Below are 144,179 nucleotides of genomic sequence, written 5' to 3' on the forward strand. Positions count from 1 at the left end.
GACTGTCTAAATGTACTTTATTGAAACTTGAGGCCTGCATTAAAAAACAAGGCTGGAAGTTAATTTATGACTTGTTAGATAGTAAGAATTCCAGAGATTTTTTTTTACCTCTGCAGAGGTAGGAGTTACATAGTTACATTTCAAAGGATATGACCCCAGGATCAGGGAGAAATCCATAGATTGCAAAGCTGAATGCTCTGGTCTTACTTTCTGCAAGGAGAGATTTATTTACCTTCCAAAGGGTTAGAGTAAGAACATCTAAGAGATGTTCTGAATGCGGAGAAAGACAGACTAACCTGGGCTCCAGTTTTGGGGCCAGGGTCTAGATTGTGTGTCCAGAAGGTGGTGAATTAGATCACATAACTGAGCTCAGTCTGTGTACACTGGAAGGACATGAAAGGACTAGACTAGTCACCTGATGGAGAAAAACTGTGTACTGTGCAATGTCATCCAATCTTTCTGTTGTCACCAAGTCTTGAGCAAAGTTCCTACAGTCATGAATATGATTAGTTCTTGTGGCAAATGTCCATAAAACAGAGGTCAGCGTACTAATTAGCATAAACCCTAGACAGAGACCTCACGCAGAGGTTAACCATAAATTGACGCAACATTGTGAAAAAAGAACAGAAATTGACTGAAAAAGTGAGGACAGTATTGGACTCACATGGGCTGTCAAATGAGACATTTGACTCAAATCTGATTTAATCTGGGAGGCTCTAGTTGCATGAGTTATGGTGCTAACTTCAACGATGTTGTAGTTGAGTATTGAGACAGCAAGCGATTCACAGCACAGTGTAAGTGCTTGGAAAGTAGAAAGGAAGACGTGGGGGAACCAGGGAAGATCTCTCTAAGGTGATGACACTTGAGTTGGTTCTGAAAGGTTTGGGGAGATAGAGAAAGGAGTCAGTTGACTATTGCCAGAGAAATTGAATCACGTGCTTCCACATGGGAGAATTTAATTGTCCCTTGTATTTTAGGCAGTGAATGATCAAAAAGTACTTAATGAGTCTTTACAAACAGTCAAATTATTTTGAGCATGTGAGAAGCTGTCGTTTTCTTATGGAATTAATAATCTAAGAGAAAATGAGGAATGACAAAATGTATATAACTACGTACAAATAGAGAAATTTAAAGTACATAGGAAGGGAAAAAGGGATCAGAAATAGAATTACTATTTTTATATTATCCAGAGTACAACTTCTAATTTCTGGGCTTCTCTTCCAGTATCTTTTGAGTACCTGGCTTTGTCTGACTTTTTGACTTCTCCTCTGGGGATAGAACATTTACCTTCTGTCTTTCTTATCTGCGAGCAGATCTGAAGCTAGAGGACCTGGAAGGGAATGATTAATGCTTTTGTTGTTCTTTCTGCTTAGACCAGTTTGAATTTGCTTTTTGGAGCTGCAGGATGTAGTCACTGACCTTTTCTAAATTTTAGTATCTTCCTATGAAAAGAAATTCTTTCATCTATGTGTGTCTCAAGAATCATCTTTTCCACCATCAATTTTAAATTTTAGCTTTAAAAATATTCTAAAGTACAGTTCAACATACAAACCCCAGGCCTTCATCATACACCATAGGTTCCAGGTCAGTACTTTTTAAACTTTAATGGACACATGAATTGCCTGGTAAAACACAGATTCAATTTCAGTAGATCTGGAGTGAGGCTTCAGATTCTTTATTTCTTAAGTGCCCTGGTGATGTGGATGCTGCTGGTCTGTGAACCACATCTACTGCAAGGCAGTAGGTGACTATATAGATGAAATAGGCCAGACCTAGATACTGGAAGATGCCTTGAGACTTTAGGGAAGAATTCTTGTTCCCCTAGTTTTCCTCTACTCAGCTTGGTAAACTCTGAAATCAAACATTTTTTAAAAAATTTGTTTAAAGGCAGAGAAGAAGTTTTTCATTTCAGGACCTTTGTCTACACTCCCATTTTCAGTTGCCCTGATGTTAGGGATTGGGGTGGGGGGGGGGGGTGGCAGGTTGTTAAAAGAAAGTTCAACCATTTTCAGAGATTTTTTTTTTTTTTTGGAGTCCTTTAACTGATACACATTACTGCATCATCAAGGGAACTGCTATATGTATGTCTTGCACATCTCAAACAGTCACTCCAAATAAGACCTACAGAAGAAAGAAAACTATCCCTTTCTCACTGCACAAATTCCAAACTCAGCTCATTTTAAGAAAAGGTGGTATGTTGATGAAGGTTGTGGGAAGATATTTTTATGAGATAGAAGGCTTGTCCCTATGACTGCCATTAAGTGGAAATTTTTTTGTGGAGTATCTTCTATATACTTGCTAATACTCACCACATTTTTTTGTGCTCATTTGGACTGAATGTCTAGCATAATTTGGGAAAATACCCATGATTATATATATTCTCTGTGCCGTTCATTCAGTCAGCCGTTTAAGTATTTATTGGGTCCCAATTATGTCCCAGGCAACACAATAAGTAGTTGATACAATGATGATCAAAACAGACTCTACACATTGGGTACTTACAGTCTAGTTGGTGAGACAGAGCTTAAAAAAAAAAAAAAAAAACTCAGCTTTAACATTTAATCACAATGGTGATCAGTGCTTTATTTACTCTCCTCTTGTACAGTGTTTATCATGACAACTCCTTTCAGTGTGTTCCTTGTTGATAGTAAGAGGAAGTGAAGTCTCTTAAGCTAACAAAATGCTAGCAGCCCAAGCTGCTTGGCTAAATCTTTTTGAAAATTATCTCTACAATCCCTGAGCCTTAGGTTTTCCTTCCAGGAAACAATCCCTCAGGCAGAACAGGTGGGGCATTGTGGATAGTAATCCTGACCGTGACAACGTCAGAAGCCCTCAGGCTCATTCAGTCTCTAATTTACAGCCTGAGTCCATTCTTTTGTCAACTCTGCTTTGTGCACTTGATAAATCCTTCCCAAATGCCCCTTCTGAGCTTCCTCCAAAGTAGAGGTGGCTAGTCCACCTGTTATTCTGCTCTTAGTTCCTGTTGACTTTATTTGTATGTTGCATTTTCATTATTAATACTGCAGGGGGCGCCCTGGACAGGGATGGTGCTCTCAGACATAGTTCAGTCCTGTCTGGACTCTGTGCTCCCCTGGCTGTTTGTCCTTGACCAAACTCTCTCTTAAGGTTTCAAAAATGTTAACATCTTCTCTTTAGCTTGCCTGTTTTTCTCAGTCTTCCTTAAATTCACTGTTTAACACTCATTCTTTTTTGTATTAACTAAACCTAATACATTTTCATTTCCCAAACCAGAATTTCCTTAACATCTTGTTAATCCTGTTCCTCTACTTACAATAAGTTCTATGTGCTGTGAGAATGATATTTAAAAGGAGACTTGACAGATAGCATAAGCTGGCCAAGGCAGTGGTAGGACGGGGAAGGGCTCTGCATGTTTTCCCTGGGATGAGAGGGAAACCTTCCATTGAAGAACTTAGGAAAGGTTAGTGGCACTAGAGCACAGATAACAGGGACATTTGGGCTGAGATGAGCTGGTAAGATAAGTGAGATCATGAAGTCTCATGAAGGAGTTTACATTTTGTACCGTAAGCAAGGGGAAGACATTAAAGGGCTTTAAGCAAGGATTTAAGGGGAATTCTGTGGGATATTTCTGTGTATGCATTCATGGGACATGTGGTGACAGATTGGATTTGCATTTCAAAATAGGAAAAAGCTGATGTTTCCCTAGACGAAGTACGGGTTATGACCTGGTGGCTTGTTCTATCACCAGGTGTGATGGTTTTCACATCATTGAATCAGAATTTTACATAGTTTGATCTTAGACCCGAGAATACTCACTTGATGCTTATCGAAGCCATTCTGAGGAGAAATTGCACAGACTCAAGTCCCCTCTATTACATATTCTTTTCTAAGAGAGTTTTGATGGGAGAAGATGAGAAGTCACTTGAAGTGACAGTGGGAACCAAGGCAGAGAGGAAGTCTCCACCCACTTCACAAATATTGATGACAGTGGCTCTATGTACCCCCCTTATCTGAAAATTTACATGAAAGGAATATCATAATTGCTCAGAAGCACTCTTTAAGCACCCACCAAATGCAAAGAACACACAGTAAATGGCTTGGCTTCAAGAAGCATTTAATGTGTTGTTATTTGCTCGATGAGACGCATAAAAAGAAGCCTGCTACCTACTGAGCATTTGCTATTAGGTGATGGTAGAGGGAGTATCCATTTTGTTCTTCCATTTCAGGATTCATGGCTCAGGTCTTGGCTACGTCCCACAGACTGAGACTAAATGATTTGCCCTTGATGATCTTTCCTTTCTTATCCAAATCCCCTTGTGTATGGAATTGCAAACAATAAATCTATCCCCCAAATATAGGGATCTCTCCCTCTCTTTCTCTCTCATATATCTATGTATATCTTTCATATATATGTGAAATATTTATAGATTTGTTGGATTTGTTTCCTTTCTGAAACCAACCTTGTGCCTTTTGTATTTTCTAAGGCAACAAAAAGGAGATTTGCTTTAGCCTGGCATGCTTTATTTGCTTGTATCCTGAGGAATTAATTACTTAGTTACTAATACTCATCTATTAGATAAACTGGTAATGGGTCATAAGGTCCTCAGAAGAGCTCTCCCTCGTTACCAGTGCTCCAATTGGGTCAGCAAGAGAGCCCTACAGTTGTGGCTTATGCCCTTTAGATGCCCGAGGGATACACGGTTAGGAAAAAGGTTCTAAATATCAAGGATAATCTTGAATGGTTTTTAACTACTTTCAATTACAGAATGCGAAGTAGCCGGTAAAACTGCCACGTTTAAAAAAAGGAAAGAATCGAAGAAAGAAAAGAAATTGTTGTCTTTCTGAGACCTCTATTCAAATCATCTTATGATCTATGATTTCAAGGAAATCAAGGAAGACAGGCCTGATTTATTTCCAAGGGTGAAAACTGTAAACTCTCAGTTAAGGCTGTCGGAGGCAGCTTCAGCCAGACTACAGCTGAGAAATGAAGAGTCTGCCACCATAGTGCTGTTATTCCACAAGTCCACGAGTTCAGCGTGACCGTGATGGTTTGGGAAGTCAAGCAAGTGAAGCCTGGAAACAAACAAATTAACAAGACACACTCATGGGCATGTGGGCACTCACAGCATTTGTCATATCGACTTCTAAGAGCAAGAAGGCTGCGTTTTATCCTAGTACTAATGTGTCTTTGAAACCAAGAAAAATGCTTCCATTCCTAGGCTAAAGAGAAATTGGACAGAGGTTTCAGAGAAAGAATAAGAGTGTATTGTTCCCCTGAAATCTTTCAGTTTTAGTGATACTGTAATCTTTGTCTTAGGACTTGTGTTTTACTACCACTTGTGATAGCTGTCATATAGCAGTGGTTACAGAATATCAGAACTTCCCAGTTTCCTAATAACTGGCTGCACTGCCCGTCTTTGCTTGCCAGCAATTGAATGAACAGTTATATAAGTTGAGCAATGAGTAAGTGTGCATAAATGTTTTGAATGAGCATTTTCCGTTTCTGTAAAGACAAACCACCAAAATCTGGTTAAAATTACTATTGTTAGGACTGGAGATACCTGACCTCTGAATTCTCATTTTTCAGCTGTGCTCTAAGTAGGTAGAGTCTGAATCATTGACAAATGTGCAGCAATGGCAGGAAGGAGAGAGCTCAAGACCATGATAGCCTGCTAGGCCTACACAGACTGAGTCCCTGCTTTGCTAACAAGGATTTTAGTTCTCTTGTAATTAGCAGCTTTTTAGTTCTATATAATAACTCTCTAAGTGACATATTTGGGATGAAGTCTTTTGCTTCTGAAAAATCAATAAAGAAGAAAAGGTAACTGTAGGCTGGAGGATAGGTAATGAAAAAAACAAAAACAAAACTTTGACATCAAGAGAAGCCTGTGTTGCATTTAATATTTATAAAGCAGATTCCATATGGAGACAACCTATTACAACTAACCCACTTTGATTCCTAGAGTTTATAACATCATTTGTTGATGCCGTGATTACCACGTTGGTGTTCTGGTGGATGTTCATTTGAATAGAAGTGAACCTTGACTATTTAAAAAAAAAAAAAAAAAAAACCCTAAGAAATTCATAATGAGATCTGAAAATACTACATGAAAGGAAGATGATTACTATCAATTTCATTAACTTTGTTTTCTCTTTTAAATCTAAAGGTGAAAATAAAAGCAATATGGAAATCATACAACATCTCTCAGGAATACTTTTTGTTCCTCAGAAAATTAATTTGCAACCAATTGAATTAAAATGGAAAGGCCCCAAGCAAATACGCTTTTGTGGCAAAATAAGAGATGAAAAGCTTACAGGGAGAAAATAAACATCTACTAATGCCTTTTTATTCTTGATTTCCAAAGCACACTGAAAATGTCAGTTAATAATAAACCAAAAATTGCTCTTGTATTTTAAAAGAAAATTACTCAGTTCTTCAGTTTATATCTTAGCTGCTGACAAATACCATGTTGGTAGGCAGTATATGTTATCTATCTAGTCAGTGAATGGGGTTTCTGTAAACTTCCTTGAGCATCTCTCTAAGGCTTTTTCTGGGATGCATGCTGTTGTACTATACTGTGGGTGAGGCTATTTTGCATCATAATCTTCATTTCCTTTGGTTTGCCAGATAGAAGGAAAGATAGAAAAATATAGTCTCAAATAAAATAGATGAGTGAATGAAGTGGTCTAGGTAGAAGGGAAGAGTTGATTATATTGAAGTGACCAACTTCAAATCTTACAGCTAGAACAGTTTAATGGGGAACTCTTTTAAATCCTATCTAATGATGGTGATACTAACATACCGGTAGGAAAATGGGCAAAGTGAGTGAACTGGCAGTTTGTAGCAGAAGTTATATTATTGACTGGAGAAATGTAAATTAATGTTAAAATTCACTGATAATCCATAGAAAGTAAACTTTAAAAGAACTAATGTGTTAACCTGTCAGAGTGTCGTTTTCAAATGAAAATATCCAAAGCTAATACGCTTGTAAGGTGGGCAGCTCTTGTACACTGCTTGTACGAGTGCAAATCGGAACAGTTATTTGGAGAGTAGTTTGTTGTATGTTTCAAGAAAGATTCACATTTTAACTCAGGAATTCTGGTTTTGGATATATAGCCCTAAATATATGTTTAAAAATATGTATTGAGTTGTTTTTAATAAAGAAAAATTGGTAAGAATATAAAAATACACAGAAAAAATTAAATGCGATATTGTGTTGGACATGGTGATATGCTTTCCAAATCTCCCTGCAAGGAAGGATGTGTGGCCCAAGCTGTTGGGATTGCTGTCAACAGACATTTACTGGTGGCAATGCCTTGGGCAGGCAGATTTCAGGTGGCTGCAGAAAGCTACCCTTCTCAAGACAACGCATGTATTAGGACTTATAGAACTGGTGGTGTAATGCAACAAATTTTAGGCCCAGAATTCAGTGTGGTGTTGACCAAGCTTGTTGTGGCGCCAGCATTGCAGCCTAACTTTTCTCTCTGCTAAATCCTGCTTTCTCCCCCACCCCCAGGTGTTGACCCTAAAACCCTCCTTCCTAAACATTCTACACCTCAAACTGAGTCCGAGTCAGCTTCTTGGAGAAGCCAACCTGCCACAGATATGTACAACCTATGAAAAATCTATAATTAATGGATTCTAGTGTAGAAATTAAAATTATTTTAAGGAAACGTTTATAGTAAAATAGAAAAGTATCTAGGTCTAGTGAAAAAAACTCTCAGATGCATAATTATCTATCCATCCATGTAAATCCTGCATGTGAACACAAAAGATAATAAACAGTAACATGACTTAAGCCACAGTTTCACCAATGGAGATGTTTTGTGTCTCTCCCTCCTCCCTCTTCCTGCTTTCTCCCTCCTTGCTTCCTTTTTGCCCCCTACTGATTATTGATGAACATGTATTACTTTAGTCATGGTCAAAACAAATGTTTCTTTGAAAAGAATCACATTCAAATTACCAAAAAAAGTGTTTTAAATAGCACTGTGTGTCTGACAGGGCAAAGAGGCTTTGGGTTTCCTATCCTTGATATATTTACTTCGATATATAATAGTCCTAATATCACTTGGCATACTGTCCATGATGTTTTGTGACATCTAATAATTTTACAGCTAACTAGTGAGAGGTATAAAAGGTATTTTAAAAAATGAACTTAGGATGGAAATAAAGCCATGTAGTATAGCATATAGCACAGTTAAGTAATGGCAGTGAAGTGTAAGCTGAGTAAATTGTTCCCACTGGTCCTCAGGATCTTGGGTAGTATTCTTCTCTTTGAAACCTGAGATCTCTGGGAGCAATATTGTCTTCTTTGCCCCAGCTTAACTCCCCATGGAAATATATGCATATTGGCCGCAGTAGACAGCTGTGAACATCTACTATCTAGCAGTGTTCACAGGAATCACTTTACTACTCATCTTCTCATTCTCTATCTGCTCTTTTTTATTTTTTTGTCTGTGCTGTGCAGCTTGTGGGATATTAGTTCCCTGACCAGGGATTGAACCCGCACCCTCAGCAGTGAAAGCTCAGAGTCCTAACCACCGGACTGCCAGGGAATTCCCTCTATCTGCTCTTGATCTTGTCTCTGTAGATACTTTGATTTGTAGCTTACTGCCGCCTCCTGGTCTTTTTATCCATCTTGGTCTGTTTTCCAATTCTGTTCTGTACCAAACCAATCTGGCTCTATTAGCTCTTTGGCTTTGGGCAACAGTCTTGCTAAAGTACTAACTCCACATTGTCTTACTGGCCCCGGTAAGTAAAACCTAACCCTGGCCACATGAGAGACAGTGAGACACATATACACCTCTATATAGTTTTTATTTTTCCCCCAATCTGAGCTGACCAAAGGCCTGTCATTTTACAGTCTTTACCAGGCTGAAGACAAATGGCCAGAAGATACTCTACAAAATTAAAAAGTGAAATGACAATTTGTAAATGCCCCAAGTATTGCAAATGAAATATTTTGGCAAACGTGCCTGACAATATAAAATTAAAATCATTGTTATTGAGATGAAAGAATGCCCAGAATGACATACTTTCCTAAGAAATTCTGAATATGAATGAGGACTCATATTTTTTAAATGCCTGCTTCAAAAAGAATTTTTTAAATAGATAATACATTCACATTTTAAAATTAAAATTCCAGTGTACCCTTCTAGACATTGTCTCTATATATGAGGGTGAGTCAAAAATTATCCACACTCTGGCTGTAGAATTTATTTTAATTGACTTTTAGAAAAGATCATGTTATTAATAGAAAGCAGATTATACAAGGGTGAGTCAAAAATTATCCACACTCTGGCTGTAGAATTTTAACTAACTTTTAGAAAAGACAAATACATCATTTTTTGGCATAATCTCCTTGCTTTTCAATACACTTTGTCCTTCTGTCAACAAGCTTTTGCATTACCACATTAAAAAACGTTTTAGGCTGAGCTGTGAGCCACGAATGTACTGCTGTCTTCATTTCTTCATCAGAAGTGAATCTTCATCATCGTAGGGCTGCTTTCAGGGGACCAAGCAGGTGAAAGTTCAGTGGAGCAAGATCAAGGCCGTAGGAAGGATGCTTTAACACCTCAAAACGAAGTTTTTGCAGAGTGTCGACAGTGTGGGCAGAAGTGTGCGGATGTGCATTGTCATGCAAAATCACAACACCCTTGGATAGGGTCCTCTGCGTTTAATCCAAAAGTTTAGGCTTCAGGTGTTCAACAAGCATCTCATTGTAATGAGCACTGCCGTTGAACCTTTTTCCTGATAATGTTCCAATACTGGCCCTTGACAATCCCAGGTAACTATAAGCATCAATTTTCCAGCTAATGGTTGACTTTTGAACTTTTTTTTTGGTCAGTGATTGAGGATGTTTCCATTCCATATTCTGCTGTTTACTCTCAGGCTCATAGTGATGAATCCATGTCTTGTCACCAGTAATGATTCTGTATAAGAAACTTTCACCTTCCGTGGAGTATCAGTCTAAATTTTGTTTGCAGATATCCAAACGTTTGTGTTTATGCTCTTCCGTGAATTGTTTCGGTACCCATCTCACACAGATTTTTCAAAACCTAAATCTTTCATGGATTACTTTGTTTTGAGGTGTTAAAGCATCCTCCCTATAGTCCTGATCTTGCTCCATCGGACTTTCACCTGTTTGGTCCCCTGAAAGCAGCCCTACGAGGATGAAGATTTGCTTCTGATGAAGAAGTGAAGACAGCAGTGCATTTGTGGCTCACAGCTCAGCCTAAAACATTTTTTAATGCAGTAATATGAAAGCTTGTTGACAGATGGACAGTACACTTTTCAGTACAAATACATCATTATGTCAAAAAATGATGTATTTGTCTTTTCTAAAAGTTAGTTAAAATTCTACAGCCAGAGTGTGGATAACTTTTGACTCACCCATGTATAACCTGCTTTCTGTTAATAACATGATCTTGCTTCAAGAGGGCAGGGCCATGGTCTGTTTTGTTCACAGTTTCTTCCCCAACATCTAGCACAATTCCAGGCACATGGTAGGTTCTCAATAAATATGTGTAGAATAAAACACAGATATTATTCTTGTCTCTGTAATCTCTTTTTCCTGCCTTTAAATCTATCTAGCAAGTTTGGTCGATTCACCTATAGGAATATTTATAAGCTTTATCATTTCTTCAGTTTCTACAATTACAGTCCAACCTTAGGGTCTTATCAGTCTATATTTTAAAGCTTTCTAAAAGTTCTTCTTGCTTTCTTACATATAAATAACCAGCTCTGCAGAGAGGGAGGCAGTGTAGAAGCATGGTTATGAGCATTGGATTGGTCAGTCTGCTCAAGTTTGTGTTCTAGCTCTGCCACTTATAAGCTTTGTGGTGGTCCTAATTTATTTGATTTAGTGGCTATAGGGAGATGGAAAAAATCACATGGACCCAAATGTGAATTGATTTTAAATTTTAAAACTTGATCTTTAAAACTGATGTTATAATCAAACTCTAAATTCCAGCCAAGGATGAGATAAGTAAGATGACATTACTATTGAACAGCTGGTTGATGTTAAATCTTTCAAAGAGCCAATAGAGTGCTGGTTTATTAGAGCTTGGGAAGATGCGTCTTTCTCGCTAAGTGCTAATAACACCTGGTTCCAATTAGAGAGAATGGTAAAAACATTCCTTTTAGTTCCTCCAAGATATAAGAATTCTCATTGGTGTGTGAAGTGATAAAAATATTTTGCTTTTAGTTGGAGTTTGGAGCTTAGCCATGATGTAGGCATGCCTACATTTTCCTACTGGCTTCACTAAATGTGAGAATTTAAATAACACTTAAAGATGTTTGCATGACTTCTGAAATTAAAACTTGGACAACTTTATCAAATTCTGAGCTCTTCTCTATGCGTCCTGGTTATGTGAACCAACATAGAATTTTGATTTGAATTCCACAGTGTAAGTTTCCTATTGGTGTAACCAAGATATTAAATAAGTGATAAACAGGTGTGTTTAGTTTGCAACTCCAACTCAATCTGGAGTTGACCCGATAAATGCGTTTAGGAAGCCATTTCCCAAAAGCTTGGCACAGCTCATAATCAGGATTCGGCTGCTCTTCCACAAACAATAAATGTGAACAAAGACGGAAGCACTGAAGGTTACTTTTAACATAATCAACATTTTTTGCTGGTTGTACTGGGCTCTTCCCTAATTGGACTTCCCATCTCCCAAAGATGCTGTTTCTTGACCAACTCATGCTCAAACAGGAAATGATTTCAAACTTTCCACAGAGTCAAATGTATATTCTGAACTACTTATCCTTTCTCTAAAAAAAATCTCTGCATCAAAATGAATCTCTAGATAAAGTTTGTTAATGAAGTTAAAATTCTAATTTAGGGGTAGGCAAACTATGTCCCACAAGTCAAATCTGGCCTGCTTTACGCAGCCTGTAAACTAAGACTGGATTAACATTTTTCAATGGTTGAAAACAATCAAAAGAAGCATGAATGTTTCATGACATTCATGAAAATAAAAACCATGGATAGATATTTAAAAAACATGGATAGATAAAACTAAGTTATCATTGGCTATGCCTCATGAAGCAATCAATTCACTGATCCTATTATTTCCCCCTCCCCCCCCAAAAAAAGATGAAGGCAGGAGCAAATAGAAATGGTTCAGTGATTATGGTTCAGTAATTAGGAGGAAAAAAGGAACCTTCTTTTTTTCATTGTAAGTGTGAGCTCTGCAAGGACAGGGTCTACTTCTTTCTCCCTGTGACTTCGGTGCTTAGTGTGTATAGCAGGCTGCTAAATTGAATAGTCTGCAGGGGCCATTTTGGCGAATGATATAATTGGTTGGCTGATGAAAGGTAGGCACCTCTGAAGAAAGTTGCAAGAGAAACTGAAAATAAGAGGCATTTTCCTTAGAAAACAGGAGGAGCAGAAAACTTTTTTATCCCCCATTTATTCCCCAGCCTGGCCATTACCTCCATAACGTGTTTTTCATCAGTCTCTTTCTACGGACTCATGGATTTAATTTATTCACTGTGACTCTTCTTTATATCAGACTCATTACCCTTGTTTATAATTTATAGACTTTAATTTTTGCTTTCAGATAAATGATATGGTTTTTCTTGACCTTTGTATGTTACATAAATGCTTTTTGAACATTCAATCACGTTGTCTACAAGGGATAAGGTAACTATACAACAGTGGTAGCAAGGCAGTCTCTGAATGAGAATCCCATCTCTTTGCAGCCGTGTGGTGCTGTGAAAAGAGCTTCATACTCTTATTTATGACAATTGGTTTCTAGCTCTCTTCCCTTGATGTGCTCTGTATCCTGGGGATATTATTTTACTTCTCCAGGTCTAAATTTCTTTGTCTGTAAGATAAGAGATAAGGCTCAGTTGGTATTTTTTAAAGCAACATAACAATTTTTATATAAATTCTTTAATAAGCCCTAAGATAGTAAAAAAAAAAAAAAAGTTATGCTGGAATGGATTTACATTTTAATCCAAATATATAACATTTACTCTCACTATCAAAAACAAAAACACAGAGCAATATATTAGTGGTCTCTGAAGTGCTCAGATATGATTCTAGTTCACAGCTGAGTATTTTCAAGTACAGCTTTAAAAATAGTTAAAATACATTTGACAAATGCTATTGGAATCAAGTCTTTGCAGAAGCCTGAGGGATCTTTGTTGAACTTTTGAAAGGCCTCTGTACTATGTCCTCTAAGCATTCCTTCTGAAGAGCTGCATACTATCAGTTACTTTCACAAGAAGTGATCTCAGAGGACCAGAGTATTATAGTGTGCAGGACTCACTTATAACTTAATTCACTAATACTGTAAAAAAAAAACCTTGAATGTCACTTCATTCACTCTCTTCACTTTTCTAAGAATCTCTCTGTCCATGATACTTCTGCATGCTTAGCACTTTATGCTAGAGGCTGGGGATAAAATGCTGAGTAAGACATAGTCTCTGGTCTCAAGGGCCTAGTGGACTTCCTTTTCTAAAACTGTTGGTCCTCCAGTGTTTGAGATTTCACTTAATTCCACCATCTAGTCATACCAGCTGGAAAACTTGGGATCATTTTACATTCCCCTCTCTCCCTTTACCCCTACACAGATCCAAGTCCTTTTTCTTAAAGGAAAAAATATATTTCTATTTCTATTTCTACTGCTGCGATTCTATTTCAGAGCTTCATCAGCTTTTACCCAAACTATTAAAATAGCTATGATTCATCTTGATTCCTCCTGTTTTGTCCTCATCTTCATTGTTGGCAAAGGGATCAGTGTGAAATCTAAATTTGATCATAAGACTGGCTAAAACCCTTCTAAGGATTCCTAAGGTGCATAAAATACATTCCATACCCTCTACTGTGAATTAACACAGTTTATGAATGTCGCTCGGGTTGCTATAACAAATACCATAGACTGAGTGTCTTAAATAAAAGACATTTATTTTTCACAGGTCTAGAGGCTGGGAAGTCCAAGATTAAGCCACTGGTCCATTTGGTTCTGATGAGGGCCCTCTTTCTGGTTTGTAGATGGACATCTTCTTGCTGTATCCTATGACACAGAGAATTCCCTGTCTCTTCCTTTTTTACAAGGACATTAATCCCATCATGATGGCATTGCCCTAATGATATAATCTAACCCTAATTAACCTCCCAAAGTTCCCACATCCAAATACTATCACATTGAAGATTAGACTTTAAACATACGAATTTTGAGGAGACCAAAACATTCAGTCCATAGCATTCTGCCCCTGGATCCCCCAAATTCATGTCCTTCTCACCTGTGAAATGTATTTAGTACATCTCAACAGCCTCAAAGGTCTTAACTCATCCAGCATCAACTCTAAAGTACAAAGTCTTATCTAAATAGCATCTAAGTCAGACATGGATAAGACCCAAGGTACAGTTCATCCTGAGGCAAAATTTCTCTCCTGTGAACATGAAAGTAGATAAGTTATGTGCTTCTAAAATATAATGGTGAGACAGGCATTCCAAAAGAGAGAAATCAGAAGGTAGAAAGATGTGATAAGTCCCAAGCAAGTCCTAAATCTAGCAAGGCAAACTCCGTTAGACCTTGAGGCTTAAGAATGGTCCTCTTTGGCTTGATGATCTTCCCTCTGGGCCCACTGAGGTCTTGCCTTCAGGACCCACTGGGGTTGGGGTCATATTCCCACAGCTCTACTGGGCAGTAATCCTGTCCTTTGAAACCAAAGTAGAGGCAACCTTGCTCACTGGGCCCGTGCCCTCTGGACCTATGGCCGGAGTGGCAGCCTTGGGGATCTCAGGATTGTCTTTGGGGTCCTTCTTCCCTTGTGTTGAAGAACAGTGCACAGGTGAATAGCAATACGGTCCAGTACTGTAGGATCTAAGAAGTCCTGCAGCCCCCCTTCATTTCATCTTGTTTCTAACCTCCTCTGTTCCACCTGTCGACGTTTCTGCTCGGGTGGCTGATCAGGTCCATGGTTCACACTGATACTCATTTCCTTACCAGTCTGTTTTGGGGCCACACCTTTAGTGTTTTCTGCATTCTGGATAGGCTAACAATTTTCCAGATCTTTAAATTCTGGTTGCTTTTTGCTTAACAGTTCTATCTTCATTTCTCTCTTCTTGCGCTTTACTGTAAGAAGTCAAAAGGAACCAAAGTGCTCCTTCAACACTTTGCTTAGAAATCTCAGCTAAATATCCAATTTCATTAATTGCGCAAGTTGTACCTTCCACGAAACGGTGGAACACAAACACAATTCAGGGATGTTCTTTGTCACTTTATAACAAGTCTTACTTTTTCTCCATTGTCCAATAACATGTTCCTTATTTCCATCTGAGATCTCATCAGAATGGCCTTCTCCTGTCCATATTTCTACCAACATTCTGTTCATGATTATTTATGTATTTTCTAAGAAGATGGAAGCATTCTCTACAATTTTTCTTTTTCTGAGCTCTCAGCAGAATTGCTTTCAGCTGTCCTTTCATAGCAATATCAGCTTTTTCTAGCATATACCTCTAAATTCTTTCATCCTCTCTTTGTTACCCAGTTCCAAAACTAGTACTGTATTTTTTGGGTGTTTGTTACAGCAGCATTCCACTTCTCAGTACTAATTTCTGTACTAGGGTTCTCCCGAGACACAGAACCAATAGGATATATATGTATGAGATTAATTATAAGAAGTTAGCTCACACAATTATGGAGGCTGAGAAGCCTCACAATCTGTGGTCTGAATGCGAAACTAGAGGCCCAGGAAAGGCTGTGGTGTAAATTCCAGTCCGATGCCCAAGGTCTGAGAACTAGGAGCCCCAGTGATGTAAGTCCAAGTCCAAGGGCAGGAGAAGACCTATGTTTCGGCTCCTGCAGTTAGACAGAGAGAGAAAGAATCCAACATTCCTCTACTTTTTTGTTCAGCCCCTCAACAGACTGGATGATACCGACCTACAACAGTAGGAGGACAGTCTGCCTCCTTCAACCCACAAATTTAAATGGTAATCTCTGTCTGAAACACCCTCACAGACCTACTTAGAAATAATGTTTAACCAGCTATCTGGTCATCACATGGTCCAGTCAAGTTGACACATAAAATTAACCGTAACAGAACCTTATTTACTTCTACATTCATTTCTCATCACTCTTCATCTTTCTCTTTATACTCAAGCAATAGTGAACTTTATAGTTATGAAACATGTTGTTTTAATTCATTCAGCAAGCTTTCACCAAATCTGTGTCCTGTGCCAGAAATAATGCAAAAGGCTGGGGAGAAAATGAAGTCACAACTGCTCTCCTCAAGGAACTTACTTCTCGTGGACACGTCCAGATTCTTTCCCACTCCCACATCAGAAGTCTCAGTGACTGACACCTCTTAGATGAGCCCCTTCTGGGAACTGCCCTCAGCTAAAGAGACATAATCCACTCCACTGACTGGCTGATGCTGGGATTTAAAGGCCTCTCGCACGTTCCTCTCGGAGGGCAACTCTAAGCAACCATCCCAGCTGCAGAATCCCTGTGGGATTGGTTGAGGCCTGTGCTCTAACTGCATTGCAGCCAAACTTTTCCCTTTGCTTAATTCTTTCCACACCCCTCATAGAAGTTGTCCTCAAGGAGCACTCTCTCATAAACCTCCTTCTTGCAAATCTCCCTCTCCCAGGGTCTGTCTTCTGAGAAATCTGATACGTGGCCAAAATCTACTGGGAAGGAAAGAGGGATAAGCTGCTATACCATACCATTCCCTCGGAAAATAGGATATGGTTTTAAAATTGATTTCAAATTGCATAAGTACAATATAAATACAGTCTCTTTTTTAGAATAAATATTACACAGAAGGCTAGAGACTGCTTTGGTTTACACCTCTGGCCTCTTTTTTTCAGACTTTTAAAAAAGGGTGCAAAATGGTCCATGTGTGGTTGGTAATGTACAGGGTCAGGCACTAATAGGAATAGGGGCTTAGTGAACGGTGGTGATCAACTTGATTAGCAGTGCCAAGGGAAGAGTTGCGTAATACATCTTCAAGATTGCTCCCAAAGAATTCAAATCCATAGGAGGCCTTGTGCCCAAGCCTGAGTCCTTTCATACAAAATGATTTGTTATGTTTAGAGTCAACTTTATAAAACCATGCCTTTGACAATTTTCAAGAGTATAATCTGTGAATGCACTGTTTGCCTTTGCTCCCTGTCGTGTCAATGTAAATAATTGACTTTGCTGATTAACACTGATGGCAAATTTTTCTTGTAAAGATTTTGTCATATCTTCACTTGTCATCTTTTTAAGACTTTATTTCAAGTGTCCTTGAAAAGAATCTGTTTTAAGCCGTGTCAAACTGTCACTTTAAATATTAATGATTATAATGTTTTGTACTCTGTTATTCTGTAAAGGTTACAACTTTCATAAAAAAAAAAACACACCAAAAGAAATGTGTCCATTAAAACTAACCTTGAAGTCATAAATTCTCCAGTCTTTTTGGAAAGTGAAGTAATCAGATCTTTCTTTAATAAGATCTACTTGAGAAACAATAATGCGTTCTGGAATTGGTTTTGATGTCCTGTTTCCAAGAAGTAGTCTTCCCTGTAAGAGAATGTGAGAGAGGAAGGAGATGAGAGAAGAAAAGGAAAATGGTAAGAACCTTGAGAAATGGGAGAGCATCTTATCCTTGTGTTCCTAGTACTTAATTCATTAGCTGACATATTCAGTGCCCAAATATTTTTTGAATTAATGAATGAAGCTCTGGATCAGACACTTTATTCTGCCTTATTTACTTCTCGTGAAATCTCTTTACTTTGTTTACAGTTTTGGTTTGGATAGAACTTTAATAGCAAATGGTGGATAGTTTGAACATTAAAACATCCTACCTAAGCGAGTTTTTCTCTTCTAAAATGTGTTTGTTTTTCTTAGTGGAGTCATGGACTAGGACTGAGAATATTTTATTTTTCTTTATTACTATTTTTTCTTTTGAAGACATTTTGGTATTTACTTTGGAACTAAAGAATGTGAATGAGCAGAATCATGTAACTTTTTAAAAAAGACTCAAGAAACTAGAATATTAAGGATTATGATTTCTCTGCATTTGTTTGACAGATGAATTGATTGATAATTGTAAAAAGGAAACACTCTCCTTAGATTTATAAGAGGAAAAAAAAGGGAGCTGTATTTTTGGAGTCTCTTGTTCCCCAGAGAATTCCCCCCACCTTAACTCCCATATAATGACATCTTTGAAAACTGGAAGAGGATTAAGGTGTCTTCAGGAAAACTGATCATGCTGAAGGCAAAAATGAATTCCTGTGACTTAAGATTGACTTTAGCCATTGAAAAAGGACAACTAAAATTGATGGAATTTGATTCAAAAGATAGTCACTGTCTCATCAACTTCAGAGATTTGGGAAACCAGGCTCAAGAGTGATACTTTTTTTTTGTTCTGACAGTAAGGTCACAGTAAATGTCCAAAAAACTCCCCCATGGAAATCGCATGGTAATAAAATTGTCTCATTGTCCTTTATCTCTCAATATAAGGAAATTGCAAAAACTTCATGCAAAGGTTATTTCTTGTTTAAAAATAAAAAAATGAAAAGTTGAGGCTTGCAGAGGCTCCTCATCTCCCAGTCAGAGCCATATAAAATTATGTGAATCTCCTTATTACAGTAGAGAACAAATGCTAAGAATTAACTTGCTGATAAGAGTTAAGCGAATTGAAGACATTGCAAGCAGAAGAAAGAACACTAACCAAGGTCCAGTTTTGTAAAACAGTATGGTGCCTGTGGAGAGTAAGTTTTTTTTAATATGATGAGCGTGTAAAGCCAATGATTGAGAGCCAAGAGGAAAAATCAAATGCAACAATGCCAACATGTTGTTTCCTCTTTACAAAGAAAAAGGTTCAGATCCAGATGAAATCATCTACCAAATATGTGCGGGATACCTTACATGAAAGATTTTTTAAAGGGGAAGTAGTATCTCTGTGCTATCTCATCATGCATTACACATCTATCTAGATCTCTAGTAACCTAGTACGACAAGATGTAGTTGAGCAAGATGTCCTTATCAGCTCAAACTTATAATATGAGGGTCCTGACATCAGAATTTTTAACCCAATCCATTTTTAATCAACGTACTTACTATATCATGCTTTCATGCATTTGCTGTTGACCACAATATTATCCAAATTAGACTGACATTACTTTTTTCATGACCACCATAGCAACATAGCATGAGCCACGCTGAGCTATAAGGAAAAGAGGATAATTGAAGCAACTTTAGGAAAAAGCTTGAGTGAAGCAATAGGATGGAGAGCAGGCTACAGAAAATAGTGTCTTTAAAGGGAATGATAACCAAAGAGAGTTGGGGAAAGTGAGCAAGTGAGTGTTTTGAGGGATGATAAGCACAGTACCAGTAGTGGACTATCTTTCAGGATATATGACTAGACAACTTTTCATTCTGAGAAAAGATTGCTGCTATTGGAGGGAAGGGTCAAACCTGGAAGATGTTGATACTTGGGGACAGATTCTTATACTTTGAGCTGTCACTTCTGCTCATTGCATTTTGGAGTTACTCCTTATTCACACCAAGCGACATTCCACCTCCAACCTGGTTTGTCTACTCAAACCAGTGTTTCTTCATAAGCATTCACTCTCTCATTGGGTTATCAATGGACTGAAGCTATCCACTCAACATTCTTCCTCCATACAAGCCTGGCCTTGAGAATTTTCTTTAGGGCTTCCATTCAGTTCCACAAATGCTGATGTGTGCTTCACATATGTCCCAGTCCTGTCAAGGGGCAGACAGATGTGGCAGACACCACTAATTGTTAACCTAATATCGATTCTTCCTTTCTGTCTTCATTAGCTCACATTTTGTTTGGGTCAGCAATGTGTCTGGCCATAAACCTTGCCTTACCAGAGTTTTCTTATAGATGGACCAATTAACACTATTCTGACCTTTGCAAGGTCATAATCTGCTGGAAACTTCTGAGAAAGGTTTTTCTTTCCTGATAAGTGCTATCCTTTTCTTCTCTACATTTCTTCTTGCTGGAAATGGAACAGCCATGGTGACAATGAGATGACAACATGAAAACAGAAGTGCATGATGATGGCAGAGTGGAAAGCAGACAAATGCCTAGAACACATTATATTAAGAAGCCAGAGCCCCAAACCTGGGCTGTCTTACCTGCAGATAATTCTCACTACGTGACCAAAATGTTTTTTGGAAGAAAAATATACAAAATATATTCCTCTTCTTTAGTTAAGAAAAATATATTTAGTTGGGATTTTGTGTCATGTAGTCCCCAAAGAGCTCCAATACATATGATTTGGTTCATATATTTAGGATTTTGAAAGTTTAAAAAAAAAAAAAGTAATGGAGTAAGTGGAGTAGAAAAGGAGAGAAAACAGGGCTACAGGCTATTTGAGGAGTCCTATTGCTGGTTGGACAGAGCTGGCAATCCTTGTTCAGTATTTGACCAAACTGCTGCCTGTTGTTCCTTAGGAAACTTACCATGGGCTGACCAAGACTGTACTTTTAGGAAAAATGGTAGAAAAATGTGTGTTGTTTCTGGATGCTGTTTGTTCTTGACATTCTTAGGAAAGCCCAACAAAAAGGATGAACTTGAACTAGAGCTAGTCACTCTGCCACAGAGATGGAAAGATCATAGCCCTTAGACCGTGGCTTGAAAAGGTCTTTGTGGTTTTCAGTGGTGTCTGACTGTTCAACCTGGGAAGGCAGTCCTCAGATACTCAAACATGCACCCAGAGGAATTACGCAGCTAAACCTCTGGAGCCTCCAGGATTCGGTTCCTTCCTCCAAAATGCTCACATCAGGTGTGTCCATGAAGGGTGATGGTAGGGAGATTCTCCAAGATGGCAGGTCATGAGAGCAAGGGACAAAGAGGACCCACCCAGAGAGAGAACAGGGGCAGAGACAGTGAAGGAGTGGTCCCCACAACCAGGCCAGTGAGACCATGCAGTTGTTGCCCAATTGGTGTGCTTCCCAGTTACATCCCTGTTCTGAATGGGAGGTTTTATTTGTTTGTTTGCTTGCTTGTTTGAAAATGACTCTTCATACTGGGTGTGTTGAGGGCAGATAACATCTTTATATATTCAAAGTTGTCAGACATGCAGACCTGCTACAGTACCAAAAGGACCTGAGATTTGAACTGGGTATATGGCAGCCTATGTAAGACTTTGGGATTATGTCAGTAGGGGAAAAAGGAAATGTATATGTCAATGTTGGGTAGACAAAGGTTTGAAATATGTTGGATAGTATTTGATCAATATACATACTCACTCATTTTTTTTTAAGCTCTTTATTGGAATATAATTGCTTTACACTCTTGCACCAGTTTTTGAGGTACACCAAAGTGAATCAGCTGTATTTATACATAGATCCCCATATCCCCTCCCTCCCATGACTCCGTCCCACCCTCCCTGTCCTGGCCCTCTAAAGCATCACCCATCATCGAGTTGATCTCCCTTTGTTATACAGCAACTTCCCACTAGCTATCTATTTTACATTTGGTAGCGTGTCTATGTCTATGCTACTTTCTCACTTCATCCCAGCTTCCCCTTCACCCCCTACCCGCCACCCCAGCCCCATGTCCTCAAGTCCATTCTCTAATTCTGCATCTCCACTCTTGCCCTGTCACTGGGTTCATCAGTACCATTTCTTCAGATTCCGTTTATATGAGTTAGCATACAGTATTTGTTTTTCTCTTTCTGGCTGACTTCACTCTGTATGACAGACTCTAGGTCTATCCACCTCATTACATATAGTTCCATTTCATTCCTTTTTATGGCTGAGTAATATCCTATTGTATATATGTGCCACATCTTCTTTATCCATTCATCTGTTGTTGGGCATTTAGGTTGCTTCCATGTCCTGGCTATTGTAAACAGTGCTGCAATGAACATTATGGTACATGTTTCTTTTTGGATTACAATTTTCTCTGGGTATATGCCCGCTAGTGGGATTACTGGGTCATATGGTAGTTCCATTTTCAGTTTTTTAAGGAACCTCCAAACTGTTTTCCATAGTGGCTGTACCAATTTACATTCCCACCAACAGTGTAGGAGAGTTCCCTTTTCTCCACACCCTCTCCAACATTTATTGTTTCTAGATTTTTTGATGATGGCCATTCTGACTGGTGTGAGGTGATACCTCATTGTGGCTTTGACTTGCATTTCTCTAATGATTAGTGATGTTGAGCATCTTTTCATGTGTTTGTTAGCCATCTGCATGTCTTCTTCAGAGAAATGTCTGTTTAGGTCTTCTGCCCATTTGTGGATTAGGTTATTTGCTTAATAGCTGCATGAGCTGCTTATATATTTTGGAGATTAATCCTTTGTCCATTGCTTCATTGGCAAATATTTTCTCCCAGTCTGAGGGTTGTCTTCTTGTCTTGTTTATGGTTTCTTTTGCTGTGCAAAAGCTTTTAAGTTTCATGAGGTCCCATTTGTTTATTCTTGATTTTATTTCCCTGATTCTAGGAGGTGGGTCAAAAAGGATCTTGCTTTGATGTATGTCATTTCCCTTTTAAAAGAACATCCATTTTGGAGGGAAGATCAGTAACGTGCACAGCCATACAATTTATCTTCCCAGACTCCCTGGGAGGTGGTGGTACATAGTTCTGACAGAGAGATTTAAGCAAAAATCAGCCAGGTATTTTGCTTCCTTGATGAAGCTATTGCTCCTTTCTCTTCTTTCTTCTTTCTTGTTTTTATGGTGGCAGGTGTGAGGGGAGAAGCCACATGTGAAACACAGAGTGGAATGAGAAAAGGTAGAGAGGCATGGCTGATGTTGTGTGGTTAAGACACCAGCCCTAGACAGTCAAATCCACACTTTTTCTTATGCAAGGGAGAAAAAAAAATCACTAGATTTAGCCACTGGAGTCGGACTTTTGTTACACACAGCAAAACAACACTCCTAACATGTAGAGATAACAGGTTCTCCATACCTTTCAGATCTAATGACCAAGCACAAGGAGCTTTCCTTGGGGCCTTATTCCCATAAAAATCTCCCTTCTCTTCATCATTTCAATATCTATATTTTTAATTTTCTTAATCTTATAATGAGAATGTAGATGTATGTTGGTTATAAAATATTCACATAATACAGAGGAACCACTAACTTTATCTTCTCATTCTTTTCATTGACTATATCTGTAAAGTGAATATCTTCAACTCAAAATTTTCTTCCAATGGTTATCTTAACTCTTTGAAATCTGGTGTCAGCCCTTACTATGCCACTGAAAGAAGCAATTGGCTAGGGACTTGGATAATCCTAGATAATGTTGTTCAGGGATAGTGCAGAGTTGGCCATGAATATGCAGCTTTTTATAGGCCTGCACCAGTGTGCTGTGGGATTTAAAACAGGACGGGAGGTATTCAAAATAGCCCTTAAATAGACACTCATATCCCTTCCCAGAAATCATGGTCAAGTAAGTCGAGTAAGTCACAGACTTCTCTTTCCATATCCACAACTCATTTGCTTTACTAGCAATGCCCTCCTTTAAGAGAATAATTTGCAAAAGTTAATGCTAATATTTCCCAGTTTAAAAAACCCCAAATAAAACATAATATGCAAATACTCATCTTACATAAAAATTGGTGAGTAACTATAAAATACTTCATATAACTGCCAGACTAAGTTAATTTAAAAATCAAAATTGTTGATGAAAATATCTCGTATAGATCCTTTTATTTTCCTTAGACCTCTGGACTTTGGTATTTCGCTAGTGTTAGTAACCTGCTTTTTTCCTAACTCACTGCAAGATGTGTCAGACTAGCTAATGATATGCTTTAGAAATTGCTGAGACCTATTTCAGAACTGTTTTAGGTCTTTTAAGAAAGGACAATAATGAAAAACGATTATATATAGAAACTAAGCAGAATTGGCCATAAAAACTCAGATTTTCATATTGTATACTGGTTTTAGTATTAATTTTTGCACACACCTTCCTTATTGTCTCTCAACTGGTGATCAATAAATGTTGAGAAAACAACAATGTTTGACAGCACAGGTCTTCATTTGTCATATGTTTCTGGGCCAGAATGGATATCAATTTTGATTCACTGCTTTTGGAACAGCTAGAGCAGAATGGATTAGATTAGCAGGCATGAATAAATCTTAATTTTGTTGAGATTTATACCTGTCGCATGATAAACACAGATAAATGCTCCGTTATCCAACCAGTTGCATCGATTTGGATCTTGAAAAAGTTAAATGTTAGTCTAAAATTAAATTTGTGATGACATAGTAAATGTAACTCGATATACTGATGGTATAGGTCACTACATGGCTAGCGGAGACAGCAGGAGAATTCTACTGGCCAATAAATAGTTTGCTCAAGTATATAATCATGCAAAATGTACATGTATTCATGGAGCTGGAAAAACAGGAGCTCTTTTCAGTTTCAAAAATTATAGACTTAAGAATTAGCTAACATCTTCAGTTGATTATGCAACACTGGCCCTTGGAATCAGGAGGATGATTTATCATTCATTATAAAACTGGAACTAAACTTTAAAGCTATGTTTCTAAGAAATTATGCATCTGTGGAAGGGAACCAAGAGAATGGGGGAGAGACTTTTTTTCACAGTATATCTTTTGTACAATTTGAATTTCATATCATGTGCATATAATACCTATTTAAATAATTGAATAATAGAAAGGAGAAAAAAACAAAACCAAGTAAAATAAAAAAAGGTACACCAATGCTTCCTATTTAAAAAGAAACTGAAACAACTTTAACATTTATGAAGAATTTACATGAGGGCACTTCCTGTCCTGTAAAATCACTTCCTGTACTCAGCATATACCCTTTATTCTCTTTGTACATTGTATGATTCCTGGTCCTCTCTGTATTTTAACACTCAAAGTTATTTTGTGTGCAGTGACTTTTGCCTTTTCTAGGATATTTCACAATACTTTGCCTAAAGAAGAAATTCATTAAATGGTTGAAAGATAACTGAGAAACAAAATAAAGTGCTCAATTGCTCATCACCAGCTTCTGAGTATGGAGCCAAAGCTGACAGCAGTATAGTAGGATTGGAAAATGGATGTCTAGCAAAAGGCAGCAGACATTGGATGGACACTGAATATTTAACAGTCAAGAACTCCATATAAGGGACAAGGAAGGCATGGCTTATGTTGTTAAAGAGAAGTTAGGAAATCTGCAAGCCAGAGGTCATCAAGAGGGAAGAAATAAGTGCTCAAAATTTGGACTTGTCGGGAGATTGAGAATGTTGTATGTGAAAGGAACAGCATTACAGAGCAGAGAACATGAATTTGGATCTCAGAGGAGAGGCTGTGCTGACATTTATCATACTTGCGGTGTAAGTATTAAATTTTGTCTAGCTCTGCCTTGGTAGGGGACTGCACTGGGGCTGGTTGAAGAAATGATGGAATGAAAGAGTCATAGAATTATAAAATCACAGACTATCAGGTCTGTAAGAGGACATAAAGATTACCTAAAACTAGTTTTTCTCATTTTATGGATGAGGAAACTGAGTCCAGTGGAGGTTAAATGATTCAGGAATTTAAGGCTTTAGTGAAAACTGGATTTTCAAGTTCCATGCGATTCACGTCTTTCAGTATCCCATCATCACATTCATTTTCTGAGGTTCAAACTCATATTTCCACTTGATCAGGGAGAATTTTTCAACAGAATCATCGAGGGGTACAAATAGCAATATGAGGAGTCTGATAAAAAGAATGTTGGGATACCTCTTCTGGAATCAGTAACTTATCCTGGGATGCTTAAGGGTGTCTCTGGTTTTCACATGGGTGAAAGTGAATCAACATCAAATAAAAACTAGGAAGTTGTAATGCCAAAATGATTGGGGGTAAAAACTTCTGAATAACTGCCTAAGGCTTTTAGGAGTAATCTCTAAAGTAAGAGAGTCTTACAAACTCCTTTGGTATCCATTTAGTAAACTGTGTTGTAGGACATTGGTGCCAGAGATAAAACAGTGAAAGAAATTTCTTCAGAGAATTGGGTGTTAGACATGCATGATTCAGAATAACTGGTTGCAAGGTTAGTTGTTGGTTTTATTTTTTGCTTTTATTCTTACTCATTCAACCAACTGCTTATTTGAAGAGGTGAAAGATTATGCTGCTTATTATTGTTATACTAATTTAATTGTGGCAATAATTTTCCACAGAAGTGTCATACAGGTGGAGTATTTATGAGTACATGACTCCACCATCTTAATCCATTTCTGCGTGAATTTATATTTAACCCCTCAGAGAAATCTTTAATTGCTTAGCAGGAGATGTGACTTGAATTACTATACTCTTGCTAATAGATCGCACTCAGGGAGTCCCACGTGTCCACTCCAACCATAAACCTCACCTCAGTGGATCTCAGCCACACTGATAGCCAAAGGCCAATTTACGTATAGATTAGCTGTCTCCAACTACCTCTACAAAATGACTATCAAGAATGAAGCAAGAGCCAGAGCAGCTAGGCCTTTCTGAAAGGTTGGATAATAAAAGTGAAGCATTGGATATTGTTAAGATGAGTGTGGAGAGTGTGTAAGCAAGAATGATCAAGTACACCTCCTTGCTGCTGTTTCCTCCTCCAATTTCCTGGAGGGAGGTTTGGGCTGAATAGAAACTAAAAATTTTTCAAGAACAGAATATCATCAGTCAGTTGAAGGCTAATATCTGTAGAAGTGGTGATCTTCAACTTTAGGCCATTCATTGTAATACAGGAACCAGATGAAATTATATAAGACAACAGGGCAATCACAGAGCTAAACTCTCAAGATTTTCAGTCTGGGGTTGACATTGTTGAAATATTTGAAAAGGACTGCAAGGAAAAATTAATCTATTTAAAGTTGCGTATGCCTATATTGCTACTACTGTGAGATGTAAGACTCTGACTTGCCTTCTTTCCCAGTTGATTTGCACGCGTCATATTGATGATAAGTTATAATTGCAGAAGGTTATTTCATTGACTTCATTGCAGTGGAACAGCCTAAGGTAGCACCATACACTGGCCTTTCAGCTGAAGATAAATAACTTCTGCATTGAGTATAGGAGAGAGAGTAAACACTTCTATCTCCATTACTTATCAGAGGTTGGGAAGATATGACATTTTAAGAAAATTTCCTGCGTTTAAGTCCCTTTGTCCCTAAAGAAGACTCAAAAAGAATGTTTCAACTTCTTCAGAAGCTGCTTTTATTTGATTTAAGCCTTGTTTCATGAGAGGCAAGTGTTTTCCATCCATATGGTATTATTGGCATCACAGCATTTTCTTTCTCCCACAGCGTTTACCACAGTATCATTCCCAAAGCTTGGCAACTGCTTTGAGTTTAATAAAATAATGGGTATTATTTGGGAGTCTCCACAGCTGAAGAATTATTCTTATGAATCAGACTTCAACCCTCTTCTCTTTACTTGTAGTCATCCTATCAAATATATAGTTTCAATTAATATGCTGGAAGAATGGCATTAGGATGGTGAGGGAGAATTTGTCCAGCAGTAGAGACACTAGCATCCCAGGAAACAGTCATTGTAACTCTAAAATAATGAGAATAAGAATAAGCCTCTGTTGGGAATTCCCTGGCTGTCAAGTGGTTAGGACTCCAAGTTGTCACTGCCAAGGGCCCAGGTTCAATCCCTGGTGGGGGAACTAAGATCCTGCAAGCTGTGTGATGCAGCCCCCCCCAGAAAAAGTCTGTTATGTCCCAACAGCAGGCTGAAGGGTTTAATTATATTAGTTATATTCCATAAGATCACTTTTTGAGGTAGGTTTCTGCAATGTCTTTGTAAATATGCGCAAAACAAGCCTTAGTAGCCCACCTAGTTAGTAACTGAATTGGAACTGAAACTCAAGAATGTCTGACTTCAGTTTGAGGGGAACGAATTGGGAGATTGGGATACCAAATTGTACACTCTAAATATATGCAGTTTATTGTATGTTAACTGTATCTCAATAAAAGTTCTTTAAAAAAAAAGTCTGACTTCAAAGCTCTTCCTATTATGTTACACTGTGCTTCTTATGTCAACATTCAAGTTACAGCATGTTAAGAGTTTAGAACTCTTGTGATGATTTTCATCTATACTCTTCTTTCCGCCTCTCTCTACTCCCACGTGACTTAAATGAAAAAAAAAATCAATTGATATTATGGTTGACAGAATGCAGCAGCTGTTCAGTAGATATTTACTGTTTTTTGTTGCTTTCAATGTCTTATAAAAGACTAAATAAATAAATTTGACCTCAAGCACCAGATCACTAATGATATTAAGTCTGATTAGAATATACAGAGATGTAATTTTAGAGATACTTCTGGGTGGGAACATTAAAAGGTTCTGAATGGGTATCTAAATTTTTCAGTACTATGTTTCATAGCCACAGCTAACTAGCTGTGAAATACTGCCATTTCCACTTAATTTTGTTCACTAGTTAATTCAGTCCTCTACTTTATTTGATCAGATCTGGAGCCAAATCATTTGTATTCATTTTGCATTGTGTTTTTGCAGTGTCTCTTGATCGCTTTCACATGCTAATACCAGCTAATTCAATTGGGATTTATTGAAGCAGCCCTTGAAAATTAACCATCTAATTTCTCATGCATAACATAAAAATAGACCTATTTCTCTTCACTTGTTTCTTTGAAGAATATATATTAACATAAAATAAGAGATTGTCTTTTTGGTGCAAAGCACAGTGCTCATGATATGAGAGGGCAGATCTTGGAGAATAAATTTTGACCTGAGGTGGTGGACCCTCATGGGAGTGCAGACTTTGTTGTCATTTTTTTTTCCCTATGGGAGAAACTCTGGATGAAATAAATGGAGTTTGGTGGCTCTGTTTATTTTCCTCTGTTCAGGAAGGCCAAGAGAGAGAGGATTATTTGATATTTAAGATATTAATATTGTATATGTTACATTGTCATATTGGTAATGATGGTGAGAACAGAAATTATTAATGATTTTATGAAGGTTAAAATATGTAGCTTTTGGCTTGATGGATGAGAAGCTTTGCTGGTTAAAAATCAATCAATCAATCAATTAATGCACTCACTCAATTTCAATCCTTTGGACACCATTTTTCATTTAACTGTATTGGGATGGAGCTGTCCTAAAATGAACTAAGCTATGAGCTCCACCCTTTCCCCATTAATCTGACTGTACTTGGAATTTAGTTCATTGGAAACTTGTTATAGCTCTCTTTTTATGGAGCACAGGCAGTACTTTCCTATTAGAACCAGTCAGTTCTCTTCAATCCCATTTACACAGTCCATTCAGATAGCTTCTAATTAGAGCACAATTGCATGCTTCCTGCATCCAGGAAAAGTCATAGGATCTCCAAAATCCAATTTTAACTCACCAGATATTGAAAAACAACATAGTATAATGGTCAAAAGTGAAGACTTTGAAGCCTAACTCAGTTTGTACTCTGAATTTATCACCTTCTAGCTGTGACTTTGTGTAAATTACCTGATCTATTGGAGGCCTCTATTTTCTTATCTGTAAAATAGGCTAATAATAGCAGTTATTTCATAAATTTGCTCTTTTGATGAATCTGAGAGATGTGAACTGCTTAAAATAGATCTTGGCATATTGTAAATGCTCAATAAATATTAGATGTAGCTATTTATATCATTACTATTTTCATTATTATTAGGAGGCCACATGAAAGCCTCCTTTGTCTGTATTTTAGTTAATTCTTCATTTTCTGTCAGGAATTTCCAATCAGTAAATGAAGACAGAATTTTCTGGTTTTCCTTTTGGAAATTAACTGAAAAGGAAAAAAGAATAAAATCCGGAAGTATACATTCCAGCTTCAATTAAAAAACATCTAAAATTCTAGATCACAAGATAGATGAGTTGTCAAAAGCAAAGAAAATAGACATTGAAGAGAAAATGGAAAAGGGAGTCAGACTTCAGAAAAATCAATTGTATAGTCATCTTCAAGATTAATTACAGTCACACTCTGAAGCACTAAAGCAACACCCCCATTTACAACTCTGGTTTGGTTGTGTGGACTTTAAGTGAACCCAATTTGTGTTCCAATAGCAAAGGCCTAAGAACTGAATGAACATACGCAACGATAAGCTAGCAGGCATTCCATCATTAAATCAGGTACTGGATAAGTGACTGAACTATGAGAAGGCTTGAAGCTATTTTCTCAATTATAAATGGGAAAAGGTAAAAAGGGCTCATATGAACAACCTTGGGTCATAAAAATTCCTGCTATCCTGGAAGATGATTCTGGCTCTTCTACCATGTTCAACTAGAGTAAGTATGTCCAAGAAAAATCCTTTATTTGCTCTAGACTATATTTTTCATCCAAATCTTGAACTTTTCCCAGGGACGAAGTACAGTTTGTTTCCCTCACAATTTTCTAGGTTTTTTTTTTTTCCCCCTATAAAAGATTTCTGTGTTAAAGAACAGAAACAAGTGAGTCTTAGATCTCTGTAGCTAGAAGGAGACTAAAAACAAGGGAACAGTGGGGACTGTAGTGTGGGGAGTGAGGGAGGCACTTTGCTTACTTTTCTGTGGTCCGCAACAGCACCTGAAACTTGCATCTGAGCAGGGAAAGCTTCCAAGCAATGTGGGAATGTGGTCCCACAATTCCAAGTGGGGTGAGACCATTGCAGAGCAGTCTGCCTCTCTGGAGCCTCTCCAAGTCATGGAGGCTATTGCTGCAACTAGCTCTAATTGTAGATGCTGAGTCTTGGCTTGCTCTGTGGATCTGACTTTGCTTAATCTGTGGTCTTTTTTATTCTGGCTTTGTTCTTGTTTTCACTGGATGCTTTCCTCCCTTTCCCCACCCTTTTCTCTTCTTGACTCCTTTACTCTCTTCTACTCTAAACTTATTTTCTAGTCTCAGAGTTCTCAGCCACCAACACAGAGGCTTAACCACTCACTGAAAGAGAGGACCAGGTTTGGTGTTAGGGGTGGAGAGTAGATTTTCTACTCTCCTAGTTTTCTGTTGCTTATCAACCTGTGTGATATCACCCTCTCTTAATCCATCTAAATGCCACTTGTGATAATTTCAAAATAAATCTTTAACATTTAAATCCACCAGTTATGTATGTAAGGCTGATCAAAGGTAAAAGAGTAAAAGGAAGTTTCCCTTTGCTTTGTCACTCACTCTTTACAGACATCTTTTCCTTGTCCCTGTTTGTCACCACCGCTCACTCCCAAGTAGGTATGTTATCTTCTTATGCTAAAATTAAGTAAATAAAACACAAAGAAGGAACATGGCGAATACTTGAGGGAATACATTAGCGTCTCTTTCTGTCTAAGACTGACTTGCTTCAGGTCAATCAACATCTGCTGCTCTAGTCACACTTCTTAAGCCCCTGTTCCTCTCTTATTTTATTTTATTTTATTTTTTAGTTTGGAATCGTGCCTAATTTGAATGGAATGGAATTTCTGACGTAATTGGCTAAATGAAAGGGAAATGAGGGAGTGCATGTGTTTTGCTGAAAGACCTACTTTGAGCTTTAGATTTAGAGGATTCACCAGCAAAATAACCACTCAAGACTTTAATAAGCAAGAAATAAGGAATTTTATTATATTAGTGGTAAGTTATAGTATAAGGACAAGTGTTTTATATATATATATATATAGAGAGAGAGAGAGAGAGAGAGAGAAATAAATGTACATACATCACCAATTTGTGAGAATTAGCAAGATCACCAAATTGGGAAAACAAGCAACATCACCAACCTGGGAGAATTTGCATCACCAAGTTGGGAGAAAAAGCAATGTACATATAGAGAGAGAGATAAAAGCACACACATCACCATTTGGGGAAACACCTATGTCCAGATCCAAGCAATGCTGGAAAGTCCCTGGAACAGCACTCGGGAGTTCTAATTGGGAAGGTCCTGGGCGGAGCGTCCACCCCACAGGTGAGACTTCAGAGTGCTGCTCAAAGGAGTCCTGCTGCTAATGCCAAGCTGCAAGCTGACAGTCATCAGCTTACATGCAAATATGCAGCTCTGGCTATTATCATAAATGCACTGATCTCTAGTCGTAAGTCTCAGAATGTTCCCCAATCCCCGGGAACTGGCCAGATTCCCAAGGCCCAGGAAGCCTCATGACTTACTCCCTTCCTTATCTGTGGGTTTGTAAGACTTGCTAGCACCATTTCTGCCGAACTGCATGTGGTCCATTTCTGCTGAACTGCATGTGGTCTAGCAGTTTGGTCTTTGTTTAATCAAAGGCCTGTTGTTGCCTTTGAACAAGACTATTAACTTCCCCAACAGCATGGCCTGATATCTATCACATCTGTAACACCTCTGCTCTCCACTCTTAGTTCTTGTTCATTGGAAGATACTCCTGGTCTATAAGGCTGTTTTCTGCTTTCCTCTATTTCAGTTTCCAAGTCAAAGCTCTCTGTTTCTGTAACTTTTAGGTGGAAAATTTATTTTTTCTGAGAGTCTGCCTCTTGCAGTTGCTGATAGTACACAAAATTATAAATCACTGAAGTTTTTCTTTTTTTTTTAAATGTATTATTACTATTTTATTTATTTATTTATTTATTGGCTGCACTGGGTCTTTGTTGCTGTGAGTGGGCTTTCTCTAGTTGCAGTGAGCGGGGGCTGCTCTTCATAGTGGTGCATGGGCTCCTCATTGTGATGGCTTCTTTTGTTGCAGACCATGGGCTCTAGGCGCATGGGCTTCAGTAGTTGCGGCACTGGGCTCAATAGTTGTGGTGCATGGGCTTAGTTGCTCCGAGGCATGTGGGCTCTTCCTGCAGCAGGGATTGAACCCGTGTCCCCTGATTGAACCCGCGTTGACAGGTGGATTCTTAACCACTGCGCCACCTAGGAAGTCCCTGAAGTTTTTCTTTAATATGATGATTTACCATCTTATCGACAATGATTGTTCAGATGGCTAGAAACAGATTGATTGATTAGAGATGAATGGTTTTTGATCCCTGTGATCTAAGTCTTAATGAAAGATTCTTGACAAACCAATTGATTTCAATTAATACCAGTCATGGAGGAAGAAACACTGACAAGCGTCTCTTTTTTGACTGAACAGTGTTCACCTATTAAGTACGTGACATTGTGGGCAAGTGGGTGAAAACCTACTACTCTTAACCCTTCTGCCTTCTGTCAAGCCATGTGTTCTCAGATGGCAGTGCTCCCCGAGTCAGCACTGAATAGATGTTTCAGCTAGTTTTTTCCAAACTTAAAATTGATTTCCTTGTTTAATGGTTGTTGTTTTTACTTACTGGAGATCTAAAACTGTCAGTTTGCTCTGGCATAGCAGTTGCTGACTTAGGCAATAGATAGAAATGTAAATTCCTTCCTGTGTTAATGAATTAATTAGTAGAAAAGCTACTTGAAAAGACATATGGAAAAAAAGAAGTACTAAACATTTAAACATTAAAGCAGTATTTTCTGTAACTGAGTTTGAGGAACACCCATGTCAGTAACTGTTCAGTTGAAAAATGATGGCTTCAATGGTCAAATGCTTTAGGGAAACAAAGCTAAACAGATTTCTTTCCTTTAGGGCTTCTCTGAGCTCATAATATGATAATGTGCACTGCAAATTCCCAAGATCCAAGTTATTTTACAGCAGTTCCTCTATGTTTAACTGCAGAACTTCTGTGTTTTAAAGAGCCCCTTCTAACTCATCTGGGAACAAGTGTTCTCATAGGCCTTAAGGAAAATGGGACATTAAGGAAATGGGATATTAAGACCAGTTTTTCCTCTTGAAAAGTATAAATGTCCTTTAACCCGTACAACACCAGGCCTGAGGGCTCTGAAGCATGATGGCAGGGTCATGTTATTGAACCAGATTCATTTGTCCAAAGTGCAGCAAGCCAAAGCTGAGATGTCCAGATTTGCAGCAGAGGGAAGGTTTATTCACAAGGTAGCCAGGCAAGGAGATGGGAGAACAAGTCTCAGATCTGTCTCCCTGAAGGCGAGAAGCTTGGGATATTTATGCGGTAAAGAAGCAGTCTGGCCTGAGGTGTAGGAAAAGGTGATTGGCAGTAAGAAAAAGGTGAGGTAAGAAAAAGCAGGTGCAGCTAAGCTCCATGCTTCTTCATGGGACACATGTTCAGAACAAGGCAGCACCAGCATATTCTGAGGGTGGAATTTTAGTCCCTCTGACTCACTCACACATGCCAGGTTGGAGGGTCAGGGATCCCAACCAGCCTTAACCGGCTTGAACTTGAACTGGACAACAGCTGACTGCAAGTTCCTAAAAAGCAACTGAAGACTCCTATGTCAGACATACTATCTCTAGGGGTGGTGAAGGGGTGTTGTGTCTTATAATTTAGGCTACATGAGGCTTGGAGGATATATAAGTTTTTGTAAAAACAAAGTGAGTTGACCAGTGAAGGTAGGTTACAGTTACTATATATTAAGCAAGTTATAGTTTAACGGTTCTTACCAATAATTGTCCTTGGTTTCAGCCCCACTATCACAAACAACACAAAATGAATGTACTTAAGGACACAGGGGTGCCTCTGTCACTCAGGAATCGTTGATGTGTAACCTTAGACATTTGCTCTCATGTCACAGGAGATGCCCGAAGAAAATGCTTCACATCTCTTGCCTTACATTCACAAGACATAGCACCCCTGTTTTAGAATTTTGTGATGGTTCCTGGGTGCACCTATGCTGAAGTCAGCAGTGGATAATATTTTGGATCATAGAAAGGATTTGAGCAGCACAAATACTAGATAAAAGAAAGTTAATCAACTTGTCAAACTCTCTCTGACAGAAAGACTGTAATATGTTCTTGGAAAAACTAAGTAGTATTCCCATATTGCCAAGTGCCATTATCTGACTATTTTTTTTTTGTCTTTGTGCTCCAAATCAGGTTTCCAACAATTGCTCATGTTGGCTGATGGCAACACTTTGCAGAATTAAGCAATTACATTAGTCTTTTTTTTAAGGACTTTTATTGAGATATAATTGACATACAATAAACTGCATATATTTAAAGTATACAATTTGATGTGTTTTTTCTTATTAGTAATGTATATATGGCAATCCCAATCTCCCAATTCATCCCACCCCACCCCTGCTTTCCCCCCTTAGTGTCCATATGTTTATTGTCTACATATGTGTCTCTCTTTCTGCCTTGCAAACTGATTGATCTGTACCATTTTTCCAGATTCTGCATATAGGCGTTAATATACGATATTTTTCTCTTTCTGTATGACAGTCTCGAGGTCCACCCATGTCTCTACAAATGTCCCAATTTCGTTCCTTTTTATGGCTGAGTAATATTCCATTGTATATATATGTACCACATCTTCTTTATCCATTCACTTGTTGATGGACATTTAGGTTGCTTCCATGAACTGGCTATTGTAAATAGTGCTGCAATGAACATTGGGGTGCATGTGTCTTTTTGAATTATGGTCTTCTCTGGTTATATGCCCAGTAGTGGGATTGCTGGGTCATACAGTGATTCCGTTTTTAGTTTTTTAAGGCACGTTAGTCTTAAATTTGTACGTGGTTAAGTCTAGACAGGAGACTCAGGAGGTGTAGTATTGATTCTTTACGTTAGTAACTAGATGGAATTTCAATGCCAGGTTTGAGGATAGTGTTTTTATAATAATACTTAATATGGTTTAATTAAATTTTCAAAAAATGAAATGCAAAAGGTTTGGCTTTGTTTAATTTTGATTTAAAATTTTAATATGAATTGATTATAATTTGTATTTTGCCTTTTAATATTAATGGATAATTTTGAATCTTTTAGGAAAACATTTTTAGAAATAGAAAAATAGTCTTTTCTATTTTTCTATTTAAATATTTTATAAAAATATTTCCAGATTTTATACACTTTGTACACTTGACATTTTTAAATCCTTTACATCATGTTTGTAAACATAAGCTGTGTGAAAGTTTCAATTATAACAGTATGATTGGTGGTTTTGTTGATACAAAAGAAAAAATAAATTTTATGGAATGAATATAAAATGATATTTTTGGCCCATCAGTAGAACACTCAGACGAGCAATAATAAATTCAGGTATCTTTGTTCTGTCATTTTTCACTCATATAACAAGCAGAGATTTATACATATATGTAAACTTAATTTTATACTTTATATGTATATTAACTTATATAATTTCTATATATTTATATATATATATACATTTTTTAGTTCTGTCATTATGAATGTATATTTGTCCAGGTAGGAGGATAAAAGACATTCTATGTAACAGTGTAAAAGCTTTATTTATTTAAAAATGCAGTCATATGATAGATGAGCTTTCCATTCATTCTTCTGCCCTGGATGGCAAATATCAGTGGTAATCCTGGCTACTGTGACTCCTGGATGTTTGCTGGCATTAGAAGGGAAATCTTGTAATGAAATGGCAGCTTTGTTCACCAAGCAGGAAGCACATCTTCCCACCAAAGTCTCATTCCTTCTGTCCAGCTGTCCCCCTCCATGTACAGCGTGGACAGATAACCACTGGTTCATATAACCAGTGGTATAAAACTTTGTTGATTACACTGAGCTCGTTTCTTAGAGTGATAGGCTCGTGCATTGTTTTTCAGAAATAGTAAGAAAAAAATTGGTAGTTGTCAGTATTTAGCAATCAGCACCTTGGGGCATAAAATAGATGTTCTGGCCAGATCAGAACAGAACAGGCAATATGGACATACAGAAAGAGGATTCAGAAGGGGTTAGAACTTGTCCTTCAGTCTCCTTTGTGATAGAATTGAGTACTTGTGTCTGAATTCAGTGTTGAACATTTATAATTTTCTGAAAGTTAGGTATATCTTATTATATAATGTAGGCTGCTTCCTATCTGATTATTATATCAGATTATTATAGTTAAGCTTCTGGTATCCAAGATGAGGAAAGTAAGAGAAGGAGCCCCCATGATGGAATATTGACTTAGAATGGCTTTGATTTTTACCTTTTTCCAATGTAAACTGTTAAGCTTTGATTCAATCATCTTTTCTCAATCTATGCTGCTTTATGTAAAGGAATTCAGTCTTTTAAAAAAAAATCAGTAAATAATTACAATTTTAGATAAAATTTATCTGTATGATTAGTATCATACTTAGTTTAGTAAAATCAGATTTGATCTCCGACTGAGAAGTGGAAGGTTACGTTATAAATCTGTATCTACCAATACTCCTATCCTTTATGATTTAGGCTGTGTTTAATATTGTTTTATTTACTTATTTCTCTTCCAGTTTTATTGAAATATAATTGACATACAGCACTTTAGAAGTTTAAAGTGTACAGCATAATGATTTAACTTACATACATCCTGAAATGATTACCACAATATGTTTAGAGAATATTCATAATCTCATATAGGTACAAAATAAAAGAAAAAGAAAAAAGCTACTTTCTCTTTGTGATGAAAACTCTTAGGATTTACTCTCTTAACTTGCATATATATCATATTATCAGTGTTAATTACATTAATCATGTTGTACATTACACCCCTAGAACTTATTTATCTTATAACTAGAAGTTTATACCTCTGACCACCTTTGACACCGTACAAGAATCCTGCATAATTATTGACCATATTCCCCCATACTGTACATTTCATGCCCATAACTCATTTATTTTGCAACTGGAATTTGTGCTTTTTTAACTTCACTCACCTATTTCACTCATCTTCCTTGCCCCCTCCCCTCTGGCAATCACCTGCTCGTTCTCTTTGTGTATAAGTCTGTTTCTGTTTTATTTTTGTTCATTTGTCTTGTTTGTTAGATTCCACATATATGTGAAATCATACGATATTTGCCTTTCTCTGTCTGACTTATTTCACTTAGCATAAAGCCCTCTAAGTCTGTTGATGTTGTCACAAATAGCAAGATTTTATTCTTTTTTATGGCTGAGGAATACCCCATTGTGTGTGTGTGTGTGTGTGTGTGTGTATGCTACATCTTCTTTATCCATTCATTTATCAATGGGCACTTAGGTCACTTCTGTATCTTGGCCATTGTGAATAATGTTGCCATCAACATATGGGAGTATATATCTTTTTAAATTAATGTTTTTGTTTTCTTCAGAAAAACACCCCGAAGTGGAACTGCTAGATCATATGGTAGTTTTATTTTTAATTTTTTGAGGAAACACAATACTGCTTAACATAGTATTTACAGTCCTACCAAAAGTTCCCTTTTCTCCACATCCTCACCAATGCTTGTTATTTGTTGTCTTTTTGACAAGTGAGAGGTGGTTTTGATTTGCATTTCCCTGATGGTTAGCAATGTGCATCTTATAATGTGTCTCTTGGTCATCTGTATGTCTTCTTTGGATAAATGTTTATTTGGGTCCTCTGCCCAATTTTTAATCTTTTGATGTTGTATGCGTTCTTTCTATATTTTGGATATTAACTGTATAAGATATATAGTCTGCAAATATCTTCTCCCATTCAGTAGGCAGCCTTTTTGTTTTATTGACAGTTTCTTTTGCTGTCAAAAAGCTTTTTAATTTGATGTAGTCCCAATTGTTTATTTTTGCTTTTGTTACCCTCACCTGAGGAGACATATCCATAAAAATATTTGAGTCTATCCTTTTCTAAATAAAATTTACATGCATAAAATTCACAGATTTTAAAAGATGAGTTTGAATGAATGTATACCCTCACCAAGCTTGTTACCAAGATGTATAAATTTTAGTGCTTAGTCCTCACATTAAGTGTTTGTTGAATGGCTGACTGACTTAGCAGGATGAGGTAGGTTGTCCAAGTTCATACAGCCAAGTATAGGAATTCAGATGTGTAATTCAAGTGTTTCCTACTCCAAAGCCTGGCCAGGTAACTTCTGACAGATGGATGCTCATTTAAAATCTATTTCATAGACCTTTGAACTTCAGTCATCACCAAAGTTCTAAGGAAGTTCTCGGACGGACACTGCAGAGTAGTATCTAGACTCTAGATCAATACCGGTTTTGCTCTGGCAGAGAAGAGAGGTGTTTCTTCAGTCTGCTTATAGGGCTATATTATTCAGTGTGGCTAAATCTACTTTATTTCATGATCTTCTGAAAAATGCCCAAAGAAATATTTTATTCACATCCAAAACTTGGATAATGGGGCTGTTATTTTGTAATGTTTGTAGGTTGGTAAGGCAAAAAAGTACACTACAGTAAACTACTTCCTCCTCTTTTTTAAACATTGCAGCCCTGTCTGAGCTTCCTTATGTGTCCCTGTAGGGCATGTTTTTAAACTACATGATGTGCATTATATTTATAAGATTATTTAGCCTTTACAGGAAATAAAGAATAAAGCTGTTTTCAGAGGGAATTCAACAAACATACCAAATTCTACTGAGACCAATTATTCCATCTACGTAGGGAAATATAATTTAATAAAACATAGTTATCTATATTTGTTTGCAATAGCTCCAGGATTTCTATTGAATAGCTGTCTGCTCTTTTATTATCTTTTTCTATCCATTTAAACTACCCTTGATCACATGCAAAATTAGAGAATAATCAATTGTTGGGGCAAGCAATAGGGAATGAGGATACTGACTGGAGATAAATTGTTTTTTTCTCCACATTTACAATCTCTTTCCCTTCTAAGGTCTAGTTTACTTGTTTGTGCTGGGAAAACTTTGAGTCTTTATTTTGAATCTATATTATTTAGGGTTGTATAGTTAGCACTTGGATTTATATTTCCAACTGAAACAATAGCAACCAAAGACCTCAGTGTCAGAAGAAATATCAAGGACATCTAGTTTATAGGTTTCTGTGTAGGGTGCTCATCAGGAACAGTAGGAAGCCTCAAGATCTACACAATTGGAATCACTAGTTTCTGGGTTGTATGATTTGAAAGAAAAGCTCTCCGAGTAATTTTGATTTTGACCCTTGGTTACAAACCATTGATAAAGTCCAATTTCCCATTTGATGTTTGAATCATCCAAATGGTTATACAATAGCAGGCAGAACTTCATCTCCTGAACATGTCTTTTCCTTCTTGGGACAGCTGTGATTGTTAGGAAGTTCTTCCTTAGATATAGCTGAAATCTGCCTCTCTTCAGCTTATTCCAATTATCCTTGGTCTGCCAAGGATGCCACAGGAAGAAAAATCTCACAACATTTTAGTTTTTAGAGTTGGTCTGCATTCATGATCTCATGTGTCAGCTGAGCATTTAACAGAACTATTGTTTCGCTTATTCTCAAAATGGTACTTTATCATTTTAAATTAAGCATATACAAAGGCAAATAAGTATCTTACCAGGAGTAGGTGCTCTAGTGAGAGGGGCCATAAACCCCAGAATAACCTATGGTATTGGAGGTGTCTGTGATGAGAAAAGATGTGGGAAGTTATGGTAAGCCCCTATCAATAGGAGAGTCACAATGTAAACTACTTGCACAAGTTCTAGAGCACACCTTTTCAATAACAGCTCCCGGTATGGTACTAGGCTCTGGTAGAGTCACAGTACTTGGCCATGGGACACCAAAGGAAATGTGGTTGGAAATATCCATCATGAAGTGGATTTTGTCATACTATTTCAAAAGGTCCAGTGAACCCAGGGTCAATTCATGGTAAGATGAAATTGATACATACATGCCTTTGTATTGAGCAAAGCAGGCTTGAGGGCATAAGTAAATGATACAGACAAGTGGCCCAGACCTTGGATGCAATGATCCCTTTCTCTCTGCTTATACCTATGCTTGAATTAACTATTACTATGATGATTACATAATGGTGATTTCTATTTTTACTATTTTTATTTATTATTTTTTCCAGTTTTGTTGAGATACAATTGACATATAACACTGTATTAGTTTCAAGTGTACAACATAATGATTTGATAGATTAAACGACTGTCATAATAAACTTAGTTAACATCCATCACCTCAATAGTTAAAACCAGTTTTTTCTTGTGATAAAACTTTTGAGATCTATTGTCTTAGCAACTTTCAAATATAAAATACAGTATTGTTGACTATAGTCACCATGCTGTATATTACATCCCCAGAACTTATTCATCTTATAATTGGAAGTTTGCACACTTTCGACCAGCTTTTTACCCATTTCTCGCACCCTCATTTCCCCCGCCCCCCACTTCTAGCAACCACTTTTTTTTCACTGTTTTAGAAACTCATTAGTTGACATTCAATCATTCTTCTGTAATTGTTTTTCCTTCTATCATTTATTTGTTCATTTACTTATCTATGTCAGAATGAAGTTATGGGTTCCTAATTTATTGAATGAGTTATAATCAGTTACTGCTATCATTTTGATACTCAAATTGTCTCAGATTAGGCCAATAGAAGCACCTCCAAGGTCACTCCTGTGTCTTTGATAGGGTCTCATTCTTTATGTAAGAAAGTAATAGTCTGGCACCATAAGATGCCTGGGGCTCCTGCTTTGGAATCAGCCATTTCTCCATGAAGCCCTGGTTTCTTTTAGTAGAGGATGGTAATTAGAAACCAAGATCTGGGTACTTGTGTCTGTATGTGAACAAAGATATCAAAAATAATGAGTTTATGCTAAAACTTTCTATTTTGATCTAAAACCTTAGATTTCTTGCTGGCCTTTCCCTTTCCATGCTTGTAAATACATTCTCCAATAGTAAGAGAAACCTAGATCTCCTTGTTGTCAATATTTGCTTATTTGCTCAATTTACTGATTTACCCGGTGTTCTAAATCTCTCAACCTAGGCTTCCATCTCATCCCTCCCACCACCCAAAAGTGCTCAGGCATCTCACGTTCTTAGCTGCCAGTGGCTATGCCACTGCCATGTCTCCAGAGGCCTCCACACCCCTTTCTCCTTTGCACTATCAGGCGTGCTGCTGCTCACCCTTCCTGGCCCTGCTCCACCTTCCAGCTCTGACTTCCTGCCAGAAGGGGAAGGCAAGGGTCATATCTATCTTTTTCTGTTTTCTGGGAAATTCATTAAATTTGTCTTCCAAACTATCAAAGTTTTTAAAAATATTTATGTATTTACATGTATTTTTTTCTCCTGAGAAAGGAATGAAAGAAAAGAAGTGAAAGGGGTGTGTGTGTATGTGTATACTTACACATACATTTGAAGAGGAGACAGTTGAAAATTATATATATGTTCATAACTTTCATGTTCTTTCTTTTTTCATTTCTTTAAATTAAACAATTTTAAATAAAAAATTTAAGTAATTTTTGCACAGTTACAAAGTACAATGAGTTCCTGTCTACCTTTTACCCAGCTTCCCCTATGGTTAACAACTTACATACCATAGTAAAGTGATCAAAACTAAGAAATGAATATTCTTTCATTCTTTAAAAGTAGCATTCTATTCTTGTTTTATGGATTCAGCCTCATGTCTAATCTCAGAGGATAATTCTAGTTATTTTGAAGTATTTTTTCTGCTCCTTACTTTTCCTCTATTTTGATCTCTCTTTCGTTCCTCCCTTCCTCCCTCCCTCTCTCCCTCCTTTTTTTTTTCTTATATTTAATTATCAAGACCTTATTCAGACACTTATTATGTCCCAGGCACTGTTCTGATCACCTTACAAATACAAATAGTACCTTTATCCCTCTTAACACCCCATGTGGTGAGCATTATTATTACCTCCCTTTAAAGGTGAGGGAATTGAGACATGAAGAAGTTAGGTAAGTTGCTCAGGCTCACACGGATCATCAGTAAAAGATCCAAGTTCTGAATCCAAGTGCTCTGTTTCCAGAGTCTCTGCTCTTTACCACAGCTATACAGTGCTGATGGTCAAGTTGATTGGAAGCTCTAGCTGAGGGCCCAAGTACCTTGTGATGCCGGTAGATTTTTGGTTAGGGCTTTGGCCTATTTGTTAGACTAACCCTAACTGAAGTACTGTAGGTCTTTTCTATGGGACAACTCTGTGTTTTCTCCAAGTGATTCCTCCGGTCTCCTGCCTGAAGGGTATAGGCACAGTTGTTAGGGTACTCTTTGCCAAGATGCTCAGAGGGAGTTAGGTCAAGGGTATTCAAAGGATCATAGATTAAGAGTGTATTCTGGATTTTATTAAATGTAGTTTGTTCAGTTGATGTGACAGATAACATATTTAATCTATTTTTGAGATAATCATATTCTTTGAAATTCTGTCATTAACTCCTTTACTAGAAATATACCCTATGTGATTAAGGAGAAATAATTCGTTTATGTTACTCATTATACCTATTTGGCCCTATTTTAATTCAGTTATATCAATGAATAAGATTGGTCTGGCAGGGGCTGGCAAACTGTGGCCTCAAACAAAATCTAGCATATAGCCTGGTGTGTATGGCCACAAGCTCAGAATGGGTTTTATGTATTTACAGGGTTATAAAAATGAAAGAATATGCAGCAGAAACTGGATGCCTAAAATGACAGATGTTAAATAAATGCAGGTCATTCATAAATATTATTTCAGTTTAACAGATTTGCTAAGCATCTATTTTGAGAAGATACTGTGTATATAGTGTCAGTCCCTTTCCTCAGGTAATTTATAATCCAGTCCTCACCACATTTCTACCTACCCCTTCCCCCAACTGCATTTTTCTCACTTCTGTCACCTGACAAGTAAAATTGGGTGAGTGTCAGCTCATCTCCAAAGTATGAGGTAGCTGCTGCATTCCAGGTGGCAGTGCACACTTCTCACTGTCCCGCCTTTCTGTTTTCCCTCATGTTTCTTCTATCTGCTGCGTTTCCCCCCTTTGTCTTTCTAATGCAGTTAATAACTTGCTAGTTTCCATTTCCTTCCTTATGCGTTTTGTATTGCTCCAGTTTAAGAGGGATTATTTTCTCCCCTCCTCTGAACCCTATAACATCACTGCAACTTCCTATCCGGGTTATTTTATACATCTCTTTCCTGGTAGGATATGGGTTCCTTGAATGTAAGATCTAATTAATCTGTAAATCATCATACAGTACCTGAAATAGATCCACGCATACGGTGTTATCTGCCTGCCTGTACTCTTCTCTCACTGTGTGGTTTAGGCTGGGCCTTTGTAATCTGGGAGTAAATTATTATACCTATTCCATGGGAAATGTACTTTAGTTTACTTATTTATATTGGAAATTTTACTTCCTTTCGAGCCATTATATCTTTGAAAACCACTCATATACTGGAATTGTTCTGTCTTTAGTATTTTACTATTGCCTAAGCATTTTATATGACCAGAAGATTTCTTAGTGATAGTAAATTTAATTCATTCTTTCTCTGTGGTAACCTTGGGCAGTGTATTATCTGAATAGGACTCTGATTGGAACTTTTTTTTTTTTTTTATGAGTTGTAAACTCCCAGGGATGAAAACTAATAAACCAGTGAGTTTTGTGTCAGGGTAATAGTTTATTTGTATTCTTATCTTTTATGTTCTTTTCATTTTTTTTCTATCAGGAGTTTCTTTTCTAGAACACTGGAATTATTATTATGATATATTTTAGTCCTATATTCTTGCCTACTCTTTCCATTAAGTCATTTTAAATCCAGATCTGTGAAGGGAGGAGAAGCATTAGCTCCTACACTGGAACATTCTCCTGGGGTAATAATTTTGTTTGAAGTTTAGTGAGTCCGAGAGTTATTAGCTTTAAAACTCTATTTTACGTGGCTCTTGTATTTCTTCTGTTGAGCTAAATAACAACAGCCTGCAATGGAACTCTCCCGAATAATAAATAATAATATTTCAAATTGACACTATTTGCTGACTTATTGGTGTCGTTAGCATCTGCTAAAGGAGAGAGACTTGGCAAATGTTAGGAAATTATCGGTGACATGTCTACATGGTACAAAACAGTGATAACAGTTCTAAGTAAAAATCAAGGGAAAACCTTTTTTATTCTTTGTCCTTCCTTGCACACATCTTTCCAATTTCCTTTTGCCACTTACATGTTCAACATTTTACAGAAAGTTGGCCACAGAAGAAAATGTTAGCCAAATACTGAAAATGTTTAATTCATACTGCAACCGAAATACCTGCATGTGTAGAGGTCGCATTTTAAATATTGTCTATGGAATAATCACAAAGTCCTTCTCTCTGATTTTTAGGAGAAAATAATTAAATGTCCACCTTGTTTTAAAATTAGTTCTAGTGGGTAATTTATTTTTTTAGCTTTATTGAATTCCAATTGCCATTTAACATTGTTTAAGGTGGACGGCATGATGATTTGATATGCATATATGTTGCAAAATAATTACCACAATAATGTTAGTTAAAGCCCCTGTTACCTCACATAGTTACCCCTTTTTTTTTCCAATTTGATGAAAATTTGTAAGATCTGTTCTCTTATCAGTTTTCAAATACACAGTATGGTCAGGCTCCACAGGTTCCTCTGATGATCCCTGGGTACTGAGACCTCAGTGAACTTTCCAGGAAGCATTCCACAATGCTGGGGAAGCTACACGTCACCTTGGGTTTTCTTTTTCCCTTTGCAGAAACCGTAAGCCAGGGAGGCCCTCTTTGTGCAAGGTTGTGCTGGCCAGGGGGAGGGGCAGTGTGGGCAAAGTAGAAGCACCCCTCTTACCCTTCTAATGTGGTCCTCCACCTCTGTTGTCCATGGGGTGCTTCAGCCTCACCCCTGGGTTCCAGGATTTTCACAGTGATGACTGTTTATGGTTAGTTGCTATTTGGTGTTCTTGTGAGGGATGCTGAAGTTGGAATGACCTATGTCACCATACCGATGATGTCACTGCCCTTTTATTGGATAATTTAAATAGCCCCTTCAAGTAATGTCCAAGTCTTCAAAGGAGAAAACAAACCTGAATGTCCCAGATTTCTCATCTTCTACCTCACTTCTTGGATATTCTCTAAGAAAGTGTGTGTATGAACGGGGGTAGTGAGATAAGGATTTATGCAAGCTCATGATAAATGGGAAATTCAAGGCCTTCAGTCTTTGTTTTCCTGAAGGACAGTGTCTTCTGTCTATTTGGTGGCTACCTCCTTGTTGATGCACCAGTTTTAGTGATGACTTGGCCATGGCCGAGTTGCGTTCCCTGGATGCTTTGGCCTTTTCTCATTGCCCACAGCCCTGTAGACTCTGCCGAGGTCCTGGTATGACTTACATTCAATTCTGTCTGGGTGATTTGCTGTGGTCCTTTGCCTAGGGAGACATCTGCGTGGAAACTCCCTAGCCAATCTACATTTCTTCTGAGCTCAGTCCATGCTCCCGAGGAACCAACACTGACTCAGTGAGCTGCTTCCCCAGGCTGACCATACTGTACAATTAAGACTACCTTGGGGTGGCCGTAGCCCAGATATGTATTGGGCATTCAGCAAACCAACTTGCTCCTAGACTCATAAACAGAAACATCTCCCTCTACCTCTCTCTGTTGTATTTCCCATACCTCCTCTTTCTCTAGGTGGAGGCTGCAAGAGGGAAAATAGGAGAAATAATTACTTGCTTTCTTCTCCCTGTTTTCTCTTCTTTGCCCTTTAATGTACTAGGAATACAGTGGTCTTTTTTTTTTTGTTTCCCCTTACTCCACATCATATTCTTCTCTAAACATGGATCACTAGAAGAGGAATATTCTCTACGTTATAAGAGCACGTTATGATCTGAAACATTCATGCCTACTTGCTGTTTTGATACATGAGATGCTTGGTGGATGGATAAAGAAATTTAGAGAATTCTTTTCGTAACAGTAATTTTATATACCAAACATTGAATATTACCTTATTCTTTTACTTTGCATTTCTTCTATGATAAGATCCAATCTTCCCTCAAGCAAATGGATGTCTCCAATGGTCTAGAAAAAGCAAAAGAGAAAATTACATTAAAACTTTATATAATGTTACTGCTCTAATAGATGAAATAGTTACGGCCATTGTATTCAGGGAGCTTAACATCTACTTCTGGTTTAAACAGGATAATTGCTTGACTAACTGAATTTTTCACTTTTAAATTAGCTGGGACAATTTGGGTAGATAATATAGAATTTTGGATTTTTTTCTCAAGGAAAATGTTTTAATTCTTAAATTACTCTAGGCGAAAAAGAAAATATCTGCTATAATTTTACAGTTGTACTCAAGATTTTTTTATTTTTATTCATTATAAAATAGATACTATAATAGAAGACTGTCTACATAAAATGTGGTAATTACTGAGTTTTTCCTTGACTTGCCTAAATCCAGATAAGTGGTTTGACTGAGTTTTACTTTATGAGCTCTATGGAACCTCCATGTGACCTTTCTGTTCTGCATTGTCTCTGTGCTAAGCTCTTCCACATCACAAAGTGACTACTGGCATGAGAATACCATAGTAGTAGAACAGCCTCTGAAAGTCATTTAGGAATTGATCTAGAGGAGATAGATAATCTTTATATGCTATGGTAAGTTCCAGTGCCTCTGTATTAAGAGATGAATAATAAACATACCATTTGATCCTTGTAATTCACATAGAAAAATAATTATTTTTTACATCTCGGATATAATAGATATTCAGTAAATACCCACTGTTAGCATGTTCACTGATTTTCTATTTTGTAATTGTTTAACATTTCACATTAGGAGGTAATTAAATACCAACTGGTTACTGGAGGTCTAAAATATCTAGTACATTTTCCATTCTGTACACTATATTCTTTTCCAAAATTAACCAGGAAAGGTTTCAGTAACAATCTTTTTTCTTTTTTTAAAGTGTTTTGATAGAGCCAAAGATAGAGATACACTGAGTGGTTTGAGTCTTACCTCAAAAGTATTCAGAGCTTTAGATTTTGATTTATTTTCTTTTCATTATAATAAAGAGAGGGTATGGTTGCTTTTTCATCATCTACTCACAACTTTTTATCATCTAACTTAACAATTATTAATCATTACTTTACACAAAAGCCTCTCTTAAAAGTTACCAGTGACCTCTTCATTAACAAACCCAATTGTCTCTTCAAAGTCTCCATCCTTCAACCTTCCTCTTCAGCCTGTGACAATGTAGACCATCCTACTTCCTGACTCTACTCCTTTTATTTTTCTAAACTATATAGTTTCCTATGACTCTCTTCTACAGCTTTTTTGCTGAGTAGGCTTGGTATGCTTCCGACGGTATCTTCCCCTGCCCGTTAACAATATAGGCATTGCCAAACATTGCTTCTGCAATATAGTTTTTATATGACTTTTTTTCACCTTTGTAGCAGTCAGTTTCCAAAGATATACTCCTGTCCCAGTGAACCACACCTCCTAGTGCTTATACACTCCTCTTGAATTTGTGTTGGACCTTTGACTTGCTGGTAACTGATAGAATGTGGTAGAAGAGACACCTCAATTCCGAGGTAAGTTCTGAGGCCAGTTCAGATAAAGCCTTACAGCTTCTTTCTTGAGCTCTTGGAACACTCTGGCTTAAAGCCTTGAGCTACTGTCTAAGATGCCCACCACCATGAAGTGTTTCTGACTGAGGTCACTTGTAGGTGCTTTGGATGACACTCCCAGTTAAGCACAGCCTCTCAACCATCCCCATCAAAGTGGGTGAATGAAGCCTTGGGGTCTTACAGATAAGTTCATTTGCCAGCTAAATACTGTTTTATGAATGCCCTGTGGGTCATAGGTATGACCCAGCTAAGCCGTACCTGAATTCCTGACCCACAAAGTCCTGAGATACAATAAAATTGTTGTTATTTTAAATCAGTAAGTTTTAGAGTATTTTGTTATGCAGCAGTTTGAACAAATTTCCTTACTTCATGACAACCTCTATAAGGTTAAAACTCAACTGGATGTGGCCCTTTCCCTGACCTCTATTGTCATTTGACTTCAAATTCTCTTCCATTGTTCCGTTTCTCTGTATCTGTACTAATGCCACACTACTTTAATTATAAAAGCTTTGAATATGTTTTATTTTAGCATTTTGTAAGCTAAACCCTCTCATTTCTTTTTTTAAATTGAGTTTTCTAGCTATTATTGAAAATTTAATAGTTGATAAGGGCATTATCTCAAATCACTGGAGAAATTACTGAAATAGAAACCGAAGTCACTTGGGAGAAGAGACCTCACATCATACAAAATAAAATCCTAATGATTTAGAAATATAAAAAAATGAATTAAGATCCTACATGTTCTCATCCTAAGGAACAAAAAACTTGTAATTATGTGTGGTAATGGGTGCTAACTAGACTTATTGTGGAGGTCTTTTTGCAATATATATAAATATAGAATCATTATGCTGTACACCTGAAACTAATATAATGTTATATGTCAATTATAGCTCAATTTAAAAAAATGAAACTGCACAAGTACTAGAAAAAAACATGGATGAATTTCTAAGTATAAGGAAAGTTTTCTTATCTGTGACTCAAAATGAAGATTCAATTAAAGAAAAGATTAATAAGTTGAATAAATGGCTTAAAAAGCTAAAAAAACAAACAAGCATGACAAATAATGTGAAAAGACAAATGACGAAGTTGGAGAAAATATTCATAACATACATCACAGATCATGGGCAATCTCTCTAATTATATATAGGGCTTTTAAAATCATTGAAAAATAAACTCAAATGAAAATGATAGAAAAATAGACAAAAGACATGAACAGACATTTCATAGAAAGATATAAAATCATCCTTAAATACATAAAAGATGTTCACTTTTACTCATAAGATACATTAAAATTAAAGAATATACTATAGTACCATTTCTCACCAATAATGTTCACAAAAATCCAAACGCTTGTCTCTGGTTGGTAGAACTTTGAAGAAAAAGGCACCTTTATACATTATGCAAAAGACTGGTGGAGTGTAAAATGTTTCAACCACTTTGCCAGTTAACAATTTATTACCTCTCATCTCAAAATTCCCCTTCATTGCCCTACTTATGACACTGGAACTGGAGCTGATGAACGTTTTTACTTTGCCCACTGGCATCATGTTAAGCTTGGCAGGTAGAAGGCACTGGAGGGGCACTGCGGGAGAAAGGAGTGCTTTCCTTCTTGCTTCTGTGCTGCTTGGCTGGAATGTGGAATACTCAGTGGAGCTCACCTCCAGTGAGTTTAGAGTTTTGGCAGCATCGCCACAGGCAGGTTTCAGGGGAGTTCCACAGGTAACCTAGCTGGTTTCCCAGAAATTTCAATATCCCTCCAGCGAGATAATTCCTGCAGGCCTCCTAGCAAATATCCCTTTCAGTTTCCCAGCTTGTTCAACAGCTAGTACTGCCCCCCTATCACCTCCACAGGCAGCTCCCAACCAAGTTTCATCTGTACCCCAGTGGGTGGTTTCCTGTTTGCCAACTTTGGCCTGAGGCACCTCAGCAAAGGTCTCTGTTGTTCAGGGATATAACCATTTCCTCTCCAGTGAGATCTAAATCCCAACTTTTTCACGGGGGTGGGAGTCTTTCTCAGATTTTTTCTTCCTTTCATATTTTTCATCAGCTTCAGGGATAGTGATTATTCCTGTATCTGATATTCCTATATTCTGTAGAGTTTTCTTTACCCCTTAGTAGCCAATCACCTATCTAATCTATTACTAGTTAGTTTAATACTATAAAAAATTGTTATCTATATTCAAATCACTGTGGGGTTTCTGTGTCCTGATGGGACTTTGAGTGACCCAATCCTTAATGACGACAATTGAGGAACATCTAGCAAAACTACATTTGTATTCGCCATTCGACTTTGCAACTCTGCTTCTATGAGTGTGCTAGATATCAGGTTGCTACAGCACTGTTTTTAATAGGTGAATTTAGAAACATTGTCCATGTTCACCTACAGGAAACTGATAAAAGAAGAAGATACGGAGGTTTGACAGAACTTCAACTGGTCAACTTTGGGGAGGGTTGTTCGTAATGTCCCAAATAATTGTATCAATGGATAATAGCCCACTGACACACAAAATAATCCATGAGTCCATTGTTAAAATAATACAGTATAAATGGTGGGAGCATTCTCTACGAAAGTATGTCAGTTAAGAATTATAAAAATAACCAGAATATTAAAAATCACCATTTTAAAATGACCAGTGAATGCAAACATCTGTTCAGGCATTAATGGTTGCTAAAGGTATTCTGTAAAAGGTTCTTGGGGACAGTACAACCACCAAGTTTCAAAGTATCACCCCACAGATTATTTATTCAATACGAAAGGAAAGAAGTTCCACTCGGATGGAGAAATTAGGCAGACATTTCCTCAACCAAGTGACCAAACTCCGCGTTATTAGAAGTTGAACAAACTGATATTAGCTGACTTGTTATGTGATAACATGTAATATCATGGAAAATTTAGCTCCTTAATGCAGTGTTTTTGTCAAAAACATTGAAATTGAATCTACTCACGAAGAAACAATCACACATTTCCAGATTATGGACTATCCTACATGACTGGCATGCACTCTTCAAAAACTATCAGTGAGCTGAAAGGGAAAAAGGCGGGGAAGTCTGTGTGGGGGAAGGGAGATAGGAAGAACCCTCCTAGGTTAAAGGACACCAGGCAGACATGATATGTAATACGTGTGGATCCTTTATTGATGTATCACTTCGGTGGCATAATAACCAAGTACAAAATCTAGTGGCATCCAATGGTAAGCATGGCTATTGCTCATGGATTTCTGGATATTTTTTGCTCATGGGTTTCTGGCTCAGCTAGCTATGTAGCTCTGCTCCGTTTGTGCTTATTTGAAGCACAAAAGTACTGTTCACGTGGCAGGGAAGCTCTTTTCATGACAATGATAGAAGCACACAGGCAAGCACATTTCAAGGCCCTGCTTATTTTAAGTCTTCTAACAGTTCACTGGTTGCAGAGAGTCACATGGCTAGGGCCGAATGTGAGAGAGGGGAGAGGAAAAATTTTTGAATACGTATCCTAGCTACCAAAACTGAATCCTGGATCAAAATTTAAATAGTTGTAATAGACTGTATAGAGTAACTGGTAAATTTAAGTAACAACTGTAAGATAGTATCTTGTATAAAACTTATTTTTCTGGGTATGATATAGATACTGTAGTTATTTAGGAGACTGTCCTAAATTTCTTAGGAGATACACATTGAAGTTTTGAGCAGTGAAATGTCATTATGGCTAAAGCTTTCAAAAAGTTCAGCAGCAACAACAAAAGTGTCTGTCTGTCTGTCTGTCTGTCTGCTCATCTCTCTCCATAGCGATCTACAGAATATAAACATGGCCAATGTTAACACTTGAGGAAAAAAAAACAAAGGGTGTGTGAGTGCACATTGTGCTACTCTTTCACATATGTTCTGTGTAGTTGAAGTTATCTTTAATTAAAAAATAAATTTAACAACAGCTCAATAAAATAAATACCTGTATAGGAACTGTGGTGTACCAGAACTGATCGGAAATCCTTACGTTGTTAGAACTGGGAAAATAAGTAAAAAGTGAATGATTGGCAAGATTACTGACTTCTCTTTTCCACTTAACTCTTTGCTGACAGGATTCAACAATTACAGTCAACTCTAGGTTTGGAATTTTTGCAGGTGGACACCTATGAGTTCTCCGAGAGAACATGTGAGAGGCTTTATTCTCTCTCTGTCTTGTTCTCTGTAGGTATGGAGCAAGGCTGGGATACAGGACCAGCAGCTTTGGAAAAGGCTTTCTCCTGTGGCAGAGTTCAGGGCAAAACTAAAGAGTGGATAAGCGTGTCCAGTATGCAGAGAGCATTGGACTCCCAACTTCGAGAAACAAACTGGCCACCCATGGGTCCTTTGGAAGGTTGCACAATAGTATTGGGGCTCGGAATCCTTAAGGGGAGTTGCACTAATGGGATAAGTTACTCTAACTCTGGCAGTGGACTGGCTCTATCTTACCAATGCCTGAAGGGGGTCTGAAATCCAAATTTTCTCTTGATCTCTTTAGTAAATGGATCTTGTTTTGACAAACTACTTGCTGCTAATTCACTAGATAACTTTAGCTTTTCTATTTTGCTGTTTTTCCAGTCACATCAGCAGCCTGATCTATAGAGTAAGAAAAATATGTATATTAGACCAACTTGAGAAGACTCAGTAATCGGAGGAGGGAGTACAAAGTGGACAATCAAATAATGGCTTGTACTGTTGGAAAGCAAATCAAACATATATAAGAGAATGTGAGTAAAAAAGAAAAAAAGGAATCAGGGTTTTTATGGAAGTCAATGAGCTGCTTCTAAAATTTCTGTGAAAGGACAAAAGGCTGAGAGTAGCCAAGACAATTTTGAAAAAGAGTAAGAGGACTCGACTCATCAGGTACCAAATTTGCAGTAATTAGGACACTGGAGTATAGTCTCAACTGGCAAATGACAAAGGGATCTGAATAAAGAGCCCTGAAATAGACCCACACACATGTAAAAGTTAGATGTATAAGAGGTTGAATTTTAGGTCAGAGGGAGGAATAAACTATGTAACAAATTATGCTGAGACAGTTATCTACATGAGAAAAATAAAGTTCCCTACTGTACACCACACAAGAAAATAAATTTCAAGTAGATTAAAGACATAAATATAAAAAGCAAAATTTAAAACCCTTAGAAGAAAATACAGGAGCAAGTCTTTATGGTCTCTAATTAGGGAGAGATTTCTGAAATAACTCAAAACCTGCAAGTCAAAAACAGTGAGATTAATAAATTCAATTACAATTAAAATTTCTTTTTCCTCAACTGAGACCATTAAAAAGTGAAGAGACAAGCCACACTCTAGGAGAAGATATTTGCAAGATTTAACCTACAAATAATTAGTACCCAGAGCATTGAAAACCCCACATTTCAATATGAGAAGCAACTAAATAGAATATAGGCAAAAGCTATGTAGATGCAATTTGCTGCTAATAAGGTAAACGTAAAGGCAAATTAACCTCACAGTAAGATACATTTAACATTCTTCATTTTTGTAAAATTTTAAAAAATCTGATTTCAATACGAATATTGTCGAAGATGTAATTAGAACTCTTAATATAGAAGGTATAGGCAACCTCTGTAGGCTCTGAAGCTTTGAAGGAGCTGGAATGTCAAAATCTTCAGAGGCAGCCACTCAGATGTGCGCATTCCACATGGCAAGATCCCAAATGTCTCAGAACAGGCTTTGGATAACAGCTTTACCTGCCTCAGTGAACTGTAACTCTGAATACTAAATCCTCACTTTGTCTTTAGCTTTTTCTGCTCTTCCATGGTAGGAGATGGGAGCCTCTTTATAAGATACGCAATATGCCCTCTAGCCTTTATGGTTTTCAGTTAGTTTTCAGCTTTCATTATCTTTCTCTAGGGCATCAATGCATTTTAGTGATAACCTGCCAATTTCCACAGTCCTTGTTTGCATTGGCCCCACTTACTTCCCAAATGCCAGTTATGAGGTGTTCAACAACAACAAACTCAAATCCATAAAAATCAAATGGGAACCCCCATCTGTCTTTCACTGACCTCGAAGTTGCAGTTGACCTGTAGAAGGAGCTGGCATTCTTCACTGTGGAGCAATACACTCACCAGCCCAGGACTTGGAGAAGTGGGAGGAGGAGGTCTAGTGAGAAACTGAGGCACTAAAAGCCCAGCTGCTGTGAAAAGGGTGTGGATGTGAGAGCGGGCACTAGCCCAGCATTCACCTCCCGAACTGAATTGCCCCTGCTTCACTACTGCTGTCCCAAACCCACATGTATTCTCTCTTGTCCAGACGTCACCTGGAATCAGACACAGGAAAGAATGCTGGAAAACATGTTTCCTGCCTAGCTAAGTTCACAGACCCCAGGTGTGTGTGTTTTCTCCTTTTCAGTTATTCATTTTCTGATTGAAAAACGCATGCAATTTTTTCTAGGTTAGAAACTCCTTAGGAATAGTATCATGACTTATTAAAAAAGTCTGTATCTTCAGTGTCTTACACACAATAAGTTCTTAATACCTATTTGTTAAAACACTTAAAAAGGAAAAAAATAACAAATCCCTATTACTTGTTAAGTCCCTGCTCCCAAGTCTGCCTACCTTCAGCGAATCTTCTGGTAGAATACAAAATGAACATTAGTTTCAATTATTTTGAAAGAATCCAATTAACACTGCAAATTCCATAGTCCTTCTCTCTGTCTTGGGCTAAGCCAAATATAACTAGAAATGTTTTATTCTCTAACTTTCCTCTGTCTGATTCATCTTTGCAAAATTCTCATGTGGGCGTGCCCCAGGGTATCAAATTGTCTGACTCCTTTTTCACGAGCAGCATCTTTCCATTTAGTTTTTTAACGATTTTAATGAATTCCTTGAGCCTGGGAAAGCTACTGTAGACCAACCAAAGGCAGGTATAGGTTTAGAAGATGGATAGTATGACTTGGCACTTGCCTCCTCTCAGATAGCTGGGTCACTTTCCACACGTGAGGACATACCCCCACATGCCATGACCAGCTGGTGTCAGGTGAGGACATACCCGCACATGCCATGACCAGCTGGCGTCAAGTTCTGTGATGAGCCTTTGGGAACTTCCTGAGTTCCTTACAGTCATGCTCCTCAGCCCATCTCATCTCTATTAATGTACGTTTTGCCATACATTTTGTTAGGTGGTAAGTTACCGGAGCTCAGAATATATTGAGTTTTTCTACACAGAGATGAACATGTATTGATTTTCATTAGCTTGCAGGTTTTCCATTATATTATTTAGTCCATATGCCAGGAGGTCTCTTTATCTTATTGATTTTGATTCTTTAGTCCTCACTATGAGTCTGCCGTTGATGTTTTTTAGGTCCTCAAATGGCCCCGTAGTGTCCTTGCTTCTGCGAAGCCATGCTGGTTTTTTTTGGTTTGTTTGTTTCTTTGTTTTTAAACTCCAAACATGTAAAACCCACTAAGTTTGTTCTCTTTCTTTGTGGAGGGTAAAAAGAAGATGTCTGCAACTTTAACCATAAATAAAGGGTCATTGTACAAGTGCTGTAGGAAGAAAGGAAGAAACTCAAACAATCAGACTGTTTACTTTACACATAGAACCTGATATTTATTTAAGAGAATTTTAGATAGAGGTTTGGATTCCCTCAATAATATAAGTAGTAGATAATGCCTTGTGATATTTTTTCCCACCCACATGCTTCATTTATACCTACTTTAAGGACCTTGTCACTGTCTAAGTGCCATGGAAATAGAGAAGAAATATGTCAAAGTTCTTATCTTTAAGGTTTAAAAGGCACAATTGCAGTGTAAGTTAGAAAAATATTTCAAGCAAGGTACAATTAGGCAGAACAGTCTTTTCACCTGTCCCTTCCTCCACACGAGATAAAAGGCCCACAGATGAGGAGGAGAGAAGGATTTCTAAAGAAGTGTTAGGTGATATGGGAGCTCTGTGCCCTGCCCCCTCACTCCAGCCTGAGCCAGGTCTTGACAGTAGTCATGGGAAAATTTAGAGATCTCTGCGATAGCTAAGGCCCAGGAAAAAGTGAGCCCTGTAGAAGAGTTCTCTAATTTGTCATCACGAAACAGGGAACAGAATTATCAGTGCAGGGTTTCCAGGCATGAGGAAGTTGGAGACTGCCTACAAGTTACCCAGAGCATGGTAGGGGGCATCCCAGTGTCTGTGGCTCCTTGAGCTCATGTGGACAGTGGTGGGAGCTCTCAAGTGTGCAGAGAGTTGATGGTCAGGACAGGGTAACGAAGGCAGCTGGATCAGCCCCACCAGAGGTGGGATGATGACATATCTGTACCCTAGTACATCTGCAGCCTGGGCTGGGACACACTTAAGTGTCAGATGGGGCGGGGGCAAGTATCATCTAAATGGAGAGAATAGCTGGAATCAAAGATGAATGAGCAAATGACTTCTCCCTGTTGTAGAAATAAAATCAAAAATAAAATTTTCTCCCAACCCAGAAACTATACACAAAAGTGGTAGAGACAGAAAATGCTTTTGTTTTTGAATAAGCATTAAACCAGAATTTGATGCATGTTACAAGCAATCTGCTAAGACACTACAAAGACAGAAATTTCACTCTTTCATATAATTAGGCAGGTACAGCCCATTGCATATATGTTCCCAATATAAGCGCTTACTAGTCACACATAGTTCATTCTAAATTTACCTGGTAGTTGGGGTTATCATCTGCGTTACTGTTTTAGCTTTACAAAATGAAAATTTTCATTTTTCATATCTCTATGACAGAAGGTTTTGCAATTTAGAGCCAGGTACCTGTGGACGTGAGAGCCCTTTCCTCCCACAGAGACCAGGAGCTATGGGCATAATTCCATTTGATGATTACATTCCAGCCACTTGAGAAAGACATTTTTGGATTGTAAAACTGTAAGCTGTTTTTAAAAATTCAAATCACAAGTTTACAAAATAAAATGTTCTAAGAAAAGGGAAGGGGATATCTCCTCCCTTATTTTTAGCAGAGAGAATTAAGCTTCTTGTTTTTAATTTTTATTTGTCCTTACCTCCTCACTGATATCCTAGCAGCACTTAAGCCTCCTGAGCATCAGCCCTGAGCATCAGCCCTGAGCATGAGGGTGAAGAAGGGAAAAGGGAGAAAAACCATAAATGTGACCCTGTTTATTCCTAACTCAGGCATCACTGAATTTGACTAAAGTTTACCTGACACCTAGACAAATGGAACCTTGAGGTAAACATTAGGTGGATCTAAAGTTGTATCCTGCGAAGTGGCATCTGCCCTGTATAGAGTTACACAGGTGTGCCCCATTCCTTGAACCTAGGAGCAGCTGGCCAGGGCAGGGATGCCAGCTGGAGCAACCTTATCTGCCTCTGTACAATATCTGCATTTTCTATGTATGTTATGAGAGCTTGGGAAGTATTGGCTGATTACCACTGTGTCTGGGTTTTGCACCGTCACTTGGCGAGCTTAGAAACAACAGTAATCAAGTGTTATCAGAATTCTGGAGTAACAAGTGTTCAATTACTGTTTTCAGTGTGGATGAACACAAGGATGAGCAACCCTGATACACAAATGGGAGGTTTGATGGAGTGGGTACATCTTTGGGGGGTAACAGGTGTGTACACTGTGCAGCAGATTGGAATTGTCAAAAAGTTTGAGGGAAATCATTTATACCCTGCCCAAGGTGACTATTTAGAGAACCCAGTTTGCGGAGAGACAGACTAATCAATATTTCCCAAATGTCAAATCACATTAGCACATACAGACAAGGTCTCTTGCTTATTCCTCACAATAGTAACAGGAAGTGGTGGCTGGAGATTTGAGTGTCTTACACAGGCCACTCTGTGTACCGGATCTGGTATTTTATTTATTGCTAGCTTCTTGATCCCCAAAGATCTCCTCTTTCATGGATCATGGTCAATTGACTGTGACAGCATAAGGAAATTAGAGGAAGTAAGCATCAGTGCAAGGGACATATACTGAAATGGTCGAGGGTAGGTTTTGATTTTAGAACACGTGAGTAAAGGGGTGAGCTGGTTTTTTTCTTAACTTTTTATTGGGGTATAGTTGATTTACAATGTTTTAGTTTCAGGTGTACAGCAAAGTGACTCTGTTTTACGTATACATATATCCACTCCTTTTTAGATTCTTTTCCCATATAGGCCATTACAGAGTATTGAGCAGAGTTCCCTGTGCTCTACAGTAGGTCCCTATTACTTATCTATTTTATATAAAGTAGTGTGTATGTGTCAATCCCAATCTTCCAGTTTATCCCTCCTCCACCTTACCCCTCAGTAACCATAAGTTTATTTTTTACATCTGTAGCTCTGTTTCTATTTTGTAGATAAGTTCGTTTGTAGCCTTTTTTTAGATTCCACGTATGTGACGTCGTATGATATTTGTCTTTGTCTGACTTACTTCACTCAGTATGACAATTTCTAGGTCCATCCATGTTGCTGCAAATGGCATTATTTCATTTTTTATGGCTGAGTAATATTCCATTACTCAGTTTATTGCAGCACCCCAGTGTTCATTGCAGCACTATTCACAGTAGCCAGGACACAGAAGCAACCTAAATGTCCATCAACAGATGAATGGATAAGGAAGATGTGGTACATATATACAAGGGGTGAACTGTTTTTTAAAGTTAGAAACGATGACCAAAATGAAAGCTTTTATTACTGGCATTTGAATGTTTTCCTAGTGCCCATTTATTCCTGTATTCAACGCTTTTCTGAATTCCTCTCATGTGGCAGGGACTATTACAGACACAAGGAATAAGATGATGAACCAGATACAGCCCTAGCCTTCAATGAGCTCACAGCTTTGTAGGGGAAAAAGACCTGTAAAGAGATAAATTATAATGCAATAGGCAAGTAAATATAGTAATGCTTATTTATACCCATATGATACAATAGTATCAATTAGGCAGGGAGTGGTTAACATGTTTCAGAGACCCGAGGCTCTTCAGTGTTTCCTCAGTGCTATATTATTTTACTGTATTTTTTTTTTTTTACATTATTTTACTGTATTTTGCCTGATGAAGAAAAGGAGAAAAGGAGGGTTAAGGTCTTTGAAATCTGAAGAATTCGGAACTGTTTTTAATTTTTCACTCCCTTTATTAGCCATATAGTGTTAAACAATTCATCAGTTAGTCCTTTTGAGTGAAGATATGTCCATTATGTGCATAAACAGAGCCTCTAGCAGTATGTAAAATGCCACGCTCAGATTTTATCAGCTCTGTGTTGTCTTGAGCAGTATCGTAATTAAATCTAATTAAGTAGATTTATGGCTTGGAACACTAATGGTCATGCGTAAATACATGTCCCCTGAAGCTGTTTGCTCAATTTGCACTTTATGTCTCTTAACTTTCAATTATAAATATTCAGCTTAATGCTCCATTTATTTGTTTATTTGGGGGGGAGGTGGGGGTTAAACATGAAATTATACATTCCTCCTGTAGATCAGATTTTCTTACAATTGCCGGTTTGGTGCCCTTACTCTGCCACTTTTTCTGAATGGGGGAGTTGTGGTAGGTAGCTTATGACAAATGAAAATAGCACTATATTTTCTAGGCCAACTGAAAATTTTTACAAAGTTGGAAGTGGAAAAAATGTGTATAAGAAAAACAAATGGTTAAATCAGAGTTAGATTTAGGCTTAGAAAGGCAGTGAAACAAAGACAAAATAAATACAAATGGCCAATAAGCATTAAAAAATCCTACCTTATTTAAATTCAGTAGTCATCAAAGAAATGCAGCATCAAAACAGTATTCAAATGCTATCTTTTGCTATTTCATTAACAAGAAAAAATAAAGATATCCAATGTTCGACACTGATGAAACTATACTGTTGGTAGCGGTTAAATTAGTATGAATTTCCTGGAAAACAAATTGGTGTTACTTGTAAAAAGACTTACAGCATTCATACTCTTTGACTTAATAATTAGCTTTTAGGCACTTAGCTTACGTTATAGGTCAGAAATTAGGGGGGAAGAACTTGTATGTAAAGATGGTCATCATAGTATTATTTTTTGATACCTTTGATTTGTCCGTTGATAGAACTGTATTTAAACTAATGATGGTACATGAATAATTGTAGAATATTGTGGCACCATGCATCATCTCTTTATTCCATCCATAGTTTTCGAATGGTTTTGTGCCACACAGTGTGTGAGACCTTGAAACCATGTTTTCAGAGACTGATTAAGGAGGCACAGCATTTAGTAGCACAGATTATGGAGCTCGCCAAAGTCTTGATCTGGTTCTGCCACCTCCTGATGTTTATCTTACTCTCTGTGCCCTGATCTTTTCATCTGGTGAAACTGAATAATAAGGGAGCCTACTTCACTAGGTAGTTGTGAAACTTAAGTGAATTAGTATATTTAAAGCCCTTAGCGCAGTTCCTGACATAGAGCTACTGCTATGGAAGTGTTATTATCACAGTAAATCCCTTGCATAAGAACAAGTTCCCTTTTGAGAGCACGTTCATAAGTCCAATTTGTTTGTAAATCTAACAAAGTTAGCCTAGATACTCAGCTAACACAATCAGCTATATAGTACTGTACTGTAATAGATTTGTAATACTCTTCACACAAATCATACATAAAAAAAATAAGACTGTTAATCTGATAGTACAGTACTTTGAAAAGTACAGTAGTACAGTATAACAGTTGGCATACAGGGGCTGGCATTGAGTGAACAGGCAAGAAGAGTTACTGACTTGAGGAGGGAGAGGAGGTGGGAGGTGGTAGAGCTGGAGGATTGTCCACAACAGGAGATGGAGGGCAAGCTCACGCCTGACGTTGATGGCACAGGTTCTGGTTCCTTGCTGGATTCAATTCTGTCTACCTTCTTGAAAAAAACAATCCAGTGATGTCTGGGTACTAGCTCTTTATTTTTCATCATAGATGATGGGGTAGCACTGGATTGCATTCTGAACGGCTGCTGAAACCTTTGGGTACCATTCTACGTTGGGGTCCTGTGCCTCAAAAACTAACAGTGCCTCCTCAGATAAAGAAAATCACCTTGCCATTTCCTGCATCGTGAATCTCTTTGGTTCTTCAGTTACTACTTCTTTCTCTTTTCTCTCTTCGCCCTTTCTCTGGGCCTCCAATTCCATCAGGTCTTGAATCGAGCTGATGGTTGAACGATTCACGTTATAAGCACGAGCCACGTCTGCCATCTTTTGGCCTTGCTCCACTCGCAATTATCTTCACTTCTGTTTCCATCGTTATCGCTTGGTGCTTCTTAGCAGTACCTGCTGCATCACCACTGCTTTTATGCTTGCTTCTGGACATCCCGGGCTTGAAACAGAGACACTGTACTGCTGTACTCTATACAGTACTGTACAGCAAAGTACACAAAAGCACAGCTACTTGTAGAGGATGCATGCACATGACAATGTACACCAGACATGTGAACTAACATGTGATTGAACATGCGAACACACGTTCGCATCTTTGAAAGTTCCCAACTTGAAGGTTCATATGTAGGGGACTTACTGCATTCATTGTTATTATTGTAGTAGATAAGTGAAAGACATTTGGCAGTATGAGCTGAATTTTTGTGAACCACTCCCACCCAAAGCCAAAGCATTAAATATAATATTTGAACAGGAAAAAGGCTGAAAGAATATACTAAAATATTTTACTGAGTCTTGATAATAATGATTATATCAATATGAATTTTTAATCCCTCAAATTCAGAATATAAGAAATATAAATTTTCTGTATTGCAACAAATATCTGAACTTATTTATACTTGGGGTTCCAGTTCACTGGTGCAAGTATAACTGTGATCAATTGAGTAATTGCTCATGTAGTTTGGGTTTATCATAGCAAATTCAGATGTTCTTGAAGTCATCCAGAGTTTTCCTACTTTCCTTTTATTCCCAGGGCTGCCCTAATTCTTAAATGGAGGTTATGAATCATCAGTTCATCAGGAGAGGGTGTGTTGTCTTGGCTCTTCTTTCTTGTTAGCATTTGCTGCTGAAGGCTTTCCTACCTTTTTTTTAAAACACATTTTTTTTTTTTCCCCCAGAAGATGTGCTAGAGTAACACATTCTCATCTGTCTCCAGGTATTATTTTACTTTCCCTATTTCTTGCTTTTCGCAGCAGCCTTTCAGGCTTGCTCTCTTTCTTCCCTGTCTCCCGCCTTCCCCCCCCCCCGCTCTCTCTCACACACACACACATTTCTGGTGCCCTTTTGGAAGCAGAGGAAATTTGAAATATTCTGCCAAGTTACTCGGAAAAGCAGAGGGCTCTTGGGAGCTATCTCAAGCCCTCTTAACATGGATAATCTATGCACTGCTTCCTCTAATGTGGTCACACCACGAGAGTGGCTGGTGGGGGATTTCTATGGGGCCTTCAGCCTGTGTGGAGTTTCACCCAGGAATTTCTGTACAGATATCCTCTGCTATCACGACTCCAACTTTGAAGTCTGCAGCCCTGCTCCTTGGGATTCAGGGCACACTTGCAGGGAAAGAAACAAATGCTCCTTTTTTAAGTACTGGAACTTTCTCTCCTAGACCTTAATGATTCCTGTGCTTGAAAATAATCAGTGCCTTGCTTGTTGAAGGACTATCTAATGAAATGCATTAATTTTTCTATTCCTTTTATTGATGCAGTTTTTTTTTTTCCTTTACGTCTCAGAAATTTATTTGCTCTATCTACTGAATTAACTAGTCAGTTTGATGACGTCCTTGGAATGCTTCAGAAAATATTTTTCATGGCACCTTGAGGCAGAAAGGCATTTCTCATAATTCAGTTCTGAAAGCAACCAGAGGACACAGATTTTACTTCCTAAAAGACATTTTAAAGATTGTGAAGAAGAGCAGTGTTTCCTTTGTAACTGGTTGTCTGTGGGAACTTACTCTCATAGTAACAAAGAGTGGAATAGGCACAGGCATGGGATCCCTGCATATTCAAATGCTGCTACAGCTGCCATAATCTTGATTTTGTTAAGAGAGACAAGGTTTATAAGAAAAAAGTAAGTTTCCTTATGTGAATCAACTGACTTTTTAAGTATTTAGTTTTCTGTTGGAAATGAGCTTTATTTTGTTTTTGTTCGTGCTTCACTGGTATCTTGGCAGGGTTTGCAGTCACTGTTATATAACAGTATTTGTTTGGGTCCTAGTTTCATAGGACTGGATGAGGGAAATGACCTCAGTGCAAGAATGGGTCCAAAGCACAGTTTTTGGAAGAAAATAATATATTGACTCAGGGAAGTACATTTTCTTAATTTAGAGTAAGATTCAAAGTAAGCGATTCTTTCTAGGAAAATATTGCATTGTTTTGTTTCAATCTTGCTTGATGAGAATAACTCTACTTTGAATTGCTGCACTTTAATGAGGATATTCAAATAAAAGTTTTGTACTTTTGATAAATTATGCTTAGGTTAATCACAATTTGGAAAATATAAAAACAATATGTAGAGCAAATGCCACTGTTGTCTTTCTACAGTTTATAAATAAACCTGTTGAAGTTTAAGTTCCAGCTGTTTATTCAAAGTATCTCATGATTACATCAATTTTAATTATTTTAATAATATAGGATTGTAATAATAAGCAAATATACATAATGCCATAAATACCATTTTCAAATTATAAGAATGAAATTAAATATCTCTTTTTAGATTTTAGGGACATTTGTATAATTGCTGAGAAGTTTATTCAGGTTCTGCTTTCTCTGTTTAGTATTTTAAATAGCCTTATGATTATGGATAAAATCTTTGCTACTCTTTTTTAATTAAAAAAATATTTTTTTTTGCTGTATTGGGTCTTCATTGCTGCTCTCAGGCTTTCTCCAGTTGTGGCAGTGGGGGCTACTCTTCATTGTGGTGCACAGGCTTCTCAATGTGGTGGCTTCTCTTGTTGCAGAGCACGGGTGCTAGGCACGTGGGCCTCAGTTGCTGTGGCTTGCGGGCTCTAGAGCATAGGCTCAGTAGTTGTGGCACACGGGCTTAGTTGCTCCACGGCATGTGGGATCTTCCTGGAGCAGGGCTTGAACCCGTGTCCCCTGCACTGGCAGGCGAATTCTTAACAACTGCGCCACCAGGGAAGATCCCCTTTGCTACTGTTAACATGTATTTTCATATGGTTATATGTTTCCCTTTTTATCCAAAAAAATAGAGCAATATTGACATATAGGCATGTCTCCATTTAAAGCGGCAGTTACAAATTGATTAACCACACATTGTGTTAAAATTGGGAAATAGCTTATAAAACCTCAAATGTCTGACTTCTCTGAAAAATTTCTACAATCTATCAATAGTAACCTCGGCCCACATTCCTCCACTGAAGCACTGGTCTGAAGTTGAGAAATGACTGCTACTTTTAGGAGAATTTCTACTGTTTTCAATTGCTGTTACTTCCCTCTGACCTGCTTGACTCTTCCAGAGAACCTCTGAAGGCATTTTTAAGTTGGAATCTCTGACTTTTATGGAAGAGTTAAGCACTGTTGGCTCCTTTACACCTCGAGAACTGTCACTAAGCAAGTATCTTTCACAACAGAGCCGAAGGATAGAAACTAAATTGGATTTTCAAAACCTCTTTTCCAAGATGGAACCAAGCATCTACTGAGAAGCTGAAGCATTTTATAGAATGTTCAGATGGTCCCAAATAGTCACATAGTAAAAATTAACTCATGCTAAGCAACCACTGTGAGTTTATGTAGAAATACTGTTTTCTACATAAACTCAAATTCTCACAGTAGCCCAGAGTTACTTATTATATCCACTTTATAGATAAGGCTCAGAGAAGTTAATGACAAAGTTATAAATCAAGTAAGTGGTAGAACTTGTTCTTAAGCTTAGGTTGGTCTGGCTGCAAAGACTAGATGCTGATGTTATGTTTATATAGGCAAACGTTGATGCTATTGCAAGACTTATTTCCATCCTTGACCTAGAAATCAAACACTCTATAGAGAAGACTGTGAACACTATGAATTTGAATGCAAATTGTGTGTGCCTGTGTGTTTGAATCCGTATGTATGCCTTACTGAGAAGAGCTGTAGTTTTCATTAGATTCTCAGAATGAAACAGTGACCCAGAGAAAGGCTAAGAAATATGAATAATTGCATAATGTAAATATTTCTTAGAATTAGAAGTATTTTCTATTGATAAATTGGCTCCAGGCACAAAATATCTGTTCCTGATATGTGAAGTATTGGAGCCTGAGTTGGGTAATAGCCTGAGTTGGGTGATGAGGGCATCTACATGAGGAAGAGGGTGGCAGTAACCATGGGAGATAGATTACATAAAGGGGGTTGATAAAGCTGGTAAATAGAAAAGGATATTGGAAGCAAGATTTTTGCTGTTGGAAAAGAGAGTTACAAATATGGAAAGGGAGAAAACGAGAATAAATTTTGCAATATTGGATTGGAATTGAAGGTATCAGTGTGAACTTGTGGTTTTCAATGTATATGCATAGATATAGGAATACATACAGATGTTTATGTTTTATGTGTATTTTATGTACGTTCAACACATATTCACCAATTCTGTTCACTGAAAGGGTCTGGTAGCAATACCCCAATAGCAATGAGCACACTTAGCCCCCACATCTTGTCTTCTAATGACCGTTCTCCACCAGAAAAATTCGAAGCTCTTTGAGGAATGGCTAATTGCAGGCTGGGGCAAGGAGAGTACAAGATGAACCTGGAACATTGTGTCAAAGGAAATGCTCAAAATATGCCAGGACACAATAGCTAAGTTAAAAGGGTTCTTGCTGGTTAAATTCAGGATAGTTTGAGAATTAAATAAATAATCATATAATGAATTATACCCCTTGAATAAAATAGGGACCCATGAGTCCGCATAGTCACAAAAAATTAAATAATTTACATAGTCTCAAAGTACCTCATCAACAAATACTTGTTAATTTCAGAGGAATAACTTTTCAGTGGAGAAGCCAGGCAGACACTGCCTTAATCAAGTTATTATTAGTAATGGGACAAATCCTAATCATGCATCAACCTTATCTGATGCAAGAACACAGCATCACTTCTGCGATATTCCTGCCAAAAGTGTATGTAACCTGAGCCTAACTGTGAGGAAAAGTAAGACAAACTCAGGTTGAAGACATTTTACATAATAACTGGCAAATAAGTTCAAAAGTTTCAAGATCACAAGTGTCAAAGAATGTCAAGGAAATAAAGAAAAATAGTCCTCTTTTTCTCTTCTTACATCCCAGTGGCAGCTCAGGAAGCAATGAGAAAAAGCATCATTCAAAAAGGCACACTTAACATCTTATCTAAAAAAAAAAAAAAGTATGCATGAACATGATTGCTTAACCTCTTTGGCACAATATTTTGGTGAAATTTATACACAAGTATGTAACTTTACATAGGACATTTCTGAAGAACATACCCCACAAAGTAGACCCAACTGTTCAACTTTACTAGTGACCAAAGAAATGAAATTAACAATAAATATTGTTGTCTATCACACTGGCAAATCACAAACAAAAGCAACTAATACTGAGCAATGGCAAAAGTAGAAAGTGGGCACTGTGATAGCCTATTGATGGGTATTTATACTGATAGAACATTTCTAAAGAAATCTAGGCACCATACTTCAAAAAGTTCTTATAAATGTGTATGTCATTTGACTGAACATCTTTATTAGTAATTTATGTCAACTACGTAGTTGAGATATATGCAAAAAAATCTCATAATAGGGACTTCTAAGGTGGCACAGTGGTAAGAATCCACCTGCCAATGCAGGGGACACAGGTTCGATCCCTGCTCCAGGAAGATCCCACATGCCACGGAACAACTCAGTCTGTGCACCACAACTACTGAGCCTGTGCTCTAGAGCCCGTGAGACACAACTGCTGAGCCCATGTGCCACAACTACTGAAGCACATGCCCCTAGAGCCCATGCTCCACAACAAGAGAAGCCACTGCAAGGAGGAGCCCGCATACCACAATGAAGAGCAGCCCCCACTTGCCCCAACTAGAGAAAGCCCATGTGCGGCAATGAAGACCCAATGCAGCCCAAAAATTAATTAATTAATTAATTTTAAAAATTTCATAACATTTAAGTGGGTCTCTAATTGCAAAATTCTGCATTATTACTGTATTGTTTAGATAACTAATACATTTGATAATGAAAGTTGTTCATGATCCACTCTTAAATAGAAGTAGGTTACAAAACAGTTTGCATAATATAAACCCATTTTATTAAAAATATGTTTAGATAAATAAGCAAATGTATTGAAAAAGTCTATAAAAACACTCTCCAAAATGTTAATGGTGGTTCTCTCTGGGCATTCAGATTTTGGTGATTTTTTAAATTATCTCATTCTTTGTTTATCTGTATTTTTTTTTAATTATGCAAAAAGAATTTAGCACTTACATGATTAAAATTTATTAAAGCTCTATTAACTTATTTGTATCAGATATTTAATGTAATTATTCTGTAGGCTTTAAAGAATCACTGTCATTTGATCAGATTACATTTTCCCTTAGCATATACAAAATCCACTCTTACATTAGTCCTCTTTTTTTTTTTTTTAATTTTAAGAACTTTTATTGAGATACAGTTAACAGACAATAAACAGCATATATTTAGAGTGTACAATTTGGTATCCCAATCTCCCAATTCATTCCCCTGCAACCGTCCTCGCTTTCCCCATTTGGTGTCCATGTGTTTGTTCTCTATTCATCTGTGTCTCTGTTTCTGCCTTGCATTTCCTCTTTCATAATTGTTAGCATTTGCCTTATGTATTGAGGTGCTCCTATATTGGGTGCATATATATATTTATAATTGTTATCTCCTCTTCTTGGATGGATCCCTTGATCTTTATGTAGTGTCCTTTCTTGTCTCTTGTAATATTTTTTATTTTAAAGTCTATTTTATCTGATATGAGTATTGCTGCTCCAGCTTTCTTTTGATTTTCATTTGCATGGAATATCTTTTTCCATCCCCTCACTTTCAGTCTGTATGTGTCCCTAGGTCTGAAGTGGGTCTCTTGTAGACAGCATATATATGGGTCTTGTTTCTGTATCCATTCAGCCAGTCTGTGTCTTTTGGTTGGTGCATTTAGTCCATTTACCTGCAAGGTAATTATCGATATGTATGTTCCTATTACCATTTTCTTAATTGTTTTGTTGTTGTTTTTGTAGGTCCTTTCTTCTCTTATGTTTCCCACTTAGAGAAGTTCCTTTAGCATTTGTTGTAGGCCTGGTTTGGTGGTGCTGAATTCTCTTAGCTGTTGCTTGTCTGTAAAGCTTTTGATTTCTTCGTCGAATCTGAATGAGATCCTTCCTGGGTAGAGTATTCTTGGTTGTAGGTTCTTCCCTTTCATCACTTGAAATATATCATGCCACTCCCTTCTGGCTTGTAGAGTTTCTGCTGAGAAATCAACTGTTACCCTTATGGGAGTTCCCTTGTATGTTATTTGTCGTTTTTCCCTTGTTGCTTTTAATAACTTTTCTCTGTCTTTCATTTTTGTCAATTTGACTACTATGTCTTGGTGTGTTTCTCCTTGGGTTTATCCTGCCTGGGACTCTCTGTGCTTCCTGCACTTGGGTGGCTATTTCCTTTCCCATGGTAGGGAAGTTTTCAACTAGAATCTCTTCCAATATTTTCTCAGGTCCTTTCTCTCTCTCTTCTCCTTCTGGAACCCCTGTAATGCAAATGTTGGTGCGTTTAACATTGTCCCAGAGGTCTCTTAGGCTGTCTTCAGTTCTTTTCATTCTTTTTTCCTTATTCTTTTCTGCATCAATGATTATCACCATTCTGTCTTCCAGGTCACTTATTTGTCCTTCTGCCTCAGTTAATCTGCTATTGGTTCCTTCTAGTGTATTTTTCATTTCACTTATTGTGTTGCCTATCTCTATTTGTTTGCTCTTTAACTCTTCTAGGTCTTTGGAAAACTTTTTGATGTTTGCATCCAGTCTTTTTTCAAAGTCCTGGATCATCTTCACTATCATTATTCTGAATTCTTTTTCTGGAAGGGTGCCTATCTCCTCTTCATTTAGTTGTTTTTCTGGGGTTGTATCCTGTCCCTTCATCTGGTACAAAGTCCTCTGCTTTTTCATTTTCTCTCTCTTTCTGTGGCTGTGGTTTTCAGTTCCACAAGATGAAATACTGCTGATACTGCTTGATACTGCTGTCTGCCCTCTTGTGGAGGAAGCTATCTAGGAGGCTCATGCATGCTTCCTGATGGGAGGGACTGATGGAGGGTAGGGCTGGGTGGGCGGAGCTCAGTAAGACTTTAATCTGATTTGGTGGGCAGAGCTCAGTAAAACTTGAATCTGCTTGTCTGCTAATGGGTGGGGCTGTGTTCCCACCTTGTTGGTTGTTTGACCTGAGGCCACTTAGCACTGGAGCTTACAGGCTCTTTGGTGGGGCTAATGGTGGACTCTAGGATGGTTCACGCCAATGAGCACTTCCCAGAACCCCTGCTGCCAGTGCCCCTGTCTCCTCCGTGAGCCACAGCTGCCCCCCACCTCTGCAGGCAACCCTCCACTACCAGCAGGTAGGTCTGACCCCTATGGGGTCACTGCTCCTTCCCTCAGGTCCTGATGAGCACGCTTTTGTGTGTGCCCTCCAAGAGTGGAGTCTCTGTTTCCCCCAGTCCTGTGGAGGTCCTGCAATCAAATTCCATTGGCTTTCAAAGTCTGATTCTCTGGGGATTCCTCCTCCCGTTGCTGGACTCCCAGGTTGGGAAGCCTAACATGGGGCTCAGAACCCTAACTTTAGTGGGTGGACTTCTGCACTATAACTGTTCTCCAGTTTGTGAGTCACCCTCCCAGCATTTATGGGATTTGATTTTAATGCGATTGTGCCCCTCCTACCATCTCATTGCAGCTTCTCCTTTGTCTCTGGATGGGGGGTGTCTTTTTTGGTGAGTTCCAGTGTCTTTCTGTCGATGATTGTTCAGCAGTTAGTTGTAATCCTGGTGCTCTTGCAAGGGGGAGTCAGGCCTTTTTTATACAACATTTTCTTGCTCACCTTATAAAGCCTGAAACCTTTTTAAACAAAAGCCTATAACCTGTCTGAAGGCATTTCCATAAGTTGATTTAATCACACCAAACCTGTCAGAAACACTTAAGGAATTTTATTTGTTTATTGGAGCCACATGGTGTTCAAGAAAAGTGAAGTCAAAATAGAGTGAAATAAACTAAATGCCCAAGGTAGACACGTATGCCAATATGCCACATAGAACAGTTCCTGAGGTGACATGGGAATGTAAGGAAATTAAATGAATTCATAATGGAGTAAAAAGTAAAGCAGAGATTCATGATAGAGTAGCTCCATGGAAAAGAAAAAAGATTTCCTGTAGTTATAGTCAAAGATGAATTCTCTACAAGTTAAAAATTTTTTAGACTATTCCTTAACCTTCAAAATTTAGCCTCAATGTTCTTCCTTTTTTGAGGTTTTTCTGACTCACCCAGGTTTGTGGTTATTTATATTTCTAGACATATAAAAGTCCAAATTATATTATGATGATAGGTCTCTCCCCTGTGACTGTGAGGTGTGGACAGGGACTGGGCCTGAAACTGTGACATTCTGTTTGTGGCCCCAGAGTTGTTGCTGGTTCAACATAAGAATGGAGGGATGTGTTTGAGTGAAAGCACTAAGGGCATAAGAAAACAACCTTAAACATTTCAGCTGAAGAGTTGGCAAAGTACCTATCATCAATATTGCACTAAATCAGTAGATATGCTAAATGATTTGGGCTTAAATTAAAAAAAAAATCTGAGAAAGCAACATGGCTTAAATTTCAGTGTGTACACACACACACACACACACAGACATACACACAAACACTTTTTTAGACAAGTTGCTTTGGGGAAAATGAAACTGAGCTTTATATAGTTTTATAGCACCAAACACCTAAGTGACTATATTTCATGAAATCTTTTATACTATATCAAAATATTTTATGAACAAAATCTACAGGTGTACACTCCATTACCAATCAGGTTAAGAGTCTGAGCAGGAACAGAAAATAGCTGCCTGGTTGAATAACATGACTGCTTGAAACTCATGTTATCTTCCTTTTGATCCTCACAATGTTTCCAGGTGCTGTTTGGTTTCTGGGCCTCCACTGTAGAGTTCTGAGTTGCACAGTGCAAAGAGGCCATCCTGCAGGGCAGAAAGAGCAAAAGAACCACAGTTTCAGAGGTCATATGTGTGAACTGCTGAATGTAATTTTCTTCTTCCTTCTTCTCCTCCCTTCTTTTTCCTCTCCCTTTCTCCCTCCCTCCCTTCATCTCCCCCCTCTTTTTGTCTTCCTAACACCAATTGGCAAACTTATAGCAACATTCCTGAGTCTTCCAATCACTTGGTTTCTGCAGTGATGCACGCCTGGACCCTATATGTTGACCTTCACCCTGCTCTGTTGTACTCAAGGAATTGTTCAAATTCTAATAAGAATAAGATGATTTAGTGTTAAAAATGAACCTGCCTGTTTCCGCTTACCAGATTACAGACTGTGAGAAGGCAAGAGCCCTTCCTGGCGTGGAGTAGGCATACAGAAAATGCAAACTGGCTGAATGAATGAGTGAGTGAGAAAGCTATTTTCTTTAGTTAAGTGTTTTCTTTTGCAAACTGCTTTTGCAAAACAAAACATTCCCCCTGAAGGTGAAAAAAGCAGCATTTCCCCAGATATAGTTTGTAGAATATTGATTTCGTTGGATATTAGTGTATAAGTTAAAATAAATTATGAATACTGCAAACAATTTTAAACAAAGTCACTTTCTCAAACAGGACACAGAGCATCTAATATGCCCTAATCATGAATTTCTAAGATGGCTTATAGTATACAGGATTTCTGAAATTTATTTCACCATGCAGACTTTTTTGGTAGAATATTTGACAGGGTAGTGTTTGAGGAACTGGTTTTGGGATTCCTGTCTTAAATCATGACTGCAACAATAATAAATAATAATAATACATAATAAATCCATTTTTATTCAACACTTGGAATGTACCAGGCACTGAGGTGTTAATGTTATAGAGATAAATAAAAGGGTGTCTGCCCTTGAGGTGCACAGGTGTACATAGAGCAGATAAATTGTGGTGTCAGATTGCAAGTGATTTAATAGAAGTATGAACTGAGTGCCCAGGGAACAAATACTCAGGAAGTAGCTGACCCAGCAAGAAGTTAGGACTCACTGTAAAGAGAGAGTAAGTTAATTTGTTAACTGCTTTTCTTATAACAAGTGGTATCCAGGCATCCTTAGGGCACTTGGAATGAGAGAGGATTCTTCTTTAGAGCCATGAGTGGAAAAAACAGAGGTGAGACATTTGCTTCTTGTATTTGTTGTCATTTCTGTCTTTTATGAGTGTGCTGCTACCACCCTCATTGAAGGATGAGGAGTGGTTTAAAGGACAAGCTCCAGACGGAGAGTTAGATGACCAATGGCAGTGTACATTTTGCATTCTTGCTCTTCCAACACCCATTGCTACTTCTCTTGATGATGGAAACTGTTTTCATTAGGAGTGCTACCCTTCCTCCACAGTCCATGTGTGTGGTTCGAGTAGACTCATACTACCTTCTACTCAAAGGGTAGTCACTCAGCACATTCCATCTCCCTGTACACAGTAACTTGACTCAGTCACGATTCAAGCTAAAGAGGCTCAGTGTTGGCTCAAATGTACCAAAACTCATGTGAAAGGGAAACGCTCCATCTACTAGACTTGAGGCTGATGGAATATAAATCTGAAGTTTCCAGGGCAGTTCTGGACAGATCCTGCCTGGGAATAAAGCCAACGTGCAAGAATTGGATGAGAGATGGGGAGAGAGGGACATTTGGACATCAGGTTTGAGCATCTGGCTCCAGCTTTATTAGAAAATATTCTTGAGTTTCTCATTTATATAATCAACTACATTTCCCTTTAAGCCCATTTGACTCAAGTTTTTGTCTTTCGCTGCAGGAAGTATAAAACAAATTGTATTAACTAGATGCTAAGTAGCTGTGGGCCTCTTGTCAAGTCCCAATCTCTGAATAGGAAAGGGCCTCAGTGTCCCCATCTATACTATAAAATAATTGGGCTAGATAAGTAGATTTCATACTTTGGTTTAGAGCACACCTCTTTTTTAACAGGAATATTAGGTCATATCAATGTATAAAACACATAAAGTAAAATGCTTTTATTGAATCAAAAGTATGGATTTTCAGAAACCTGCTTACCTAAAGTAGATAGCAATTTAGAGGACATACTGTCCAGTGATTTTAAGGTGGTTTTTTTTTTTCTGGTTTTAGTATTCTATCATTCTGACTCTATGAGGGTTTGTTAATATCCACGTGAATGTTTCACAGTGAAATTCATAAAGATTGAAGGGGTGATTTTAGCTAATAGGGGGATGGTGAAATGGCCACTAGTACAAGGAAATTCGAGGAAGTGTTCCAGAACAAATTCAACCAGCACACCAGTAGCAGCACCAAGAGTGTATACACTCTTGACTGTGGTTATTAACTGTGTCTTATTTATAAAAGGTAAGACTGGCTGAGCAGGGAAATATCTGACATGTCCATTATTTTGTGTGGGGTTGGTTGCTTCTACCAAGAGTTCTGATTGAAGTGGTTGGGACAGCAGTTCCTTTTACCTTGTATGTGAGCAAGACCTTCATTTCGAAAATGGATTAAACCAATATGCTGAGTGACCCATTTATTCTTTTCACGTTACATTTGGATTTCATTACTGGAGAAGTCAAAAGGCCATTTTCATTTTGAACTCTGGAAAGGTCATTTGTTACTCACGTTTTTATTTCCCAGTTCTTAGTTTTGATGAGGAGGAAGAAAAAAGAGAATGCTAGTAGTTTTTGATTAGTGTCACCATGAATTCATTATTTTCTGACTATGCCTGCTGGGCTTTAGACTCTAATTGTATCTGTCAACATGGTAAAAAACATTTTGGATTTAGTAAGACCACTGTAGAGTGTTTGATATTGCCATTTGAGAAGAGGAAGCTTCAAATCTTTGGAAGCTTTTCTAAGCTTAAGGCATCAGAAGTCCCACGACAGACCATTGGCACAGCATAATAAATAACTTCTCACTATAAAAAAAGTAAAAAAGATAAGAAAAAATTCCATGACTCGTTATTTTAGTGCATTAACCTTGGCCACAACTTTAGACGACGAAGATAGAACAGTGATAGTTATAATAATTAATAATTCAAAGGTTTCATCTACCTAAGGTATCATATTGACAATTTTGATTTCAAGTAATGGAGTCTATATTTTATTCCAAGGAAATAAACTAAATTAATCTTTCTGATACCTGGTAAATAGCTTTATTTGCTTAAATCCTATTTTTATAATACCATACCTAGTGACACTGCGGAAAAGTATTTGATAAAAGCTTCTAGTTATTAACATTCAGAGTAGTTTTTGTTAGAAAAAGAACATTAAAGTACATAAGAATTCAAAAATCTTTTAGGGGAAAAATACAAGCAAAGTGGCTGCCAGCTGAGAGAAACCAGTGGCACGTACACTATATCTAATCTTCTTCAAGTTTATTCTTGGAACCAGTGGAATAAAGCTGCCTGAAAAGGGACAACAAAGTAAACTTCCTATTTTTACTTATTGAATTTTTTAAACCAGGAAGCCCTGAAAGCGAATTTGAGAAAATAACAATCTGCTATTAACTTACATATTTTTATCTATCTTTCAACCAAGTTGAAAAATGTAGTCATTACTTCTGAAAAAAATACGTATGTTCTTTCCACACTTCCTTGCACAAAAGCACAAAAAGACATGTTGTTTTCTTGCCTTTGACAGTGATATTTTATTTTTGAAACTTGGTAATAGTCTAAAGTCAATACTTAAAAGATATATAATAATTTTAGAATTTTTCTGTCTGTAAATTGGTAGCATTTTGGATGTTTACTGTTATAAAATATCTTTAAACATTGTGAAGAATATTTTTGTTAGTAGCCAGTTTACTCGTATTTGTACCTTTCCTTCTTGTTTTTTGGTTTTTTTTTGGGCACATGAGCTTAGTTGCTCTACGGCATGTGGGATCTTCCTAGAGCAGGGATCGAACCCATGTCCTCTGCGTTGGCAGGTGGATTCTTAACCACTGCGCCACCTAGGAAGTCCCTGTACCTTTTATTCTTTAAGAGATTTACCAGGGGACATGCATGTATCATGATACATGCATTGTTACTAGAAAATGCATAAAAATATTTCTTTGTCATTGTCATACTGAAATGAAAAATGGACCTACTGGGAAAATGTATTGAATATTTTATGTATGATGTGTTCATAAATCAACAAATATTTAATATGTACATATGTATTCATCTAACTACCACATAGGAGGTGCTTGGGAAATGTTAATTATGATAATGATTGTTATCTAATGCATTTAATTCTTCTTGCATTTTTAACGGAGCGGCTGCTGAAGCTTTATATTTAAAAATATCAGTTTCCAGTGTAGTTACAGTATTTTCTAAATGCGTCTGTCTCATTGGTCTCAAACTGGTAGGGAAACTTTCTGAAAGACCACATTGAGACCAATGCAGCAGGAGGTAATGAACCCAACAGAGCATGCAAGCAGCATTTGCTGCCAGTCCAGTCTTTTTCCTTGTGTACTTTCTTCTCTCTACCTAGAATTGCCTTTTTTCCCCACATTTTTTCCCTGTGGTTCCTTGAAGTCCAGCTCAAATACTAGCCTGTTGTTGAGTTAAACTTCTCTTTATTTTTCACCTCTATAGTATCTCTAACATCTCTAACATGACTAGACTGTAGTTCTAGCATTTGTATAATCATTGGTTTATTTTGCCCATGTTGCTTCCTTTACTGGTATGTACGTATGTAGATAGGCATATGCACACACATATATGCATACATGTGTATCTCAAACATATCATGATTTCATATATATAATAACATGATCGAGTGGCATATTTAATTAAATCTGATATATGTTCATGGAATATGACTAGAGTAAAAGGTAATCAGAATAGTAAGAATCTGTCAATAAAATTGAGCTTTCAAAGATCACAAAGGCTAGCTGAGTTACATGTTCTCTCGCGTTATCTGTGTCACTGCTCTCCTCTATTCGTGAAAATAAGTTAGAGTGACTTTAATTATCCAGGAATGGAATACTTTATCCTATGCAGATTTATGGAGAATGTTTACAAAGTGTCCTCTACAGGGAATATTATGTAGACTCGGTTCCTGCTTTCTTGAGTGTTTTTTTTTTTAAAGTACACCGATGAGAAGGGTCATAGAAAAATGAAAGCATGTGATAAAAACAAATAATAAAGCATACATTTAAAATGTATATTTCTATTTAATTATATAGTTATATTTAATGATGTTATTGCAAAGATGAAGGTTTTAAAAGGTACTGATAACCTTCTTGCTACAAAAAAAACCTTCATTTCTCTTTGAAATTGTCTTGACACTGTCCAGTTCTCTCTGTTCTCATTGATGCTGCTGATTCAGATGTTTTTTTTTTTCCTTCTACAAACTATCAGAGTCTTTTCTACATTGTTATCCCCACCACTAGCTTCTGTGTGCTCCAATTCATCCTTCACAGCACTGCAAATGACAGTATAAAATAGAAATGAGGTCCAACTATGATGGAGTAGCTGAGATTCACATCTTATTGTAAACAACTAGAAAAGTGGGCAAAATAAATGACAAGACATGTTTTCAGACACCAGGCCTTAGGCAGCACAGGACCACAATCCCTGACAGAGGGAACAGAAGCCAGATGAGCATTAAGACAGCCCTATATTTCAACCTAGAGGCACTTTGCAGACCATGGTGAAGTCACAGGAATCAAAGGCAAAGCATGAAGTTTTTTGATTCTTATTGAATTGAAAAGATTAAAAACTAAAGTCTGAGAAGTTCAAAGAAGCTGAAAATTGTAGGCAAGAATAACAGAGGAGGAAGCTACAAATTGAAATGTTCCAGAAATCTGCACGGGTTTTCTATAGTCTATTACTATATGTAAAGCTGCATACAAAAAGGGTGAAACCTTGTGAAATTGGACCAAGAACAACCAGGAAAATGAAAATAGAAAAATTACCAGAGTTCACACTGGGCTGAGGGATTTTTGAGTTCAAACCAGCCAGAATGGAGAATCATTTTTTAATGTTTGGTGCATTCAATAGAGCCCAGATGAGGCTCATATCTAAGTAATAGTGCTAGTAAACCAGAGTGAAGACTACTTTAAACATATCCTAATGAAATGCAGGAACAAGACTATAAAAGGATTAAACTTACCCTCAGGTAAGTTAACTGCCTACCATAAAAAGTCAACTAACTCTTTGAAAGAAGACAACAGAACTCAACACTCAATAATGTAAAATTCAAGCTATCCAGCATCCAATTAAAATATTAAACACAAAAAAGGAATATGTGATCCCAAAATAAGGAAAATAAGTCAATAAAGACAGTGCCAGAAAAGACAGAGATATGGAATTACCATATGAAGAATGTAAAATGCCTGTTATACGTATCCTAAATATGCTCAGGATTTTAAAGGAGAAAATCAACATAATGAGAAGACAAAGACGTAAAAAGAAGCAAATGGAACTTTTAGACGTGAAAAATTCATTATCTAAAATGAAAAATTTATGTGATCAAATTAAAAGAAATTTAAGTACTGCAAAAGACAAGATCGGTGAACTTGAATTTATAAAACCGCTGAAACTGAAACAAAAGGAGAAAAAATAGAAATAAAAAAGAACAGATCCTTGGTGACATTTGGGACAATATTAATCAGTATAACATGGATACATAGGGATACAAAAAATTTTGAAAAAATAATGACTGCAAATTTCCTGATTTGACCGAAACAACAAACCCACAGATTCATGAAGCTCTGTGAACCCGATGCATATAAATAAACACAAATACTCTGACACATCATAATTAAAACTGCTAAAAATTAATGTCTTTTCTTGTCTTACAAACAGCTGGTTAATTCCACATAGAGACAAAACAGAAGTATCACAAATTCCTCATCAGAAACTATTCTAGCCAGTTAATAATAGAACAATAAAATTAAATACCTAAAAACTACATAATTAACCTAAAAGAAATCAAGAAGTGAGAAAATGAGGAAAAAACAATGGGACAAATAGAAAGTAATATCAAGATGGTAGATTTGACCTCAAACATATAAATAATTAATTAATATGTAAACAGCCTAAGCATTCCAATCAAAAGGCAGAGATAATCAGTTTGAATGGAAAAGCAAGATCCAACTATATATTACCCATAAGAAACCCACTTTAAAATAAAATATAAATAGATAAAATAAAGAAAATGATATACCTTACAAGTACTTATTTTAAAAAAGAACTGCAAAGGCTATGTTAATATCAGACTAATTTGTCTTCTATTCATACTTCAGTGGGAATTTTTGTCTTGAATCAGGCGGTATTTGGCTAAAGGCTTTTCTGTACCTAAATATGGCCAGTTGATTGTCAACAAAGATTCCAAGGTAATTCAAAGAGAAAGGCTAGAATTTTCAATAAATGATGCTAGAACAACTAGATATTCACATGGAAAAAAAAAAAAGAAACATTTCCCTGTCTCATACTGTATACAAATTCGAAATAGATAGTAAATAGAACATAAAAGTTAAATTTCTAATGTGTCCGTAAGACAATATTGCAGCCCTAGAACAGGCAAATGTATTTTATATAGGACAAAAAAAAATCACAAATTATAAAGGAAAAAATTGATAAATTTCACATAATTAAAAATTAAAAACTTCTTTTTGAAAGATACCATTTAGAAGATAAAAGGGCCAGCAAATTTGACAACCTAAAAGAAATGGATAAATTTCTAGAAATATACAACTTACCAAGAATGAATCATAAAGAAACAAAATCTGAACAGACTTTGAATCAATAATCAAAAACTTCCCAACAAAACTCCAGACATGCTCCTGACTGTAAATTTTTTCAATATTTATTATTTCTGTGTGACTTTCATACTTTCAATTATTTGTCATATTTTTTATCTCCTACTTTTGTCTAATCTCTTTTCTCTAAATCTCTTGTTGGACTTCTCTTTACAAACAATGATGCTAACATTTTTAGAGTATAGAAAATTTGCTCAAATCCTTGGCTCTTTCTCTCATTTCCTTTTGTGATGCATATTCTTTATGTGTATTTTCCTTAGTCTTTCCAAATTATTGAACAAGAGAAGGCCTTTTTTTTCCCCGTATAATACTATATGAGAGGGTGTAGGTAGGTACTTGTCTAAATATTAGAATTAGGCTTGTGGTCTTGGACATTCTGTCACTAAGCCTGTTATGACACCTTCTCACTAAGTCTCCCTGGGAGTTAAAATCAATCTTTGACTCTCAGCAGTTTAATAAGGCTCACAGTGAAGCATCTGAAGTCAGGGGCTCTGTATTGTAGTCTGAAAATCTCAGCTTTTTCTCCATTTTTCTCACTTCACTTCTAGCAGTCCCCTGTAGATGTTTGATATTTGATGATAAACTAGAAATATCAGAAAATACTATCTACATATAATTGTCATTCACTATTTGAAATATATGAAAATAGAGAAATACAGTTGAATATTCAGGTTTTTCAGGGTATTTCAGAATTTGGAAACATGAAGACAGATACCCAGGTGCTTGATAAAAAATATCATCTGTGGGGCTTCCTAGATGGCGCAGTGGTTGAGAATCCACCTGCCAATGCAGGGAACACGGGTTCGATCCCTGCTCCAGGAAGATCCCACATGCTGTGGAGCAACTAAGCCCGTGCGCCACAACTACTGAGCCTGCGCTTTACAGCCTATGAGCCACAACTACTGAGCCCATGTGCTGCAACTACTGAAGCCCACGTACCTAGAGCCCGTGCTCCGCAACAAGAGAAGCCACGGCAATGAGGAGCCCATGTGCACACCACAACAAAGAGTAGCCCCCGGCTCACCACAACTAAAAAAAGAAAGCCCACGCACAGCAAAAAAGACCCAACACACCCAATAAAATAAATAAATAAATAAATAAATAAATAAATAAATAAATAAATAAATAAAACATACATACATACATACAAACAAACAAAAAAAACAAAAAAAAATGTTAAAAAGAAATATCATCTGTGGTTCATTGAACCACCACAGAGTATGTGGTTCAATATTCTATTATTTTTCTTAAGCGTATATTAAAACTACACCTTTACAAATATATTCTTTATGTTAGGAATGAAAAGTCAATGTCTTTAAGTATTGGCACTTTGATTAGTATTCTTGTTAGTGTACTTTAAGAAAACATTTATGAAAATTGTTATAAAACTTTAAAATTATATCTTAGTTTTAATCAGTTAGACTCCAACTTAAACACTTTGGAGGAAGAGTTATTTTCTTTGCTAGTAAGTGATAGTCATTCCTCAGAAGTGGGACAGGCAGTGCCCATAATATCTGTTAGATTTGTTTAGCTACTACTTTCTTAACAATATGACATCAAGAAATAGATCAAAGCAACTATAAATTGTGATGGAAACCACTGAGTTTTGTGTTCAACTTATCTCTCCTGACTACTGCCCACACTTTACAGGTGTAGGCTTAAGACAACTTTGTTTCAACTAACTATAGCTGTTATGAAGAGTGAAAACCTAATCAAACTTGGGCTAATCAAATGTTCATTTTCATGTTTCTGGAATTAGTTGAGTAGAGAAGATGTAAAAGCTTGGGAGCAGTGATACAGCTGTTTGCTTTCATGTACAATGTAGATCTACAGAGATGACAAAGATGAGAGATGGAGAGAAAATATACCCTGGATTCTTAGAGTGTTCTATTTCTTGGTTCTTTTCCTTTCCTATAACCCAGATAGAGTCTGGACTTTGGGTTACTTGAAAGTCCAATGTTAATTTTTTAATTGATGATAAATATAATAAATACATTCCCACACTTTTCTTTTTACTCATTTTCCTTTCGCATCCTTCTGCTACTGCTGCTTTAAACCAGTGGGAGTTGGTTCTGTTATTGTCAACCAGAATCCTAATTAATATAATATCCACACACTTTGAGGAGGCATAAAATGAAGTAACTTGTTACTTTTGCTAAACAAAGGAATAAACAACAGTAAAATGCACTATAAAGCAGTTTAGAGATTTACATTTGAGTATTTCTCTGATAAGAACGGATTTGGGCAGAGGAAAGGAGAGCAGAGAAATATAACCTAATTATTTTCTACAAGCACAGATTTGTTCTGCTTATATGAGTCAGAACCAGTGATTCCAATAGCATACATGATTAAAATAAGTTTATTATTTAAAGTAATATTGAGTCATATGGCATGAGTCCAATTATAGATGAGTAGATTTTGCCCTGGTTATAATACCATATTTACTCCCCACTTCTCTGCCCTCTGGGACCAAGGTTACTGAAGTCCTTGAAAGGCCATGTATGGAGACCCTCATCTCCCCCTTTATGTTGAAGTAGAGGAAAGACTTCTCTGTTTCTGTGGAGGTAAAGGGCTATGTAGGTTTTATGCTATTTTCCTGGGATGTCTGGGAATCAATAAGATTTTCTTAGGGGTCTTAATAAGACTCCTTTTATGTCAGAGCTGAAGCCTCCCTTTTAAGAATTTCTTCTGAGAGTGACAGCACGAGATTTTTGTAGTCTTCCATGGATTAAGCTATCATAGTTTTCTGATGAGTCCCAGTATTGATCCCACAGTTACCATCTTTTTGAGTGGCTGATGAGAATGTCTCCCATGTGCTCTCATTCTTCAGTTTTGTCCATTTCAGTGACTTTCTGGAAAGAGTTTGCAGTTCTGTGGTGAGCTCTTATGACATGCTTCAGTCACCTTCTACTTATTGTGCATGGAGAAATAGAGAAATGGTCTCTTGAATTTTATTTACACAAATCTCCAGTGGCATCTTATACAATCCCAGCAATAATCAGACTTCCCTTTCAACCTTTAATCAGCAATATTAGGCCTATATATTGTGATATTTCCCATCAATTACCCAAAACTTCATTTGTTCCTTTGATCCTACAGGCCCCTAATCAGATAACCAATTACCTTCAACTGTCTTGTGATTTCACATATTGTTTCCCTTCAGAAAACCAGAGTGTATATCTAAATTATATGTGAATTCTGTCACTTCAGGTTTATAGTGTATTTTGAGATATTGTTGAGTTTTTATCTCTACCCATTTTTCACAAAGGAATTTCCACCTTAGGCTTTCTGGTTAAGATTTTCCCTTATAGGCCACCTCTATTTTCATTACTTAACTTTTCGTCTCAAGCAGTATCACTACTTATCTTTTTTCTCCTTGAGCCTGTCTTGTTCTGTAACAATTCTCAATATTCTACTGTTTTGCAGAGATACATGTTTATTGCCTATATTAGTACTGGGTAAGTTCTGTATATATGCCAACAGCAACAGTAACAACAGCAACAATAAAAATCCAAATAAAATCCCTCCCACTTTTTAGGCCATATTAACTTCCCATTTTATCCTGTGAATATTTAATTACTAAGGTATTTATAGAATTAAATGTTATTATTTTAATATTGGAATAAGAGAACATTTCATGTTCTCAGCCTCAGTATAGGGAGGCAGAATGCTACCTGAATAAGGTTTGTTTCTGATCATGTGTATTATAGATGATATTAGTACACATGTAACATATTCAGTGTAACTGAAATACATAGCAATTTGACACATCATCCATTTACAAAAATAAATGAGTTGTTTAGTCATTGAAAATGTCGATTTTTCTTGTCTGTGTACCACTTTTAGCAAAGAATGCTATCATAATATAATATTTTTATGCTTGAAATTTGTTATTGTACCTATCTTCTTGCCAACAAAAAATATAAGTGGAAATAACCATTTTTTAGTTCTTCAGGTGTTAACTCAGTACAGGATAAATGTTATAAATTACTGAAATACAAAAAAAAATGATTTGTGTTAAATAAATGCAAGAATGAACATATTTTGAAAACCAGTTGCAATTAATATTTAAAGTAATTGATTAATTAATGGCTTAACAAATATCCCAACTATAAAACCGGTTATAAGAGCAACTTGTGTTATATGTCTAGCTATTTTCAAAGTGTATTTTTAGTTTTGAACATTTGGTTTCTTATTCAGACATGTCGGAAATTAACTGAATTTGTTTTTCAGTTTTTCTTAGTTTTTGGATGAGCTGACCTTCCTTGTGATGCTGTGGCAGTTGTCTTTGCATACTTTAGTTATGACAGATGATTTTAGCAGATTGCAGCCCTATTGTATTTAGGGTTGGGGAGGTTGTGTACTATGTAACTCCACAGGTACCATGTCTCTCTAATCTATGTGAGTACCCCTCTTGGAATTGTGCAGTATACAACCAGTGTGGCTGTAGGTAGTAATCCTGGCCAGAAGCTTAATCAATAAATAATTTTAAGCCATGAAAATAGAGTGCTAGTCTCTGATATCACCTAATGACCATTAGATGTTTTAAGTTAGTGAAAGTCTGATTAGTTTGGATTTGCTCTTTCCAATTTCAGCTAACTTTGCTTTATGCTCATGAGATCAAATGGCTGGTAGAAAGAGACTGGCACACAGAAAATTTGTGCACCTTGGTTCCCTGGGAGACCAGGCTAAGAATAGTTTTCTTGGAACATCGTGCCTTCCTATAATGAGGGCCAGTGTAAGAATTCGAATGTTGCAATGTAACCTATAAATCCCAAGAAATCATTATTTTATGACAATTTAAATGTACTTTTGCAGATACTCGGATTAGAAAGCATTTCAGATTATTGCATGAATCTAATGATTTCTGAGGTCTTTCGTGTGTGTGTGTGTGTGTGTGTGTGTGTGTGTGTGTGTGAGTGACTGTTTTTACTTACTGGATTAAAAAAAGAACATGTATAAAGATCGATGTTTAGGTTCTGGGCACCTACCAGGGATAAAAATTTCCCAAGATGGATGTTCAACGCTTTCTCGTTAAAACTAGCTTTTAAAATGCATATTGTAAATTAATTGTTTCTATAAAGCTTGTAATCAAGTTCTTGATTATTTATTAGTGATAGTATTCACACTTATTGCAGTATTAAATTCCCTTCTTTAAAAGCTTTTTGCTGTATTTAATTTATTTAACAGATAACTTGACAAGCATTGTTTGAATATTAGAACATTTGTACATTATTTAGTAAAGAAAAAAAAAGTTTTGGAAGCAAAGTTTCCAAGTGTAGCACATAACAAGTTGCACAATTTCTTCATAAACTTTGGAGCATACATTGTGTTCCCTAAAACTTTTATATATGTTATCAATCTAATTTTAATATTTCTTTTTGCACATGGGCTTACTTTAAGAGGACATATATTTGCAAAGTATCAAGCACACTTCTGAATGCAGAGGCAGTGGGAAGAAGGGATTTGTTACCCAGAGTTGTACCTTTCAGGATTTTCGCTATTCTGTACAATAAGCTAATTTAAATCATGTTTATGGTTAGATGCTAAGAATTCGCTTTCATTAAAAAAAAATTATGGGAAACCTAAGGCATATTATAATTAGCTATATACAATGCAAACAATTTTCAATATAGCAGTGAGAGCATTTATGTCTGGCTAAAGCTAGATACTGAGTAATTTGGCATTACCTTTGTAAGTTTATGACATGTTTGATTGTACATATTGCTCTCATTTCTGCCCCAGGGCTATTAATGAACACTGCCTTGAGGTAGGCTAAAATAACATGGATAGGCACATTAGGAAAGCCCCATGATGTTCAGCTCTGGGGAAGTAAGAACAAAATATAACTTCTTCCTAGGCTGTTTGTCTTTCTCTGGCACAATGTAAAGGAATGTTGACAGTGTTCTAATGCTGCTGGAGCAAGGTGGAAAAGGCTAATGGATGGCACAGAATATGGCAAGTAAGGCCTTCTGATATCTAAAGACAATGATGGTTGCATAGGTGCATATATTCTAACGTTTCCTTCCCAAATAATACAAAACTACAAGAATGAAAAGTTAAATTACACAAACACATGTGCTCAGCATAATTTAAATACAGATAATGCCCAAGTTTTAATATTATTGGTCAAAAAAGAAAAAGTCCTACTTGGACATAGTGGAAAGTATGAACCCTGGATTTTGTATCCTGAAAAAGTGTACTTACAAAGATGACAGATATAGAAAAACAGTTTTAATGTATGAAAATGTAGGAAATTTTGCACCCATGAGCCCTTCTTGATGAATCTAATAAAGGATGAGCTATGTCCAGCCAAGACTTGGCTGCAAAAACAGCAAAAGGTCCGCTGGTGAGCATTTTTATATGTACAAGGGTCTAAGACTAGAGGAGAAAGGAATGAGGGCTGAACACTAATGTATAAATGTTTTATTGTGTGAAATATTTGTGACAAAAATTAAGCATATGTTAGGTCACAAAGAAATTATCAGTACGTTTCATAAAGTAGAATATTGTAAACACTACTCTTGTATCACAGTGTAATAAAGTCAGAAATTAAGAAAAACAGTATGTAAAGGTTCTCCCACTTAAAATTTTAATAGAGCAATCATTAGTTGAAAGGGAGACATGAACTGAAATGACAGAATTTCTAAAAAAATGAAACTACTACATATCAGAGAAATTGTTAAAGTAGTGATTTGAGGAAAATACAACTCACCAAACAATTTTATCAGTAAAAATGAAATATTAAAAATTAACTATCCAGCTCAAAATTTGAGGGAAAGAACAAGGTAAACTAAAAAAAGTATAAGAAAGGAAGCAATAAATATAAAAGCAGAATTTAAGGAGGTGGAAAACAGAAAAAAATGGTAGACCTATTTAATCAAAATTATTTCTTTAATTAGAAAAATATAGATGTTACTAGATAACTTGATAAAGAAAAGGGGAGAATGAGCAAATATGGAAAGAGGAAATGTCAAAGGAAAAGTAACCATTGAAATAAGAGAAAGTTAAAAAAAATCATATGGAAAAATCAACACACAAGAGTAGGTAAGAAAATGCTATGGAAGCGAAACTGTGAGGAAGTCTATCCTTACCAGACATTAAAGTATACTATTATGGTACAAAATTAAATCCAGGTGGTACTGGCAGATGAACAGACAAACAGGCCAGTGAAATAGTATTAAAAGTTTTGAAAGACTCTTATGCCTATGACAATGTCGTAAATGATAGAAGTGGCATCTCAAGTCACTGGGACAGTGAGGGACTCTGCAGAAAATGGTGGTGGGAAAATTGCCACTGGAAGGCAATAAAATTAATGCATGCCACATACACTTCGCAGGAGGAAACTTCAATTGGATCAGGGATCTAAATGTAAAATATGTAATCGACCAAGTGTCAGAAGAGAAGATGGGTAAATTCCTTTTTAACTTTCACCTAGGACAAGACTCTCTATGTCTCAAAATCCAGAGGTGACAAAAGCAAAGATCTGAAAAATTTAACTACAAAAATACAAATTATTTTCACAGCAAAGCAGTATAAAAATAGAATACTGACCAACTGGCTGAGGAAATATTTTCTACTTAATTGAGAAAAAGGGCTAGTATACTAATATATAAAGAATGCTTTAAAATCGAGGGACAAAAATCCAAACATACTGGGAAAAGAGAAAGATATTACCAGACATTTCCCAAAATAATGTATAGGAAAACGTCCATTAAACATATGAAAAATGTTTAGGTATGTTAAAAATAAGAGAAATTAGGTAAATGCCTGTCAGGTAAAAAATATGATGACACATTATACTTATGAGATTGTGGGGAAACAGATAATTTCATATACTGCTGATGAGAACGCAAACTGGTACAACCCTTCTAAAAAGGTAGTTTATCAATATAATGCTTATGTCCAAATGTATGTGTTTCTCCAAAATTCATATGTTAAATCCTAATTCCTAATGTGATGGTATTTAGATGTGGGGGCCTTTGGGATGTGATTAGATTACGAGGGAATAGGACTAGTGCCCTTATAAAATTGACCCCAGAAAGTGTCCTTGCCCCATTTGCCATGCAAGGAGATAGTGAGAAGATGGCCATCTATGAACCAGAAAGTGGACTTTCTGTAGACACTAAACTGCTGACACCTTAATTCTGGACTTCCCAGCTTCCAGAACTGTGAGAAATAGACTTCTGTTGTTTGTAAGCCACCTATGCTATGGTGCTGAGGACTGGAGTGCTGCTGTAACAAATAACCTAAAAACTGTGGAAGTGGCTTTGGGACTGGCTTATAGGGAGAGGCTGAAAGAATGGACTGTTCACGGCAATTCTGGTGAGAGCTCAGGAGGAAAAGAGGAGCGCTATAGAGAAAGCTTCAACATTCTCCTTGAGCACAATATTGGTAGAAATAAGAACAGTAAAGGCCACTCTGATGAGGTTTCAGATGAAAATGAGGAACATGTTTTTGGAGACTGGAGGAAAGGCCATCCTTATTATAAAGTGACAAAGAACTTGGTTGAATTGTGTTAATGTCCCAGTGTTTTGTGGCAGGTAGTGACTTGTGGTGATGAAATTGGATATTTAGCTGAAGAAATTTCTAAGCAAAGTATTGAGGCACTACCTCCTGACTCTTATAGTAAATTGCAGGAGGAGAGAAATGATTTGAAGATGAAATTGGTAACCAAAAAGGAAGCAGAATATAAAGATGTGGAAAACTTTCAGTCTATCCATACTATAAAAGATGAGAAATCTTGTTTGGGGAGAACACTACAAATGTGGCCTTAGTGGAAAAGAGTATCCATAGTGTGGTACTATTTATGTAAAAAAGAAGGATATGGAAAAAAGTGTGTGTGTGTGTGTGTGTGTATGTATATACCTGGTCATTTATGCAAAATGAAATACAAGGAGTAACCAGGAACTAGAAACTGTGTGGAAAGAATGGGTGAATGGGAATGGGGCATAAAAGATGAGGGAGGAGTGATGTGTCTCCAAATACACTTTTTTTTTTTCTTCTTAAAGTTCTGATGCTTTAAGCTATGGTAATTCTTCACATATCCCCAAATATAAATAATTAAAATTCAATAGAATTTTAATTGGGGGTAAGAGTGAAGAGGAAATATGAAGAGTAACACTAAAGTAAATCAAGCACTACAAATAAAATTTTATGACCACACTAAAGACTGTGGGAAGAAAATTACTAACCTAAGTGATTTTGAACAGCATTTTGACTGTATATTTTCAGGCTGAAGATAAAAAGAACTGTGAACAAACATTATGCTCTATTATACTCACAAAATATCTGTGAACTAATGTATCATAATATAGGTAAATTTTACAAATATATGCAGATATGCTATACAGATATTAAACTTATTTCTCATAGGGCTATGGATATCAATTCTGAAACTGTATATGTATATCAGAACTGAACAAATAAGTACATATATTGTGGATACTTAGGGATGGATTTCTCACTTAAAGGAGGAACCTATAAGTAAGGAAACAGGGAATGTTAGAATGAACCCCACCTACTCTATATGTGTATGTCTCTCTCTCTATATATATTATATATGTATGCATACATAGAATGAGATATAGATGCATTATATATGTGCATGCATATTACATGCATGTATATATGTATAATGACTAGATTTCTGTATATATAGATATATACATATATGTACACATGCACATATATGGATGTACATGTTTGTGTACATGCATTTGTGTGTAGATAATACACTCTCCTCTCTTCTCTCCCCCTCCCCCCTTCCCCTCCCCCTGTACCTCTCCTAGCTCTGTCAGCTGAGTAGACCATGAAACAATGACAACTCAATACCAATGAAATATTGAATGCAAGCTGAGCTAGTCAAATACAAAATTACCCTGGAATATTTTGTTGTGCTAGAAAATAACAGAGTGCTCACAAAATGAAGGGAGCTAACTGAAAGGACGTAGAGGTCTACACAAAAGGACTTCCAATGACCACCTCTGGGACACTCTGAGAAAAATAATTATAGTAATATGCTGTAACTTATAGATAAAATAAATGTTCATGAGCCCTTAAGAGAATAAATATTTGAATAAGTAAATAAATGTGGGAGAAAGGACAGTGTTTTTTTGCAGTAGAATTCTAATTAGTTAAATGTAGAAAGAATGATGGAAATAGAAAATCACTCTTTGGCAAACACCACAATAATAATTGCTGCAGGTAGGAATTATAGATGAATGCTAAAAATAATGGCCAAAATTATGAAGAAAAACAGAATATTTGCATATTCTCAAAATAACTTCTCTAAAGATATTTATTAATTGCAACTGGAAAAAATTAGTATCTTTACAGTGGAAAAATCTGGCAGACACCACCTTAACAAAGTGATCAAGTTAATACTACCAGTAAAAAGTCTTATTCACATCCTATACCTCTGATATGATGCACAGTGGAGAGGGATAATATCAGGTCTGCAAATAACACTTTTGTGATATTCTTGCCAAAAATGAATGTAATAAAAAAATTCAAACTCCAAAATTGAGACATTCTAAAAAATAACAGTACCCTTCAAAATGCCAAGGTTAAGAAAGGCTGAGTCCCAATGCATCACACTGGGACTAGGGAAACATAGTGTTTTTTGGGATTCTGATTAGAGTCTGGACCAGCACAGGACATTAATGGGGCAACTGGAAATTTTTGAATAAAGTCTTTAGATTAACTGATAGTATTGTTTGATGTTAAAGTCCAATAATTTTGGGGCTTCCTAGGTGGCGCAGTGGTTAAGAATCCGCCTGCCAATGCAGAGGTCACGGGTTCGATCCCAGCTCCAGGAAGATCCCACATGCCGCGGAGCAACTAAGCCCGTGTGCCCAAAAAAAAAAAAAAAAAAAAAAAGTCTAATAATTTTGCTATGGCTAGGTAAAATGTTAACATTGAGGGAAGCTGGGTGATACGTACACTGAAAACTCTGAAGCATTTGTGTTACCCTAAAATTATTTTAAAATAAAGATTTTCAAAATAAAATACTAGAGACACTCCAAAGAATTTATGGGGCTAGTCTCTTTTTGGTAGGCAGAATTTTGTAAGTTAATGTTCCTCACCTCATCTAACCAGAGAGAAGAGCATCACTAGACTGAATATCACAATGGACTCTCTTAACCCTTGTTTAATGAATTTGACTTAATATAACAAGACTGGGCTATTTTTTTTTAATTCTCAATTCCTTAAGGATAAAAACAATCGTTGAGAAAATCTGAAATAACATTCTGAAGTGAATGAAACAATAATTACACCACTCTCTTTCATGGTCAACATGGAGGCAGCATATCAGACTGGAAAATTCACTTATGGAAAATGTGTTTACATGCTATCCTTCAATTAAATATAAATCAATAGCTTATATTTAATTGAATAGCCCACATAGGAAGGGGTCTTCTGTGGCACATCGAAGACCCTCACAGTACTATTTGGGATACAGAGCTACTCACTAGAAATAAAGTGGAAATTTTTTCTGCTTGGACCAAGGAGTCACTGAGATCTTCTGATAAGAAAGGACATCTGAAGAGCCCACTGGGGAAACCACTGTGAGTTTAGATGGAATGAATCCACGATGATGGCTGAGACAAGAGGTCCCTGCAGATCCAACCTACTTTTTGTAAAGATGTCTGAACATGAAATTCTAAACTAAAAAGAGCTACTACCTTAAAGAATTGGATCAGCAAAGATATCATATCAGTCGTGGACATGTGTCCCTCAGAATATGTAGATTAAAGCTTCAGTAGTTTTAGAGGCATTGGTCGTTCCCTATGAATTAAGGGGACAATTTGGTAACTGTACCAACCCATTTCAGTCTGAATCACCACCCTAAATTCTTGGATAATTTAGATGAAGACATCTCAAGAGGGAGATATTGGTATTTCTGCAAATATTGACAGGTTTTTATTTGAGCAATTAATTGGAAAAATAAAAGTTATCTGTATTGTCAGGCTGAGATCTGGAGCAAGTCACAGCAGAACCACACAGGTTGAACTACATAGTGTGTCTAGTGGTAAGTGAAATACTTTATTCTGTGGGCGAAGCACTCTTTGTCATGCTGAGCCATAATGAAAGTGTTTGGTTTCTGGAATCAGTGAAGAAATCAGCAATGAACTTTCCTTAAAGAATTATTTACAGTTCAGCCTATCTGGCTAAATTGAAGTTTAAGAAATCAATTTCTATCAATATGCATCTGTTTCTAAATGTCTCTGAATGTTCATGCAACATCGTAACAGTAAGAAAGAAATCACGTCTAGGCAAACACGATATTCTCTGCTCCAGGTGCTTTTCGAGAGACTTAGAAGGTGTTCTGTGAGAGACTGAATGTATTGTTAGTGGTACTCTTACTCAGTGTACAATAGATCATAGTCTTCAGAATCAGAAGGAACTAGATTTGAATCTCATCTTTACTACTTAGTAGCCGTGTGACCTCGGGAAAGTTAATTAGCCTCTCTCAGTCTTAGTTTTCTGATCTGTAAAATAAAGATAATTCTGTTTTTTCTCATAGGATTAGCATGATCATTAAATAATAGAATGTGTCTATGGTAGGCAGAATAATTGCCCTCCCAAGATGTGCATGTCCTATTCCCTGGTACCTATGAATATGTTAGGTTACACAGCAAGAGGGAATTAAGGTTGCAGATGGAATTAATATTACTAATCTGCTGACCTTAAAATGGGGAGATTATCATGAGTTATCTGGGTGACTCAAGGGTAATCATAAGGGCCCTTAAATATGGAAAGAACAGGCATCATAGAAAAGACTTGACAGGCCTTTGTTAGCTTTGAAGATGGAAGCCAACCAAGGAATGCGGGCAACTTCTACAGTCTGGCCAAGGCAAGAAAACAGTCCCCAGAGAGCCTCCAGAAGAAACACAGGAATGCCAGTACCTTGATTTTAATGCAGTGAGACACATCTCAGGTTTCTGACCTCCAGAGCTGTAAGATTATAAATTTGTGTTTTAAGCCACCAAGTTTGTGGTAATTCATTACAGCAGCCATTAGAAACTAATGTAATGTGTAAAGAGCCCGGCACAGTGCTTGGTAAATAATTGGTATACAATATATTTTACTTCTTCTTCCAACATCCTTCCCTCTATGCTTTTGGATTCTCTTCTAATCTCCTGCAATTACTTCTCTTGCAAAATCTACCCTAAGATAGAACTTAGTCTGGCCACTGGAGCTGGGATTTTGCTATTTTCATTTGCACAAAGGGAGAGCTAGATAAACTCAGCATCACTTGGACCACGAGCCAGCAAACTTTTTCTGTGAAGAGCTAGATAGTATATTTTAGGCTTTGCAGTTCATATGATCTTTGTCTGAACAACTCAACTCTGCAGTTATAGCAGGAAAGTAGCCATAAGAAATACGTAAACTAATGAGTGTGCCTGTGTTCCAATAAAACTTTATTTACAAAACCAGCCAGTGAGCCACATTTAATCTGTGGACATTAGTTTGCTGACACATGATTTACACTGTTTCTTTTCACCTCCACACAAGATAATACTTTCAAGGTTAAGGTGAAGAATGGAGGTGAATCAAATCCTCCCATCTCCAAAAAATACTTCAGAAGGCTTTGCTCTGCTTGTTGTATCTATCTCATCTGTGAATTAGAAATCATAATAAAACCAGTGACCATCATAGAAATAGTCATCATGTAACCATCATTTACAAGACAAATAGAGAATGGCTTCCTTATCTTCTGAAACTGTGCCCTGGGCCACAAGGCCATTAGAATTATTTATTTACCTCTTCAGAAGCAGACTCTGCTATTTCAATACAAATACCCTTTATCAGAAATTTGCTAATTTGAAATTCTGAAGGTGCTATCTTCTGATTTTTAAAAACATAAAGACTCTTTATGCTCATTTGAAAGTCGGTAAGAGAGAATATAATTAGAAACTCCTTTACAAGGTCTTCATTTCTCCTCCTTGGATTGAGCACTTTCAGTACTTCCAGACTTCTTTGCTTTTCGTCTGTTACCCATTTCCACATGCTGTGTCATTTGCTTTGAAATGTGACAAAGTGATCAGAGCTCAGGATCCTGCTGCAGAGGGAGGCATTATTGATTTCTTGGAGAGTAGCAAGAAGACTTGCAGTGTCGCTATTAAACTTGGCTGGCAGATCACAACAGCTTGTGACATCTAATTAATTTATAATGAAATCATGGGGGTTCTCTGGCTCTCAGGCCTGGAGGGAAGGTGAAAGGTCAAGAAAGTGAGGATCCTGAGCAACCAGGCGTGAAGGGCAGTTCATTTGCTCTGTCCAGTCTCATTATGAAAAGATACTGGCTGAATTTACCTGCTTGGAGTTAACCAGGTTGTCTTAGCAAATGAAACATAATAAATGCCTGATCATCACTGTGCTGGTTACAGTTTAATTGCTCAATCAGAAAACCTTATTTTTAGTTTTATTTTGAGGCCCTACAAGTTGTTGCAACATCACAGCTAAGAATTTATTAAACAAAGTTTTCTTTATGCTTGAGAATCCTTTTAGCCATCATTGCAATTTCAGTAATCTTCATTAAGCCATACAACATAGTCAGAGGTTTTGAAGTCAATTAAGCCCCATTCCTGCTTAACTGATATGTTTTCATAACTATTTATTTTCATATTGTGTATGACTCTTATGAGGAAGAAACAAAAGAAAAGCAAACAAGCTGATAATGGGATTTTCTTTAGATTCAGTGACTTTCGGCCTTCCTTACATCCTCTAAAATACACAGCCCACAAGTTCCCTGAATGGACTACGACCTCTGCTTCCTCAGGATAAAATGAGTAAGAAAAGTTTTGGGAGACAACTAGGACATTTTTAGTGTAACATCGTGATTCCATTTTTGTATTTTTATACATGGGTAGTTGGTATTCTAATTGGGTCTTTGGGGCACATAATGATTGCTGAATCATACAGGACAAGTTGAATACAGTTCAACTTATATTTCATACTCAAGCTTGTTGCTCACAAATGCAAAAAAGTAGTGTAGTTCTTCGGAAGAGTGCTAGAATAGACTTCATATAAACTGCATTTTATTTTCAGTGCCTTCATTTCCTTTTCATGTGGTAGGTAGGACACATCTGGCTCTCTGAATCTGTTTCTTCATCTTTGAAATGGGGCTAGTAATACACCGACCATTCTTGAGGACCTACTTGCCCACAGAGGTAGGCACTTTTATACATGCTGTCTAGTTACTGCTGACAAACCTGTGAGGAAGGTATTATCCTCAATCTTCATATAAGAAAACTGAGGCAGAGTCTATGTGATTTTCTGCTACGTTTGATGACTAACAGATATCACAATGGGGATTTAAATCCAGATCTTTTAACCAAGCAAAAATTTTTTTGCACTGAGTCTCAGCTGCTTCCCACAGGCTTTGTCCAGGGAGTAAATTATAGACTGCAAAAAGATCTCTGTAAACATGAGGTAAGGTTATTAATTATTTCGGCAACCAATAAGTCTTCTGTGGGTACACTTTTGAAATCAACATATTGTAATTCACATTATAATCGCAATAATAACCTAACTTTTCTTTAGACCAAAGTGTGGAGAATCATGGAAGTGTTTTAATGAATTTCCACACTTAATCCTCCCTTACAAACCCATAGGGCAGGTTTGAGTAATCCTCATTTTACATTTGAAGAATCAGAATGGCATGCATTTCAAAATATAATTTACTATTTTTATTGAAGTATAACTGACTTACAGTATTATATTAGTTTCAGGTGTACAGCATAGTGATTCTTTATTTTTATGCATTACAAAATGATAAACATAGTAAGTCTAGCTACCATATGTGACCACACAAAATTATTACTGTATTATTGACTATATTCCCTAGGCTGTACATTAAGTTCCCATGACTTATTAATTTTATAAGTGGAGGTTTTTACCTCTCAAGTTCCTTCTCCTATTTCCCACACCACCCACCTCCCTCAGGCAACCACTAGTTTGTTCTCTGAATCCATGGGTCTGTTTCTGTTCTGTTCTTTTTGTTCACTTATTTTGTTTTTCAGACATTTAAGTGAAATCATACAGTATTTTCCTTTCCCAGTTTGACTATTTCATTTAGCATAATACCCTCAAGGTCCTTCCATGTATCATAAATGGCAAGATTTCATACTCTTTATGTCTGAGTAATACTCAATTATATTACATCTTCCTTATCTATTCATCTAGTGATGGATACTTGGGTTGCTTCCATATCTTGGCTATTGTAAATAATGCTGCAATGAACATTGAGGTGCTTATATCTTTTTAAATTAATTTTTTCTTTGGATAAATACTCAGAAGTGGCATTGCTGGATTGTATGGAAGTTCTATTTTTAATTTTTTGAGGAACTGCCTTACTGTTTTCCATAGTGTCTGCTCCAATTTACATTCCCACCAACAGAGCACAACATCCCCTTTTCTTCACACCCTCACCAACACTGGTTATCTCTCTCTCTCTCTCTCTCTCTCTCTTTTGATAACAGCCATTCTGACAAGTGTGAGGTAATATCTTATTGCAGTTTTGACTTGCATTTCCCTGATGATTAGTGGTGATGAGCATCTTTACATATGCTTGTTCACCATCTGTATGACTTTTTTGGACAAATATCTATTCTTTTTTAAAAAAATATCCTCTGCCCATTTTTTACTTGAGTTGTTTGATTTGAGTTTTGTGAGTTCTTTATATATTTTTTGGATATTAAACCCTTATCTGACAAACCATTTGCAAATATCTTCTCCCATTTTATAATTTGCCTTTTCATTTTGTTGATGGTTTCCTTTGCTGTGCAGAAGCTTTTTAGTTTGATGTAGTTCCATGTCTTAATTTTTGCCTTTGTTGCCCTTGCCTGAGGAGTCATATCCAAAAAAATATTGCTAAGACTGATGTCAAAGTGTTCATTGCTTATGTTTTCTGTCAGGAGTTTTATGGTTTCAGGTGTTACATTTAAGTCTTTAATCCCCTTTGAGTTTATTTTTGTATATAGTATAAGAATGTGGTCTAGTTTCACTCTTTTCCATGCAGCTGTCCAGTCTTCCCAACATCATTTATTGAAGAAACTGTCTTTTCCCAATTGTATATTCTTGCATCCTGAACTTACTTCTAGGCTTTCTATTCTGTTCCACTTATCTATGTGTCTGTTTCTGTGCCCATACCATTTTGATTACCTGTTTTGATTACTGTCACTTTGTTGTATAGTTTGAAGTCAGGAAGCATGAAAACTGGCTTGTTCTTCTTTCTCAAGATTGCTTGACTATTCGCAATTTCATTTCTTTTTCTTTCTTTCTTTCTTCCTTCCTTCCTTCCTTCCTTCTTTCCTTCCTTCTTGTGGTTCCATATAAATTTTAAAATCATATTTTCTAGTTCTGTGAAAAACATCATGGACATTTTTATAAGGATTGTAATGAAACTATAGATTATTTTGGGTAGTTTGGACATTTTAACAATATTCATTCTTCCAAACCATGAGCATGGTTTCCATTTATATGAGCCATTTTCAATTGCTTTCATCAATGTCTTGTAGTTTTGAGAACACACATCTTTCACCTTCTTGGTTAAATTTATTTCTAGGTATTTAAATTCTTTTTGATGCAATTGTAAATGGAATTGTTTTCTTAACTTTTCTTTCTGATAGTTCATTATTAGTATATAGAAATGCAACAGATTTTTGTACATTAATCTTGTATCCTACAAGGTTAGTTAATTCATTAATTAGTTCTCATTTTTTGTTTGTTTTGTATGGGGAGCCTTTAGTGTTCTCTGTATAGAGTACCATGCCATCTACAAATAGTGACATTTTGACTTACTCCTTTTCAGTTTGGATTCCTTTTATTTTCCTTGTCAGATTGCTATGGCTAGGACTTCCAATACTATACTGAATAAAAGTGGCAAGAGTGGGCATCCTTTTCTTGTTCCCTTAGAGGGAACACAATCTTAGATAAAAAGCTTTCAGCTTTTCACTGTTAAGTATGATGTTAGCTGTGTTTTTGTTTGTTTGTTTGTTTAATTTATTTTATGGGCTGTGTTGGGTCTTTTTTTTTGCTATGCACGGGGTTTCTTTTTAGTTGCAGTGAGTGGGGGCTACTCTTCATTGTGGTGTGCAGGCTCCTCATTGCCATGGCTTCTCTTGTTGCAGAGCATAGGCTCTTGGCACATGGGCTTCAGTAGTTGCAGCACATGGGCTCAATAGTTGTGGCTCACAGGCTCTAAAGTGCAGGCTCAATAGTTGTGGCACACAGGCCTAGTTGCTCCGCGGCATGTGGGATTTTCCTAGAGCAGGGCTCAAACCCCTGTCCCCTGCATTGGCAGGCGGATTCTCAACCACTGTGCCACCTAGGAAGCCCCTAGCTGTGGTTTTGTCATACACAACCTTTATTATGTTGAGATATTCACTCTATACCCACATTTTTGAGAGTTTTTAAAATTAATGGATTTGAATTGTGTCAAATGCATTTTCTGCATCTATTGAGGTGATAATATGATTTTAATCCTTCTTTTTGCGAATGTGTGTTATGTTGATTCATTTGTGAATATTGCACCATACTTGCATCCCTGGAATGAATCCCACTTGATCATGGTGTATGACCCTATTAATATATTGATGAATTCTGTTTCCTAATGTTTTGTTGAGGATTTTTTTGTAGCTATGTTCTTTAGGGATACTGGCCTGTAATTTTCATTTTTTTGTAGTGCCTTTGTCTGGTTTTGGTATCAGGATGATGCTGACCTCTCAGAATGAGTTTGGAAATGTTCCTTTTTCTTCAATTTCTTGGAATAGTTTGAGAAGATACGGGGTTTTTTTTGTTTTGGTTTTTTTGTTTGGCCATGTGGTATGTTTTGTGGAATCTTAGTTCCTTGACCAGGGATCAAACCTGTGCCCCCTGCAGTGGAAGCATGAAGTCCTAACCACTGGACTGCCAGGGAATTCCGAAGAACATAAGGTTTAATTCTTTGGATATGTGGTAGAATTCACTTGTGAAGCTGTCTGTTCTTAGACTTTTGTTTGTTGGCAGTTTTGTGATTATGGATTCAGTTTCATTACTGATCATCTGTTTAGATTTTCTATTTTTTCCTGATTCAGTCTTAGAAGATTGTATGTTCCTAGGAATTTATCTGTATCTTCTATGTTGTTTACTTTGTTGGCATGTAATTATTTGTAATGGTCTCTTGTGAGTCTTTGTATTTCTGTGGTATCAGTTTTAATTTCTCTTTCATTGATTATTTATTTTGGCCCTCTCTTTTCTTAATGAGTCTGGTTAAAGGTTTGTGAATTTTTTTTTATCTTTTCAAAGAGCCAGCTCTTAGTTTATTGATCTTTTCTATTTATTTTTTAGCCCCTATTTTATTTATTTCCACTCAGATCTTTATTATTTCCTTTCTTCTAACTTTGAGATTTTTTTGTTCTTCTTTTTCTAGTATTTTTAGATGTAAGTGTAGATTGCTTATTTGTGATTTTTCTTTTTTCTTGAGGTCGGCCTGAATCACTATAAGCTTGCCTTTCGCTTTTGCTTCTTTCAAAGATTTTGGAAAGTTGTGTTTCCATATATATTTGTTTCAAGGTGTTTTTTGATTTCTTTGTTAAACCACTGGATGTTTAGTAGCATGTTGTTTAGTCCCTATGTGTCCCCCCCCCCCCCCCCCCAATTTTCTTCTTGTCATTGACTTCTAGTTTCATACTGTTGTGGTCAGGAAAAATGCTTGAGATGATTTCAGTCTTCTTAAATTTGTTCAGACTTGTTTTGTGGCCTAACATATCATTTATTCTGGAGACTATTTCATGTGCTCTTGAAAAGAAATATGAATTTTGCAGGTTGGGAATGAAATGATTTGTATATATCTGTTAAGTCTATCAGGTCTCATGTGTCATGTCAGACTAATGTTTCCATATTTATTTTCTGTTTGATCTATACATTGATGTAAGAGTAGTATTAATGTCCCCTACTGTTATTATATTACCATCAATGTCTACCTTTATATCTGTTAATAGCTGCTTTATATATTTAGGTGCTCCTGTGCTGGGTGAGTAAATATTTACAAATATTGTAGCTTCCTCTTGGATTAACCCCTTTATCCTAAAGACCCTTGTTAGTCTTTTGATACAGTCTTTGTTTTAATGTCTGTTGTGTCTGAGTATTACTACTGCAGCTTTCTTTTCATTTGCACTTGTATGAAATATCTTTTCATTCCTTCTCTTTCAGAGTGCGTGTGTCTTTAGATCTGAAGTGAGCCTCCTATAGGCAGCATATAGATGGTTCTTATATTTTTATCTAGTAAGCCACCCTATATCTTTTGTTTGGAGCATTTAGTCCATTTACATTTTAAAAGATTTTTAACTGGTATGTACTTATTGACATTTTTGGGTTTTTTTTGTTTTTGGATTTTTTGGTTGTATTTGTAGTTCTTCTTTGTTCCTTTTTTCTTCTTTTGATCTGTTCCCTTGTGGTTTGATGATTTTTTTTTTTTTAGTGTTATGTTTGAGTTCCTTTCTTTTCATTTATTGTTTTTTTGGTTGTGGTTGCCATGAGGGTCATATAAATCAACCTATACATATATAGCAGTTTATTTTAAGCAGATGATTGCTGTAAGCAGATAATTATTTACATTTGGATGCATTCTAAAAGCATTTCATTTTTACTTCCCACCCCATGTCTGGCGTTTTGACAACATATTTTACATCTTTAAATTTTGTGTATCCCTTAACTACTTATTATAGTTATAGTTGAATTTACTACTTTTGTCTTTTAACATTCACACTAGCTTTTAAGTGGCTGACTCACTGCCTTTACTGTATATTTGCCTTACCAGTGAAAATTGTTTTCATATTTTCTTATTTCTAATTATGGCCTTTTCTGTTAAGTAGACCCCTTAACATTTCTTGCAAGGTATGCTTGGTGGTGACATACTCCTTTAAATTTTGCCTGTTTGGGAAACTATCTGCCCTTCAATTCTGAATGATAACCTTGCTGGATAGAGTATACTTGGTTGTATTTTGTTGTTGTTGTTTTTCCCTTTCAGCACTCTATTATGCCACTCCCTTCTGATCTGCAAAGTTTCTGCTGAAAAATTAGCTGATAATCTTATGGCAGTTCTTTGAACATGACTTCATTTTTCTCTTGCTGCCTTTAAAATTCTCTCTTTATCTTTACTTTTGCCATTTTAATTGTGATATTTCTTGGTGTGAATCTCTTTGGGTTCATCTTCATCTTGTTTGCAACTCTGTGCTTCCTGGACCTAGATATCTATTTTCTCTGCAGGTTAGGGAATTTTTTTTATTTTTGCCATTATTTTTTCAAATAAGATTTCTGCCTCTTTCTCTGTCTCTCTTCTCCTTCTGGGACTCATATAATGTAAAGGTTAGAATGCTTGATGTTATCCTAGAGGTCCCTTAAACTATCCTCATTTTTTTTTTCTTTTTTGCTTTTCTGTTTGTGTGATTTGCATTATTCTGTTTTTCCAGATTGCTTACCCATTCATCTGTATCATCCAATCTGCTGTAGATTACTTCTAATGTATTTTTCATTTCAGTTATTGTATTCCTTAATTCTGCGTGGTTCTTTCTTATATTTTCTAACTCTTTATTAAAGTTTTCAATCTGTTTCTCCATTCTTCTCCTGTGTTTTCAGTGAGCAACTTTATGATCATTACTTTAAACTCCTTATCAGGTAAATTACTTATCTTCATTTTATTTGGATTTTCTGGGGGTTTATTTTGTTCTTTTGTTTACACATACATTTATCTCTTCATTTCGTTTGACTTTCTGTGTTTGTTTTTATAAATTAGGTGTAACCACTATCTCTCCCACTCATGAAGATGTGGCCTTGAATAGGATTTTCCCGTGTAGACAGCATGTGTAGATTGCATGTTCCAGGCAGCTTTGGCAGGCTGACTGCAGCTAGAGCACGTGTCAGCTAGGTGCTTTGTGCTGTGTCCTGTGCTGGGACCACCTTGGCAGGATGGCTGTGACCCAGGGACCTGGGATGTGCTGGGATGGCCTTGGCAGGCTGTCAAGAGTGCCTGAACCTTGTTTCCACTCCTGCTTTCAAGGTGGGGCAGAGGGGAGATGCGAAAATTGGCACTCTTTGGTGCTTACAACCCCAGAGAGAGTTCCAGCCATTCCTTTTCCATTTGGCAGATACTCTGGGGTTAGTAAATGGATTTCCTTCATGTAAATTGTAGGTGCTCATTAAACCACCATTTTTTCACTGTGTTCCAAGGTGAGCAAGTCTTTATGCAGGTCCCTCAGTGATAATCCTCTCTACTCCAGGTCACTGATTCAGAGGTGGGGTTGCCATCAATACTCTCTTGGCATCTCTTTACACATGTCTATGTCATCCTTCTGTTGTTTGTTGCGCAGAAGCTGTTCAGTTAGCCTTCAGTTTTTCTCCAGGAGGATTTGCCCTATACGTAGATAGGTATTTCCGTTTGTCCAAGGGAGGAGGTGAGTTTAGGCTCTTTCTACACTGCAGTCTTGGATCACACATCTAGTTTACTGTTTTTTTAACTTCTCTCCTTTGTACACTATTAGGTTTGTCTAACAACTAAAAAACAAAGCCAGGGTTTTTGGGGGGCTTCATAATTGAATTTTTATTGTTTTTCCAATGTTCCCTGCTTTCTTCAGAATGAAAAGGAGATTTAACATGCAGAAGTAGGAACTGGTTCCTGTCTTACTTATGTTGCTAAAGGAAGAAACCCTTTACTGCAAATTGCACAGGTCTCAGCTGCTCAGAAGGCACTCAGGTAGATTAGAAGACAAGAGAGACTATTCATGGAACTTCGAGGTAGATAGCTATTGTAAAGCTGTGCTCTTGGGTGTTCTGTTTGAAGATTTTTATCTCAATTTGGAATGGTTATGATGGACCGTCTGCAAGAAGATGAGTCATGAGTAGGTCAGTTCCCTGTCTTACCTGTAACATTTTTAATCCAAGCTTTATCTTGCCACTATTTTAGTTGGTGTATATGTGTTTGTGTGTTTCTACTAGAACACATATGATATTTTTTCCAATAATTATAAATAAATGAAAATAACCTATTTTGTATGTTTTACACATGAAAATCTATATTAATAAACAATAGTCATCTTATCTCACCCCTGAACTAGAAGTGGAGTCATTACAAAGTGTGTTGAGATGAAATAAATTGGGCACATTCTACATAAGACTCTCCCTTTTCCACACAGAGGCTGGGAGAGGATAAGCAATTTGCCTAAATATCACAAAAAATAAAGGGTTAGTGAACTTCTATTTCTCATTATGGCAAACTAAGTAATTTATGCCAGTTCTCTCCTGAGCACAGATAAAAAGTCTGGAAATATTATGAAAACCTCTGCTTAAAGGCATTAAATCCTGAGTAACATAGTGAAGAATGATCTGGCCAGGAACTACAGGTGAGACACCGGGGCAGGTTAATGGAGCTGTGTCCTACAGCTAAGTGTGAACGGATATTCACCAAGGCCTTTGCAGGAGACCATGCCTCAGCTTATTATCATTCACAGCACTGAAACTGAGTTAAAGTAATCCCTGAGTGATAGTGCCCCCAGGTACCTGGCAGTAGCAGGATTAAATATTGGTGGATATACCATCCTGGCCTCATTTTGTAGTTTCCCAAATATTTTAATAAAACATTCAGCAAAAAATAAAAACTAATGGGACAAATGACAAGGACATTATGAACAGGAAAGAGCTGAAAAAATGTAAAAGACAATAGGAAAAGGGGATCCATATATCCTAAGTTATCTGATACAAAATAAGAAATAACTTCATATTGTATTCAAGGAGCTAAGACAAGATTGATCAATTTGGCAAAAAAAATTTAAATATGAAAAATGGAAACAGAAATTAAAGAATTGAAAAATATAATAATAGAAATTAAGAACCTACATAGTGAGTTTAATAGCATATTGGATACAGCTAAAGAGAGAATACAGTGAGGTAGAACTTAGATCAGAATAAAATATACAGAATTAAGAATGGAGAGAAAGAAGAATGGAAAATATTCAGTATAAATGTAATATTTGTAAAGGATACACCACGAAGGCTAATACATACCACTTGCAGTCTTAGAATAAAAGAAAAGATAGAATGGGGCAGAAGTTGTATTTGAAGAGATAATAACTAAATATTTTAGTTTCAAGAAGTTTTACAAATCATAAGAATGATAAAAAGAATTCCAGACTAAATCACATCAAATCTTATTCAATAAACTTCAGAAAAGTAAAGAGAAAAATAGTAAAAGCAACCAGAGAAAAATCAGCAGATTGAACTCAAAGGCACAACAATTAGATTGACATCTGAGTTATCAATAGAGAAAAGTATAGGTCGTTTTCATTCATTAGCATAGATGTAAAAATGCTAAGTGAAATATCCTCAAGCTAGTCCAACAATATCTTAAAAGTGTTCTCTAACAAACCAAAGTTGGATTTATACCAGGAGTGGAAGCTTGTTTAAGATTTGTAAATTGACTAATGCAATTTATTTATAGAGTAAAGGGAAAAAGTAACAACTTATTTCAATAGTTGTAGGAAAAATATTTATCTTAAATGTATTTAAATATGTTTATGTATAAATGTTTGTTTATATATGAAATCTTAGCTATCTAGAAAAAGAGGAAAATTTCTTAATTTCTCCTCTCCCCTCCAAAAAAATATCTTTAAAAGAAACCTAAAGCGACATCTTGCTTATTGGCAAAATGATGAAAGCTTTCTTTTTAAGATTTGTGTAAGGTAAAGATGGCAGATACAACCATTTCTATTTAACATTGTTCTTCAGGACCTACCAGGACTGTAAGCAAAGAAAAAAAATAATCAGTAGAAGGTTTGGAAAGCAGGAAATAAACTATCAGATGATATATTTTATACCTAGAAAACTTAAAAGATTCCTCAAATCAATTATTTGATTTAATGCATAATAACGGCAGACAACATAATTTTTAAATGATATTGCCTACAGTAGTATTAAAAACTATCAAAATCTGAGAGAAAAATAAAATAACTGTAATAGACCATTATGCAGAAAGTATAAAATATTGACAGGAATTTTTAAAATCCTAAATAAATGGAGCAATAAAGAAGTTCATGCATTAGAGGATACAATACTGTCAACCTGTCATTACTCCCCAAACTGATTGATAGTTTCAGTGTAACTCAAATCACAAGAAGATTTTCTTAAAATTTGCATGTGTGTATATAACTTGACAAGTGATTCTACATTTTATAGGAAAATGGGAAAAAAAGCCAAAACTAGCTAAGACATGGCTGTTGAAAAACAGGTGGGAAACATTTGCTCTACCTGATAACAAGGATTATTTTAAATCTATAGTAATTAAGAAAGTACAGTACTGTCACAAGGATAGACTACTATACTAGATCCATAGGACAGAAATGAATTCTAAGGAAGAGTGTGAAGCATATATTGAAATTTGTTTTATAAAAAAAGTTGGCACTGAAGAGCTCTGGGAGAGAAGAATAGGCTTTTCAATAAATGATGTTTGAATAATAGGGTGGTATATAAGAAAAAAATTTAGTTTAACCCCTACTTTACATCATACACCAAAATCAATCCCTGAAGGATTGAAAATTTAAATGTAAAAAGTAAAAAAACAACAACAAAAACCTCAGGAAGGTAATACAGTCATGACTTCAGAAAGCAAAAGTTTACCATATTGAAAAAGATGGATGAAGTTGATTTAAGAAATTTATATAGTATAGAGAAGATATTTATAGCATATGTAAACAATAAAGAGCTTGTTTTCAAATTATAAGTTCTTCTACATGTCAACATTAAAAAGACAGACAACAGAATGATGAACAAGAGATTTGAGCAGGCATTTCATAGATGAGGATATCCAAATGGCCAATATATACAGGAAAAAATTGCTCAACTATAGTAATCATAGACATGCAAATTAAAACAACAATAGATACCTTTATAATCCAGTTAATATAGCTAAAATTTAAGAGGCTGACATTCCTAGTGTTAACAAGGATATGGAACAACTGAAATTTTGTACAAGGCTGGTCACTAACCATTTGATCGGAAAAGCCAGGCTCATCCAACAGCAGAAGTGGGATGGAAATGAGTTGGAGAAGTCTCTGGAAGCTCTTGCCTCTCTGGTTCAGCTGGTCCATCTCTTGGTCAGGGGAGCTGCAGTTGGGGCAGAGGAATATGATGCGGGGTGGAGGAAAGAAAAGAAAGCTGGACCTGTTGAGCTACACTTGCATCTACTGATGAAGATATTAGAGAGCAATTTTGTGCTATTTTGCTTCTATTGCTTCCCTCCTCTCCAATCTCATGCAAATTTTTCTTTTGGCTAATTCTAACCAGCACCAGACAGGAAAAGTTTTCTGGGAAACATAGTTCCTAGCCTAACAAAATTGACAATACAATTATTCAGTACATTTCTCAGTAAAAATTTAACCATCTATGAATTTGAAAAAGAATTTATACATGTGTATACATATAACTGAATCACTTTGCTGTACACCTGAAACTAACACAACACTGTTAATCAACTGTACTCCAATATAAAATAAAAAGTTTAAAAAATTAACCATCTATGAGCGGACAAAAGGATGACAGACATTTTCATAGAATTACAAACTTTTGTAAGTTCTAAAACCTATTCGGAATCAAGCATTCCTAGATTTGAATTTTAATATAGACTTTTACTATTTTTGTGATATTCGGCAAGTTACTTAATCCCTTAGAATTTTGTTTTCCTTGCTTATAAAATAAGGAAAATGATATTTGACTCATAGACTTGTTTAAGGATAAGTATTGTAATTATATATTTCTCAAGACAGTGCCTAGTTGATTGAGAATTTCAATAAACGGATCCCTTTAGTAATATCACTACTGAAAATTATAAAGATATTTGGATATTAGAACCTCCTAGGAGCTTTTAAAATATACTGATCTAGGGACTTCCCTGGTGGTCCAGTGGTTAAGACTCCACACTTCCACTGCACGGGGCATGGGTTCAGTCCCTGGTTGGGGAACTAAGATCCTGTATGCCATGTGGTATGGCCAAAAAATAATAATAATAATAAATAAAATAAAACAAAATATACTGATCCAGATTCTGCCCAGAGAGATTTCAATTTGTTTGGTATATTTCCCTGTCAGCAGGAGACCAGTTGTCAGGATACCTCTACCTTACAAAATTCCTGTCACAGACTAAATCATACTCTATTAACTTACTCTAAACCAGAATCCTTTGTTTACAAGCTTTGTTACTTTTTATGCATTCTAGATATGTCCAGAGCATATATGCTAGCATTCATTAGATTTACAAGTCACTCTGGTGACCTTGACAAATCCTTGAAAGGGACATAAGGAACATCTCCATATTCATTGACAATATTTTGGGAAGCTGCTAGTATAGAAAGATAAACTCAGTTATTTTCTTTAGATTCCTGCTAGTCTTACCTCTAGTTGGTGACCTTTTAATGACCTTTGTACCATTGGGACATAGGCTGAATAAGAGGCATCGTTACTCTACCCACCTCATGACTGACTACAGAAGGAAGAAATGTCATATCAACCAGAAATTTAAATGTGAAATACTGTGTTGAATTAATTCACAGGTATGCTGAATGCAGTATGAGTGAAGAGAAGTGAAAATTTGCTTCTTAGGATTCAGTGGGAAAGCAACTACTAATCTTCAAGTTGTAGATGAGTTCCTTTTCATTGGCAGGCACTTTTTAATGCTTTAAAAGTTCAATATTCTCTGGAGAGGACTTAAGTGCATTTTTTAAGTGCTGTTTGTTGTGTGTTCCAGGAAAGCGAAGTGGAAATGGGAACATTAGGGTCATAGTGTGCTGTTATTGAAAATGAATCCCGGGACTTCCTTAGGTGGTGCAGTGGGTAAGAATCCGCCTGCCAATGCAGGGGACATGGGTTCGATCCCTGCCCCAGGAATATACCACATGCCGCAGCAATTAAGCCCGTGCACCACAACAAATGAGCCTGCGCTCTAGAGCCCGTGAGCCACAACTGTTGAGCCCATGTGCCGCAACTACTGAAGCCCATGTGCCTAGAGCCCGTGCTCTACAACAAGAGAAGCCATGGCAATGAGAAGCCTGCGCACCACAATGAAGAGTAGCCCCTGCTCGCCACACTAGAGAAAGCCTGTGTGCAGCAACAAAGACCCAACACAGCCAATAAAATAAATAAATAAATAAATACAAATTAATTAATTTAAAAAAACAAAAAAAAAGAAAATGAATCCCATTTTACCTCTACTTCACTGTATTCATACATTTTTCATAAAATGAGTTCATCCATATTTTAAGATTTAAGAGCTACCTTTCAGGTCTGCCCTATGGTGTGTAGAGTTTTTTTTTTCTTTTGTGTGTGGGTTAACTGTTCAATTGTTCAAGTTGTGTTTTCTAAGCTTGCCCTGCTCCATTGAAGCCTATGGGGTTTTTGAACTAAACTGGTGGTGTGAATTAATGAAAATCAGAAAAAAGTAAAGAAAGACACAGGTATTAAAATACTATCTTTGGGGACATGTGGCACAGTCAAAACTTTGGAATAAGCTGAGAAACAAGCAATCTTTGGAGAAAGTTTGAATTTTGCTCTGCATTACAGGAAAAAGCAAATTCCTTTATGTATTTCTCTAGATTTAGATAAAATAGTTTTGTGAGATTCTTCATCCACAGATATGGGGTTTGAAATGGCTCTTCCTCCCTTCACCTTATCTTCAAATTTTGGCGACAGTTAATGAATTCAGTAAGTATTCATTGAGTATCTACCATGTGCCAAAAACTGCTCTAGGCAATAGTGAAGACACAAAGTCCACGTTCTCCTGGGGACTACAATTAGTTCATCCTTACAATTAGGGTTGTGATTTGTTGGCAAAATCTTTATCCACTGCAGGCTCTTTAGAGGCTGCCATCCTTCTTTCAAACACATGCTTCACCCCTGAGACTCAACGGGTACCAATTCCTTATTCACTAGGCTCTGAAATCCTCCTCAGCCATTTTCTGTAGACATGATAATAAACATTTTAAAAGATATCAGTTGTCAAAAACAACTTGTACCGGGGTCTCCCCTGTTATCTACAGGTGTCATTTTATTTGATCCTGACAATAATGCTAAGTAGTAGACTATTATTTTGCCCATTTTGCTATATTAAAGAGCGAAGTCAAAGCACTTGTCCAAGGTTACTTCACAAGTAGATGCACCAGCTGGGAATGAAATTCAAAACAGTCTGATGAAAATTGTAGACCCTTAACCCTCTACACAAATAAAAGAAATACTATTTCTCAGATATTTAAGTACTCTCATTTAAAAAACATATAGCTACGATGATTAATTAAATGTCAACTAGTTTAAAGAGACAATGATTTCATAGTAGCTTTACTTTCACCATGTTTTCTCTTATAAAAGTATAATTACTCTGGTATGATATTTAAAAGTTATTTGATATTTAAAAGTGGTTCTTATACTGAAAAATAAATGTATGTTGGGAACTACTGTACTGTACTCTAGGCTTCTAAGGACAATGGGTTATGATTATGTTCAGCTTTGTATTTTCAGTGTTAAGCCCACATCTGTTACATAGGGTGATAAATGGTAAATGTATATATGCATAGATACATGAATCCTATCACTAATTAAGTAGAATAGTGGCCCAGATATCTAATATATAACTTATGCAACACATATTGGGGTGAAATGAATAATTGAGAAACAGTGTTGGTAAACAAAGAAGAATATGGGAAACAATTGTCAATACCAAACATGAAGAGTTGGACAAGTTAAAAAGGGCAAATGCTTTTTTTGCACATTCTTCCTGTCTACTTAAAACTGATAAAAAGAGGACTCATCTTGACAGATTAAATGAGTAAGCTCATTACTGAAATTTAACTGCATGCTTCACATTGGTGTGCATTTTGTTTTTCTGTATCCCCTAAGTAAATATAGATAGTTAAATTTCATATATGCAACACAAAAAAGAAAAAAATATTCCATTTTATATCTGGTGAGAGCATATTGCATTTTGGGATTCCAAAAGAATTAATTGTTTTTCTACTTTGTAATTACATGGAGACCAATGAGAGGTAATGAATATTTTCAAGATATCACATTTTCATGTTTGTTTTTATTTTTCTCTTTAAATTTTTTTCTGTTGATTTTAAACAATTCTATGTTTATGAGAGACTAGAGGAAATTTAATATCCTCAAATTAAGGAAAACAAACAAAACAGAGAAAAACATTTAGCAGAATTGGTTTCTTGAATTGTACTTTGCATTATGATTTGAAGGTGTTTTTGTTTTTGTTTTTTCTCCTTAAGAAAGATTTGATTTAGAAAAAGTGCACCCTGGGTGAGTGCTCTAAGCTTTCATAGCTCTTGTCTGAGGTGAATGGTATTTCATTAATTTCATATGATGTCTTCTTATATGACTTTATACTTATAACATTATACAGCTTAGCTAGGTGGCTCTAGACGACCTGCCACTGCAACCCCAGAAATGAAGGGTCATGCAGGGTACAAGGAGTCTTCAAGATTCCGTTTTGAAAACTAAGTACTCTTGGCAAGGGACAAAACTGCTAATGTGTTTCTATATTTAAGGTGGTTTCCATTGCTCATAAGGTACCTTATAGCTCAGTGTGATGTCTCTAATGCTTTGAAGTGCCAGTCACTTCAGTTTACACTTCTCTTTGCTTTGAGTATGAACATAGGAAAAATGTACTGATTGAGAAGGTGACACAGAGATGGTGACACACTCACTGCTTTGGTATGAAGTGGGAGGAATGTAGTTCTGGATATTAGAAAGTCACTCAATCAACTGGAGACCCACAAAGAGTGTGGTGGGCCAAACTTTTGTCCATTGAAAGCAGCTTTCTTTAGTATGTCACTAAGAGCACATTGGCATTCAGAACTTTCCACAAGACACTAATTGGTTATTTCAGTACTACTCATTTGAGTTTATCTATATCCATCAATTTCCCAGCAGATTGGACCACCTATTCTTTTAATGGAGGCTATACGCAAAAGAGAAACATAGCATCAAATGTAATCTCAGTACAATGTGTAATCAAATTTCCTATTCTCTGGTATATGTAGGTCTCTGCTCTATAAGATAGGGTTCAGTTTTTGCCCTCTCAGTACAAGTAGCTGGGAAAAGGAGGATACAATCAAGAAAGCTCAGAAATGGGATACCAGAACTTTGAGTTTGTTTACTTCCAGTTTGGTACTATTGGTTTTTTTATTGTTTTGTTTTGTTTTTGTCCAGAATACTGTGGCAACTAATATGCTGAGTAGGGAAAAAAAGTTAAACTGAATATGTGGCATTATCGAGATATAATATATAAGGTTTTTTGTTTTTTTAGTTGGTTATATTGGGGAAATAGAATCCTGATTGTACATTGCAGTGAAAGTAAGTTGGACTAGGAGTTTGTTTGCTGTGTGACTGTGAATAACTTTTTGGAGTCTTTGGACATTCATTTGTTTATTAGTAAAATGAAGATGGACTATATGATCATGTGAAGTAACTCTAAGTTCTAAAGCTTGTTGAGTCCCAAGTTTACATATTTACCACTTTGAAATTAGTGTGCTGTGCTAGGCTAAGAGATGAGGAGAAATATTCCTTCTTAGTTAGCTTATAAATTGTCAGAATGAAAACTTTGAAAAGTGCCAAATACTTTTTGCATGAACTTCCAAGGAAAATATAAAATTTTAGGAGCCTTCAGAAACTCATGTCTTAATCTTTTGTGTTTGACATATTCAAAATTAATGAGATGTTTATTCCGTGCTACTATGAATTAAAGATGCTTGGGAGGAAAAAAATGTCCTAGAAAGTTTTTAATTCTTAAGGATACAAATGTCATAGGAATGCAATCTAAAAATGTTTTATGTATTGAACAACAATCAGGCATGTTCTGGTACAGTCTGGGAAACTATTAATATCAAAATATTAAGTTATTGCAGAAACAGAACTTTTATTGAATCCTTTGGGATAGCATAGGCAAATTTTGACATAGTGCCAGTATTAGTACTTTCACATGGCAATACATATAGTTTCACATGAAATTCAAGCACAGAAAGCAGAATAATTAAGGACTGTGAATTTTACAGTCTGTCTTTACTTTGGGGGAAATACCTTTCAGGTCACTTTTCTGGTTCTTCATAGCCAAAACAAAGTGAAGTTCAAATAATTATTTGGAGACTTTTGGAAAGTGTAACTACAAAATATATAAACCTGAATTTTAGTGAATACAATTGAATTTAAAAGTGAAAGGATTTATTTGTAACACTACTCACTGCACTTTAAATACTTTCTGAAGCAAATAATGCAATAAATGGCTAACAAGTAAGAGAGCAGGCAAGCAAGCAAGAAGGCTAGTCAATGATGAACAATAAATACTGTCTTTGTCTCTTTCTCACTTCTTTTTGTCATAAAGAAAAGAATTAATTTTCTTTTCAAAATCATAATAAAGTGATTGACATGTATGTTTGTTACATTGTTAGTATCCAGGAGGGGGGAGACACAATCTTATTAGTAGTGTGATGAAATAAAATATGACCTATCAAATGATTCTGTATACATAGATATGTTCTATGCCTACCGGTTGTGTATGACTGGCTTAAATTCTGATTGGCCAACAGTCTATTCTAACTGGTCTGGCCCCTGTTGAACTAATTATTAAATATTTTAAGTATTACAAGTCTTATAGATATTAACATTGAAAAATATTTAGGATATAAGGTTATTGAATAGAGTTGAATGCAAAATTTAAGCTAAAGATTCATTTACCTATATTTTAGAAAGCCACTGGAACATTTAAAAAATAAAATACTTGAGAAATAGAGTGAAAACTGTGAACATTTTGATGGTCAGTGTGACGGTCAACTGTACGTGTCAACTTGACTGGCCTAAGGGATGCCCACGTAGCTCGTAAATGTTATTTCTGAGAGTGTCTGTGAAGCTTTTTCTGGAAAGAATTACTATTTGACTCGGTAGACTAAAGAAGATGGTCTCACCAATGTGGATAGGTATCTTCCAATCCTTTGAGGGTATGAATAAAACAAAAAGGTGGAGGAAGGGCGAATTTGCTCTCTCTTGCTTATGCTGGGGCAGCCATCTTCTCCTGCCTTCAGACATAAGCACTCCTGGTTTTTGGGCCTCTGGTTATGGACTGAGACTTGAACCAAGTTCTTCTGGCTCTCAGGCCTTTGGACTCAGACTGAATTACAAAACCAGCTTTCCTAATTCTCTAGCTTGCAGACAACAGATCATGGGACCTCTCAAGCTCCACAATTGTGTGGGCCAATTCTATAATAAATGTCTATATATGTTATATATCTCTCTGTATGATCTATAATGAATGTCATACATCTATAATCTATAATATGTCATATATCTATATTCTCTCTACGTGTGTGTATATATATATATACACACAGACATATACATGTATAATGTATCTCCTATTTGATCTGTTTCTCTGGAGAACATTCACTCATATAGTCAGTTAATCAAAAAACTGGTTAAAGTATGAAATCATGAAAATGGGTATATAAAGAGATTAATTTTTTTTTTACATGTAAAACATTCAAATGTATATCCATTCACCAATATTTTAATGAAGCAAGCACTTTCTTTAGATCTGGGACTTGTAGTTAAATATTCAAATTGTCATCTTATAAGTCGTGTACATAATGCATTACTTATGATTTTCCTTTAGACTGAGAACTTCAAACACTAACAAAGAAATTTGACTGTAGAATTCTACATTATTATAATTGTTTTCTCCAAATCATTTGAAGGCATCTCACCATATTTAGTTTGATGGCAAATAAATAAATAAAAACATTGAAAAATTTACTAAAGGATTCAGCTTATTTTTCATAGAAATAACAACCCCCTTTCATGTTTATATTTCATAAGTTTATATAGTAGTTCATTACACTATTATGTAATCATATTACCTAATTGATTTACATCGTTATGTATTACAAACGTAATCAGAGCTGATATCATCAGATTTGGGGAGCAATGGAATAATATTTGCATCTGCCGTAAAGTAGTTATAGTTTAGTAAAATATGCAGTCTATTTATCCAGATTCTATTAACTGCTCTATTAATAGTCTGAAATTCTGAAAGCCAACAAATTGTGAGCTAGCTGGACCCCCCTGAAAAATTGCCTTAATCTTTTTTCTTCATTTACGAGTCCAGGGAATTGCATGGCAATAGTTGCAACACAGCTTGAATGATTTTTTTTTCCTTTATAAAGCAATAAGCAATAAGATCAGATTTGGCTCCACGTAAGTCAGCACTTCTGAGCCATCAGAAATAGGAAGTCCCCTAAGATGCGAGGACAAAGAGGCAGAGATTAAAGTGGCAATTATTACTCTATACTGGAATAAGCATTTTCTCATTCTAAGGATTCTAAAACAATAACAAAATATTCCAGAAACACTGTCTAACCAATACAGATAATTAAGAGATAATAATGGTTTCTACGATATGTAAGAAGACTCCCACTGCCAAACAATCTTAGAATATTTTATACAGTAATGCCATTTCCTTCCCAAGACAGTCAGGAAAAGTTTCCAGACAAGACCGACTTGGAAAGAAAGATATTTTACAAAGATTTTATTTATGAAAAGCTTTTCAAGTCATTTTCCACTAGTTTCATCCTCCAACTCATACTCACCCTCAGGACACAGGGAGGGAATGAGAAAAGAAGAGATTACACTTTCTCTGAAAAACAAAACAAAACACTCCCCAAACAAAAAATAATAATCCCCACAACAGAAAAGCAAACAATAAACCTTCTCTTGACTTCACATTCTATTCCAGACCTGTCCACATTTCATAGCCTTTTTTTTTTTTTTTACAGCAAAGGCCTGGAAAGAGTTGTCAATACTTGCTATCTCCCTTTTTCTGATTGTCTTTTTTTTTTTTTTTTTTTCTTAACTGCACTGAGGCATTGGAAGAGCAGAGTCTTAAGCATTGGACCACCAGGGAAGTCCCCTGATTGTCTTTTAAATTCATCCTAAACCAGTTTTCTCCTCTAATGGTCTGCTGAAGCTGTTTCAGTCAAGTTAGTGGTTACATCCATATTGTCAAGTCCAATGGTGAATTCACAGCCCACTCTTTACTTGACCTATGGGCAGCATCTGACTCAGTTATCATACCCTCTTCTTTGACACTCATTTCCACCTGGCTTCTGGAAAAACATGAAGCTTCTGGTTTAACTTCTATCTCAGGGGCAACCCTTTCTAAGTCTAATTTCCTAGTTCCCCAACCCTTAATTTTTGGAGTATCCCAGGGAATAATCCTCCTTGCACCTACAACTTCCCAGAGGACCTTACCCAATCTCAAGGTTTTAAATATCATCTGTATGCTGTGGAGGCTTAAATACACCTCTCCCCTAAAATCCAGTCTTGAATATCTAACTTTGTCTTGAGTAATTGGATGTCTAATAAAAATCTCAAAATCAACGTGTCCCAAACTGAGCTCTTCATCTTCTCTCCAAACTTCTCATCAGCCTTCCCTGTCTGAATAAATGATTATATCTTCCCTCATATTGCTCAAAGAAAACATCTTGGACTTATCATGTTTAGGTATATGCCACATCCTCTCTGTTCATAAGTCGTATTAGCTCTGCCTTTAGAGGATATCCAGAATCCAAACACTTTTCATCACTTCCTCTTCTCATCTGCCCGGATTTTTGCCAATAATCTCCTCACTGGGTCTCTCTCCTTCCACCCTACAGTCTATCTCTACAAAGACACTTTAGCAATTCTCTTAAACATCATCTGGGATCATGCTACTCTTCTTCTTGAAGCTCTGTTGGCCTCCTACCTTGTAATAAAATGAAAGTCCATATTAAAGATCAAGGCCCTGCTCCTCTCAGCTTGACCACTGGCTCCAGCCACACTGACCTGCTTGCTCTTCTTCGACAAGAGAAAGCACATTTCTGCCTTGGGGTGTTAGCATTGGCTGTTCCATCAGCCTGGAATACTATTCCTTAATTTTATGCATACGAATAGCTTTTCACTTTTTTCAGTTTTTTTTTTTTTCTCAAATGATACTTCTTCATTGACTACCCTATTTAAAATAGCACTGCCTTCCTCCTCAACATTATCTATCTTCTTTCCTCCTTTATTTTCCTCTGCAGCTCTATTTACCATCTAACTTCTGAGTTGACTATAGTGTGTGTGTGCGCATGCGTGCGTGTAAGTACACATGTATATAATATAAAAGGACACCCTCCCTTCTGCCACTCAGTGGAAGAAGTATGACTCTCTAAAACTATTGATTGGTTTGGGGACAGTGGAGTGGAAGGGTACTTTGTCCTCAGCAATCCTACAGTTACCTGCTGAACTTGATCAAAAAAATTCTCATCATTGGAATTTTACTTAGACAACCTGTGATATACTTGACAAATAGCCAGTAGGGTTCAGAAAATGTAGTTCTAGGCAGCAATAATTAATGTTGAAATTTTCAAAACAGTTCTAGGTAGTTTTAGGACCATTTACATTTGTGAAAATAACCTTCAAGGCAATAGTCAATGATACTAATAGCTACCATTCTTGAGAATTCTGTATGAACTGGAGGATTTTTGTGTATGTGCTTTATTATCTCATTTAATCTTCTCATGAACTTTTCAGTGTAGATATTATCATCTTGATTTCCGAGGTGAGAAAACTGAGGCTCAGCAGGTTAAGAAACTTGCTTTCTGACCTTAGGTAAGTGGCAGGGCTGTCTCGTGTTCTTCCCCTTCATTGTAACTTACATGAAAGGGCAGTGGAGATCCGTGGGTGTGTGAAACACACATGGTTCAAATCACAAAGCAATTTTCCTTGGTATTTGGAAATAAACATCTTTCCTTGTGTATTTTTACTGTCCGAAGGACATAATGTTAACCTCTAGTGAAGGAAAATTAAACTTAAAACAATGAATGAAAAATAACATTATGTAAGTACTTTGCAGGCCCAATGGGCAAATTTGTGAAAGAAGTATCTGACCTTCAAGAAATCATGTGCTAATTAACCTGAGTCATATTGTCTTTATCTCCCAATTCCTTGTTTGTATACTAATCATTTACCATCTTATGAAATAGTATGTGAATTTTTTACCATCTTGTATTACTTTTTGCTTTACTGCCTTTATAATGGAAGAGTACAAGAGGTTTTCTAAATCAAAAATGCTTGGAGTTATATTCCAGGGTGAGTGCTTCTCAATGTGTGGTCGTTGTTCTTAGTAGTTGTATAGGCAAGAAGGCACTTCATGGTCACTGTTTTAGACACCAGAGAGGATCCCAAGGCAAGAGTAAAAACTTGATAGAGCTGCTGTCAATGCAGGGGGCAAAAAACACATTTTTTTTTTCATCTTTTTTAAACTATTGAATCCAAGAACATAGTTCACAAATCCAAATACAACTGCAGCAAATAATCATATGCAGGAAATGAGAGGGAGGGAAAAAGAAAAAAGAAAAAAAAACCAAATGAAAGGGATGCTGGTTACATAAGAGATCTGTAGAATGTACCGTGATTATAATGGCTATACGACAATTGCAGCCACTATAAAATGTTACAGCAGAAAATTGTTATTTTTGAAAAATGCGGTGATTCAGTATTGTGGAATATAGGAATTGCTTTTAGTTGAAAGATAATACCACTGCCTCATCAGACCCTGGTGATATAGTATAGGAAGCAGAGGGAAGAAAAGAAAGCATGTCTATGATGGATACCAACACAAAAATGCTGAGACAGAGAAGAACCACTTTAACCCTAGAAGAGTGCCTTGAATAGACACCTAATATGTATTTGTTCCATATATCTTTATCAATATATGAAAAAAGTATAATAAATTGGATGAAGTTGGTTTAGCCTTTTTAAAGGAGTGTGAAGCTGCTTACATTCCATCTAGTTCAATAAAATGGGTACCAATAATGGGGCAGTTGAGTTTGATGACTAACAATACAGGTCATGGAATCGGACAGATCTCAATTGTACTCCTCAGTGTAACAGTCACCAGCTGGGTGATCTGGGGAATATTCTTCACCGCTTTGAATCTCCAGTTCCTCAGTCAATAAGGCCAACAGGGTGGTTGAGAGGATTAAAAGAGAATCTATATAAAACATTATAGAACTTAAAAATGATGATCACTTATTATATTTGATTGGCTTCCCTCTCATCTTTTTTTTCCCTTCGTTTCTTTCAGTTATTTTTAAATTAGAGAGTCTTCTGCTTACAGGTTATTATTTGCCTTTATATCTGGAGTTAGAGACATTAAATTTCTTTTGGAAAAACAAAGTTTGAAAGATACTCGTCCCATCAGTGTGTTGTCGGGAAAGAGCAGGACTGTAGATTTCTTTGGCCTAACAGAGGCTCTCTTTCCCCATAACTTTTGCGGTGTCGAGATCTGAGATCACTGAGAAAGGGGTGATCAGACTGGTAGTAAAACCAGGAAGACTCCTAGGAAGAAAGGATTAAGACTCTGATTTTTCATTTTTAAAGAAAGTCAGCTTCATTGAAGTATAATATGCATGCAAGACAATCCTGAATTTTAAATGTACTTTTTTGACCCTTTCACTTTCAATGTTCAAACTCTTAGGTGGCATTTCTGACACACTGCTAGTATGGGCCTTACTGAGGCCATCAAGGAGGAAAAGAGAAAATGGGTCCCTGAAAGGAAATTCAGCTTGAGGAGAAGGGAGGAAGGATTAGGACCTGGAGTCAATATCTGGGTCTGAGCTGTGTTAGGGGAATAAACTACCTGTAGTTCTGTGCAAATGCTTAAGGCTAAAGCTTGAAAATGCAAGTTTCTGAATGTTCCTTGGAGAAAAATGTGGAAACTATACAAATGTAGCTAAATTTAAGATTCTTTAAACAAACAAACAAAAAAGTAACTTTGTAAAGTCTTTATCAGGATACAAGGAAACAGTGACTGAAATGAACTGCAGGAATGCAGTTTTCTTTCCATTTACAGCAATAATGCAAACCTACTAGAGAATGTAGATTTCTAATACAATAGAAAGTTGTTCAGTTCTTCCTCCATGAAACATTTGTGTCCATGACTAGTCCCTTGCCCTGAGTTGTTATGTGGGGATATGAGCCTATCTGGGTGAGTAGGGGGAAGGCAGGAAAGGAACAAGGATAGTTTTTTGATAGTATACTGAAGGATTATATTTACATTGATCTAAATAGTGAAAGACATGATCTTATTTTAAATCTAAAGATGGCAAAATGGTATATATAAATACATATATAACATGTATTTACATGGATATGCACATAATCGTTACATTATTATTACTATTATTTTTGTAATCTTTAAACATAAATCCAGATCTTATTGAGTATGCAAAAATGAACTAAAGGTCCCCTGACCGCAAGGAGTTTGTTGTGTGTTAGGTAAAATAGGTACGTTTACAAATAACTTTTTATTATGTGAGCTGAGGCTATTGAGTTGCATTGTGGAAAATCTGTAGGTTTTCTGAAAGCAGAAATAGCTGAAGAGGCATTCTCAATAGGCAGCAGGATTACCATAAGCAGAAAGGAAATTTCAAAAATCAACTGGGAGAACAATGAAGAGTTTGTTTCCTCTGGTTAAGGGTGAATTCATCAGAAGTTAATGCTACTGAGGAAGTCAATAGTCCAATCTTAGAAGGTTTTGGGAACTTGGATTTTTACTGTTTGCAGTGCTTTGCAAACTGGGAATGGCATGATAGGAACCATGCCTTAGGATACTTATTCTGTCCATCAATAAGTAAAGGACTGAAAAAAGAAGACAGGGGAAAGAGTGATTGGCTGGAGTTTTAGTGGCCTTCTGTCTCTGACTTGCTCAGATCTTGTGTCTTCATAGTATTTTCCAAAACCAGGACTCCAAATGCATCTCTTTCATATGTAAAGTAGTACCATTGGCTAGGCTGTGTTTGTACTGGTTTTATGGGCCCAGAATCTGAATGATTTTGTTAAATGTTAGTAAGTGTGGGAAAGGACACTGTAGGGAAACCACTGTGTGGTTTCATGTTTTCAAATATCATTTCAAGCTTCATGAGTAAGACTATGAATAATATGATTTGCAGTTCTCCTAACAGAGGAAATTGCTGTCTAGAAATTAAATGAAGGTGTACAAGCATTCTCGGAACTACCAGTCTTGGCAGCCTAGATATACAGTTGCCTTGGTTAAATTAAAATATTTAATTTATTTAATATGAAGTCCCTTGTGGGTAGAGATACAAAAACTGAAGACCTAGTAGAAGACTAAGATTGCAAGTGTTACCCAAAAACTGGGTTCTCCTCTTGGTGGGTGTGGAGCTGAAAGACACAACCAAGACAAACACCGGAAGAAGGAAGAATTTATTACTCACAGCAAGTAAGGAGAACACTGGGGATCTTTCCCAGAGTAGTGTCTCCCCAGCAGCAACACTGGGAAAGTTCTAAGCATATTTGTGAAGGGGATTGAGCAGAGAATTCAGCACACAATTGGGACAAACACTGACAGAGTCCAAGCTTTAGTTGATTGAAGTCACAAGGGCCAGAATATGTCAACATCACATCATTCCATCCTCCATCTGGGTGGGGGCCTTAGTTCCTGCAGAACTCTTACATATCAGATGGCTCTGTACATCCCTTGAGGAGGAACTCAGGCTCTGTTTTATCTCTGAACTATTGTTTCTTGACTGCTTTTCTTTCCTGCATTTTCTCACTTCCCTTAAGATCTACTGAGACCTGTTCCAGGGCAAGTATTGTGGCCAGGCTTAGATCTCAAAATAACTTAGGTCAAAAATGTCCTGGTTCTCTTTCTCCAGGGACCCCCTGCCCTATCTGCTTACACAAGTACAACGCGAAGATTAGATTTTTTACTGCTATGTTGTTTCCAGATAAAAATGAAAGTTTTAGTGCCATAATAATAATTTTTTTATTCATTTGACTTGAAATATCAGCCATGGATATGGATTACTTTTATAGCCCTTTGGGTTCCCAGGCCTATTACAAAGGCCCAAGATAGGCGGATGGAAATGATTGGTTTTCAAGGCCTTTAGTGATATCTAAAGCATCTCTTCCTCATTTTTTGGTGAGATCTGAGTGGATCTTTTTCTGTACCATCCTCCAGTGGCAGTGATGACATAGGGCCTTCAGGCCTTTTTCTAGTCTCTGCACCATCTGATGGGATAAATAGGGCAGCTAAACAGAGAACCTACTCAGGATGGTGGAAATTAGGGTTCCCTCAAGCATAGAATTCAGGTAAAAGCCCCATTCACCGGTCTCTAGACATGCTGTGTGTGTGTGATTTGTCTGTGAAAAAATAATCAGTCAATATAAGAAAGGGAAAATTTTTTTCAAGCGAAATTTGAGGATTATAACCCAGAAAAAGCATATCAGAAAGCTCTGAGAGCTATTCTGCCCATTAGAAGTCAAGGCACAGTTATATAAGTTTTTTGAGACAGAGGGCTCTACATTAAATGATGTATTATTGACAGTTTACACAGCTGTCATTGTGGCCCCTTACAAGATCAAGAGGGAATGTTATCTTTTAAGGAGTTGTCTTGTTGGTGCTGGGAGGATCTTGATTTTAATGGTTGAGCAGGTATTTCTGCTGTTGAGAGAGGTTTGGTTGATGCATAATGCAGATATACAATTCTCAGTGGGAGGGAGAGAGGGGGTCAAAGGGCAGAGATTTTTATGTTTAAATTTTTCTTGTCTTGCCATAAAATATGAATTTTATTTCACAGGTCATATGGTTGTGATCCACTATGTACTACAGTCAAGGGCTTAGATATATATGCTTTATAATATTTGATAACCAACATATTAGTTAGCTACTGCTGAGTAACAAATCACCCCATCATTCAGAAATTTAAAGTAACGGTCATTTATTATTGATCTTAGTTGAACATTCAGCTGGATGGTTCTGCAGTTCTCAGTTGGGTTTGGAAGGGCTCTTTCATGTGTCTGTGGTAGATGTGGGACTGCTAGGTACTTACTGATCTTGGATGGACTCGCCCCTATGTATGGGGCCTAGCTGGGACATCTGTGCCAATTCGGCTTTCCTGGACACATCTCTTCCTCTAAGATGCTAGCCCAGGTATGTTGTAATGGCAAATACAGAGGAAGAAAGAGAGCGTGGAAGCCCACAGTCTCTCAAGGTTTAGACTTGGAACAGACATACCATCCTTTCTGTCACATTCTATTGGCCAAAGCAATTTGAAATAAAAAAGAAAAACTAGTCCATACATAAGGAGTGAGAAAACAGACTACCCTTCTTGATGGGAGAAGTTGCCAAATCATACTGCAAAAGTGGAGGATACAGGGCAGGGTGAAGGATTGGGGTCATGTCTGCAATTAATCTACTGCATCTAATAAGGAAAATTACAAAATCATAATTAACAAATGTTCATCCAGAAATCAAGCATTATTTCAACTTCATTACTGCCACATTAAGTATTAATAAATCTTTCTTTGCATTTGAAAATATAGGTTATCAAAGTACAAGAATTCCTGAGAACAGATGATGCTTGTGAATCACAGTGTGGTGACCAGGAGAATAGACCTCGTAGACTTTCAACTACAGGGAGTATAATTGACCAAGGTCCCCAGCTGCTGTGCGCTAAAAATCATCTCTGTGTTTTCACTGAAACCATGCTTCCTGTCTACTGCTCCCAACCAATGACTGAGCAAAACAGAGATGCTAAAGCAGACTGGTTCCTGGGAGACATAGGCCTCCTCTGATGGCTAACTTTGTGTCAAAAACTTCCCAGTAGCCTTGCCAAAACTTTCTTAGACAATAATGTAGGAGGTTTCCGCCCAAATTTTCTCCCTCTCTCCTTTGGAGTCAGACTATAATTGTGGTCTGGTGATGCTTCCACTTTTCCTGGTGCTCATCTTCCAAGCCTCCCATTTTATTTCACAAGGATGTTTTCCCTAATAAATGCCTTGCACGTTCATTCCTGTCTTGGCATTCACAATGGACTTCACAGAGAACTTACACTAATTCACAGCAAAACACTAAGAACATTATAATAAAGATTTTCATGTTGTTTTTACAGATCGACAGAAAGATAAATGTTTACTTAAATGTGTGTTTGTAGCTCTATCTCTCTTTATGTCTGTCTGGGATGATAGGATGTGGGTAATATTTATATGTTTGATATTTTTTGGGGGGTTTCATCTCTGTAAAGAAAGAGATTTTAGGGCCTCTAAGGTCTTGAAGTGATCCTAGTGTGTTGGGAGGAGTGAAGTGAGGTCAGGCACTTACTGAGTTCCTATTGTATTCTTGACTTGCTTCCATGTGCAAAACATCCAGAAATTAGAGTATGCTTATTTTTCCCCATAATGATTCCATGGGTACTTTGAAACAGTTTGTTTCTTTTCTCCTATAATTGGTACCCTTGGGTGCTTTTGTTACTGTTATTGTCTCTCTGCCAACTATCACTCATACTCATGTACTGATGTGACAGCTGTGTAATTCACTAAACTGTTGGCAGGCCTTAACAATCCAATTAAACAATACTGCCTAATTGGTCCTGGTCATAAAATCCTTCGGGAGACTATTGGAAAAGTGGTTGTGATTGACTGAAGTAAGAAAGAATGCTCAACTTGTTGCGCAGTGTTTCAGGTTGTTATAATATATGTGTGTATATATATATATATATATATATATATATATATAGTGTAGGATGTGTATGTATACACAAACACATGTTTATATTATATATATATGGTCCTCTAAACATTACTAATTTAATTACACAAAGAGAATGGAAGTCATTCTAGGTGATGGGTGGAAAAAAAGATTTTGAGAGTGTTTTAAACTGGAATTATTTTTGTAGCAGTTTTATCGAGATATAACTCACATCCATACAATTTACCCATTTAAAGTGTAAAATTCAGTGGCTTTTAGTATATTTGCAGAATTGTGCAATCATCACCACAATGAATTTTAAAATATTTCTGTCAGCTCAAAGAGAAATCCCATACCCATGAACTTTTGCCCTTCTATCCCATCTTTCCATCCTACAGCCGTAGGCAAGCACTAAGCTTCTACAGAGCTGCCTATTCTGGACATTTCATATAAATAGAATCATACAGTAGTTCTTCCTTTGTAACTAGCTTCTTAGCATTGTGTTTTCAGGGTTTATCCTGCTGTAACATGTGTTTGTATTCATTTATTTTTATTGTTGAATAATATTCCATTGTATGGCTATGCCACATTTTATTTATCCTTTCATTAGTTGATTCGCATTTGGGTTACTTCCACATTTTGGCTGTTATAAATCTGTCCTGAACATTTATGTGCAATATTTTGTGTGGACACATGTTTCCATTTTTCTTAGGTATATACCAGGAGTGATATTACTGGAGCATATGATAACTCTATGCTTAACCTTTATAGGAACTTGTAGACAGTTTTCCAGTGTGGCTGCACCAATTTGCATTCCCGCTGTCAGTGTGTGAGGGTTCCAATTTTTCCACATCTTCACCTGCCTTTTTTTATTCTAGCCATCCTATTGGGTGTGAAGTGGTACACTGTGGTTTTGATTTGCATTTTTCTAATGAATAATGATGATGAACACCTTTCATATTACATTTGTATATATCTTTGGAGAAAAAATCTATTCCTATCCCTTGGCCACTTTTAGATTGAGTTATTTGGCTTTTTATTTTTGAGTTGCAATAATTTTTTTTTGTATTCTAGGTACAAGTCCCCTTTCAGATTTGTGACTTGCAAATATTTTCCCCCAGTCTATGGGTTGTATTTTAACTTTATTAATGACGTTTTTTGAAGCACAAAGGTTTTTTATCTTTGATGTAGTCCAACTTGCCTACTTTGTTGCTTGTGTTTTTGCAGTGAAAGTAGAACTTTACAGAAGACCATTCTGTGTGTCTCCTCCACATTGGGAACGGCCAGGTTTTCTCTCACTTAGCAGTGGTATTACAAATGGTGGATCCCTGGCCCACTGTGTTAAGAAAGATTCTGAAGCTAATTACATGTTGAGTAGGGAAGAGAGTAATGTTTATCAAGGAAACAGGAATTCATAGTACTATGTATCCTTTATCAGGTGTTCACATGGTTGATGTGTATAAAAATAGCTATTGTTTTCCTTGACTGCTTAGGAAGAAAAATTATGATATATAGTTTGAAAAGGGTTTTAATGAGGAGAAAAGTTAATCAGGGTGACATTTCTTCCTCTTATTTTTTCTCTTCAGTTCTGCCTTCTGCTTAATATTATTCATTTATTTACTCAACAGATATTTATTAAGAATGTCCTAGACACTTGTGATGTGGAAAATAAGACAGACATGAACCCTGCCCACAAGCAGCATACATTATTTAGTGATGGCCACCTCTCTTACATTTTTGGCCTTTCATCACCCTTGACCCTTGGATGCCAAACAGCAGTTCTGGCATCAATATCTTAATACTGCTTGGTCAGACCACATTCTCTAACTAGGTTTATTAAGCTAGATGGCAAGACATAATGTTGGTGGCTAGTATCTGACAAAGTCAAGGCAGAAGGAGAAGACAGTGGACAGTAATGCCCTAGGAGGTTTCTCAGAATAACTGGGATAGAATTAGAACATTCCAGTTCAAACTGTTGGTTACCACACAATGGTTTCAACCCACCATTGGGTCTAGTTTGTGGAAACTGTGATTATAGCACTTCTCAGTCATTCCAACCTTGAAACAGAGCCGGAGAGACTAATTGCAGACACATTTTGATTGAGTATTTCCCAAAGCCCTTTCCAGATTTATGCAAATTAATATCTGGTAATTTTTAAACTGAAATTTTAAAATGACTGAATGAACATAAAGTCACCTCATGACAGATCCTATTTTTTAAAATCCTTCTTTTCCCAAACTTGCAATCACTAAGTACTAGTAATTTCAAGAGCCACGACTACTGACTATTACTATGGTTAAAACCATTTGCTCTAATTGAACACATCTGTCTAAACCAGGTCCATTTCTAAATGCCTGATCTCAGAAGATTGAGAACGAAGCATAGTCTTACACGAGAACTGAAATTAAGCGACTTTAGAAATTTCTAACATAGCCTGAAGCTTGATAATAAATTTTGCATTTATACTTTTTTGTACTTAAAATATTCCAGACTTTAATTCATGACTCATTAATAAACCATTTTCCTTAACAATGGATTTCAGCACTATCTACATTTTACTAAATCATCAAATGGAAAGTGAAAAATTCACTCAGTTACCTGGATTATTTTTTAACAATCATTTTGCTATGATGACAGACTCAGATGATTGACCATAAATTTTCCTTTGAATGAAAACATTTCAAGATTGTGATGATACTACTTCAGTAGCTTTTAAAAACTATACCCAACGCTTTTTTGTGTTTTCCTTTCTGCTGGAGGTAATAAGATGAAACATCATTGAACATCTCATTTCAAATTGGCTGGGTGGCCATAAACTAATAGACAGATACTCGACTGCTTCTGTTTGTACTTTACACATTTACCTGCAGGCAGGAAGCCATACTAGAAAATTAGAGAAGGAAAAGAGGTGGTTGTTCACCTAGTTTTATCATCAGACTAATAAAGAGCTTTCTCCCCTTGTACTTTCCAGTGTTATATCTGATTCCTCCAGGATTCCATTTGACATATGGAATTGAAAATAAGGTAATAACAAGCCTAGTGCTTGGGAAGATTGTTTCTTTTCATTTTTTTGCTATTTCATAAGCACATTGAGAATATGTTTTTGATCAAGAGCCAGAGTTTTATTTCCTATATTTATGTGGGAATCTGAGCCTAATAGCCCCTGAATGGCCCAATTGCAAATCTATATGCATGCAGAAGTGTGTGAGGTTTCAGAGGAAATGAAGTTGCTATATCTATTTTTTAAAAAGATGATAAAACACTATTAAAATTCTGCCATCTTGACTTTAATTTTCCTGGTTATACTAAAAGGTAAAACTCAGTTTTTTTTTTTTGTTTGTTTTTTATTATTATTATTATTATTTTTATTTTTGGGGGGGTACACCAAGTTCAATCATCTGTTTTTATACACATATCCCTATATTCCCTCCCTCCCTTGACTCCCCCCCACCCTCTAAAACTCAGTTTTTATCACAATTAGGTGTTAAAAATGTGAGGTTTTTTCCTAATCTCTAATTGACCAAACACCGATTTTTTGTTGGTTAGAAAAAAATAGGGAGTTTAATAAGCCTACGTGTTCAGTGTCAAAGGGAATTTTCAAGTGTTTAACCTCCTGATTCTAGGTAAACCATAGAAAGAATATTTTCAGCTCATTGAAAAATTTAGATTGATTTACTTTGGTTTGATGACTGGTATATAAACTAACAATAACATTTTACTTAAATAATGCTACTTGGTATAAAGAAAAAAGTTTTAAGATTCAGGCACTTGGGTTCTAAATCTAGCTCAGCCATTAACAGGTCAGGAATGGTTTCTGGGCCTGAGACTTTGACTCTGTAAATTAAAGGGTGAGAGATGAAGAGGTAGTATGAGATGATCTATCAAATCCCTGTGGCTGAAAATGTCTACATTATCATAGAATTTTTCTTCTAAAATTGCCTTCATCATATTATTGTACCACTTTCTTCTAGGTTTTATTTAAAATGTGAAATTAGGTGATTTCTTAGCTATGCTGAAATTGCTTTAAATTTTCATTCTAATGTAGTTTTATAATAAAATAAATATAATCAGATTTAGAATAACTTATGATTCTAAATTACAGCTCTACTCCTTGCCCCTTTGAATTCTCTACCCTTAATGCATCTTGGGGGAGGAGCTTTCTCTCTCTGCCAGGGATATTTGACTAGCGATAAACATTTTATATTGACAACCCTGAAAAGAGAATGTAAGGGTGACAAGAGACATTCAGGTGAAGCACTTTTTTTTTCTGGGTTAAAAAAAAAAAGCATCAATTTGTCCTATGCAGTGAGGCCCTTGAGCTTTTGCAAAGTGGGCTTCATAGTCCAGTGTGATGCCCTTGATACACTGCCAGTCCCCTCCTCCACGCAGCAGTGGGGGCAAGGGCACTGAGCAAAGGCACGTTTTTGGAATTGGAGAGAGAGGCGTGAATTACTCACTAAAATGACATTTTCAGAGTCTAAAACCCTGACAGGTGGGTGATTTAGCTTCCCCTTTAGCATCATTGCCTTTCCTCTCAATGGACTCTCATTACCCTCCCCCAGCTCTCTCTCCCTAGTACAGATGGTAGTTCTGAATTTGTGAACCTAAGGAGAGACACTTGGAGCTGTAAAAATAAGAATTGTTTCTTCTCACCAGTGTGCCTGAATATTAGGGAGAATTTGACAGTGAGGCTAAAGCAGGAGGTGCTCCCTTGGCCAAAGAGAATTAATAAGCCAGATCCAAGATTCACCACAAGCATGATAAATGACTGTATGTTTAATATATCACCACTCAATTCTTTTATATTTTCCCTACATTGTTGAGAAATAGGATGTGTAGCAGAAATAATATTTCTTAGACTAAGATAAAATCCATATTCTAGTTGTGTCTCTACTTACAAGCTGTGAAATTTGGGGCATACCGTTTCACCTGTCTGTGTCTTATTTGCTTAATTCATAGAACTTAGATCATAATACTTGCGTTGGTTCACAGAGATGATGTGTGGTAATGCATGTAGTACTCCTTTGTGAACTATAAGATTGAATATACGTGTAAGGTGTTATTAGTGCGAATTGGTTAGAACATCTTTATATGTCTTCAGGTTGTAATATTTTAAGTCTCTCGAAGGACATAAAGCAAGATTGTTTTTAATCACCGCATCAATACAACTCACAATGACAATTTTTCCATAATGCTTGTGTTGAGGATTGTACATGAAGCTATCTGTAAGTTCATAGGGCCCTAGCGGTTTAGAATTAAGAAGAGATCATTTTACTCAAGACTTCTCCACTTCACTAGACTCACATTAAATCAAAGAATTGGAAGAAAATCTACTCTTTGATCACAAAAACCAGATTCTTGATACCTCTAAAATATTCTCAAGATTTTGGGACTATTTACCTAGTTGTCTCAGGTCTTTATTTACTACTTGTAAGCATCTTGGTAAGGCAAGGAGCAAAATTTATGAGTATAATATACCAGTTGAAAAAAATGCATATGCCTCTAAGAAAGAAAGTATTTTCATGTATTTCAAAATCGGAGTATGAGTTTAATTAATTAATATCCAAAGCTATCTTGAAAGCATTATTGTATTTGGTGATTTTGTCTTTGAAAGATTCACCACAAATTGTTGAAGATACATCTTTATGTGATATTTAAGATTCAGAGATCAAGCCTACTGTGAAAGAGAAGGATGAAGAATGAATGGAAGAAAGGAAGTAAAGTACTAATTTTTGTTGAAAACTTCTATGTTCCTGGCATTGCATATAATGAGTAATTTAATCCTCTTGAAAACCCTGTGACATAACTTTTTTGTTTGCATTTTACAAAAGAAAAAACTAGTGCTCAGAAAAATTAAATAAGTTGACAGGGTCATATAGTTAGTAATGGCAGTGATTATAATAAGATAAAGTTTATCAAAGTCTCATGCTTCTTGCACATGATAATGGTACAAACACATATAAAAGGTACCCTTTGCATATTACCTACTATGACTAACCTGTACACATTGCTTTCCATGAGTGAGACACTGATTTATGAACATTACATGTATTAGCTCACTTGATTCTCGCAACAAGCCTGTGTGGTAGAGACTATTGCCAATCAAATTTACACATGAGGAAACTAAGCAGATAGGTTAAATAACTTGCACAAGGTTACTTAGCTAGAAAATATTAGGGATGAAATTCAAATCCTGCTAGTCTGGCTCTAGAATTCCTTTATTAAGGATTTTTTAAATCCCCAAAACAAGTCTCTAAATTAAGCATTGTCTCCATTTAACAGATGAGGAAACGGAAAGCCCAGTAGCTTTGAGAACTGAGATAGAGACCAGTTTTCATTGGCTCTTGTCCAGAGGTGTTCCACTATACCTTTCAGCCTCATTGAGCAGGAGGTAAGGGATAGATGTCACTTAATCTTTGGTCCTGTTTTTTAATTTTTGACCTCAATTCCAAAAGGAAAGAAAAACTGGCCTGTTCATTTCTTATACCTATTAGGGTTTTTTCTCAAATGCCAGAACATTTGCGGCAGACACAGAGATACTATCGTGCTGGTTATGAACACAGGATCCAGAGGAGGAAGGAATTGAGTTCTTAGTCTTGCTTTCACTATTGGTTTTGTATCCTTGACAGTTACTTAAGCTTTCTAAGCTTCCATTTGTTCATTAATAAGATGGGAAATTATGGTAATATCTACATCATAGGGTTTTGATTGAGGTCTAAATAAGTTAATACTGATAAAGCTTATAAATACTTGTCTAGTACCCATATATTGTAATCATTCATTAAAAAGATGTAAAAGCTAAAAACAAGCAAATAGTCATATCTTGTCATTATGATGACATCAGTTTAACTATATCACCTCAAATGCTATCTCATTTTTTCAGCAATTATTATCCATCATTATGTTCCAGGACATAGTTCTTTAAAGGTAAGGAGAATACAGACTCTGAATTTCAGTAATTTCTTATCTCCCAAGCAGAGCACTCCACAAAATATATGCTTCAGAACCTTAATCCTTCCCAATGTTCCACAAGGAAAGTGTTTCATAGAATGTTTCTCTAGAGCATCTGCTTATTGGAGATTCGTACCAGGCATTGAATTAAAAACTCCAGGAAGACCAGCATTAGAGTGATCTGTGAACTTGGTTTAATTCAACATTTCTCCAGCTTAATTATTGAGGGATACTTTTTTTCTTCCTGGCATACCAGGAAATATCCCATAAAATTATTAGTACAGTAAACATAATTCGATATAATTCCTTTCCAAGTACTCTTTTTTTATTTTTTCCTGTTCCTTTATTGAAAGATTTCTTCTTCCATTCTTGGGGAGAACAAAATCACCATCTTGTGCTTCTAATATAACTGCCAGGTATGTTTACTAAACAACAATCAAACTACATGTGATTATTGGCAGAACAATTGACTCCTTTGTCCCTAAACACATCTATAAATCTGCACATGTATTTTAAATAAATAAGTGATAACATGTTATCCACTAGCAGAGTATGAGGAAAGAAAAAATAGTGGGCCAAATAAGTACCCTAGAAACCAAATATTGGAATATCTTTCATGACATTGGACCAGTTTACTCTGCTAACTCTTTTAAATGATGCTTATTATTGCTTATTAGATTACCTGGTTATAAATAAGGAAATATCTCTGTTTACCTTAAAGAAAATGGCAAATTTATTAGAAAGATATTGAACCATAATACAAAATTGAAGGAAAAATTGAACAACCAAGGACTCAGAAAAGAAAGCAACAAAGGTAGTCTTCCAGGGATCTTAGTATTAAGAGTTTCCTGATATTCTCTCTACATATTTGCAATTAACAGCACTAATCTCTTGACTTCTAGTTTCTGTGGCTCTCTTATCTAAATATTCTATCCCCTTGGAAAGAATATGACAATATACTTGCAAACAAGTATAGAGGGAGTTAGGAGAGGACTGTGGATCTATTAAGAAATGGGCACATGAGGTAAAATAAAGCCGGAAAAAATATGAAAGTTCAATGAGACTGTGCTTCAGCATTTTTTTAATAAACTTTTAGATACCTTTTAAATAACAGGTGATATTTAGTTAGACTTGCTTGCAGATTGCTTAGGAGTGAATGGGTAGAGAAGATTCTTCAATACTGTATGTTTACCCAGCACATTGCTAGAATCTTTGCCATTAGCTTAATCTTGTCTGCATACCTACTTACTTTATTTCACGACTATTTAATAAGCACCCAATATAACCACGTAGTTTTCTAGGTGCTAGGAATAAAAAGGTAAAAATGATAGATATGATTTCTCTTTTCATGAGGCTTAATGATGGGTGAGACAGAGAAATAGACAGTTGCAAATGTAATCTGATAAGTGATATGGGAGAAATGTGGCAGCATCTAGGCCTAACTAGGTCGGTACACATTTTAGCATCTATGACGCAAGTGAATGTTATCGTTATATTTTCTCAGTGGTGGTTGTTCCCAATTCACCTCAGCTGAGAGACTATCTCTCTGGTTTACACAGCCAGGCTTGAGCCTGGCTTTAATAAATCCAATCGAGTTAGCATATAAATGTACACTGTAGTACTTCCAGTGCCTTATCATTTATCACATTCAAAGCCATCTAACAGTTCAAGGAGAAAGATTTAGCTTTTTTTTTTTTTGATGGGAGATTTGGCAGACTATTTTGTATAACTTATGAGAAAGAAGTAGAAAATTGGAAATCATGAAGAAAAAAGGGACAAGGAGGAGAAGAAACTAATATATTTTTATTGTCAATATATGCTAATATGTATTCAGTTAAGAGCAAAGTGACCGTATCCACATAGAAAACTAACCGAGGATAGGAATCAGTGTTTGAATAAAAAAATGAAATAGGCAGGTCAAATGGCATGTAATTCATTCTGTTTAAATTCAGGTTAAAAAAAATGTTTCCGCAGTGAAACCATTGGATCATGAAATACCTTTCTCTAGGAAAGCCTGGTCTTGACGAGGATGTAAGGATTTTATAGTTTGATGCATTTTAAATAGGTCAATTCACTCATGATAAATGTGTCCTTTTCCAAAACTGTAAAGAAGAAAGGCAGTGAGGTGTCAATCATAAGCACTGTGCTTGGAAAGAAGTAGAAAGAACACTCTTCTTAACCCTACCCATAACTCAAAACATAAGAAAAGACTGTTTGTGACTGCATCAAGAATGATTAAATATACTGCCAAACATTCCATGATTAAACTTTTGGTTGGCAGACAATATGCTAAGGACAGAAATCTTTGGTGCATAAAATAAAGACACCCAGGGCGGGAAATTTCACGGCATTATGGAGCTTAGTCATGAGGGTTTAAGGAAAATGACTGTATTTTCAACATAATAACTATCTCAAGAAAGATTCTGCTGTGAAAGCAATTGTGAAAACACTGGAGATGTAGCTCTCCTTTATTTTATCTTTAAATTATTGGACTTTGTTTTTTGGAACATTATTAGATTTGCAGAAAATTTGAGCAAATAGTATAGCGAGTTCCATATACCTCCTTTCCCTAGAGTTTTCTCTATTAACATCTTGTATTAATGTGGCATATGTGTTATGTTAATGAATAATCTTGATACACAACTATTAACTAAAGTCCACAGTTTACATTAAGATTCAATCTTTGTGTTTTACAGTTCTATGGATTTTAACAACTTCATATTGTTGTGTATTCACCATTACAGTATCACATAGAATAGTTTAACCACCCTAAAATTTTCCCTGTGCTTCACTTATTAATCTCTTCCTCCTCTGCCTGCCTCCTCTCCTCCCAATCTCCTAATTGCTGGCAGCCACTGGTGTTTTTACTATCTCCCTAGTTTTGTCACTTTCTAGAATGTCGCATAATTGGAATCATACAGTATGCAGCCTTATAAGATTAGCTTCTTTCGCTTAGCAATATTCATTTACGGTTCTACCTTTCTTTTTATGGCTCAATGCTTATTTCTTTTTATTGCTGAGTAATATTCTATTATATGGATGCATCCTGGTTGTTTATCCATTTACTTATTGAAGGACATTTTGGATGCTACCAATTTGGGGCCATTATGAATAAAAGTGCCAAAATATCCATATGCATGCTTCTGTGTGGACATGTTTTCAACTCAGGTACATATTTAAGAGTGATTGCTAAATTGTATGATAAGACTACATTTACCACCTTTGTAAAAAACTGCCAAACTGTCTTCCAAAGCTGTATCATGTTTCATTCCCACCAGCAATGAATGAGAGTTCCTGTTGTTCCACATGTTCACTAATAGATACTGTCAGGGTTTTTTGTTTTGGGAGTTTTGTTTGTTTGTTTGTTTCATTTTGTTTTGTTTTTGGATTTAAGCTATATTGATAGTTGCATAGTTGTATCTCGTTTTAGTTCTCAGTTCCATATGACATGATGTTAAGCATCTTTTCATATGCAGTTTGCTATTTTTATATACTTTTTGGTTGTGTCTGTTCAGGTCTTTTGTCCACTTTTTAATGGGCTTGTTTACTTTCTTGTTGAGGTTTTAGACTTCTTTGTCTATTTTGGGTATGTTCTTTATCATTTATGTGCTTGGTAAACATTTCCTCTCAGTCTGTGCCTTGTCTTTCCATCTCTCAACAGTATCTTTCAAAAAGCAGAAGTTTTAATTTTAATAAAGTGCATCTTATTAATATTTTCTCCTAAGAATCACATTTTTATTGCTGTAACTAACATCTCATTATCAAACCAGAGGTTATTTAGAATTTTTCATATGTTTTCTTCTAGAAGTTTTACAGTTTTGAATTTTACATTTGTCTGTGATTCATTTTGAGTTAATTTTTGTGAAAGGTGTAAGGTCTGTGTCTAGACTGAATTTTTTTTATATCTAGTTGTTCCATGACCATTTGTTGAATAGATCATCCTTTCTCCATTTCACTGTCTTCATTCCTTTATTAGAAATAAGTTGATGTTATTTGAGAGGGATTTTCTCTGGGTGTTTCAGTCTGTTTCATTGATCTCCCTGCTCTTCTTTCATCAATACCACACTGTCTTGATTACTGTAGCTTTATAGTGATTCTTGAAGTTGGATATTATCAGTCCTCCAACTTCATTGTAGTTGTTGTTCTCCTCCTTTTCTTCCGTCTTCTGTTTCCTCTTCTCCTTCTTGTCCTCCTTCCACCCCCCCCCCTTCTTCTATGTCATATTGTCTATTGTGGATTTTTTGCCTTACTATATGAACTTTAGGATCAGTTTGTTGATACACACAAAATAAATTGTTGAGATTTTTATTTGAATTGCATTGAACTTATGGATCAAGTTGGAAGGAATTGACATTCTAACAATATTGAATTTTCCTATTCATAAAAATGTAACATCTCTCCATTTAGTTATATCTTCTTTGATTTTTTTCCCCCAAAGTTTTAAAAAGATAATTTATATATTTGTTAGATTTTTACCTTACTATTTTAACTTGTTTGGTAAATGGTATTGTGCTTTTAACTTCAAATTCTACTTGTAAATTACTGGCATATGAAAAGGTGATTCAGTTTTGTATATTAATTTTGTGTCCTATAACAACTTCGCTGTAATTCTTTATTAGTTCCAAGAGGAACTAATTGTTGGTTTTTGTTACTGTTACTGTTGTTTAAATTCTTTTATTTTTTCTACTTAGACAATAATACCTGTGAACAAAACACAAATGATATGATTTTATTTCTTTTTTCTCAATATGTATAACTTTTACTTCCTTTTCTTATTCACTATGAGAACTTTCAGTTTGATATTGAGTAAGAGAGCATCCTTCCCATATTCCCAATCACAGGGGGAAAGCATCCAGTTCGTCACACTAAGTATGATAGTAACTATATATCTTTTTTTATTTTATTTAATTTATTTATTGGCTGCGTTGGGTCTTCCTTGCTGCACATGGGCTTTCTCTAGTTGCTGCGAGTGGGGGCTACTCTTCATTGTGGTACGCAGGCTCCTCATTGTAGTGGCTTCTCTTGTTGTGGAGCACAGGCTCTAGGCATGTGGGCTTCAATAGTTGTGGCACATGGGCTCAATAGTTGTGGCACACGGTCTCTAGAGCACAGGCTCAACAGTTTTGGCACATGGGCTTAGTTGCTCCGTGGCATGTGGAATCTTCCCAGAGCAGGGCTCAAACCTGCGTCCCCTGCATTGGCAGGTGGATTCTTCACGACTACACCACCTAGGAAGTCTGATAGTAACTATATATCTTTTATAGATGTTCTTTATTGAGTTGAAGAAGCTTTCCTCTATTCTTAGTTTGCTGGGAGATTGCTTTTTGGCTTTTTATTTTTTTGTTTTTCATCGTGAATCGTTGTTCAATTTATTAAAATGCTTTTTCTTCATGGATTGACATGATTATATGATTTTTCTTCTTTACTTTGTTGATGTGATGGCTTACATTAATTGACTTTTTGAGTGTTGAGTGAGCCTTGCCTACCTGGAATAAATCCCATATGTTCATAGTACATAATTACTTTTATGCACTATTAGATTTGATTTGCTAATATTTTGGTGAGAATTTTTGCATCTACATTCATGAAAGATACGGGAATGTAGGTTTCCTTTCTTGTACAGTCTTTGCTTGGTTTTAGTATTAAAGCAATGCTGGCCTCATTGGTTGAGTTAGATAGTGTTCTCTCTGCTTTTTCTGGAATAGATTGTAGGGAATTAGTATAATTTCATCCTTAAATATTTGATAGAATTCACCCACGGAGCTACCTGGCCTTCGTGCACTCCTTTTTGAAAGGTTATTAGTTATCGAATCAATTTTTTAAAATACAGGTCTTTAAGATCATCTATTTCTCCTAGATTGAGTATTGTTAGTTTGCGTCTTTCAAGTAATCAGTCCATTTCATTTGTTATAAAATTTGTAGGCATAGATTATTCATTATATTTCTTTATTATCTTTTTAATGTCTATAGGATTGGTAGTGATGATCCTTCTTTCATTTCTGGTATTAGTAACTTGGGTTTTCTCTCTTTCTTCCTGGATAGGCTTTCTAGACATTTACCCGTTTTATTGATCAGCCTTTGGTTTGTTGGTTTTCTCTATTGTTTTCCAGTCTTCAATTTCACTGATTTCTTATGTAACTTCTGTTATATTTTTAGCTTGCTCTTAAATTGCTTAAATTGCTCTTCTTTCCATACTTTCCTAATGTGGAAACTTAGATTATTAATTTTAGATCTTTTTTTCTAATATATGCATTCGATGCCATAAATTTCCCTCTAAGTCTTGTTTTTATAGTAACCCACAGATTTTGATAAATTATAGTTTGATTTTAATTTGTTTCAAAAAATTTTATTGCTCTTGAAGCTCTTCTTTGATCTATATGTTATATTTATTTTTGTTCTTTTCTTTCATTTCTTTCTTTTAAGTGTAGTTGATTTACAGTGTTTCAGGTGTACAGCAAAGTGATTCAGTTATACATATATACATATATTCCTTTTCAGATTATTTTCAATTCTAGGTTATTATAAGATATTGGATATAGTTCCCTGTGCTATACAGAAGGTCTTTGTTGTTTATCTGTTTTATATATAGCAGTGTGTCTGTTAATCCTAAATTCTCAATTCATCCCTCCCTCACTTTCACCTTTGGTAACCATATGTTTGTTTTGTATGTCTGTGAGTCTATTTCTGTTTTGTAAATAAGTTCATTTGTATCATCTCTTTTTAGAGTCCACATATAAGTGGTATCATATGGTATTTATCTTTCTGTCTGACTTACTTCACTTAGTATGATAATCTCTGGGTCCATCCATGTTGCTGCAAATGGCATCATTCCATTCTTTTTTATGGCTAAGTAGTATTTTATTATGTATATAAACAACATCTTCTTTGTCCTTTCATCTGTCGATAGACATTTAAGTTGCCTCCATGTCTTGGCTATTTTAAGTAGTGCTGCTATGAACATTAGGGTACATGTATCTTTTTGAATTAGAATTTTCATTTTTTCCAGGGGTGGGATTGCTTGATCATACAGTAACTCTATTTTAGTTTTTTACGGAACCTCCATATTGTTATCCATAGTGGCTGCACCAATTTATATTCCCACCAAGAGTGTAGGAGTGTTCCCTTTTTTCCACACCCTCTCCAGCATTTATTATTTGTAGACTTTTTGATGATGTCCATTCTGATAGGTGTGAGGTGGTACCTCATTGTAGATTTGATTTGCATTTTAATTTGTATTTCTCTAATAATTAGCAATGTTGAGCATCTTTTCATGTGCCTATTGGCCATCTGCATGTCTTCTTTGAAGAAGTGTCTGTTTAGGTCTTCTACCCATTTTTTTGATTGTGTTGTTAGGGTTTTGTTTTGTTTTTGGTTTTGGTTTTGATATTGAGCTGTATAAACTGTATATTTTGGAAATTAAGCCCTTGTTGGTTGTATCATTCGCAAATATTTTCTCCCATTCTGTAGATTGTCTTTTCATTTTGTTTAAGCTTTCCTTTGCTGTGCAAAAGCTATTAAGTTTAATTTGGTTCCATCTGCTTATTTTTGCTTTTATTTCCATTACTGTAGAAGACGGATCCAAAAAATATTGCTATGATTTATGTCAAAGAGGTTTCTGCCAATGTTTTTCTCTAGGAGTTTTAGAGTATCCAGTCTTCCATTTAAGTTTTTAGTCCATTTTGTGTTTATTTTTGGGTGATGGTGCTAGAGAATGTTCTAATTTCATTCTTTTACATGTATTGGTCTAGTTTTTCCAGCATCGCTTATTAAAGAGACCATCTTTTTCCATTGTATAATCTTGCCTTCTTTGACATAGATTAATTGACCATAAGTGTGTGGGTTTGTTTCTGGGCTTTCTATCCTGTTCCATTGGTCCATGTGTCTGTTTTTGTGCCAGTACCATACTGTTTTGATTACTGTACCTTTGCAGTACAGTCTGAAGTCAGACAGTGTGATTCCTCCAGCTCTGCTTTTCTTTCTCAAGATTGTTTTGACTATTTTGGGTCTTGTTTGTTTCTGTGCAAATTAAAAATTTTTTTGTTCCAGTTCTGTGAAAAATGCTGTTGCTAATTTGATTGGGATTGCATTGAATCTGCTGACTACCTTGGGTAGTATGGGCATTTTGACAATATTGATTCTTCAGATCCAAGAATACAATATATCTTTCCCTCTATGTAGTCTTCAGTTTCTTTCATCAGTGTTTTGTAGTTTTCACAGTATAGGTCTTTAGCCTTTTTAGGTAGGTTTATTCCTAGATATTACACGTATGTGCTTTTTGATGAAATGGTAAATGGGATTGTTTCCTTAATTTCTCTTTCAATATTTTGTTGTTAATGTATAGAAATGCAATAGATTTTCTTGTATTAATTTTGTATACTGCAACTTTACCAAACTCATTGATGAGCTCCAGTAGTTTTCTGGTAGCATCTTTAAGATTTTCTACGTAGAGTATCATGTCATCTGCAAACAGTGACAATTTTACTTCTTCCTTTCCAGTTTGGATTCCTTTTATTTCTTTTTCTTCTCTGATTGCTGTGTCTAGATCTTCCAAAACTATTTTTGAATAAAAGTGGTGAGAGTGGGCATCCTTGTCTTGTTCCAGATCTTGGAAGGAATGCTTTCAGCATTGTGTATGAAGTTAGCCGTAGGTTTGTCATATCATGCCTTTATTATGTTGAGGTGTGTTCCTTCTATGCATACTTTCTGGAGAGTTTTTATCAGAAATGGATGTTGGATTTGTGTGTTATTTAGTAGTATGTTGTTTAGTCTACAAGTCTTTGGGGATTTTCTAGGTAATTTTATTTATTGACTTCTGATTAATTCCATTATGGTCTAAGATCATACTTTGTATAGTTTCTACATTTTTAAAGTTGTTAAGGTAGGTACTTCTCAAACACTTCCAAGAAGTTGAAAAGGAGAAAAGATTTTCAAACTCAGTTTTTGAGACTATCATTACCCTGATACCAAAACCACAGTACACTATAAGAAGAAAGAATACAGGCCAAATTCCCTAATCAACATAAGTGCAAAAATCCTCAACAAATTACTAACAAACCAAATTCAACAGCACATTAAAAGGATCATGCACCATGATCAAGTGGGGTTTATCCCTGGCATGCAAGAGCAGCTCAATATATGCAAATCAACATGATCAACCATTGAACAACACCAATTTGAACTGCATCAGTTCACTTGTATGTGGATTTTTTTTTCCATAAATAGATACTACAGTACTGCACCATCCATGGTTGTTTGAATCCACAGATGCAGAACTACAGATATGGAGCACTGACTCTAAAGTTAATCACAAATTTTTGACTGTGGGAGGGTCAGCATCCCTGATCCCCACATTGTTCAAGGGTCAACTGTATATGTGACATATCACATTAACAGAATGTAGAATAAAACTCATACAGTCATCTCAAGAGATGCAGGGAAAGCATTTGACAAAATACAGCATTCTTTCATGATAAAAACCTGTCAACAAATTAGGTATGGAAAAAATGTTCCTCAGCATAAGGATCATCTATTACAAGTCCACAGATATTATACTCAATGGTGAAATTCTGAAAGCTTTTTCTCTGAAATCAGGAACAAGACAAGGGTGCCCACTCTCACCTATTTTATTCAACATAGTACTGAAAGTCCTAGTTAGAGCCATTAGGCAAAAAAAAAGAAAGAAAGAAACGACATCCAAATTGGAAAGGAAGAAATAAAATTGTTTCTGTCTGCAGATGACCTAATCTTATATGTAAAAAACCTAAAAGACTCCATGAAAAAAGCTGTTGAACTAATAAATGAATCCATTAAACTTTTAGGATACAAAATCAACATACAACAGTCAATTGCATTTCTACATACTAACTATGAACTATCTGAAAAAACAATCCCATTTACAATATCATCAAAAAGAATGAAATACTTAAGAATAAATGTAACTAAGAAGGTGAAACCTGTGTAATGATAACTATAAAACATTAGTGAAAGAAATTGAAGGAGATACAAATAATTGGAAAGATATCCTGTGTTCATAAATTGGAATAATTAATTTGTTAAAACTTTGATACTATCCAAAGTGATTTACAGAGTTAGTGCAATTCCTACCAAAATTCCAACAGCATTTTCACAGACATAGAAAAAACAAACCAAAAATTCACATGGAACTTATACAACCCCCAACAGTTAAAGCACTCTTGAGCAAGATGAACAATGCTGGAGGCATCACACATCCTGATTTCAAACTATATTACAATGCTACATTAATCAAAACAGTATTGTGCTGGCATAAAAATTGACACACAGACCAGTGGAACAAAATAGAGAACGCAGAAATACAACGTCACATTTACAGTCATTGTATCTTCAACAAATGTGTCAAGAACACAAAATGGGAGAAAGGATAGTCTTTTCAATAAATGGTGCTAGGAAAACTGGATATCCACATGCATAAGAATAAAATTGAGCCCTTAAACCATAAACAAAAACTTAATGGACTAAATAAGACCTGAAACAGTACAACTATGAGAAGAAAACAGGGAAAAGACTTCTGACATTGGTCTAGGCAATGATTTTTTTTTTGATATGACACCAAAATCACTGGCATCAAAAGCAAAAATAAACAAATGGGACTACATCAAACGTCACAACTTCCATACAGCAAAGGAAGCAATCAACAATTCCAGCCTATGGGATGGAAGAAAATATTTACAAACCACATATCTGATAAGGGGTTTATATCCAAAATATATAAGAAACTCACGCAACTCAATGGCAAAAAAAAAAAAGAATAATAATAATCCAATTTAAAAATGTACAAAGTAGCTGAATAGACATTTCTTAAAAAATAAAAAAATAATAAAAAAGACATACAAATGGCTAACAGGTATGTGAAAATGTACTCAACATCACTAATCGGATAAATGCAAATCAAAACCACAATGAAGTATCACCTCACACCTGTTAGGATGGCTGTTATCAAAAATATAACAGTTAAGTGTTGGTGAGGATATGGAGAAAGGGGGATTCCTGGAACGCTGGCGGGAATTTAAATTGGTACAGCTGCTATGGAAAACAGTATGAAATTTCTTCAAAAAGTTGAAGATGAAACTACCAAAATATCCATCAATCCTAGTTCTGGATACATATCTAAATGAAATAGAATCAGTATCTCTAAGAGAGATCTTCACTTCCAGGTTCACTGCAGCATTTATTCACAGCAGCCAAGATATAGAAACCATCTAAATGTCTGTTGACCCATGTGTTTTAAGTATATGAAGATAATGAAATATTGCCCAGCCATAAAAATTAAGGAAATCTTGCCATTTGTGCCAATCATGAATAAACCTGGAAGAAATTATGCTAATTGAAATAAGCCAGGAGAGAAAGACAAATACTGCATAGTCTAAATACATGCATGAAATCTAAAATGTCAGACTCATAGGAACAGCAAATAGAATGGCAGTTGCAGGCCTGGGGAAATGGAGACTTGCTGTTCAAAGTGTTTAAAGTTTCAGTTACGCAAGATGAATAAGTTCTAAAGATCTGCTTACTGTACAACATTGGGCATGTAGTTAACAATACTCTTTTGTATCCTTGATCTTTGCTGAGAGAATAGATCTTAAGTGTTTTCACCACACGTGAAAATTGGTGTATGAGGTGATGAATATGTTAATTAACTTTATTGTGTTACTCATTTTACAGTGTATGTGTGTATCAAAACATCACATTGTGCACCTTAAGTATATATATATATAAAATTTTTATTTGCAATGATACCTCATAAACCTGAAAAAAATATGTTTAAGTTGTGTTTTATTGTCCAGAATGTGTTCTCTCTTGGTGAGTGCTCTATGTGAGCTTAAGAAAAATGCATATTGTATATAGTTGGACTGGAGTATTCTATAAATGTCAATTAGATCAAGGTGATTGATAGTGTTGTTCAGGTCAACTATATTCATGCAGATTTTTTCTCTGTTTGATCTATCAATTACTGGAAAAGCTATGTTGAAGTCTTCAAGTATAATAATGGATATGTCTAGTTTTTGCAGTTCTATCAGCTTCTGCCTCATATGTTTTAATGCTCAGTGAATCATGTTAAGGAATTTTATGTCTTCTTATAGAATTGACTCCATTATAAATATGTAATATTTCTGTTTATCCATGATAATTTTCGTTATTCTAAAGTCTGCTTTGTGTGAAATTAATATAGCTTTTTCAGCTTTCTTTCAATTAGTCTTAGCATAGTGTATCTTTCTCCTTTAATCTATCAGAGTCTTTATATTAATATTCAAATTGTGTTTCTTGTAGACAACACATAGTGGGTCTTGTTTTCTATCCACTCTGATAGTCTATGGCTTTTAGTTATTGTATTAGACCCGTCATATTACAGTGTTTATTGATGTAGTTGGATTAATATGTACCATGTTTGTAGCTGTTTTCTATTTGTTTTACTTTATTTTTTTTCAAAAAAAAACTTCTGTTTTTCTGCCTTCTCTGATTTTAATTGAACATTTTGTGTCAATATTCTGTTATCCCTTAGAGTATCAATAATCCTTCTTTTCTTAATTTTTAAGTATTTTCCTAGAGTTTCCAATATACTTTTACATCTAATATAATTCCACTTTGAAATAACACTACAATGTTTCATATTTAGTAAAGAAACTTTCTAACAGAATGTTCTCAATTCCTCTATCTTGTCCCTTATAACATTGTTGTCATTCATTTTGGTTGTCAATCTCCTATAATCACCTAATGCATTCTTGATATTATTACTATTAGTTCAGTTAAGATTACAAAAAATAAGATTTTATTTTACCTTCACTTATTCCTCCTCTGATGTTCTTACGTATATATGTTTCTAATCTACATTATTTTCCTTCTTTTTGAAGAACTTTTTTTTAACATGTATTTAAAGGCAGATCCACTGGTTATAAATTTACTCTGTTTTTGTTTGAGAAAATCTTTATTCTTCATTCACTTTTGATGGATAATTTTGCTGGATATAGAATTCTAGATTGGTGCTTTTTCTTTCAATGCATTATCTATTTCACTTTACTGTCTTCTTGCTTACATGGTATCTGATGAGGAGTCTGACGTAAATCTTATCCTTATTTCTCTGTAGGTAATGTGTTTTCTTCTATGGCTTCCTTTGAGATTTCCTGTTTGACTTTGATTTTCTGTAGTTTGAATACTGTGTGCTGAGGTATGGATTTTTTTGGTACATATCATGCTTCATATTTGCTGAGCATCTTGGATTTGTGGTCTGTACCTGTCATTAATCTTGGGAAATGCTCAGACATATCACTTGAAATATTTCTTTGCTCTTTTCTCTTTTTCTTTTCTTTCTGATATTGCCATTATGTGCATATTGTACCTTTTGTGATTGTGCCATAATTCTGGGATTTGTGTTCTGTTCATAAAAATAATTTACTTTCATTTTGGTTTACAGAGTTTCTATTGACATATCTTAAAAGTCATTGATTATTTCCTAGACTGTGTACAGTGCACTGATGATTCCATTTAAGGCATTCTTCATCTCTGTTAGTTTTTGATTTTTAGACTTTCCTTTGATCCCTTTTCAGAGTTTTTATCTCTCTGCTGATATCACTTATGCCTTATGCCTTAGGCCTTGTAATGTTTTTGTTGAAAGCCAAACATTATATATTGGGTAATAGGAACTGAGGTAATTAAGCTTTAGTATGATGTTTTCTGTTAATTTCATGTTATGGACTGAATGTTTGTGTCCCTACCCCCACATTCAGATATTGAAGTCCTAATCTCCAATGTGAAGACATTTGGAGGTGGGGCCTTTAGGAGATAATTAGGGTTAGATTAGGTCATGAGGATGACCTAATGATGGGATTAATAACTATACTCCAATATAAAATAAAAAGTTAAAAAAATGCATTGAAAATATTTCATCTTATTAAAATTTTTTATTGGAAAAATAAAAAGAGAGAAAGGGACAGGAGATATCTCACTCTCTCCACATGCATGTACCATAGAAAGGCCATGTGAGGACATAACAAGATGGCCATCTACAAACCAGGAAGAAGTCCCTCTCCAAACTCTGAATCTACCAAAACCTTGATATTAGACTTCATAGCATCCACAACTATGAAAAATAAATGTCTATTGTTTAAAACTCTCAATTTGTAGTATTTTGTTGTAGCATCCCAAACTGACTAAGACATCTGGCTAAGGGTTGTGCTTTATATAATGTTTGTTGTAAGTGCAGTTGCCAGAGGCTTGAGTTTCCTCTCATTTTCTTTCTCCCTCTCCCCACCGCCATTATCTCTCTGTTTCCCTATGAGCCTCCTCTTAAGTAGAGTTCCTGTTTTACAGCTCTTTCAGGTGTAATCCACTGCTATTATCCTGGAACCCTGTTGATGTGGTGGTGAGGTGTTGGGGAGAAGTATTCTCTAATCTTATAATTAAATCTCAGCTTTTTTAGTTGGTTTGAATCCCGGGGCTGGGATGTCAGATGTGTTCCTTAGCCTTTTTTCCCTCCCCTTACATGTGACAGAAATGAGCCTGGAGTTTTTTTAATTGCCCTCTTCCCAAGTCAGGTAAGCCTTTGGTAATGTGGTTTTCCTTAGAAGGCAGACCATTGTTATGGAAAAAGATCTGATCCCATTTGAAAACTGTTAACTATTTTCCCTCTTTCTGCCTGAAACTGGAGGGAATTTTTTCTCTAACATTTCCTGTGAAAATTTGGTGGGGCTCTTGGGGAAAAAAAAGTGTAGTTTTCCTCCTATGACTGAGCCTTCAAGAGTTTTTAAC

This window comes from Hippopotamus amphibius, chromosome 5, assembly GCF_030028045.1.
Source record: "Hippopotamus amphibius kiboko isolate mHipAmp2 chromosome 5, mHipAmp2.hap2, whole genome shotgun sequence".
Lineage (NCBI taxonomy): Eukaryota > Metazoa > Chordata > Mammalia > Artiodactyla > Hippopotamidae > Hippopotamus > Hippopotamus amphibius.